We start from the raw sequence: 114,031 nt of genomic DNA on the forward strand, positions 1-114,031 counted from the left end.
AAGGAACAAATAGGCTGTTGTGCACCCCCATCCTCTCTCTGGACCTGAAGCTGGAGTCCTGGGGCCAAAGCTGGACCCCATAACCCAACAGGCAGGGGTGTGCGGGGTTTGGTAAGGGCCCTGAAGGTGATGATGAAGGGTGGGAAAAGGGCCCCAGTATGGGCACATGCATACTGACTGAAGGGCGAGGCAGGACTATTTGTTGACTGCAGTTAAGGGAAATGAGCTGAGGTCAAGTGGGACCGTGGAGATAGATGGGAATAAGATAGGAGGAAGAACTTTCCAACAGTTCAGAGAAGACCAGGGTTGCGATTTGGAAATGAGAATGGGTGGACCATAGAACATTCAGAGGAGAAGGGGACCATCTCTGTCCCCACCACTTTTCACCTTGATGGACACCGGGTCATCTTCTTGCTGGAGGAAAAAATAGTATGGTCTAATGGAGCCTGGACGGGCCCAACGAGAGGAAGGGAGAGAACTAGTAGAGAATGAGGGTGGTGGACAGATCGGCAGGCAGTAGTGGGGTTAAGGGTCAGGGAGAAGCAGCCAGATTGGGGTGGGGACCAGAACCCAGTCATTCAGCTTTACAGTCGCCCAAGATCGTAGGGTTGGAAAAAAGGAGGGGAGAGGCAAAAGTAGAGGCTTTGGAAGCTGTAGGAGGGCCCTGGTGGTTGAGAAGCAAGGTCAGGGGCACCCGCGCCCTATCCCTCCTTCCCTGAAATTAAGGTGCCCCCAACTAGCCACCCCCCCCAGGGGCCTTCCACGTTGGAGTTTGGCCAGGCCCTAGTCGCAGTCCCCCTCCTCCCTTTCCACCCCCACTTCTCATGTGGTTGCCGGCAGCTGCCTGCGGTCGCCCCAACCCCTGCGCTCAAGGCACGGGGACTTTCCAACAGGGGAAAAAATGACTTAATGAGAGTGGGAGCCGGGAGCGGGAGGGACAGGTCCCTGTAATCACCGCTCCGCTGTTGGGCTCGCGCGCCTCCGGGGCCTACCCCGGCTTCCTGCTGCCAGCGCCCCCCTCGGGCTCTGCTGGGAGGGAAGGACGGGCAGGGGCAGAGGGTATCCTTTTACACGTCCCAGGCTCTGTGGGGCTCTCCGGCTGCCTTTGCTCCCAAGGCTTGCAGTGCTGGGACACCCCATGATCTCTCTCTGGACTTTGCCCTTGAAGATGGGGAAGGGCAGTCTCCGACAGGAACCGGGGTCCTCTGCTGGTGGATTAGTGGGGTGAGAGATCTTGAGCAGAGCTGAGCCCTTTGCCGCTTTGCGACTGCGCACTTCGAAACGCCCCCGGTTGCTGTGGCAACTAGGGCAGTCTAGGTGTGTCCGCAGGGCTGGGAGGCGCCCCCCCCCCCCACCTTTTTTCGCCGCCCTCGGGGCCAGGCCCCGCTGCTGCGGTGCGCGGGGGTGGGGGTGTGCCGTTACCATGGCAAGGGTGCGCTAGTAGGGCACATTCTTCCCCAGGGTGGGAGCGCCCTAGGGATACGAGAAGGGGGGTGACGGGGGTGGCAGCAAGAGGAGTGGGGGGGTCAAGACGAGGGAGGAGACTCGGACAAGACTAACCAGGACTTCTGGGGTTGGGCTGGGGAGTCTGGAATCTGCCCCTCCCTCCCAGCTATCAGGGAACGTTCCGCTCCTCGCACTCTCGCTGGGGTTCAAGTCCCTCATTCCCTCCGGTTTCTGGGGAAGGGATCCCCGACTACCGACCCGAAAGTCTTTTGGCTTCCTCCGATGATGGTCTCTCTGAGCTGTGTCCGTCCTCTTCCTCCCCCTCAACCTCGAGCGGAGCTGAGGCCCAGACTGCGACCCAAAGCCCTGCAATTAAGCCCCTCGGCTGCCCCTGTGTTGCCCGCCGGTCCTCTGCCAGGCAGGGCCTGCACCGCCAATTACAACAGCTCACAGCAGCTGATTACTCCGGAGTCCGGCAAGCGGCCAGGGATAGGGATAGCAGGCAGGTCTAGAGGGCGGCTGTCTGGGGTTGCGCCCTGACCAGGGTCCTTAACTGGAGCTTCGGGTTGAGGCCTTCTTAGTCCAACTTCTCCACGCCAGACAATATGAAGAGGATGGCTCTACTAACTGTTGCGTCCTGCTGTGCCTCAGTTTCTCCTGGAATTCACAACTAACCCAGGACAGGGAGATTTCTGTGAGTGTCTGAAATCAAGGGCTGGGGACTCTAGAAGTGCAGAGCCTTCAAAGCCGGCCCTCTTTCCCGTCGCACACGGCCCCGTGGGTCTCTCCCGGCCCTGGGCCCCGCCCGGTGGGCCCGACACTTTCTTTCCGAGCTAGCCCCAGAGCCCCTGCCAACCCATACTGCACTTTTGTGAGAATCAGAAAACGGCGCCCCCTCTGGGCGGGAAGCTTCCATTTCTGACCCACTAGTGAAGGCAATCTGGGAGCCTGCAGAGCACCGGCGATGGGGCACTCTGACACTACCCTTGCCCCCTGTCATCCCTTCTTCGCTCTCTCCTTGCCCGGGGTCTGCAACGGCTAGGGTAGAACTCTCTCGCGCGGTCCCGCTGTTCACATCTGGCGCGCAGCTGCGGGACCCGCCCACTGAGAACTGCTGCGGACCTAGCGCCCTCTGTTGGTGAGGAGCGGCGGCGCACGAGCTTTTGAGCCTGGACCGCCCGCCGCGGCAGCCGGCCTGGGGTCTCGCTCCAGTTCGGTGGGTTCCGGTTCCACCATTCAGCGCCCCTTGCGCTTGGGTACAACCCGCCCTTTGCAGAACATCGCTCCCAAGCCTACTGCTTTAGGCCGGTTGCATTCCTCCAGCCGCAGCCTCTCTGACCTTCCTCCTCTGAGCGCTTAAAATCTTGTCCGGTGTCTTAACCATTCCCGAGTCTCCCGTCTTTAGTATTCCTGGCTTCGAGGGCAAGTGCTACGGCGCGATCTCTTAGAGCCCAAGATAAAAGTCTGCAATAGGAACATGATTACATAAATCACTGCCCATCTGCTCAACAGAATTCCTCACAGCGTCCTTAAAACTGAAGTGGTTGAAGTATATTTATTTAGTCACTGAAACAGTGTTTGCTCTATCTGGGTGTGTGTGTGCAAGACATAAAATAGCAAGGGCAGGATCCCTCTTTTACTGCAACAAAAATTATAGATTCTTTTTTGCATTTAAAAAGTCTAAAATAGGCAGCAAAATGCTAACAGATTATTTTTGGATGATAGGATTGTAGGTGGTTTAAAACTTGTCTCTTTTTATTTACACTTTTCATTTGTCTATAATGAACGTATATTACTTAGATATAATAAAAATTCCACACCCAGGATATTTTTGCCCAAAATGTAAGTATTGGATTATATCATTAGAATATACTTAATTTAAGATAAACTCTTGACATGGACAATGGTGTGGGGATTGCCTGAGGCAATGGGGAGGGCTGGGTGGAGGTGGGCAAAGGGAGAAAAAGTGGGCTAACTGCAATAGCATAAAAAGTAAAGTATATTTTTTAAAAAAGAGAAAGGACCCCTTTAAAACTAGGAATTAGAGGGACCTTTACCCCCTGGCAAAGCTATATGATTATTAAGTCACTGGGATTTTCCTCTTAAAATTATAATGATTGTAGTGAAAGCAGTTTTCCAACATCTGGACCTCAGCGCTCAGGAAAACCAAGAAGTTGTTAGAAGGGTCTTCAAATCCATATGTACATCAGTATTGCTGTGAATGGAATAGCTGATCTGTTTTCCATGGTACTGCAAATGTATAAAGATGCTGCCATATAGAAAAACATGTAAGTTTAATGCCCTTTTCTCACTCTCGATCTTCTCCAATGTCTTTGCAACAGTGTACATTGTTAACTGTCCTCTCCTTGGACATATTCAACCCTTCAGTGCACATGCTTGACGTTACACTGCCTGGCCCGCCTCTCATTCTCTATTGCCTCAAGAGATCCATTCACTCTTGTCATTTTTCTTTTTTTGTAACAGAAAGTGACAATAGTATGAAGAACTTTCCCCTCCCTGATACCGCTTGATAGCAAGTTGCCTACATGGTGCCCCAATCACCCTTAATACTGTGGTGTATATTTCTTACAAATAATTACTTTCTCTTACATAACCGAACACAATGCTCACAGCCAGGAAATTAACGTTGTATGCTAATACTCACTAACCCCCAGACCTTACTGCACTTCTGACAGTTGGCCAGTGATGACAGTGATGTCCTGTATTCAGTTAGCAGTCTCTCCAGTCTCTTTCAGTCTGACACAGTTTCTAAGGCTTCCTTTACTTTCATGATCACAACAGGTTACAAGACTACAGACCTATTATGAATAGAATGTCCCTTAATTTGGGTTTATCTGTAGTTTCCTCATGATTAGATTCGGGTTATGTATTTTTAGCCAGCAATATTACAGATGTGAGTGTTTTACTCATTGCCTCGTTATTTATTTTCATGCTCAAAATTCCCCAGATTTGGCCAGTTGTCAGGCTGGCTCCTGTTGCCATAATTCTTTGAGTACGTCCTTATTTTCTGGCACAAGATGTTCTAAGCTCGTCTTATACTTTCTCTGCTCCAGCCCTGCAATCAGCCATTTCTCCAAGAGACCTTTGCTTCTTTTAAATGAGAATGGTACTTAGAAGTCAAAATCTGGATGCTAAGTATGCTCATTGTTCTTGGGGTATCAGGGCTTCTAGGGTATCAGTGGACAGTACTCAGAAATTACACACATTTACATCTGTCTGTCTGTCTATCTATCATTTTTCAATCTCTCTATGTAGACAATCATGGATGTTGCTCGTGTATTGTTAGCCACGTGGATGTTGCCTGTCTTCATTCAGGACTTCACTCAAATGTCTGTCTACAAGAGGGGCCTTCACAGATCATCCTGTCTAAAATAGTAAGCTGCTTCTTACCCTTACCTTGCTTTATTTTTCCTCACAGTACACAGTACATATTTGCTATGCTTATGTATTTGTTTCCCGTCTATCTCTGTGCACTCCATAGTGGCAACTCCATGAGACCCGAGGCTTTTTGGTTTTTGTATTTCTATGGCAAGAAGGATACCATGTACATAAGTAAGTACTTAATAAATATAAGTGAATTAGTGAATGAATGATTTTGGAAATGATTACCAATCTGTCTCTAGGCCCAGCCTTCCTTTCTAGGATCTTTCTTGAAGTTCTGGCTGCCCGCTAGACGTGTTTTGCTGGGTATCAGTGGCTCCACAAACTAAAGCTTTATTAAGGCAGTTTCATTATCTCTGTATGTATTTATTAATTTAAGGACTGAGACTTTGTTTTGTTACTTTTGTCTTCTCACGGCCCAGAACAGTGACTGGCATAGTGTAGCCGACATTTAGAAGTTGTTGAATAAATGAATGAATGATTTCCTCCTCCAAACTAGTTCTCCCGAACTTGCTTCTTTCTCTTTGTATCATAATTTTCCTAGTTACTAAGGCTCAAAACTCCTGCCTACTTGGACTTTCCTTTCTCTTCTCTTTTCTATATTCAGCCAGTGGCCCAAACCTGCCCTTTCTCCTACTTCATCGGTACTGACAATATTGTAATTCATCACACACCTCAGATGTCACAACAGCCTCCCAACCGGCTTCTCTCATATCTGTTTTTTCCTCTTTAGTCTATCTCTATCAGATTTTTCTATTATTCTCTCCCATAAAGTGCTCTGATCATGTTATTTCCTCTGGCTGAGGCTTTCAGTGGGCCTTTGTACCAATCAGTGTTCTTAATTGCAAACAACATAAATGAACTCTGGTTCACTGAAGTAGAAGAGGAATTTACTGGAATGATAACAGAAAGTTGCAGAATGGACAAGAAGCCTCAAGAATCAGGATTAGGAAATAGGCAAGAACTAAGAGAAGCTAAGCAGCCAGGAACTCAGAGAAGCTTGCCCCAGAAGCAGCCTGATTAGGGGGCTGCTGCCCCTGGGCTCTGGGGGCTGCCTCTCACACACCCATTGCCACCCTCGGATCTGGCTCTTGCTGCCTCTAAGATGAATTATAAACAGTTCTGAGTGGGATCATTGATTTGGCACACTTTGGAAGTCACAGTTCTGTGACCTTCCTGCCAGGGGTCAAGGGAGCAAGTATCTGACCTCCCACTAAAATTTCCATTCAGGAGGATCTTCCAACATAGGAAGGAGGCTCAGATGCTGGACAGCTGATGACCCCGGTATGTACCCACATACAGGTTCCTGAGCATGTCATTGAAGTCCATCACCACCTGCCACAGATGATCATTTCCAGATTTCTCCCTTGCATGCCACGCTCCACTGAAACAGGACGACATGCACTTCCCTAAGTCGATCCTTCCTGCCTCGGTTCCTGGAGCAGCTTATCTCCAAGGATTATTGAACCAAACTTCCTGATATTCACACCTATGTATCATCTACTTCCTTTGAATCTGGGCTGGACCTGTGATTTATTTTCACTGATAGCGTGCTGTGGAGGTGACGCTGCATGACTTCCAAAGAGAGGTCATAAGAAGTCTTGCAGCTTCTGCCTCAGCCTCCTAGAATGTTCACTCTGGGAAAAGTCAGCCACTGTGTATGAGGTCCATGTACCCTGAGACCACCTAAGTATGAGGTGATCTCACACTATGAGAAAACCTAAGCAAGCCACATGGAAAGAGTGCGTGGAGAGAGAAATGCCTGGCCCATTGCCATCTGTTCCAGCCAATTTAGAGGAGGTGCCAGACATGTGATTTTAAAAGGCCATCTTGGACATTCACCCCAGTTGGCCTTCAGTTAACCCCAGCCCCAGCCTCCATCTGACCCCGAGTGAGGACTGCCAAGCTGAGTGGAGTCAACCCATAGGACTGTGAGAGATAATAATAAATTGTTATTTTAAGCGACTAAATTTTGGAGTGGTTTGGTACGCAGTAATAGAATACTGAAACAGCCCCTTCGTGGTGCATGTTTTGCTCTCTCTGGAATGTACCCCCACAGTCCGATCCCACCCACATACCCACTCATATCTCCTCTTGTCAAAATCCCTCTGCTTAGTGTGGCACAGGGCAGAAGAAAGAGGCAGGCTTTGGGGTCAGGCTGTGGAATGGAAGGGGTTGAACCCTAATTTAGTCTCTCACTATCCCTTTGACCTTGGACAACATAATTTCTCTGTATCTGCCATATGGAAATAAAACCCCTATCTCCTGGAGTTGTCTTGAGGAGTATGTGTAAAATATCTATGCACCTGGTCCATTTTAGTCTCATTGAGTCGGTGGCCTTTAGGAGATACCCAACCTTCTAGACCTTAAATGGTACTCCGAGGTCTAATTCTTATCACACATGAACTATAAAGTTTTGGACAAAGTCCTTACACATCTGAGCCTTTCCCTCCTCACAGGTAGCAAGGGTTTAATGGTAATATCTGTGTAATGGGGCTTCTTGACTGGGCTAAGGACTAGGTTGTCTCATGACATTAGCCAACACTGCCCCCTCGAGGCAGAATGCTCAGATCCCTTAAACTTGCATGGCCTCAGGTGTTCTTTGGAAGAGGATGAAAACCATGTCCACAATTGGTGGAGGCCAAACTGCAGGGAGGAACAGGGGAGGCCCTGAGAGTTCACCACCCAGAGTGAGGAAGAGTTTTTCATGGAAGGGGAGGGGGTACACAGAACATAGCAAAGGGAGGAAAGGTGTGAGGCTGGGGATGACCATCTTGTGGCTCAGCATCCCTATCCCCTCCTCTGCCAGGGCCTTATTTCATTTCTCCCTCCACTCACTCATTCATTTACTTGTGGTTTATAATAGCACCTCCTACACATTGTATGCTGCACAACATGTAAGGGGGTGAAAGGATTAGCAGCAGCTTACATTTATTGGGCGCGTATTTTGGAGTAGGCACCGAACACACATCCAATGCTTACAGGGTAACTGGGGGCACGCATCTCTACCATGGAAACCCTTATGAAAGGGCTGAGAATAAGAAATAGAAGATGCTTTCCTACCTCAGAGAAAGAGAGGCATGCCAGGGACCCACGAGCCAGTGGCCAGGAAGAGAGGCCAGCCATGATGGTGAGATGGGTAGCATTTGGCAGGTAGCTCTGCCCATGTGGGAGGCAACCTCACTGGATTTCTTTTGGACTCACACTGAAGTGAGGAGACAGAGAAGTCTGGGCAGTTACAGAAGAGCACATGCTGTATGATTCCAGCTGCATCCTATGCAAAACTAAGCAAACCCAATTCATACTGTCAGAAGACAGACTAGCGGTTACCCCTGCACGAGAAGCAGTGACTAGAAGGAAACATAAGGGGGATTCTGGGGGCTCACAATGTTTTGCTTCTTCATCTGGGCACTGGTTACCCCAGTGTGTTCATTCTATAAAAACTTAAGTGCATTTGAGATGTGTGCACTTTTCTGTCCATTGCTTCATAACAAGTTCACACACACACACACACACACACAACTGTTTGAGAAATGGGGAGGATTAGTCATTTCCCACTTCAAGCCCTTTGAAGTGTCACCACTTCAAGGGTAGGGGAAAGGGGTAAAAGATTAGAGGGTTGGTGGCAAGGACCACCCAGTGTCAGGCCAGACTTATTTTCATCTCTCCCTTCATTCATTTACTCATTCATTTATGGTTTATAACAGCACCTCCTACACAGTGAATGCTGTACAACATATAAGGGGATAAAAAGATTAGTTTCCATTTATGGGGTGTTTATTTTTGGAATAGGCACAGAACACAACATCCAATGCTCAACAATGATCCTATGAGGTTTTAGGGTTAGTTGAAGAGTCTCAGAAAGGTTAAGGAAATTGCTCAAGGTCACACAACATAGAAAGTGTCTGGATTTTCATTTGAACCTGAGCCTGTGTGAATCCAAAGCTGGGACACCTTTCACTGAACTACACGGTCCTTCGGGAATCTAGGGGTTGGCGGGATGTGTTAACAAATTACTCCACCACAGCAGTGAGGTCTTGGAGCTGGAGTCCAGGCTGTCTGAGTTTGAATTTTGGTCCCATCCTTTCTGTGGCCTCGTTAGACTCCTTCACTTTTGATCCTGTTTCTCCACTGTATAACGAGGGTTAAAAATCACACCTTTCTCCCAGGGTTATTGTGGGGATTAAAGGCCTGTGTCCGGCTCCCTGTGGGCGCCTAGAACGAGGCGGTCATTAGCATCCGTGTCCTTATCACCCCCACAGAGCAGAACTCCGCCAGAGCCGTGGTCAGGCATGTACACGGGTTGAAAGCAGTTCGCTGGCCTTTGGCTTCTGATCTGAACCACAGGGCCCGGTGCACTTAAATGAGCCGATGGGCCTTCGGAGCCCACTTCGTGCTGCTAGGAAGTGGGCCGGGAGAAGAGCCCCGGTCCCCATCACCACCCGGAGGAACAGGTACCAGCACCGGCACACCCACGGTTGCCGTTTTCCCGGGTCAGCTCGGTCAGGCGAGAAGACGCGTTGTCGCGAGACCTGGCGGGACCAATGGGCTTCCAGACCGGAAGTGAGGGGCGGGCGCGAGGGAGTGCGCCCCTTTTGAAACCCGAGGCTTAGACCTGCGGAGGAGAAGGGTGGGTGGGAGGTTGCTGTACCTTCTGGGAGTAGAGCCGGGGCCTCTGGAGGCAGAAGCTGGCTCAGCGGAGACCTCTGCGTGAGGTTTGGTAGGCAGCGGCCACAACTTCATTCACGGGGCAGCTTCTATGGGCAGGCCACGCCCTGTGAGCCAGATGGGCGAGGTACTCTTTGCTTCCACGGGCACAGCCGGGTCCGTTGCGCTTTCCTCCAAACACGAGTAACAGTCCCCTCCTTTGGCTGAGCCTTTTAATGAGCCTTTGTGACCACGGCGGGGATTTGCCCTGAAGCCTGAAACTTCACCTTCTGGGCCCTCTCTTGCCCAGGCCCTCTCAATGGCATGAAAGAGGCCCTATCTTCACGTTTTTATAGAATTTGCCAAACTAAGATATTTTAATTTCTGTTCAGACCACTGTCTTTCCACTGAGACTTTTCTATCTAGGGGCATTAAAGTGGCTCTGGGTATTTTCAGGCATTTTGGAGTAGGGAATACTCTAAGTGCGATCTATCTACCTACATAGCTACCTACCTATCTAGCTACAGTTTGGGTACATACCTAAGTTATCGCCAGCCTTCCCGGTGAAGGAGTGGCTTCTACAAATGCTCCTATGCTGAATTACAAGCATGGTGACCTGAAGGTGCCAGAGGTCTTTCGGGATGTCCAGCACCAGCAGAATGAGGAAATGTAAAGTATTAATCACTGCACAAGAAATAGGGAACTCCTTGAAATCTTGTAGCTCACAAAGAAAAGAAGCTTGATAGAGATTTGCCCAAATTTGACAACCAGCCTAAAGCAATGAATTAGGAAGCTGTAAGAACCTTTTCTAAACTAGCAATAATAAAGAGCAAATTTTGATCAACCACAAGAGAAGAAAGACTGATTTATCCTCCCGTTCTCTCCATAGAAAAAATACAAAATTGTCGTCTTTGAGGAAGTCATTAAAGAATATACAGGCAAAAGTAGTAAAAAAAAAAAAAAGTGTATAGGCCAAGCAGTTAATTTAACAAATATATTATTTAAAAGATTTTTTGTGATTTGATATTTTATTAACTTGAAAGTTTGTAGTTTGATGTGATTTCTCATTATAAATATACATTCACATTTACACCTAATTTTTAAAAAGATTTTATTTATTTATTTTCAGAGAGAAGGGAAGGGAAGGAGAAAGAGAAAGAAACATCAATGCATGGGAGAAACATTCGGTTGCCTCTCTCATGCCCTCAACTGGAGACCTGGCCAGAAATCCAGGCATGTGCCCTGACGGGAGCAAACTGGTGAGCTTTCTCTTCACAGGCCGGTACTCAGTCCACTGACCCACACTAGCCGGGGCTCATTTGTGCCTAATTTTGTGTTTGTAATTTTGTACTTTTCTTAAAGGGGCCCCATGAAATAATATAACCTAGATCTCCTCACATGGCGGTCCTGTCCTTCTAACCACTGTGATCAGGGCAGGACATGTGCTTATTCTCTTAATTTTTGAGATAAGGGGGGGAAGCCCAGAGGGGCTAAGTTAATTGCCCAAGGTGTTGCTACTGTGGCTGGCAGAACTAGAACTAGAACCTAGTCCTTTCTGTCCTCACTTCAGGTACCTGGTCACCACAGGAGCAAGTGCCCTATTCCAAAACCTTTCACCTTCAGTCTGCAATGAATAGAGCATGACTGTGTCTACTGGTCTGCCTTTGGGATCTGGGTTGTAAATGGTCCAGCTGAGAGACCCAGTAAAGCTAAAAGGGAACAAATTGTGTTTCTGAACTGCTCCCAAATCTCAGAGGGTGGCAACCTTTTCTGTGTCCTCCCACTGACCCCTTCTAGTGATGAAAGAGGGCCAACTCTGGTGGGAGAGAACGGCCGAAGAACTGCAGCGATGGTTCCTCCCTCTGTATCAGGTAAGTGTGGAACCCTTGGATAGAAACAGAATCCACTGGTGAACCAGCTGTATGTGAATATGCATGCGAACATGTCTTTTGTCATTTTTTAAGCCAAGTATATTTTTGGTTGGTTTCCCTGGAGACTTGAGAATATGGAGAGGCCTTACCAAATGTAGTTTAATTTTTCCAGCTTTGCTTCCTTTCCAGTTCCCAAAATTAGCCACCCCCATTTCTCTACCTAGACTGATTTTGTGCAAGGTCACTAAACTTTGTTGTTAGTCCAACTTTTCAGTCCTTACCTTATTTGACACTCCCCTGCTACACGTATTCTTTTTATTTATTTTTTAAAAGATTTTATTTATTTATTTTTAGAGAGAGGGGAAGGGAGGGAGAAAGAAAGGCAGAGAAACATTGATCAGTTGCCCCTCCAACACAGAACTGGCAACACAGGCATGTGTCCTGACCTTGACCTTTCACTTTGTGGGAGGACTGCACAACCAACAGAGCCACATAGGTCAGGGCTACAGGTTTTCTTTTTAAATGTAAATCTTATTCACCTCCCTTTGAAATCCTTCTGTAGCTCCCCATTGCTTTTAGGTTTAAGATCCAAATCTGACCTGTCTGGTCAGGCCCAGTCCTCTCCGGGTCATCCCAGGCACACGCTAATCTTTCATTTTGCCAATGGGCCGTGCTGTCTTCCTGAACACAGGGCTTTTGCACATGATCGTTTTTCCACCCATTGCATATAAACATATATGAAATATATACATACTATTTTATTTATATTAATGTATTTATGCTTATATATTGGCAACTGCGTGTGTGTGTGTGCGAGAGTGGACCCCCCAAAAACCAGAATTATCTTCTGAAGGACAGGCCCTTTGTAGTGCAGACTTCCCCCACTAAGTGAGTGTTCTAGGAACCCATCTGTAGTAGTGTACAGCTGGCATAGTTGTCAGAGGCTGCGTTTGGCTTCAGTGAATTGTTTTTGAAGACTTTCAACAAGTTTGTCCATTTCATGATTTAAAAGGGCACCTGCCCACACTGCGCTGAGCGTTCACCAGTTTTTGACCAAAAACGGCGTCACCCCCATACCCCATCCTGCCTGTTCACCTGATCTTGGCCTGAGTGACTTTATCTTTTTGTTTCCCAATGAAAAAAGTCCTCAAAGTGAAACATTTTGGCAGTGTGGAGGAGGTGAAACAAAAATGGCAGAAGCACTAAAAGGCATCAAAACTGATGAGTTCAAAAACTGTTTTGAGCAATGGAAAAAAAGTCTCGATAGGTGTATTTCATCACATCGAGAGTACTTTGAAGGTGACTGGAGTTTAAGCATGTAAGAGTAAATACAGACCTGGCTGTTATGGCTCAGTGGATTGAGCACTGGCCTGCAAACCAAAGGGTTGGTGGTTCGATTCCCAGTCAGAGCACATGCCTGGGTTGTAGGCCAGGTCCCCAGTTGGGGGCATGCAAGAGGCAACCACACATTGAAGTTTCTCTCCCTCTCTTTCTCCCTCCCTTCTCTCTCTAAAGATAAATAAAATCTTTAAAAAAAGAATACAAAAATGTTAATAAATTCCACTTTTTGGGGGGTCCCCCATATATATTTTATTTATACCTACCAATACATATATGTACATACACATATATTTATACACACACACACACACACACACACATATACTATTTTACCGATATCTACTATATTCCTGACATTGTATTGGTGCTAGAGATAACAGCAGCAAATGAAGCAAGCAAAAATTGATGCAATTCTGAAGCTCACCTTCTGGTGATTGTTTTTTGCTGTAATGTTCTTCCCCTTTCCTCTTTTTCATGGTAAGGAGTTTATTTACTCCTACTTATTTATTTTTCTTAATTTTTTAAAAAGATTTTATGTATTTATTTTTAGAGAATGGGGAAGGGAGGAAGAAAGAGAAAGAGAGAAACATCGATGTGTGAGAAGTACATTATTTGGTTGCCTCTTGCACGCCCCCATCTGGGGACCTGGCCCACAACCAAGCAACCTTTTGGTTCGCCGACTGACACTTAATCCACTGAGCCACACCAGCCAGGGCTCTATACATTTATTAAAAAAAAAAAAATAACAGCTCTTTTGAGATACAGTTCATGTACCTTGAAATGTACACATTTAAAGTATACATTTCAGTTCAGTATATAGAGAGTTGTGCAACCATCACGGCAATTTTAGAACATTTTCATCAACCCAGAAAGAAATTCTGTGCTCATTGGTAGTCACTCCTCCTCTGCCCTGCAAATCTCCCCAGCCCTAGGCAACCGGTCTGCTTTCTGTCTCTACGTATGCAAATTCTGGCTGTTTCGTATAAATGGAACCATACACACATTATGTGGTCTCTGGTGACTGACTTCTTTCACTTAGCATAACATTTTCAGGGTTCATCCATGCTGCCACGCTGAGGTATGTACTATATTTCCTTTTATCTTTTTTTTAAATTGAGATTTAATTGACATATAACATTGTGTAAGTTTAAGTACTTTATTTCTTTTTATTGCCAAATGATAATATTCCATGGTATAATATATCACGTTTTGTATCCATTCATCAACTGGAGGACATTTGGGTTGTTTGTACCTTTTGACGTTTATGAATAATGCTGCTATGAATACGTGTTAATAATTTTTTTGTATGAACATGTTTTTATTTTCTTGAGTATATACCTAGGAGTGGAACTGCTGGTCATATGGAAGTCTATGTTTAATATTTTGACAAACTACTCGACTGTTTTTTCAAGGTGGCCGCCCCGTTTTACACTCCCACCAGCACTGTAGGAAGGTTCCAGTTTCTCCACATCCATGCTGTTATGGGTTGATGGTGTCCCTCCAAAATTCATGTTGAAGTCAGAGCCCCAAGCCTCTCATAATGTGAACTTATTTGGAAATAAGGTCATTGCAGATGTAAGTAGTTAGATGAGGTCATACTGGAGTAGCTTGGCCCCTTAATCCAGTGTGACTGGCGTTCTTTATAAAAGGAGGAAATCTAGACACAGGCACTCACACTCAGGGAGAATGCCGTGGGAAGACTGCAGTTACGCTGCCACAAGCCAAGGAACTACCAGAAGCTGGGAGAGAGGCCTGGAACAGATTCTTCCCAGCACCTGTGGAGGCCTTACTGACACTTTGATCCCAGACTTCTGGCCTCTTTGTAACAAGACAACAGGCTCAAAACGGAGTCACTTGTGCTGAGCCCCAAGTCACCAAACTGAGACTTAATTAGTGTTGGCTCTCCCCGAAATGAAATCTCAAACCAGTCAGTCAGGAATCACCTGATCAGCACTAGTTAGGTCACCTGCCTGATAGGCCCCTGCCACCCCCTGAAGGAAAGTGAACTGAAGTAACCAACTCACTTCTGGCCTCGTCTAACTTTCTCACTTCCACCTATAAAGGTGTTATATAGCTCCTGGGAGGGCCTCTATCTGCTAGATTGGATGCTGCCCAATTCAGATCAATGTTTGCTTAAATAAACTCTTAAAATTTGAAAAATATGCCTCAGTTTATCTTTAAAACCTCCAAAACTGTGAGACAATAGATTTCTGTTGTTTAAGCCACCTGGTTTATGGCACTTCATTATGGCAGCTTTAGCAAACTAGTATACTCACAAAATACTTGTTATTTTCCATTTAAAAAGTATTATTATATCCATTTTGAGTGTCAAGTGGCACCTCACTTTGGTTTTATTTGCATTTGCTTAATGCAAACGATTTTGAGCATACTTCCACATGCTTATTAGCCATTGGTATGTCTTATTTGGAAAAGGGTCTATTCAATTCCTCTGTTCACTTTTAATTGGGTTATTTGTCTTTTTATTATTAAGTGTTAGGAGTTCTTAATATATTCTAGATAGAAGTCCCTTATCAGATACATAGGAGTATTTTGCAGATATTTAAAAAAAGATTTTTACTTATTTATTTTTAGAGGGAGGGAAAGGAAGGGAGAAAGAAAGGGAGAGAAACATTGATGTGAGAGAAGCATTGATCGGTTGCTTCTCATTTGTACCCTGACCAGAACTAAAACTGCAACCCAAACATTTGCCCTCACCAGTGACCTTTTGCTTCGTGGGATGATGCCCAACCAACTAAGCCACACCGGTCAGGGCTTAAAGCTAATGATTTTCAAGTCTGTGTCCTACGTAGAAGGCTCTCCTAAGCTACGGTGCTACACATTCAACCGAAAGAATGTGTATGTTGGAGTTGTTGAGAGGAGTGTTCTGTAAGTGTCAATTAGGTCAAATTGGTTAATAATCTTACTCATATTTACAGCAAGCAGGCAAAAATAATAAATAAATAAAATTTAAAAAATCCCAGCTGCACTGTAGATGTTTCTTCTGACCAGAGATATTCATTCATTCAAAATGTATTGTCTCCCAGGCACTGTTCCAGGCGTTGAGAATATAGCAGAGAACAGAACAGATTCCAGGAGAAGAGGAAAGTCCAGAAACATAACAAAGCAATAGAGAAATATTCAGGAGTGTCTGCAGTTTTGAACCTCTGATCAGTACCAACAGAAAAGGAAAAGGAAAGCAGTGTTACATTTGCCACCGGGTACTGCGAAACTGTGCCCTCGCCTAATTTCGTTTTAGCAAGGCTTTGCTGTGAACCTTTTATGCACCAGGTGCCCCATGTGGAAGTGCTGGCCCAAAGATGAAGAAGATGAGGTTTCTCTCTTTGAGCGCAGTGTGGGAGAGGCAGGTAAGCAGATAATCGTTTCACAGGGGATTCGTGCTATGATGGAGGTGTGGACAAAATTCTGTGGAGCAGAGAAGAGGGACTAATTCTGCCTCAGGGTGTCAGATAGTGTTTGATGGAGGAGACATTTCAAGAGGTTCTGAGAGAGGACTAGGAGATGGACAGGTGGAGAGGGGTAGAAAAGACTTCGAGTCGTTTGTGGGTAAATGACCAAGTTACAAATACTGTCTAAGTTCTGAAATGGGGACTGCTCATGGCAGCCTGGCACCCTCAGACAGTGGTGGGTGGGAGAGCCCACAGGATGGTGATTTATTGGAAAGGAGGATTGAGGCTTATGTAGCTACCAGTTACAATGAGTTGATATGCAGTCCACCTACTGTTTCTCTGTAGAAACCATTCAGACATCTGCTGTAGTTTTTCTACTTTTCAGTTAAGTGTCAAAAAGACTTAAAGTACCGCTGTACACATTTGGCGAAGGGGTGTAAGTTGATACAACCTATACGGAAGGCAGATCGGCAGTGCCTATCAAAATTATAAATGCTGCATATATTTTGTGACCCAGCAATTTCACTTCTAGGAATTTGCCCTAGAAGATGCACTTACTCATATGTGAAATAATTTATGCACATTTATCTATCACATCATTGTAATAGCAAAAGACTGGAAATAAATTAAATGTTCATTAAGAGGGGATTGGTTAAGTAATTTGTGGTATCTCTTTAAAATGTGACACTATTCAGCTCTGGCTGGTGTGGCTCAGTGGATTGAGTGCTGGCCTGCGAAACCAGAGGGTTGCCGGTTCGGTTCCCAGTTGGAGCGCATGCCTGGGTTGCAGGCTGGGTCCCCAGTGGGGGGCATGCAAGAGGCAACTACACATTAATGTTTCTCTACCTCCCTCCCCATTTCTAAAAATAAATAAAAAAATACAATCTTTAAAAAAAAAAAATTAAAAAAAATGTGACACTATTCAGTCTAAAAAGAAAATAAAGAATAAGGTACCTCTTTATGTCTTGTTCAGAATGATGTATTGTCAGATAAAAAAGCAAGGGGCTGAACCATTTGTGTCAAATGAGGATGGAAAGAATTCAAGTCCTCTATGGAGTATTTCAGTAGCTGACTTAAAGAACCCTGGGCTGTCTGGCTGGTGTGGCTCAGTGGATTGAGCACCAGCCTGCGAACCAAACGGTTGCTGGTTCGATTCCCAGTCAGGGCACGTGCCTGGGTTGCAGGCCTGGTCCCCCCACTGGGGGTGTGCAAGAGACAACCACACATTGATCTGTCTCTCCTCTTTCTCCCACCCTTCCCCTCTGTCTAAAAATAAATAAATGAAATCTTAAAAAAGAAAGAAAGAACCCTGGGCTGTCTTGCTTCCAGACTCCTTGTAATGTCTGATAAGAAACTCCTTATTGTTCGAGCTAGCTGAGAAGTGAGTCTTTTGTGACTTGTAGCCAAAAGCATCCAGATATATAAGTCTAAGGAGGTCTTTGTGTTTGGATCTGGAATATGCAGAACAGGGGAGTTAAACTTTTGACTTGCAGAAAGTCTCCAGTTTACCCCATTTTAACTCTATTGGGCATTCCCACGTGCAACCCCTTTCTGGATATTCTGAGCTCTGGACCTCAGAGCAACTGGCCACCCACATGATATAGCCATGGGAGTTTTTGTGCAGAGATGCAACCTGGCAGGATTCAACCTGCCCGGCTTCTTTATTTTTTAAGATTTTATTTATTTATCTTTAGAGAGAGGGGAAGGGAGGGAGAAAGAGAGGGAGAGAAACGTCGAAGTGTGAGAGGTACATTGATTGGTTGCCTCTTGCACGCCCCCAGGTGGGTCCTGGCCCTGACTGGGAATTGAACCTGTGACCTTTCAGTTTGCAGACCGGCACTCACTCCACTGAGCCACACCAGCCAGGGCCTGGCTTCTTTTTAATACAACCCCATCAAAGCTGAAAGACTGGCAGAATATTTGCAGTTAGGGGGCAAGAGGGCAATGCGCCAGATGCTAGAATCAAGCCTTATAATGTGGAATTCAAACAACCTGCTCTCTGCTCACAGAAGGACCCAGATAACCCAAACTTGCTCTAGTGACTCCAAAGCTGAGAACTCTAGACCAAGCCATGTAGTCTGACAACTTGTCCACACAACTGAAATTGTCCTGTGAGTATCATCCAGACAATTTTAAGGACTTACTTGACTTGTCCACTCATTAAAGAAAAGCAAGTATTTGTTCCCTGCACTCTGTGACATGCTAGGAACACAACAGTGAGCAGAACTAAAATGGCCTTGCCTTTTTTAACTTACAGTCTGGAAGAGGAGATGGCAATTAGTCGAATAATTATCAAATAGGTATACAATTATAACCCAGTTACAGAAGAAGAGTTCATGGTGGAAAAGAGTAGTTAAGGAAAATACCTATTTTAGAACGGAATCAGGAAGGTCTGCCCGAGATGACATTTGAGCTGACATCTGAAGAATGAGTGGGAGCTAACTGGATGATTGCGGGGGGAGAGCATTCCAGGCAAGAAGAATTGTTCCTGCAAAGGCCCTGGGGTGGGGTGTCGGGGAGCATGGAACCCTCGAGGAACTGGAAGAAGGAGAATGTGACTAGAGGGCAGAGAGTGAGGGGGTGATGCTGAAAGGTGAGGCTGGAGCCTGCAAGGCAAAGCCAAGGGGCACGTAAAGTATTTTTGTGAGAGCAACAAAATACTTGTGACAAAGTGTTAGTTGTCACCTTATATCCACTTCCCCTCTATTCCTCGTATTCAAACCCCAGAGTTTTTGGCTCAGCACCTGGCTACCCAATTAAAGACCATTTCTCAGCCTCTTTTGCATATACATCTGCCCATGTGACCAAGTTCTGACCAATGGGTAGTGAGCAGAAGGGTAAGCTTTTTCTCCTATTCTTTCTGTTTTTCTCCTCTATTTTGTTCTCACTGGCTAGAATGCAGACATTGACGGTTGGGGCTGGAGGAGACACCCCAGCCCATGAGATGGAAGCCATGTGCTGAGAATGACAAAGCAACAAGGTAAAGGGAAACTGGATCCCCAGCACCACGGAGCAGCCTGAGCAGCCCTGGACTGTTAAACTTATGCTATAAGTGACACATTGATAAACTTCTAACTGGCTTAAACTACTGTTTTTTGGTCTTTATCATAGAATTTATACCTATATTCTTAGTGACTACTGTGGACTGAATGTTTCTGTTTTCCCCAAACTCATATGTTGATATCCTGCCCAATGGTATTAGGAGGTGGGGCCTTTGGAAGGTGATTATGTCATAAGGGTAGAGCCCGTAAGAATGGTATTAGTGCTCTTATAAAAGAGACTGCCAAGAGCTTTCTTACCCCTCTGCCATGTGGGGACACAGTGAGAAGATAGTCATCTATAAACTGGGAAGTGGGCTCTCCCTAGACACCGAATCTGCCAGCACCTTGATCTTGGCCTACCTACCATCCACAACTCTGAGATGGTGTTTTGTTGTAGCAGGCTGAATGTACTAAACGCACCATCGACATGTTCCAGGTGATGGAGTCAGAGTTGCATGTTGAGGTGATCACTCTGGCTACAGTGTATGGAAGGTAAAAGCAGTGAGAAAAGTCAGAAGCCATCACAGCCCCCCCCAAAGAGGAGGATGATGCCTTCCTTGTACCTACCGAGGAGCTATCAGGGTGGGGCCTGGCCCACTAGAACACCTTTTGCCTGGTATAGTGGAAAGAACATGAACTCTAGCCTCGGGGAGAGCTAAGTTCTACTCCAAGATGTACTACTCTGTAGCCATAACCTTGGTCAAGTTACTTAGCATGTCATTTGTAAGTTCAAATTAAGATTCTTTTTATGAGGGATATGGCAAATTATAAGGCAGCCTTCAGATTTGAACTGCATATCAGCTCTTCCCTGGGTCTCCAGCCTGCTTATCTTCCCTGGAGATTTTGGACTTTCCAGGCTTCATAATCTCATAAGCCAATTCTTAAGATAGATCTCTCTCTCACTTTACACACACACACACACACACACACACACACGGACATCATTTGTTTTTCTGGAGAAGTTCGACTAATACAGGGGTAAACTTTCTACTGATTTATAATACACACACAATGAAGCGCACAGATGAGGGGCACAGCTCAGTGAGATTGTACAAGGTGCTCATACTCAGCCACCATCCACAAGGAGATATACGAGGCCCGTCCAGAAGGTATCCAGCCATGTCATATGAAAAATAGGGACATTTGTGGAAGAAGATAGAAGATACGAGAAACACTGTACACAGGACAATGATGCTTCAGTCCCCTTTCAAAGTGAAGCACCTTGGGACCTCACACAGTTTTCCCAATCACCATCAGCTGCCCCATCATATTTTCTTTAATATCAGTGGCAGCCTGAAATCGCTTCCCTTTCAAAGGTGATTTTAATTTGGGGAAAAGCCAGGAGGTGCAGGGCACCAAATCTGGGCTGTAGTGGGGTCTGAGTCACCTGGGTGATTTCATGTTTTGCCCAAAAACTCTGCATGAGACATGATGCATTAATGAGCACACCGTTGTGATAAAGCTGCCAATCAACAGTTGCCTGTAGCTGTGGCCTTCTGAACCATCTGAATAGTTTCCGGGGAGGAATGTTCAAGCTTAACGCAAAATTTGATGCAGATTTGTTGCTCTACTTGCTCAGTCATTTTGAATGGATAGCCACACAGTACACATGCTCACTCGATGTATACCGTCCCCACTGACTAGTACAGTGAAGTTGTCATTGTTCACACATGTGCATTCCAGGCCACTCTCCTTGGCTGCCGAGTAACATGATGTCGCTCAGACCATTCATATTAACAATGGCTAGACTTTTTCCAGACAGACTTTGTATACTTGAAACTAATATAATGTTAGCTATATTAGCCAATTATTTCTCAATTAAAAAATACTAAAAGCCCATGGATAATATTTAACAACAAAATTAGGTGGCAAGGTATTTCCAGAAACCCCAAAATACAGGTGGACAAGGACAAGGCATCGCTACCTGCATGGAGTTGGCATCTGTGCAGAAGAAAGCAGAGAATAGTGAGTTTCTGCTGGAACTGAGAGTGGGAGGACACCATCATAACCAGTAGGTGTCCGTGGGTCAATTTGAGAAAGCAACAGAAATTGGGAGGGGTTTTGCCTAATTCAACAGTGGGTGGGAGCAAGCAGCCTGAGATAAATGAAGCCTCTAGCAGACTGGCCATCAGGGCTCCCTGCAGGGACAGGATCTCACATGGAGAAGAAAATGCTAGGAAGAGAAGCAAGATTGAGCAGGACAGAGACAACAAAGATAAAGACAAGGCCCAGATAAAAATGGAAAGGTAAGCAGAGCCAAGAAATCTTAGAAAGCATGCTGCCATCTTTTTTATTACTATATGAAAATAACAGAAAATGGGACTCTGTGAAGTTAGAAGAGCTACCCTGGCCTATACTTTCTTCTAAAAGTTCAGGAAAATTAATTTCATGTATAAATAAGCAAAGAAAAGTATTGAGGCCAAACCAATTACAGAGTTCTAAGGAAATAGAAAGCAAAACCACAATAATACCTACAGGCAAAGAAAGCATGTCAGAAAGACATGCCCACAAAGCAAATAAAACCTGTAACCATAACTATTTGGGAAGAAGATAAAAGACATTAAAAATAATACAAGACATAAAAGAGCAACATAAATCAAAGTTAGAGAAACTCTGAAATGAGGTAACTCAGAAAAGAATTAGAAATGAAAGAAAAAGTAATTTCAGAGGAAGGCTAAATTGGAAAAACACTAGAGTGGATTAATATAGTAGATAATGCCTTTAGAGAAACAGGAGGTGAAAAGGAAAGCTACATTAAAAATTAAACAAATTTTAAAAGAGATGAAAAGGATTCAAAAAGAAAATTATAAATATTAAAGATAGGCAAGTAAGACTCAATACACAGTAAATAGAAATCTCAAAGGGGAAAAAAAAATCAAGCCAAGGAAACAGAATTATTGCAATGGGAGGTCCACACAGTGAGGAACTGAAATCTCAGACCAAACCTCCGAAAGGACCTCAGGCCTCCTCCTGCCAAAGCCCACCTGAGAGAGCTTGGGCGTGGGTCTTCTAGCCCCAGTCAAGTCTCCAAATACTGCATCCCTCTCTTTGTGACCTTCATTGTAACCTCACGAGGGACTGTGAACCAGAACCACTGAGCCAGGCTACTCCCAGACTCCTGATCTGAGAGGCTGTGAGATAAGTGTTTATCATTTCAAGCCACTAAGTTTCAGACTCATTTTTTTATGCAGTGACAGGTAACTAATCAAATGGGCATTAGGGTAGCTTCCAATATGGGACTATTTCAAATATCCCTGCTCTGCACACCCTAACATGTCTTATGGTGAATATCTGTGCATTTCTGTTGGATATAAACCTAGAAGTGAAAAGCTGGGTCACAGAATACACATGTGTTCAGCATTAGTAGATACTGCAGAAGTGTTTTCCACAGTGCTCATATCAGTTTACACTCTCACCAGCAGTATAGGAGTTCTTGTTATTTACAATCTTACCAACACGTGATATTTCTGTCTTTTTAATTCTAGCTATTTTAATGGTTTGTGGTGGAATCTCACTGTAGTTTTCTTTTTTTTTTTAATCCTCACCTGAAGATATGCTTATTGATTTGAGAGAAAGAGAGAAACATTGATGTAAGAGAGAAACGTCGATCCGTTGCCTCCTGTACGCACCCCTGATGGGGATGGAATCCCCATCCTAGCGTGTGCCCTGACTCGGGGTCCCACAGCCTTTTGGTATACGGGGATGATACTCCAACTAACTGGGCACCTAGCCAGGGCCTCACTGTACTTTTAATTTACATTTTTGTGGTATCTAATGAAGTTTAGCACCTTTTCAAAAGCGTAATGTCCATTCAGACATTTCCCTCTATAAATCACTTGCTCAAGCCCTGGTTGGTGTGGCTTATCGGATTGAGTGCCCGCCTGTGAACCAAAGGGTCGCTGGTTCGATTCCCATTAGGGTACATGCCTGGGTTGCTGGCCAGGTCCCCAGTAGGGGGCACACAAGAGGCAACCATACATTGCTGTTTCTCCCCCTCTCTCCCTCCCTTCCCTTCTCTCTAAAAATAAACAAATAAATGCTTTGAAAAAAGAATGGGGCAACTGTAATAGCATAATCAACAAAATATACTTCAAAAAATTGAGTTGTCTATCTTTTTTTCTGATTAATTTATTCTTTTTATCATTCTGGCCTAGCCCCAGAACATCAACAGTTCAGATTAATATAGTATACTTTTACTTGTATAAAGTTAAAATATGAACAACAGTCTTTCATTAGTGGTATATACAAATATAAGATAGACAGATAGACAGAATTCTAAGAAGGTGTCCTTGGTCCCTTTTTCCCATGTTACTCCCATTAATATGTAATGTTACGTTGCAAAGGGGATTTTTGCAGATGTATTTGAAGTTACTAATCAGTTGACTTTAAAATAGGGAGATTATGTGGGTGAACCTAACCTAATAATATGAACTGTTTAAAAGCAGGAAGTTTCGCCCTGGCTGGTATGGCTCAATAGATGAGTGTTGGCCTGTGAACCAAAAGGTCGCCGGTGCGAGAGGCAACCACTCAGTGTATCCCATGCACATCGATGTTTCTCTCTTTCTCCCCCTTTCCCCTTTCTCTAAAAATAAATAAATAAAATCTTTAAAAGTAGGAAGTTTTCTCTAGTTGGTCACAGAAATGGAAATAAGAGACATTCCTAGTGTAAGAAGGATTCTCACACAATCAATAATTCACACAATTACTGATGTGTGACCTCCATGGAGCAAAAAGCAAACCCCAACTGACAATCTGCAAGGAAAGGAGACCGTCAGTCCTGCAGCCACAAGGAACTGCTAACAACCTCAGTGAGCCTGGATGCAGACCCTTCCCCAGAGCTTCCAAATAGGAGCCCTGCCCTTGATTTTGGCCTTGTGAAATTGTAAGCAGGGAACCAAGCCAAGCCTGTCTGGACCTCTGACCTACAGAAGTGAGTTTAGAAATGGATGTTGTTTAATCCTCTAAGTGTGTAAATTTGCGGTAATTGTTATGGTGGCAATACAATACATGTATTTACTTAACCAGAATGTACATGTGTAGTAAGAGAATAAAACAATATATGGAAAGGATAAACACCAAATTTAGAATATTGGTTATTCTGTCGGGGGGCTGGTGATAGGAAGAGGAGATTATTGGGGAGGTGAAGATAAGAGGATTAAAGTGTGTAAGGCAGTATTTTATTATTTCAACTAGGTGGTGAATATGTTTTATTTTTTATACCTTTTAATGTGTCTCACATATTGCATAACAATTTTAAAAGACTCTTGATCCTCAGCCACAGCCTGGAAACAGGAGAGACGCCAAACTTTGAGGAGCCCTTCAGACGTGGACCATGAGTTCCCCCAAAGGACTGTGCTAGACACCTTCTGTTTTCTGGAACTGTCATGTAATCTTGGAAGGAGGATGGAGTCCCCATGAAAACTAACATTGTATTTCCTTCTGGCCCAAAAGGATTGGGCTAGAAATCGGATTTAATTTAACCAAAAAGAAAACAAAAAGAAAGAAAAAAATTGCTATCCACTCAAATTTGTGGAGTGAATGAATGAATGGAAAGATGAGGTACGAATAGATGCCCAAGTACCCATAGAATCATCATCAAAATTGTATACCTGGGCAACGGAGTGAGATAGGAAAATGTTGTTCCATTGCAGAATATAACTCACAAACTATTTGGACGTAAACAGTCTTGGAGTTAAACCAAAAAAAAAAAAAAAAGGAAGAAAGAAAAAGAAAGAAAGAAAACAAAAGACAGATGTGAACCATGCTGTAACTGAAAATATTGGTTTGACTGCAGCTCCAGCCTCTCCCCTGAGAGAGCTCCCCAAAGGCAGGCCAGATTAGAGCTCAGGAGCTTGGATGAGAACCCTGGGGCAGCTTAAAGCTCAAACCCACCTCCACCCCTGCCCCCAGAGACACTGTGCTAATGGCCCTGATAACAACAAATGGTTCTGTGTGGCCACAGCTGCCTCTTACACTTGTTTGGGGCAAACTTGATTCAGAAGCATAATGGAGGGTGAAGCATCAAATTTCTTATTTGAGCAGCAAGCTGACACCTAAGGAATGCAACCTGGCCGCAGCCCAGAAAGAAGGCTTGACAGCTGTGCAGGCTGTGGGGAAATGGCTTTCCCGACCCAAGGCTTCCCCTTTGAGGGAGGGTCCCAGGCCCTGTAAAAGAGCTCCTATCACCAGCTATGGTTTGAGGAATTCAACCGGAAATAGGCCTTGGGGTCAGAACCCAGGTTGTTGGTCAGTAGTGCCTCTTCCGGAATTAGTCCTTCACTGACAGTTGGAGGTGAGAGACCACCCTTCTCCGTTTCTAAGACCAAACATACACTTCTCTAAAGTCAAGGACACATTTTTAGAAGGAAAATTTCCAGGCATGAAATTCTATTAGAATTTTTTTTTCCCTTGGAGAGAATAGATTTGCAACTAAAATTATCTTACGATTAGAAAAAAAGTGGGGAGGAGGGGCGTTTATTGGCTCATGGACCTTCACCAGGCCCAGCTGGATCCAGGGGCTAAAATTATATCAGGAAACTCCTTCCATTGTTGTCTCTGTTTTCCTGTATATTGGTTCAGATGACCTCTGGCCATGTGGGGGCAAGAGAGTCACCAGGATCTCAAGGCTTTCATCCCACCAGCTTAGCAACCTTAGAGAAAGGAAAGCATCTTTTTCCCAGTAGTTCTAGCACAACTCCAAGAATTGAGTGTCATTGGACTGGTTTGGGTCACCAGCCCAGCCCTGATCCATTTGACCAGGATGGTAGCCGGTCAGGTCCGTGTCTTGAACCCACCCTTGGGATATTGGGAGGGGTGGGGATCACGTGGATTTGGAGTGTGGGAGAAATGACTTCCAAAAGCAAATTAGGTTGCTCTTACCACGGGGGGCTGGCCGCTCAGCTGCAGCAATGACGACAGTGCGCAATGGGAGGAACAGGTGGGATCTGGCCATCTCCCAGATTTTTCTTCTCCCTCTTTACATTTTCTGACAGTGATGCCACCTTAAGCCCACCTGAAGAAAGTATAGTTCCACATGTCTGAGATAGAGCCCAGAAACGTTATTTTTACTAAGTTCCCCCAGGTGGTTCTGCTGGGCAGGGGAGTTTAGGAACTACTAATTAATGTAGTGGACAACCTTCTTATTCTCTTTTCCCTACTCAGAACCAAAAGTGAGTACTTGTGGGGCTCTAGCTTATCAAAGCAGAATTGCCTTTTTTACTCAAAGGAGTTCAAAACCAAGAATTGTCTCTACATTTTGAGATTAGGAAGAGGAATGTGTAAATTAATGAACCTGTTTCAAAGCCCTTCCCCCACCTGCCCCTAATCTTGGACAAATACCAGAGAAGTGGCTTCTACCCAACTAAGATGTCAGGGTGGTAAGCAGGCTCACCAGGGTCCTCATAAAAGCAATTCTTCCTTAACCCTCATGCTCAGAGGGCAGGAGTCCATGATTGTGAGCGGGGAGTTGCTGAGGCCTGGCTCTGCCTTGGGAAAGGTGATTATCATCATCACAGCTTGGAGTCAGGCAGGGAAAGCCATGGACTGGAGAAGACATGAAACGGGTAGAGGAACTGGACCTCAGTTAAAATTTCATTTTAGCCCTGGCTGGTATGGCTCAGTGGATTGAGCACCGGCCCGTGAACCAAGAGGTTGCCCGTTCCATTCCCAGCCAGGACATATGCCTGAGTTTCGGGCCAGGTCCCTGGTTGGGGGCCAGGTTTCTGGTTTGGGGCATGCAAGTGGCAACTGATGGATGTATTGCGCACACATCGATGTTTCTCTCCCTTTCTCCCCTCCCCACAAACATAAATAAATAAATAAAATCTTATTTTAAAAATTGATTTTAACTAGCCCTAGCTGGTTGGTTGGAGAGTTGTCCCATGAGCGGGAATGTTGCGGGTCTGATCCCCGGTTGCGGCTCATGCGAGACAACCAATCAAAGTTTGTCGCATCGATGTTTCTCTCTGTCTCCCTTCCTCTTTCTCTAAAAACAATGGGGGGAAATGGGTGAGGATAAAAAAAACAAAACTCCCTGCCAGTGGTTACTTACCAGTGAGAACTCAGGACCTCCAATCCCACCTCTATAACTAATTGTAGGACACTGACCCACTTACTACCATTTATTATTATTTTTTGTATCTCTGTCATTTCTGCTGTACATTCTTTGAAGGTGGGAGCCCCACTTCACACCTTTTCATGTTCCCAGCATCTAACCTAGTATTTTGTAGGATATAGTTTCTCAAATAGTATTTGATAAAATTGATTTTAAAAATTTGCAGAACAATTTCTCAAAGTCCTTCAAAAGCAGAACTCACCCTCCATGGAGTCTCCGGAGCTTCGGAGAGGTCGCAGGTGTATGGTGGGTAGCCGGAGCACGCCCCCTGAAAAGCACAGTCAGACCGGTGTGGTGCCTGGCACGTAGCAGGTACACAGAGGTTCACAAAATTAATGAGGGCTGCAGTGGACCAGAGAAGGGGACCAGTGCCCGACATGCTGCCAGGACTTCGTGACCTGAGGAATCAAATCAAACAACCCCCCCAGGAAAAGTCTGAGTAGCAAAAGCTGCCAGCACAATAGCCAAGAAGAAAGGACAACTATAAATTCAGGTCTCAAAAACCAACCAAAAAGAAATTTTAATTGTACCCTGGTCCACTAATGAAGAATGTCCTAGTACAAAAAAAAGAAAGAGCTAATGGTACAGGTCAAGCAAACCTTCCCTGCTCTGTAAAAATAATGATGACAGTATAACTTGTAATAACTCATTTTTTAACACAAGCACTGTGTATATGAAATATATAAGCATTATGAGATTAAATAGGATCTTACAACAACCCTGTGATGGTCCGCTTTTATAGACCTCAGAACAATTAAGAGACTCGCTCAAGTCTCCCGGCTTATACTGTCTTTTTCAGTCTGTATGGTGCACTGGATCATAAGATGCACCTAGGTTTTAGAGGAGGAAAATAGGAAAAGAATTTTTGAAGCAAAAAATGTGGTCCTGTTCCTGCCTCCTGTGACCCCACTCCACTGTTGCCGCCCCCCTGCTACCCCGTGAGCCAGGTAAGCTACATTCAGACTATAAGACACACCGTCATTTTCCTCCCAAATTTGGGGGTGAGTGCATCTTATAGCCCAAAAATATGGTAAGTAGAGGGGCTGGATTTGAACCCAGACCTGTGTGACTCCAGAATCCACATAGGAACCTCACACTGTCTGTCTCTTTCAAAAAGACAAATGTTTTCTATGTTATCTGTGAATGAGTTTTTCTAGTTTCTCCCTCTGTTAACACGGAATCTGGGCCAGTGAGTTCCTTGTTCAGTTCCAAAGGAGGACTGGACCCAGGGCCCAGCCTCTCTCAGGAGACAGCCCCTGGAACTCCAGGGACCCCGAGTGATTCCCGCAAGTCAAGATCAGAACGGGCTCCCATGGTCCTGGCCAGAGTCTAGGGAACAGGTCTCTAGCAGGGTTTCTTGGGGGCCAGATGAAAGTGAGCCTGGGGGCACGAGGCGAGGGCTGTGTGTGGATCCGGGACATCCGAGCTAGAGTTCTCGAAGGCCCTTTGCTTTCCCCAAGAGTCTCCAAGAGCAGGGTTTCAGAACTCACTGGGGCTAGGCCAGGGCAGAGGGTACCCCCTATGCCTGGGCACAGGGAGGAGAGGGCAGGACTCATGGAAGGTCTATGCTTTCAGAACACAAATGACTCAGAGAAGGACAGGGGCAGGGAAAGGGACAGAGAACGAAAGGAAGACCCAGTCCCAGCAGCAGCTTCACTGCAGCCAACTGCCTGGTTGAGATGGAAACGCTGATTCCAGCTCCAGCCCCCAGACAGGCTAAGAATATCACTGAAAAGCAACAGCCACCACCCCCGGGCCTTCTTGATCTGCTTCTACATCTGGAGTGCTAGGCTGGGTGCAGGCAGGGGCGGGGAAGAGACGGCGGGCATGGTGGAGGGGGTGCTGCTTGGGGTGGGGGTGAAAGGGAGGAGGCAAAAAAAGGGGCTCATGGAAGCAGGAGGAGGTGAACTGAGAAATAAAGCTACTGGAGAGCTCTGGAGGGATTGGGCAGGAAAAAACTATTTGGGTGGGGTGGGGGGGGCAACAGGGAGGTGAAGGTAGGAGGAGCTAGGGGGCTGGGAATAGAAGATCCAGGGATGAGGAGCGGGGAAGGCTGGCACTGATGACCTGACTGGGAGAAGGGGGGTCAAGACTTCATTAAGGAAGGAAGCAGAGCTTACGGCACAGAAATGGAGCCACAGCTCCCCCTTATCCTCCCCTGACCTTTAATCCTGGTCCGTCTAGCTCTCAGCATTGGTCCCTTCTCTCCCTGCCCCAGGGCACCTCTCCCTCATCTGTTTATCAACTCTACTCTGTGTTCTAAAAAAACCCTACATTTGGACTCCCTCAATTAAGTCCTTCTACCAAGGGACCTGTTGGAATGGAAAGACATTGAGAAGGTGGAGGTCTCCCTCCTGGCAGCTAGCAGCACCTCCTTGGTCAGGTTCATCTCTTCTTTCTGCTCACCCCCCTTCCCTAATCCCCACTATTGCCAGGGAGGGGTTCTGCTCCCTCCATTGCCAGGGACTTACCCCTCCTTACCCCAGCTCCCCTAGGGGAAACTCCTCAGGAGAGGGAGGGAGAGCTGGGCTGGTGCACAGGCTCTCCATTTGTACCCCGAAGGAGCTGAGACCCTGGATGGGGGTATTAAATGGGAGGGGGAAGCAAGATCCAGGCATTCAGATGCCCAGGCTGAGTCTGCACCCTTGGTGTTTTAAGAACCTGCATTGTCATCATCCTCTTTGTAGGGATCCCTTGGAGGTATGGAGGGGCAATGACCTTGGGTCCTGGGATCTCTGGCCTTGACGTTTACTGGGGAAATCCTGGACCTCAGCCAAATTGGCATCCTGTCCTTTGTCTCACTATCTTTCAGCGGCCCCTCTAAAGCGTTTGCTGAGAGCCTGAGCACCCCTCCCCTTTGTCTCCTTGGCTCAGCTGCAGAAGTGCAGGCCTCACACAATGCTGTGCACATGCAGACTGAGCCCAACAGGCCGAAGCAGATGAGGGAGAACCAGAGAGGGCTGGAGCTAGAGAGTGAAACAGATTCACAGGAGAGATTTATTTAGAATCAGAATCGTGAAACTGGAAGAGACTTTAGGAATCATTTTTAAGTTCATTCCCCAAGATGTTACCTTATTCCTTTAGTATTCATTTTTTATCTGATAAAAAAGTAAAACATATAGAGTGCCTACATTTTAATATGAAAAAAGAGGCCCAGAGAGCTGAAATAACTTCCCCAAGTCGTACAGGCTATAAGCCATGGGCTAGAACGCCTTCCCCTCAGACTACGGACTCTCAGAAAGGGGGATGAAAATGGCCAAAGGGTGTAAGGGTCTGAGCAGCACTGCCTGGAGAGATTTCCTTAAAGGTGGGGCTCGTCTTCCTAGGAGTCAGTGAAGGGCTCATCTCAGAGGTGAAGTTGTGATTCTCATCAATAAGGCCACGTTTCTACATAGGCTAAAACCTTGGTCTAGGCCCTCCAGTTCTTGGTTTAGGCCTACAGTTCTGACCTTAAAGAGCCTTCGGAAATAACTGCTTATCTGGACAGGGCATTGTTCTCAAGAGTGACGGAGATGGACAAGGAGCCTGGCTTCAGGGGGCTCTCATTTAGGGAGTCTAGTGCAGCCAGCACTGTCCCCGAGGAGCATGTACGTCCAGCTTGGACGTACACTTGTGGATGTGGTGGGGATGTCACTCTCCTTCCGCAAAGCCCACTTTTCATCAAGTCTTTCTGGTTTCACTGCACTGCCCCTCTTGGCCTCCACCCGAGGTTTTGTTGAGACAAAACCTCCCTCTCTTCTCCCTTAATGGATCCACCTTTTTAAAAAAGATTTTATTTATTTATTTTTTAAAAAGATTTTATTTATTTTGAGAGGGGAAGGGAGAAAGAGAGAGAGAGAGCGGGAGAGAAACATCAATGTACAAGAACATTGACCAGGTTGCCTCTCACATGCCCCCAGCTGAGGACCTGGCCCGAAACCCAGGCATGAGCCCTGACTGGGAATTGAACCTGCGACCTTTTGGTTTGCAGGAGAATGCCCAACCCACTGAGCCACACTGTCAGGGCTCTCCAGCTCTTTTTAATGACAGAAATGCTATCACTCTTTATGGATTTGTTTTGATTATTTTGTCTGCTTTTCCTTTAAAATTCCACCCATATCCATCCTGCATATCTTGGACTGGGGACTCAGAGCCCAGCCCTTAACCAAGCTGTTATGTAGGAGCTGCTGCTGGGGAAAGAGGTTAGAAAGTCTGATGTCAGGAGCATCAGGCATTGGGTTCCTTCCACCCAGTCCAAAAGGGCTTCTTGGAGGAGGTGGAATTTCAAGGACTGGACAGAAGGCAAGGTAGTGAGGTTTTTTTTTGGGGGGGAGGGTTGGGTGCAGGGGTAGGAGTTAGAGATTCAAGAGGGATAACTGCACTAGGAGCATGGAGAGTAGGTGAGCCACAGAGTGGGTCCAAGGCAGGGGAAGGTGAAGAATGAGAATGGGAAGGCAACCTTTTAAGGTACCTGTTTCAGGGACCCTGAAGCAACCCTGAAGCAAAGGAGGAAATTCTTTTTTTTTTAAAAGATTTTATTTATTTATTTAGAGAGAGGGGAAGGGAGGGAGAAAGAAAGGGAGAGAAACATCAATGTGTGGTTGCCTCTCACATGGCCCCCACAGGGGACCTGGCCCACAACCCAGGCATGTGCCCTGACTGGGAATGGAACCACCATTTGGTTCTCAGCCTGTGCTCAATCCTCTGAGCCACACCAGCCAGGGCAGAGGAGGAAATTCTTGAATCTGACCCAGAGGACAATAGGAGGTCAAGCTGGGCCTGGAGGGGGCAGGTACCATGGTGGTGACATCTGTGGGTGCTGCATGGAAGATCTTGTCCTGAACGACACCAGCAATAGGCCTTGTGTCAATGAAGGACTCAGGGAGCAGAGCTGGGAGGGCCCACATGCCATTCAGATCCACGTGCCTGGTGTTTCTGCCAGTGCAACGCAGTCTCTGTGGGGCCTGTCCTTACCTACCCAGGAACCAACTGTTTCTTAAGTGTCAGATAAAGGCTGACTCAGAAGGCCTTGTAGGAAAGAGTGGGACCAATTCTAGGAGCTGAAAAGAGGGAGAATGGGGAGGTTGAACAGGTTAGCTTGGGCTTTGAGAGAATAAAGATCAGATCTAAGGGAGCATGAGAGTCCCTGCTGAGACAATGCACGTGGGCGCTGAGTCAGGGAGGGGCTCAAGTCTGCATGTGTACACTGGCAAAAAAAAAGGAATCAAGAGAGGCAGACCATAGGCCTCCAGGAGGGTGTGAGTAAGCAGGGACTGTGGGGCAGCTGAGCAAAGCTGGTGGCAGGGAATTCTGGAACAGCCTATCCAGAAGGAGCCATGTGCTCCTGTGCATACATACCAACCAGGACGCAGTGGATTCTTGGAGCTGCGTTGGTGGTCTGTGAGGAGCATGGGGGTTACTACAGGGACAATTCTGAAGATTTTGCTGAATCCATAAGCAGGAACTTCTCTTGCCATCATATCCCCCGTCCAGGCCCACTTACGAAGCTTAGGACTCTGTGTTGGGGATCCAGAGAGCAAGCCTGGAGAAGGGCGGTCACTGGCCAACAAGGCAGAACCAGCTGGGCTCAGACCCTGCAGATAAGCCCTGGGGAGTCTCAAATACAGGACAAAGACTCTGTGGGCAATGAGGAGAGAACAGACAGACAAACAGAGAAATGTGCAGTACTCAGCCTAATAGTGTGCAGCTGGGAGTGGGGACAACTGGGACATTATGGCAAGAAGCATTTAACAATGAAAACCCAGCTCAACTTGGACCTGGGGCAGGGCTGGAGGTTGTGCCAACCCTATTGGGGCTCCCTCCACTCTGGAGGCCGTGTGTGCTGCCTGAACCTGGGGAGACCAACCCATCCAATTTCCAGCATTTCCCCAGGGAACAACCATCATCCACCCAAGTGTAGGATCAGGGTGTGTTGGTTGGGATGAAGAGCACAAGAGGTGCCACCCAGGGACCAGAACCCCAGGACCTCTCCCCACAGAACTCAACTGTGGAGAACCAGGCCAGAAAACGTGGCCTCGGGGACATTATAGCAAGGGCCCTCAAGGAGGTGGATTGTGATCTGCTGGAAGACCCGGGCCCTGCCAGCACCCCATCACAGGCAGAGCAAAAATGCGCCTGCTGCAGCCCTCGTGGCGGCCTCGTGGGGAGGGAAGGGAGGGGAGAAGAGCTAAGAGGGAATAGGTCAGACAGCCCAATTGAAGGAGCCAGTGCCGTGCGACCCAGCTGAAGCCAAGGAGCCTTGATGAAGGCACTCACTGCCTATGCGGCCCCCCAACACATAATCAAAAAGGGAGAGAGGCTGCTCCCAAGGCTTCTCTTCTACCTCGATCTAGTGCATCAAAACAAGCTGACCCAGGGCCCCAGGTCCTGCAAGGGGAAGTGGGAACAGCCACCCCTCCTCCCCAGCTCAGGCCCTACGGGGGTCCTGGAACGACAGCCACTTCCTCCTCCTTTCCCCTTTCTGGTGTAGGGAAACGACCGACGACAGAGGGTTGGGGTGGGCGGGACTTGGGTTCGGCATACGAGTTTCTATTGGTCAGAGGAGCTGCCAGTTAGGAGGGCAGCGCGGGCGAGGATTGGCTCCCTGGGGCGGGGCGCGGCGCGGCTAAAGATGAGGCCCAAGGGGTGGGGCTGACGCTGCAGCTGGCGCAGCTCAGACTCCTAGCAGCCGCCGCGGAGCAGCGAAGCAGCCAGCTTCCCCCGCCCGTTCCCGCGCCCGGGCCGGGGCTAGGCCCCCCACTGCCGGGTCCCCGGGGGCTGCAGCAGCAGCAGCGGCGGCGGCAGCGGCGCCGCCCGCGGTTCCCGCCGGGGCCCGGGCGCCGGCCCCTCTCTGCAGGATGGGCACGGTGCTGTCTCTTTCCCCCGCCTCTTCGGCCAAGGGCCGGAGGCCCGGCGGGCTGCCGGAGGAGAAGAAGAAGGCGCCGCCCGCGGGGGACGAGGCGCTGGGGGGCTACGGGGCGCCGCCAGTAGGCAAGGGCGGCAAAGGCGAGAGCCGGCTCAAACGGCCATCCGTGCTCATCTCGGCGCTCACCTGGAAGCGCCTGGTAGCTGCGTCTGCCAAGAAGAAGAAAGGCAGCAAGAAGGTGACGCCCAAGCCAGCGTCCACTGGCCCCGACCCCCTGGTCCAACAACGCAATCGCGAGAACCTTCTCCGCAAGGGCCGGGATCCCCCCGACGGCGGCGGCGCCACCAAACCCCTGGCCGTGCCCGTGCCCACAGTACCCGCGGCCGCCGCCACCTGCGAGCCGCCGTCGGGGGGCAGCGCGGCCGCGCAGCCGCCGGGCTCCGGAGGGGGAAAGCCGCCGCCGCCGCCCCCAGCCCCGCAGGCGGCGCCTCCGGTGCCTGGCGGCTCGCCACGGCGGGTCATCGTGCAGGCGTCCACCGGCGAGCTGCTGCGCTGCCTGGGCGACTTCGTGTGCCGACGCTGCTACCGCCTCAAGGAGCTGAGCCCAGGCGAGCTGGTGGGCTGGTTCCGCGGAGTGGACCGCTCGCTGCTGCTGCAGGGATGGCAAGACCAGGCCTTCATTACGCCCGCCAACCTGGTGTTCGTGTACCTGCTGTGCCGCGAGTCGCTGCGCGGGGATGAGCTGGCGTCGGCCGCCGAGCTGCAGGCCGCCTTCCTTACCTGCCTCTACCTCGCCTACTCCTACATGGGCAACGAGATCTCCTACCCTCTCAAGCCCTTCCTCGTGGAGCCCGACAAGGAGCGCTTCTGGCAACGCTGCCTGCGCCTCATCCAGCGGCTCAGCCCGCAGATGCTGCGACTCAACGCGGATCCCCACTTCTTCACGCAGGTCTTTCAAGACCTCAAAAATGAGGGTGAGGCCGCCGGCGGCGCCGGGGGTCCACCCAGTGCGGGCGCGCCCGCGGCCCCCGCCTCCTCCTCGGCCGCCAGGGACAGCTGCGCGACCGGAGCCAAGCACTGGACTATGAACCTGGACCGCTAGGGATACCCAAAGGCCAAGCCTGCCCCCCGCCCCAGCCCCTGACACACACTCGGAGCCCCCGGGACCATCAAGCTGCCGCCGCTGTTACTGCTGCTCCGCACCCCGGCCGGAGGAGGAGCCGCCCCTGCCCTGCAGGGGAAGGTGGAGGCCTGGAAGCCGGAGGCCAGGGCGTCTGGATTTACGGGGCATAGAGTGGGAGTGGGGGGATGAACGCGGGGAGGGGACCCCCTACCTCAACCTTTCTGTCTACGCCCCCATCTCTCCAGCTCTGCCCGGGTCTGCTCCTTCCCTTCTGTGTGTGTCTGTAAGTCCATCTTCCTCGGTTTTGTCCATTTCCTCACTTCCTCCCTGTATCTTCATCTTCCCACCTACCTGCCTTTCCACTTGCCATTCCTTGGGTGTGTATTTCCGTCTCCATCTAACCCCCCTACCCATCCTTCTTTGCCTCCGTTTCTCCTCCTGCACCTGTGTCCCCATCTCCCCTTCAAGTCCTCCTTTTCTTTGCTCTTGGCCTGTGCCACCACCTTCCTTCCCGTCTGCCTCCCCTCACCCCGCCTATGTCAGCTTGCATTTACTCCCCCAACTGAGCCCCCATACCCTTCTCCCCAGACCAAAAGAAACGTTGGTTCTGAATTTGGATCGACTGAGGTGCAGTGGGGAACTGCAGCTCCTTGGGCTCAGCAACCACCGGGATGGCCCTTCGCCCCACCCCCACCGCCTCCCTCTACCTTTCCAACGTGTTGCATGCCGGGAGGTGGGGCGGAGGGACGCCGACTTCGGGAGGCTGACCTTTGGGAGCCTACTCAACCCAGGAGTTCACCCTGGCGGCGGCGGCGTCTCAGCGAAAGGAGGAGAAGAGACGGAAACTCTTCTTATTCAGGGGGAGGGGTGCCCTCTTTCTTATCCTTAGGTGTTTTTGGCTTCCTCCCCTTTTAATTTATTCGGTGGTTTCTGGAGGGTGGGGGGAGGGAGGGTTGGACCGGGAGCTGTCTGAGGTGCTGATCCCGAGGCCGGACCGGACTCCTCCTGGGAGGGTACCAGGGGCTGGGTTGGGCCTGGAGCCGTATCCAAGGTGCCAATGATGCGGGCCGACGGCGCGGGCCGCACTGTCTGTCTGTCCGTCTGTCCGGGAGATAACTATAAAGCGCTGGAAGCGCCTGTAGATGGCTTTGCGCCGGCTTTTCTTTGGGCCCGGGAGGGAGGGGGCGGGAGCAGAGCTGTCACGGGGCAGGGCAGGAGGCCCCCCGGGGCCCAGCGGGGAAGGTCGAGGCCCTGAGAACTGTCGCCCTTTCGGTCCCGTTCACCGCCACCCCCACGACCGCCTCCATCTTGTCTGTCCTAGCTCCGTGAATGGCCACTTCACTTTTGGATTAAATGATCAGGAAGTCGTTCCCCTTTTACAGAGTGGTCCATTGAGGCAGAACTGGCCAGTTATCATGGCTGCTTTTCCCTCCTGCCTCCGTCTCTCCCCGCCACGCACCCCGGCAAGAGTCCAGGCAGACCTGACTGCGTCTGCGTTCGCCGCGCTCGGGTGGGCCTGGCTGCCCCGCGCAGGCCACCCCTCCGCTCAGCCACCGCACGGCTTCAGGGCTGCTGCTGCCCCACGCCTGCCGGGGCAGCCTCGGGAGGGCCAACCCTGCGAGGGAGTCGGGCCGGCCCTTCCGTCCCGGGGAGGCCAGGGCCCAGGCAGCCTGGGAGATGGGAGTCATTCTCCGGGGTCGAAAGAAGAGAAACAACCTATTTAGCCCGCGGTCCCTGTTTGGCCTCCCTTGCCTTCTTTGGCACACGGCTAAGCGCTCCGTCCCCTGCTTCACGGGCCGGGAAGCGTGTCTCGAGTAGGGCGCTGCAGTCGCTGACCCTGGCCGGCGAGAGGCCCGGAGTCCCGCACGTCCGGGGCTCGCTGTCCGTGGTCCTGACCGGCACGCAAGGGCGCGAGGGGCCGGGCGGGGGCCAGTAAGGGCAAAACGAGCTGCGGGCTGGGCCTCCGCTGTGTCCTCCGCATAATTGGGAAGCGGGATGTGATCTACTCGGGTGGTGAGTTACAGGCGTCTGGCCCGAGACCCCAGGAACCCCGGCTTCCGCCCGCCCCCCCCCCCCCACCAGACGGACTCCGACTTTCCCCCGCCCCGGCCGCGGCCCTCAGCCCCTGCCCACCCCCCCACCCGGCCTGAAGCCGGAAACCCGCGTCCAGATTTGTGAATCAGATCCCCGGAGAGGGTGGGGGGAGGGGGGAGGACTGGCGGAAGGGAAGGCGGGAGCAGCCGCCCATTGGCTGGGATTTGGCGCAGTCAGCGAGGTGCCGTCATCTCTCTCGGTTTGGACCTAGGGAAGGAGGAGCACCGGGGTCACAGCGCGGCTGTCGCCATAGCAACCAGACTGAGCGGGCGGGCTGGGCCACCTCTTCTCTCTCCCATCTCTAGCTGGAAAAACAATCCGATCTGCCTTACTGGGGACTAGTTAACAAACTAACAAGACTGCTTGATTGACCTTAACTGCGTTAGATAAGCCTAAAGTGGGTGGGAAAGAGACGAGAGCCTACAGACACCCCCAAACATCCTGCCCTTGGGGGTGGGGGGGGCTGCGGATACTTCCCCGAACCCATAGACGGAGCACGCCGTCCCTGTGCTACACACCCACACACACGCATCCCTCCAGGAGCCGGTGGTCTGGCGCTTGCAGACCTAGAGTGAGAAAAGTCTCTGCGTGGAGTGAAAGCTCACTTTCCTTGCTGTGCCCCAAGGCGGGAGACTCCGCCATGATCCGATTAGGGGTGAAGGACTGGAGGAGGATCAGCTCGAATACAGGGAAGAATTAGCCACCTGGGTCAGACTTGATCAGACTCTGGCTTTGTGAGAGAGGAGGAGGCTGTAAGGAGAAGGGCTCAGAACTGTTTTCTGAGAAGGCAAATTGAGGAGCAAGTAAGCTTCTTAGAAACAGAGCAAAGTGCCTCCTTTTCACCGCCCAGAAGTAAACCTCGGTAAAATGAGTCCAGACTCAGGAAAGAGGTGACGAAGAGGACCCAGAGCTCTAGAGAGGGCCCAGCAGGGGTGAGGAGTGGACTGAGCAGAGAATGGAGATGGAGAATAGGAGACCGAAACCCAGCTGGAGCCATGACTCAGCACTTTGGGGGGGCGGGGCGGGGAGTGACTCTCCCAGTACAGGAGCAAACGGCGAGGCGAACATTTGTGTGATACATGCATTGATATACAACAAAAAACACACACATTTTAGCCCAGAAGTAGGTATATACACATTTATGTATACCGATAAAGATTCGTTCAATTGTAACATGTACACATCTCCACCCTCCTTTTCCCCGTCCCCCTTCCTGGACCAGAGGACATCCTGTCCTGAGAGCTACGATTGCCTGTCCGGGGAACACCTGGGTACTCAACGGGAAGGGAGAAACAAAAAATTGCAGAGTTTGGGGGGCTGATTGTCATGGTAACTGCTTTGCCTGCCAAGCTGGATGCCCAGCAACCAGAGCATCTGGCAGTATCCAAGGGGACATCCTGTGGCCTCTACCCACAGGGACTGTGCCTCAGGCATTCAGATGGGTGTCTCTGGAAGGTTTTTACAACAGGGGCTGTTTTGGCAGCTAGGTATGGGGGCCTGACCTTCATGGGCCCGCTTTAAGTGGTACTGCTGACCCCTTTATACATCATAAATGACATTTGCGGAGAGTGGCCTCAGGGGTTAACACTTTAAAGACCTTTATTAAGACCATAACCTTGCCTCTCAGCACCTTGCCGGACACTCTACATGAAGGTCATTTATACCTACACAGGCTAGATGTGTAAATGAGGGGTAGAAAAACTGTTTTAGTTCACGTGACAAGAGATTGGATATAAAATAGACTGCAGGGCACAGTCTCAGGATTCAAGTTCCTCCCATCTGAGTTTAATCCATGGATGGGGTTTTCAGGAGCAGACTCTTCGTTGGACCTGCAGACTAGCTGGCTGATTTTTCACTCCAGGACCCCCTGTCCTTTCTCAGGATTCAGGTTTAACCTCTTAGTTTCTGACTTAAATGTCCCCAATCCAGTTTGGGTTTTCAAGATCTTTTCCCCCCTGGATTCTCCCCACTATTTCTTCAGCAATGACCTGCTCTCAAATTCTCTTTCTACTTGGAGACATTGCCCAGAGTTGTTCTTTCCCTCTCTTAAGATTCCCCTCCCCCATTTCTTTACATCCCTTGGTCATAGTCTCCTGTGATTCATATTTAGCTTAAAGCCCATAAATCATAAAATTAGTCTCTCTGGGTCAGAAGGAAGGTGAAGTGATAATAAACAATATAAATAGGAAAAGAGATATTTCTTTCTTTCTTTTTTTGGTACTATTTTATTTATTTATTTTTAGAGAGAAGGGAAAGGAGGGAGAGAGACAGGGAAACATCAGTGTGTGGTTGCCTCTCGTGCGCCCCCTACTGGGGACCTGCCCCATAACCCAGGCATGTGCCCTGACTGGGAACCCAGCAGATAATCCTTGGTTCTCAGGCCAGCACTCAATCCACTGAGCCAACCAGCCAGGGCTGAAAAGAGGTATTTCTTAACAATCTTTCACCATTTTACTCCTTTTAAAAAATAATCTCTATATTATCCTAGAAAAAAGCGCAGAATATCAAGAAAAGCCTGAGAAGGAAGTGTAATGATGGAAGGCTTGTCCTACCAGATATTAAAATGAACTATAGAGCTAAGTAGCTAAAGTATATGGCACTGGTACAGGAATAGACATATCCATAGAACAAAATACATAACCCAAAGCTAATCTTCAGCAATCATGGGAATTTAATATATGATAAAGGCAGCACTTCAAATCTATCAGGAAAAGATGGATTAGTTACTTAATGGTTTTGCTACAACTGGGTAGTCTAGTCATTTATATTAAGAAAAAGGTCAATCCTTCCTCATCCTTTACCCCAAGATAGATTTCAAATTGATTTTAAAAATTAAATAAAGAGCTATAAAAGCCTTAGAAGAGGGGACAATTTCAAAGCATCTATTAAATTTAAAAAATGCACATACATTTTTACTCAGGAATTCCAACATGTGCACAAGGAGATATGACAAATATTTTTTAAATTGTATTATTGTTTAGAGAGATAAACTGGAATCAACCTAGGTATCCACTGGTAGGTTAGGGGTTAAATAAATGTTGATACATCCAAATTACTGAATACTGTAGTCGGTATTTAACAAAAAGAGTGGATTGGGCTGTATGTACTGACGTGGAAGATCTCCAAAACATGTTGTGTTGTTAATAGTTGCACAGCAGTACATACAGTACAATATCATTTCTGCAAAAGCAAAACAAATCAAACTAAACTGCAGTTTCTCTGTGTGTATATGCGTGTATGCTTGATAGAAGCTTTAGAAATAGATATATCACTCTTCATAAGTGACTTCTGGGAATGAACTGGGGTTAATGTCTGAGAGACTTTCACCTTCCACCTTATCGGTGGAGTTTAATTATTATTTTTTTCCACTTTGTAACTCACTTCAATGCCTGCAGCCCATGGGCAGAGGTCAGACAATGGTTCAAGGACACAGTTCACCTTGGCATTGGGGCACTATGAGGAGTTTAATTTTTTAAATAAAAAATACATGAGTATGTTGTTTGCATAACTAGAAAATAGTCATAGTATATGACTGTATAGTCATATATAGTCAAATATTAAGTAAAAATACTTGGAGAAAATATGAGTTATTTATTAGTATTGTTATTATTGCATTTTGAGTTGTATGGAGAACATCTTTCCAGAGACAGAGAGACCTTAAAGGAAAAGATTAATTCATCTGACTCCATTTAAGCTTTTGAGTGTGAGGGAGAGAAAAAGAACAACCACACGCAATATTGAGAGACAAACAACAAGCCGAGAGTACATATTTGCAATGCAATATATTTTCAATAGATAGTTCAAACTTCTTGTAAGGGGCAATTCACACAAAAATGTAAAAAATGAATAAACACATAAAAGTATACTTCATTATTGACCAAAGAAATTCAAGTCAAAACAGTAAAGGGATATTGAATCTCATGCTGACAAAGATTATGAAAGTGGAAAGTTGAAACCACGGTAAGAACTTGGGGAAATGTGCACTTCCTTACCCTCTTTGTAGACATGCGTGTTTGTGCAGCCTGTCTGGTCAGCAGCTTGGCTGTGGATCAAAATATGGAAGGCGACATTCTCTCCGACCCAGCTACCACACTGTCGGAAATTTGCCCTAAGAAGGTAAGAGGGAAAAGGCCTGACACAGGGATGCTTATCATAACGTTGTTTATGATGATAAAACATTAGATTCATCAGTAGGAGATTAAGTACATTGTGATAAATCAATATTCACTGGGATATTACGGGCCAGTAAAATTATGCATCAGTCTATGTTTATTGACATGAAAAATGACCATGACAAAGTGAAAATAGTGGGTTAAAAACAATATGACAGGAGAGAGAGAGCGAGATCTTTAAATAGCTGTCCTCTTCCTATCATTCAGATCTCGACTTCCTAGTCACCTCTTCCTGGTGAACTCATCTAGCCTACCCCAGTCACTGCCACATACTCCTGATTTATTTTCCTCATAGCGTGTGTCCCCACTGGAGAAAGGTCTGTCTTGTTCACTGCTAGATTCCTTGCTGCTAGCATCGTGCTGGGCACACGGTGACAGTCAATATACATACACAATGTGTGTGTGTGCACGCACCTGGGCGCACATGTGAAGCAGTTGAAACTTTTAGGATGTTTTTAAAAATGTATTCTGTCTAAGTGGTGAAACTTAATTTTTAATTTAAATATTTAAAATTAATTTATTGGGGTGACATTGGTGAATAGGATTATATAAGTTTCGAGTGTATAGCTCTACATTACATCGTCTGTATATTGCATTGTGTGTTCACCAGCCAAAGTCAAGTTTGCTTCTATTACCATATATTTGACCCCTTTTGCCCTCTTCTGCCTCCCCACATTCCCTATGTGGGGGGATTTTAAATGATCAGTTTTACTCCCTTCTTAGTACTTTCCTGAGTTTTCTAGTTGATGATAATAATGACTGCCTAAAAAAAGAAAAGAAAAATCAGCCCTGGTTGGTGTGGCTCAGTGGATTGAGTGACAGCCTGCAAACCAAAAGGTTACAGGTTCAATTCCCACTCAGACCACGTGCCTAGGTTGTGGGCCGGGTCACCAGTAGGAGGTGCACGAGAGGCAACCATGCATTGATGTTTCTCTCCCTCTCTTTCTCCCTCCCTTCCCCTCTCTCTAAAAATAAATAAATAAAAATATTTTTAAAAACCCATCTTTCTAAAAAAAGAAACAGGAAGGAAGAAAAAAGAGAAGACAGAAAGAAAGGAGGGAAGGGCATAGGGAGAGAGGAAGGGAGGGAGGAATGAGAAAAAAGGGAGGCTGGGCAAAGTCTGGAAAAGGAGAAACACACATCTACAGCCCTGCCCCACTTTTCTCTCACACACCTCCAAAGTCTCTTCATTCCCTTCCTTCTCCCCAAGCTGTTTCTAAATCCCTCAGGCTTAAGAAAGTCCCTTGCTGGACAAGGGCAGTTAGATACCTATTTAGCCCAGCAAGCATGTATGTGTACATACATATACACAGCACAGTTACATGCACACATACAGAACATGGACACACACATGTACATGCCCTTACAAGGATCCTTCCAACACCAGCTAAAGAACACTTCTGTATCTTTTCTTGTAACTGCCATAGAAGACCCATGGTACCTTATTCAAATAATAAATATTTTTCCCTTCACATTAACTTACTCACATTCTCTCTCTAAACAACGAGAACTAGCACAGTGCCAGGCATGTAGTTGGGTCTCAGTAAATGTGAAGTGGGTAAGTGATGACAGTTTCCATGTTTATCTCTGGTTGCCAATGAATATACAAATAAGTGTATATCTTTTGGGCACAACTATGATAACTAACTCATCCTAGATATTTGATAGTTCCCTTTTTGAATGTTCTTGTGCTTTTGCTGGGCTTGCAGGGTAGGTTTTGTTTTGTTTTTGAATTATACCCTGGTACTTTCATTGTATCTTTATTTCATTCTTTAATCTATTTTGGAATTTATTTTTGTATATGGCAAGAGATGGGGTATGACTCTTTTTCCCAAATGAATAGCAAGTTGTACCACCCTGTGAACAATTTTCCTGTCCCCCTGTGAATGCCATCTTTACTTTTTATGAAATTTTTACATGTACATGGATCGGTTCCTCAGTTCCACTGGTCTACTTGACTATTTCTGTGCCAGACCACACATTTAATAACCGTGGTTTTACAGTATGCTCATTGTTTTTTGCTAAATTCTCCTGGCAATTCTTAAACATAGTCCAAAAGAACTTTAGAACCCAGCCTGTAAGTTTCCAAAAAATTTCTTTGAGACCTATATTGGGACTGTATCACTTTTACAGATCAATTTGGACAGGCTTGATATTTTGCAATATTGAGTCATTCTACCCAGGAACATGCTAAGTGTTCCATGTATTCAGGTCTTCTCTTTTATCCCTTTGGGAAGATTTATTCATTTAGGTATTTCCCATGTTTTTCATTAGGTTTATCTGGGAACATATTTTTAACTGTTCTTGTAAATTTGTTAGTCCCATTTTTTTTCTTATTTTTTATGGAGTTATAGGAGAACATTAAGGTTTTGTATGTTAATCTTATATCTTACTGGATATACTAATTTCATTAGTTCTTAATTGTTTTCTAGTTGACTCTCTTAGATTGTCTAGCTAGGCAGTCATATTATCTGCAAAAAGGGCATTTTAATATCTTCCTTTCCAGTATGTGCATATAACATATATTTTCTCTTTATTTTAAAGATTTTATTTATTTATTTTTTTGACAGAAGGGAAAGGAAGGAGTAAGAGAGGGAAAGAAACATCAATGTGTGGTTGCCTCTCACGCGCCCCAGCAGGGGACCTGGCCCACAGCCAGGTCCAGGCGTGAGCCCTGACTGGGAGTTGAACCAGTGACCCTTTTGTTCACAGGTTGGCGCTCAATCCACTGAGCCACAATAGCCAAGACTTTTCCTTTATTTTTATTTTTATATTTTTATTGTTGTTCAAGTACAGTGGTCTCCATTTTCCTCCCACCACTGCTGCCACTCCAGCCATCCCCACCTCCCGCCCTCGATCAGCACATTTTTTTTTCTCATCGTATTACTCCAGTAGAATGTTCAGTGGCAGCTATAATGACAAAGTTAGAAAGGATAAAAGGGACATCCTTGCCCTGACCCTGACTTATGGAAATGCTTCTCATATTTCACCAACTGCTTTTTAATTTGTCTTTTAAAACTGAATATCCTGTTTTCTGTATTTTGCTATATAAACACAAAACCATTTTCTGGATGTCAACAAAACTTTGATCAAAATACGCAAACTGTGCAGAATACCAACAGAGCCATGTTGGCGTCCATGGTCTTGGCATGTGTAATCCGGGGACAGAGGACAGGGTGGCTGAATGTCCCCCTGGGACTCCTTTACCCCCTGACATTTCGAGATACTGCGATGTGGTGAACAAAGACTATGAGTCAGAGGTTTGCGTTCCTATTTTATCATTTACTCCCTGCTGATCGAAGACAGTTATTCAACCCTCTGAATTTCATTTTCTTGTCTCTCAGATAGAAACGAGGATCTCAGATGTGTTGTGTCTATCGAACAGCTATGACAGGAATGACAATATTACTGTGGTTGGGGGAACAGCCATTGCTATGGCAGGCAGTGCTATTAATAAACGCTGACAGAGGGATTAAGGGACCACAATAGAGTCCAGAATGGGGCCCAGGGCCGCTCTGCACAGCTCTGCTGGCTCCTGAGGCAGCACAGAGCCCTGAAGGCCTGGGCCTCCCGTGAGCTATCTGTGGCCCTGGGGGACATGTGTTTACTCCTTGCTGCCAGAACTCGGTCCCAGTGGGACCCACGTGTCTCTCTCCGAGTACCAGCCAGGAGACTTGCTTCAGCTGCTGGCTTATAGCTACTTGTGCCAGCCTGGCCTAGCACAGCAGCATTCCTGAGTTAGGCCTTTGGGCCAGCAGGCCAGGTCCTTCTTGGGGCTCCCTATTCCAGGGGTCCCCTGCCTCAGGCTGGCTGGGGCCCACAGGGAAGAGCAGCTGAACCCTGCTATCATAACTTGCCTGCTTCATGGCTGGTGGGAGGGAAGGGCTGAGTAGGTGAATCTTGAGGCATCTGGGAACATTAGACATGAGAGAACTTCAAACTGAGAGCACACAGAATAGTGCGCACACACATGTGTACTGATGCCTGGTCTAAGATCCATGCTACAACATGTAGAGGCAATATGCTGAGACTGGCGGAAAAGCTGGATCCTGCTGTTCCCTCACTGTGCCACACAGGAATTAAAGAGGCTGTTGTAAGTATCAGGGGAAATTGTATATATGGAAGTGCTTTGTCAGCTGTAAAGCATAGTATGCATTATAAGGTGGTCCTGAGTCTGGCCCTTAGGTACTTGGTCACAGATGTGACCATTGCACACATATGTGCGCGTGACGGACCCTAGAACTTGTCTCTCTGCCTCTGTCGTGCCAAGGGTCGAAAACCATGGTGAAAGATTTGGGGATTGGGAAGGTGATCACAGGAAAGGAGGACGAAGGTACCGTCAGAGCCTGGGACCCTTCCCCACTTTTCCCATCCATTTTCTCATTTAGTGTCACCCCAGATTTCTCACTGCTGCAGGATGAAAAAGGACAGAACTGCATGGAGCCTCCCAGACAAATTCCTGCTGTGTTGCTAAGCAACTTGGCCTCCTCTTCCAGAAAAAGGAACCCAACATTCAGGGTCTGGCTTTCTAGCCTCCTTTTAGCTACTTTCTCCTCTCCCAACCTCACAGAAACTCAAGGAGCTTCTCCGACTCATGCAAGGAGCACTGGGGTGGGAGATGGTTTGTGCTCACAGGGCAGGCCTCTGCTCTGGGCTGGTCGATGCGGGGGGTGGGGGGGGGGACAATGTTGAGCAGCCCTTCGTGCTGGATTCTTTAGGCACATGCTGTGCCCTTGCAGCAGACCAAACACACAAGGTGGGTATAATCAGCATCTCCTTTTTATTGTTTAAAGATTTTATTTATTTATTTTCAAAGAGAGGGGAAGTAAGGGAGAAAGGGAGAGAAACATCAATGTGTGGTTGCATCTCACCCACCCCCAACTGGGTACCTGGCCTACAATCCAGGCATGTGCCCCGATTAGGAATTGAACTGGTGACCCTTTGGTTTGCAGGCCGGTGCTCAATCCACTGAGCCACAGAAGCCATGGCAGCATCTCCCTTTTTTTTTTTTTTAAATATATTTTATTTATTTTTAGAGAGGGGAAGGGAGGGAGGAAGAGGGAGACAAACGTCAATGTGCAGTTGCTTCTTGTGCGCCCCCTACTGGGGACCTGGCCTGCAACCCAGGCACATGCCCTGACTGGGAATGGAACCAGTGGTCCTTTGATTCGCAGGCCAGCACTCAAATCCATTGAGCCACACCAGCCAGGGCAGCATCTCCTTTTTATAGATTAGGCAGGCCAACGAGGCTCAGAGAGAGTAACTACTAGACTTCTCAGTCCCATGGGGAGTAAACAGAAGCTGGGTTAGAATCCATGTCCATCTGGCCTCCTTCTACTCTACCATGCCATTTGAAACTAATGCAAGGGCCACAGTTGGCCACAAGACTTCAGAAATGCAGTTCTTGCTCTATTATTTGTCTGGAACCCATGGTGAGTGTTGGAATTGGGAACCTGCCCTGGGTTAGGTAGGGGTATGAGCAGGTAATCCTGCTACCTGCCGGGCTTCTCAGAATCTCAGAACCAACTCCAGAGGTTGAAATGAATGTAAAGCTCTTTAAATCATGCCTGACACATATGTGTTTGATAAGTATCAGCCCTTATTATTATTACTTCAAAAACCCTTTCACATCCTTACTGGTAAGAGAACTCACTGCCTATGAAATGGGCTTAGATTCTGCTTTGGCCTTTCTTACTGTGTGACCTTAGACTTAACCCCTCTGTGCCTCAGTTTTCTCATCTATAAAATGGGGAAAATCATAATTTCTGCTTCAGAGGATTGTTGTAAAGGTTAAGTGTGATTTAGGTGTTAGTTATTGCAACATCATTTACTATAACGAGAAAGCCTCCAAATTTCATGTCCTAGTCCAATGGATGCTGATGAGTGACTTCTTCCCATATGATGTTCTAGGAACCGTCCTTCTGTATTATTGCTCTGCCATCTCTTAGGAAACAGTCCTCTTCTGAATCCAGGTAGCAGGAAGGGAATAAGAGAGTATGGAGAAGGCACATCTGCTTCTAAATGCTTTGGCCTGGGAGCAACACAAATGACCATTTCCATTCATAATTCATTAGCACAAACACGGAGGGCTGGGAAATTAGATTCTGATGGACAGTCACTTCCCAGTGGCAACTCTACTGCATGAAATGAGGAGCATACAACTCGAGAGGAGAGCTAGCTGTGTCTGCCATGCTGAGAGATAATATTAGGATATTATTTGGGTATTATTAAGTGTGAGAAATATGTTAAGTGTTATTGCGAATATTATTTTCATTTAATCCACATAATAATCATGGGATGTAAGCATCACTATTACCCACACTCTGTGGGAGAAAACCAGGTCCTCAGATGATATAGACACATTCCCAAACCCACGCAGCTGGTAACTAGCTGAAATTCCATGATTCTAAATTCAGTGCATTCTATTGTTACTCCACAAATAAACGCAGGGAGTCCTGAGTATAGGAGGCTGACCCATGCCATGGTGGGTGTGGCTGGTTCTTGGTGAAGCTCACCAGGTGGGCTCAGGACAAAGTCTGGATTGGCTCAGGAAACACAGGTGAAACCAGTCCAGTTCCTTCCCAGGGTGCATGGTGAACCTCTGATTGGGACCAGTGGAGAAGAGGCAGGTGATTGCTCTGTTTGGGGTTTCGGTCAGTTGTTTGTCTGATAATAGAAAATCAAGGTCCTTATATAGTCATTTAATTTTTCAACCCCATGAGGTAGGTTCTGCTATTATAATTTTCATTTTACAGATGGGGTAATTGTGGCACAAATAAGTAACTTGAGGACACACAGCTCGTAAGTGACAGAGCTAACACTCAAACCCAGGAAGTCAGGCCCAGAGCCCTTGCTATGTTGTCTTTTGTTTCCAAAGAAGGGAAAGAAGGAAATGCAAACAGGATCCAGCGAGAGAGAAAACTGTTAGAAACAGTCGCAGTCAGTGGAACACGGATCACTTTTCTCTAGACATGAGACCTGCCGTCCCAGGATAGAGGAGAGTCAGGGAGAAATTCCACTGACCGGACTAGGTAGGAATTGCCACCAAAGTCGGGGTGCATTCAGACCCCCAGCCCCACCCAGAGCACAGTGGTCTACTCTAAGCTTGTAGGAAAGCAATTAGAAAAGTGAAGGCTTGCCCTGACTGGTGCGGCTCAGTGGACTGAGTGCTGGCCTATGAACCAAAGGGTCGCTGGTTTGATTCCCAGTCAGGGCACATGCCTGGGTTGTGGGCCAGGCTCCCTGGTGTGGGGCGTGAGAGAGGCAACCACACATTGATGTTTCTCTCCCTCTCTTTCTCCCTCCCTTCTCTTCTCTCTAAAAATAAAATTAAAAAAAAAAGAAAGAACAGAAAAGTGAAGGCCTGCTGACAACAATGGGGCGATGAAACAGTCTCTGCTTTGTTCTTTCTCAATTGTGGGCCCTATGATTTGAGGACTTAGTTTTCTTCTACAAAATATGGATAATAGTGATGCTTATATCCCATGATTATTATGTGGCTTAAATAAAAATAATATTAGCAGTAACACTTACCATACTTCTCACACTTAATAAGACCCAAATAATATAAAACAAGCCATCTCCTCATCCATCAATCAACCATTTCGGCTATCATTGGACAGTTAGACAAAGCACAGCTACTACACCCAAGCAACAGGTCAACTTACATGGGGAAAAAGTGCCCCGGAAGGCCCAGCAGGCAGGGACCCGGTGTGATGGTGAGGACGTGGGCTCTGAGGTGACAGGCTGGGCCAGTCACTTCTCTAAGCCTCAGTTTCCTCAACTGAAAATGGAGGTACGGCTGTGGCCAGATTGGGAGGCGGCACACGGAACGCACTCACATAGGCAGAGCCTGGCCCAGAGTCAGGAGTTCAATCAGTGGTAGATCTTGTTGTTACTATCAGCACCTCTACTGGGTATGAATTATAAACAGGTTGGGAAATAAGTGGAAGTTACGTGCATTTTAAAGACATGGGGAAAGAGAGATAAAGGCCAGAGAAGCAGAAGGCCCTGAGAAAAGTGCGTCGCAGCAGCCATTTCGATGTCTGTCTATGGTCACATGAGCTAACGTATGTGAATGTGTTCTGCAAGCCTCGGTGCCCTAGGTGGCATCATGGCTCTGGGACTGTGCAGGCCTCAAGCAGTGTGGTCATGGATGTCTGCACACTGTGTGCTAGTCGGGCTTTTGATTCCATCTTTCCGTGAAGGCAAGTGGAGCTTGGCCTCACAGGCCACGCATCACTGGAGGAGACACGGGTCTGTGCGATCCTGGGGTGGAGCGGTTTGATCCGACAAGCAAGGTTACCGAAGGCTGCTAGGACTATGGAGAAATCACTCAGAGCACTGGAACAAGGCCTGGGGAGGAACCAGAAGACTCGGGTCTTAGAACAAGCCCTGGGAAGTCTCAAAATATTGGACCTTGGTTTACTTACCCTACAAGTGGATAAAGCAATCCCTGCCCTGTTTCCTCTCTAAAGTTGGAGAGGATTAATAAAACAATGAATTAATAAAACAATGGATGTGAAAGTGCTTTGTAAATTCTGTAGCGACAGCATTTGGCAGGGGTGGCATATTTCCACCAAGAACGTGAATGAGGAGATAGGGAAAAGTCTCAGAACTTCAGGGAGTGCAAGAGGGACTGGGCCCTGGTTTGGGAGAGGGAAACGATGATGGAATCGATACCTTGAAGGGCCAGGGACCAAGGAGTGAAGGGTCAATGAGGACTGGCCCAGAACATCAGGAAGCTGAGTGTGGTAACAGTGCGGGTTCTTCAGGGCCTGGGCGGAACAGAGTCGTCCCGAGACCACAGTGAGTGGAGAACCAGAGATGTGACTGTCTGAAGGTCACACAGTGAGTTAGTTGCCAAGCTGGGACTGGAACTCAGGTTCTTCCGGTTCCCAGTCCTATTTCTTAGCTTCCCAAACTGGCTCGGTGTGTGGGAAAGAACAGAGGGGCAGGGTGAGATTTAAGGAAGTGATTTCACAGGTAAGAAGACCCCCAAGCTAACAATACCTCTCCCAGCTGCCCACTGATGCCTGAAATTTATCCTTTACTCACTCACTTGCAAGCCCACAAGAATCTCAAGGTTGGAGAGGTCACCCAGTCCACCTCCCCTCGAAGTCTCCCAGGGAAGGGTCTGCTGAGCACTCTGGTGACAGAGCATTCCTCATCTGACACTTTCCATGGAAGAAGGTTCTTCCTTAGATCCGTTCGACATATCTGTCTTTCTGTAGCTTCCTATCACGCGCCCCAGCCACACTGCTCTTAGTCACATGCATCCTGGGTCTCTGCCACAGGACAGCTCTCTGAATAACTGAGGACAGCTCCGTGCCCCTCTCCCCACTCTGATTTTCCAGACTGCATCTCCCACTGTTGCTTCTCCAGCATTCTTCCTCTTCCCTTCCTGGTCCCTCTGCTCTGTATGTCCTCCACTTGGCCTTCTCCTGGGAGTGTTACCTGACGTCATGTAAAATATGCCGGGGGCACCATCATTAGAGCAAGGGCGTATTCCCTTTGTCCTGGATGCCATCGCTCCATCAGTGCCTCCTCGGATCACAGCAGTGTTTCGCCCTACAGGCTCGCATTCAGTGTGCTGACTAAGACACCGAAAATCCACACACGGCCTGGCCACGCCTCACATGCTAGCCTCCCATCACTTCTCTTAGAGATCTAAGAGCAGGGCCCCACACTCCTCACCAGGGAAGTCCACCTTGTTACACTCAACCCATAATTCTTAGCAGAATTCTTGCAGGAACATGGTTCTGTATCCTTAGCACATTCCTTCTCCCTCCCAGCTTTCAGCTCCCTGCAAAGAGGCCCTTTGCCTCTCCCTCCAAGTCACTAAGGACTGCTCCCCTGGCTCATCTGCTCCTTGGAATACCTGAGCCCACCCTCCCACCCCATGAGGTCTATAGGGCACAATGACACAGAACATGATGACACCAGATGTTAGGCGACTAGATCAGGGTACCATTAAATTCTGAAAGGCATAGTGAAAAAGCAAGAGGTTATGCCAAAGTGCTATGAATAGTAGCCTCTGTGTAATGGGACTGCCGGTGACTTTTCCCCATGCTTCATTATACTCTTCATCCACCTAATATTTAACGGAGGCCTTATGTGTATATTTTCCAAATTTTCTATGCTGAGTATGTGTTATTTGGGAAACCGGAAAAGTAAGTGAAAATGAAATGGAAAGAAATCAAGACGCTTTCCCTAGGAGGACCTGGGTGAGCTCATCAGCACTCTTTGGGAAGCGACATTCAGGCTCTCGCTGCACTAACTGTCCGGCCTTCCACCCGCATTTCTCCTTTCCCACAGGGCATAGGGAAACCTCCTCAACTGCCTTGTGGGAGCCACCAACCAGCGGCAGACCTTTGGTCCAGGAAGAGACATTCCTGGGAAAGAAACTCCAGGACCAAGGGCAAGGGAGAGCAGAGGGGTTGCCCAGTTGTGCCGCCGGAAGTCCCAGCTATCACTTTGGGTACCTTCCCCAGTGTTGTTTCCATCTATGGGAATGCGTTTAAGGCAGTTTTCCTGCCAATAGATTTGCAAAAGGCGCAGAGAGAGCATAAGACCCATGGCCCCCTTGGGTGCAGCATTGAGAAGGACCTCTAGGTGGTGAGGGAAAGGGTCCAGCCAGAAAAATGATCCATTTGATCCGCTTCCCGGACTTTCAAGGCTGGACCTGGGATACAGGGCTGGGGTTCCCTTTTTTCTCTTTTCTCTCTGAAGGCCAAAGGTAGCCTGGAAGCGTCGTGGTCCTCCGGCCCTCCATCAGGGGAGACACCTGAGGTTCCAACACGCCAGGTGCAAAGCCTCCCCAGGCTTAGCTGCAAAACTTGGCCTGGGCTTCCCCTCCTCTGACCAGCAGAGGGCGCGCCCCACCCAAGAGAAGGCGGGTGCCCTGGTGCAGCAAGGCCCGGAGTGGCAGGCTGGGCGGCGAGGAGCCGGGGGGGGGGGGGGGGGGGGGGGTGTTCCCTCGGGGGGGTTCCCTCCTTCTGAAAATGAGCAGATAGATCCATAGATAGCGATGGAAATAGGTGGGCAGGGGGCGGTCTGTGAGGGTGAGGAAGGAAGTGTCTGTGACGGTTAGAAGTGGTCGAAATGGGAGTGGCCGAGGAAAGGCTGAGATTGAGTGAAGACGAGCCGAGGTGGGCGGGGGGTCGGGATGAGGATGGGTGAGACGGGAAAGATGGGGTGAAGATGGGGTGCCCGTACGCGTTGGCACGGAATTGGGATGCAGTGGGGCGAAGGGGTGGGCGGAAGGCTGGGTGAGGCAGACTGGAGCCCACTGCAGGATGCGTGTGTGTGTTTGGTGGGGGGTGGGCTGCAACGGGGTGGGCGTCTCCCTCCGGGCTGGGCCCGCCCCCCATGGGCTCCTGCTCCCCTCCCGCAGCAAGCACACCGCCTGCTTCGCCCTCTTTCCCTCCAGCTCTTCTCTGGCAGGCCTTTCTGCTCAGGCCTGAGCTGGGCATCTCACTTCTTTCCTCCCTGAAAAAAAGGAAGGTTCTGGTGCAGCAAAGAACTGAGAGAGGAGGCAGCGGGCAACTCGGGAGCTTTAATGGGTGCGGAAGGGAATGAGAACACACCGGGCGTCGGCGAGAGAGGCGGGGTGGGAGGCAGAGGGCCCGGAAGCCCCCTCGGTGGCCCTTACCAAGCCCGCTCTGGTGCGCAGGAGGAGAAGGTGGGCTGTGAGAGGCCTCCACCCCACTGGGATCGGGGCGGCTCCGTGGGGAAGACAAAAACTGAGAAAAGACTTGGAATTCGAAAGAGAAGGGTCGTAATGGAGGGGCTTCCAGGGGCCAGGCCTAAGTACAGATCGGGGGAAGAAACGCCAGGGAGGCCTGAAAGCCACCCGTCAGTGATCTGGATCTAGAAGAAGATGGAGGGGAGAGGAGGTGAGGGGCCACGGGCGCCCTCCCCTAGAGGTTGGGAGGGGAGCCGGGGAAGTCCAGTGTTAGAGGAAAACTGGGAGGGTTTCGGGTCCCCTCCCCCGGGGCTGGGTGCGGCGAAGAGTGGAGTCAAATCCGAGGTCAGAGGAACGTCGGGGAGGCGCCGGGGAGTCTTCCCCAGAACGTGGACGGGACTGAGCGAGGCTCTGGGCGTCTGGGAGAGGCCGCGCGCACCCGGCCGCCCGTCTAGTGGTAATGGCCCCCCAAGTGCGAGGCGGCGGCCACGGCGCCGAAGGGCCCGGGCGGGGGTTGCAAGCCGGGGCTGGGGTAGAGCGCAGCGGTGGCGGCGGCAGTGGCGGCAGGGCCCGGGCCTGGCCAGTAAGAGAAGCCGGCGGGCGCGACGCCAGCGGAGGCGGCCATGAGGTTGAGTTTGGAGAGGCCGGGGAAGGGCAGCGGGGCGAGGCCGGCCGGCAGCTTGTAGAGCGCGCCGTCCTGGGCTGCGGCGGCCGCGGCGGCCGCGGCGGCGGCGGCGGCAGCCTGGGCGTGCGGCGGCGGCGGCTGGCAGGCCTGCGCCAGGCCCTGGAAGTCGAAGCGGTAGGCGTAGCGTTTGCCGTGCACCTTGCTCATGATGTTCTTGTCGTAGTAGTAGCGCAGCGCGCGGCTCAGCTTGTCGTAGTTCATGTTGGGCTTGCTCTTGCGCTCGCCCCAGCGCCGCGCCACCTCGTCTGGGTCCGTGAGCTTGAACTCGCCGTGGCCCCCTTCCCACGCGATGCAGCCGGCGTTGGCGCGGTCCGCCAGCAGCTCCAGCAGAAACTGCCACAGCTGGATCTGCCCACTGCCTGTGGGGAAGGGGGAGCAGTCAGCCGCAGGTGGGAGGCGGAGGCTGAAGGTGGGGAAAGGGGTGAGATGGGACACCCGCCCAGCCCGAGGAAACCGGTGTCCGTGAGGAAAAGGACACGTTCGGCTTGCAGCTGGGCGCAGCTGAAGCGGCTGGCCAGGGAGGGGCTGAGCAGCAAAGCTATCCTAGCCATTTTCCGCAATGAAAATGCGCCTCCCACTTAGGAGGACACAGCCCCGCGGGTGCGTGGCTTTGTGAGAATGGGGAGCAGAGGGCGAAGCATCACCTCCTCTGCAGGGAGGCAGCGGCGCAGCAAGACACTGGGCTCCCCGAGGTGAGCAAGGACAGGATGTCAGCCCCTGCGGCCACTTGGGCCTGGAGCCCTAGTTCAGGCCAGAGCCTGCACAACTCCAGCGGTAGCCTGCGCCGGTGTTTACACTGCCAAATCCCAGCTGGACCGCATCCTGAGATCCAGAGAGACAGGGCAGGCGTGAAACAGGACCACCCAGGCCACTGGACAAGGCCCAGCCCCTAAAGGCAAAGAGTTGGATGGCCCACCAGAGGTGCGGAAGAGACGATGGCTGACTTCCATGCCGCACCACATCAGACAGGCCGTGGGGACAGTGGCCCCTGTGCGTGAGAGGAGGGGCAGCCTCTGAAGGCTCTCCGCCTTCGCCATGGTCTAGTGCGCAGAACGCTGTGCTGGCGCTAAATAGGTTCGGTTTCTTTTTTCGGAACAGGCGGGATTCCGGGGACTGCAAAGTTGTCCTGCTTCTCTGGGAGGTGCACTGCTCTGAGAAGAGGGACTGAGACCGTGAAGCCTCTGTGCTTAGCTCCCTCCCTGCTCCCATCTTCTGTCCATCTCTAGGCTCCTCTGCCCTCTCCCGATTCTGGGGTGGTTGGAAGTGGCAAGAAGGTTTTTTCCCAGGTATTCATGTGATGAGAGAGTGAGATGCTTCAGAACTCCCACTACCTTGTCCTGGAGTCTCAATCAGACAAGCCGAGAAAATTTTTGATACAATCACCACCCCTCTTTTAGAATAAAATAGATTTTCCCTTCAAAGTTGTCTGATTATTGCTTCAAATAGAGCCTAGGGAACCTCTCCTCCTTTTTCAATGACTCACTCAGAACCCAGAAGGTGCCCTCCACAATTTCAACCCCAGTCCCTCTCAGGAGCCCAGTGAGGAGCTGCCTGGCTGCAGGTAGGGAGCGTTGAGTTTTAGGGACAGCAGCAAAGGGCGGTTTGGGTAAAAATGTGCAGCTGGTACAGACGCAGAGCAACATCAGAGGCTTGGAAAAGCATTCCTCTTGGGAGTCGTGTTCCCTTTTGAATAGAGCTGTTGCCAACCTCGTTTTTATGCTTACTGTAACCGTGAGATTTAGGGTGCCGACTGGGTGGAGGGCTGTAGGGAGGGCTTTGCTTGGAAGGCCAGTAAGTCCCCGCCATCAACAAGGCAAAGCAGAGAGTAATTTAGCTACCTGCAGCGAGCTGTCTTCGCACCTAGGAATCAACTGCAATGACCCAGCGAACTTGGCGGGCTGGGTGGGGGGGAGGAAGGGTGAGAAACGGCCGCTGCTGTTCTGTGGGATGGGTAGGTGCTAACTGCCCCCTCCCATCCTCGATAGGGGTGCTCGTTTCCAGGGAGTAAATCTTCGGGTCCCATTGACCAGCGGTGCGGGGGCAGGGGGCGGGGAGAGCTTGGGCTCCTGTTGCCAGCAGGCAAAGGACTCCAAGGGCCTCAGCCCTGTTCACAAAAGAGTGAGTGAAGGCAGATTCTCTCCCTTTGCCCTGGCCTGCAAGTCCAGCGCTGAAACTCAGAAGATGCAGAAGCTCAAGGCCAAGTGAATGCCTCCCCAAATCCTCCCCACAATTATGCCCGGACCCTCCGCCTCCTAGAGCCTTGCAGTGCATGCACATCGCTTCCATTCTGTTCTGGGAGTGGTAGCGCCTGTCCTTCTTGGATGGATGCCTTGGCTCCTGTCCACTGTCCTCGCCCCCACCCATCCAGTCTTCCAGCCAGCTCACCTTTTTGTACCGCTGGGCTCAGTGGCCCCCACCCCGGGCTCTTCCCTTCTTTGAAGAGACCGTCTCCGACGGGATCTGTGGTAGCAGAAGATAACAGTCAGGCAGACGCAGGCGGAGGTTGTGGGCCTGACCCAAAGGGCCCCGGGAGCAAGGCTTGAGAAGAGGTGCCTTGGTTCCCGGCGTGAGGCTGGGGGCCCGAGCTGCCCGGCTCCTCCTCCCGGAGCCTGGCCCCGGCGCGCGCCGCACAGAGCCCCTCCATAACGCCCAAGTCAGGAAACGCGTCCAGGAAAAAGGAAATCCGCTCTCCGAACGGGCCGGCGTGAGCTTATAAAGCCGAGCCGGGACTGCGCCAGCTGAGCCGAAGCGCGCGGAGACCATCGGAGAGCAGAGGAGGGCGCCTGGAAAGCTGGGCCTGTGGGAACGCTCGGACCACCGAGGTGAGGAGCCACGAGGGTGCAGGGGCGACGCCCGGCGGACCACAGCCTCCCAACACTGCAGGCGCAGAGTCCCCCGCCACACCGAAGACCCCTGTTTCCCCTCTAGGCTCTGTCAGCCCCTGAGCGAGCGCCCTCCACCCGCTAGTCTCCGGATCTGCTCACTTCGAGGCTTCTGGACCTCACACGAAAGCCCCAAAGCTCTCCATCTGCTTTTTAACGTCCTCCAGCGCCCTAGACTTTTCCATCCTTCCAGCAGTCCGAGTCTCCGGACCGCGCCCCTTCCCTTGGACCCCAGCAATCCCTTTCCCATGCCCCAGACCAGACTTCCAGCCCCGGGTCCCGGTGCCTCCAGCCCCCGGCTGGTCCCTGGTACCTGGCAGGTACATGTTGATCAGCAGGGGCTGGGAGGTGCCGCTCTGTCTCATCGCCGCCAGAGGCTGGGCGGTGGGAGGTAGGGGGGGTGAGAAAGGGGGGGCGCGTCAGGCTTTGCGCTCCGGGGTACCGATCCCCGCCCGAGTCGACCGTGGGTAACTGGGAGATGAAGACAGCGCCAGGTCCAGCAGGGCCTGGCGGGAGGGGGCTGGCCGGGTGTGGCGGGGGTCCTGGAACGGCGCTCCGAGCCACCAGGCAGCTTGGAACCCTCCGGCCCCCCGCGCGGGCAGGGGCCGCAATTTCCGTTTTAATTAAAGCGCTGTCGCCTCGGCCCCCGGGACCCCGCCCCCGCCCCTCTTATCGCCCCATCGCAATAAAGTCTCCAACAAGCCGCGCAGCAGCCAAGCGCACCCGGCAGCCCCCCGCGCCCCGCAGCCGGGAGACGCGCGGGGGATGGGCCTGGGCCTAGCGCTCTGACAGGGGTCAGGAGCGCTTTTCTTTTCCGCCTCCCTGACTCTTCGCAAACATCGGTGGGGCGGAGTGCCCGGCCCCACTCGGACTCCCAAAGCCACAGCTCCTTCTTCCCGACCATTCCCACCCACCTCACCGCTCCACTCCCCCCTTCCTTTCCCCTCACCCCCACCCGGGTTCCCGTCTCCAGGCTGCGTTATCTGCATCTTCACTTTTAAATTTCCGCTTCCCTCCCTCTCTCCTGTCGCTGCGCTCCCGGGCCGGGCAGCGGTGGCTCCCTTTATCTCCGCAACCCCCCTCCCCGCCTTCTCCCTCCTCCTCTTCTCCCACTCTCGGCTCTTCCCTAGAGACCTGATCTCCTTCCTTGTCTGCCTCTCGCTTTCACCCGATTCCAGCCTTTCCAGGGTCCCCAGGCCTCCGGGCTAGCCCTGGAGCGTCTCCCCCACAACTTCAAGCGGGTTGCCCCTCCTCCCCCTTTCTAGGTCTCGCCTTTTCCGATTTGGTCTCTCCTACTCCCAGCTCCCCTCCTGCCCCCTCTCTCCCCTTCCGTCCTTTTTCTCACCTGCCTTATCCTTTCCTCATACATCCCTCTCCCCCCAGTAATTTGTGGTGTAGAGTAAGCCCATGATCCTCCCACTTCCACCACCACCATCGCTCTCCCAGCCCTCCCATTCCCTGCCTCCCCAGCCTACCCTCCACCTGCACGACTACTGCCTTCCTGGTTATCCCTGAATCAGGTGGGAATCGGCACCTTGTTCTTACAGAGTAGAGGGGCTAAAACGGGCCTGTGTACTGTACAAGGCCCCCAACCTAGGGGGAGTGGGGGCTGAAATCCACTCTGAAAAATGGACAAAGATGCTGATTGTGTATTAGCAAAACTGGTGTGGTTCCCAGGTGGCTTGGAGTCTCTGAGTACCTGTGGGGCTTCCTGACTCTGGAGAGGCTGCTAAGGAGGGACACTAGCTAAAGACGAAGCTCTGGGCCAGGCTCCCCATTGCCACTGGTACTCTTGAAGTCTTTTTCTCCCACTGCTTGAGCCCAGGAAATGAGGAGACCTGGGATTCCAGGGTGCGTTGGAGTGGAGTGGGCAGGCTTTCTGCATAACCCCTGGTCCTGGGGTGCCTGACTGTGAATGGCTGGAAAGTCTAAGGAGTTTCTAACTCCTTGGGTTCTTGCTGTGACTCCTGGAGTGTTTGTCTGAATGGTGGAGGGTGCAAAGGTCCAAAGGAACCATGGTGGAGCTTGGGAAGCAGAAAGTAGAGGGAAATGAGGAATCCCAGGGCCCCAGAAGATCCTATAGGGACAAGGATGGGGGCTTCAGTATGTGCATGTGGGAGCCGGTGGAAGCAAAGTTGGGAGGTTGGGATGCTCCTTGGAGGCCAAACTCACAGCTTCACAAGAGAGGAGGGCCTTGAGGGTGGGACTGAGGTTCCAATGCCTCTTCTTCATGCCTTCTTGTCACTTCCCAAGATAGAAGACAAGGAGTAGGAGGTCAGACCTTGGAGAGAGGGGAGGCACCAAGGTTCAGCCACTCAAAGCTCTCAGCTGAAGGCTGAGGCAGAAAGGGGAGGCTCTCAGAATGAGGGGTCTATCCAGGCATCCCAGCTCTGAACTGGAGAAGGATCAACTTCTCAGGCTCTGAGCCCTCGCCTCACTGAGGACTCAGGTATCAAAGGGGCGGGTGGGTTCCAGGAAGAGTTTATGCACTGCGTGAACGGGTGGGGTGGCAGATGAGAGCTGTCCTCCAACCTCACTGGGTCTTGGCTGCACCAGTAAGAAATGGCCCTTCTCCACCCTCTTTGGCCTTTGGCTGCTTGCAGCCAAGGTGCAAGTCCCAGGCAGGGGGTCTGCAAGTCCCACACGGCTCGGCTGGGCAAACCATTGGCCTGTCTGGAATGGGAAGGTGAAAACACTCAGGCCCAGCCTGGCCTTTGCCAGCCCCACCCCCCCACTCCCTAGTTGCCAGTGTGGGGAGCAGAGTCAGATCCCTGGTCTAGCAAAACAAATGTTGTCACAAGGATTAGCTCCCTCAACTCCCTGGTCATGCAGTTGAGGACACTGTTACCCAGAAACAGGTAGTGCCCTGTTCAGGGTCACACTGCCAATTCCTGAAGCCTTGCTGACTTTGCAGCAGCCACAGACACTCCTAGGGGGACCAGATTTCCCTTTGCCCATTGCCTGTCCCCAAAAACAAGGAGTGGGGAGATGGGCTGCTGGGTTCTGAGGCCAGTTTGTCTGGGTTCGACTCTGGGTCCTCCATTTCCTACTTGGTGACTTTTGGGAGAGTCACATAACTTCTCTACCTTCATCTCTTCACTTGTAAAATGGTCATTAGAGTACCTAGCATACAGAATTTTAAGGCTCGTATAAAAGATGCTGACTGCTCAGACAAGACTCTGTACATTTAGCTATTGTTGTTATTGCCATTCCCCAGGGAGACAGGGGCCCTGACCCGGCAGGAACTCCAGGCCCCTTTGGCAGCCCCAGAGGTTTGGAGCTTTGCTGAGGCCTGAGGCTGTAAGCCACAGCTCAGGTCAGCCTCCACTTAGCCAGGATTTGGGGTCAGGAGCCCTTGTTGAAGTCACCAGTTAAGTGGCTGACTTCACTGAGGTTTCTCCCTCTCAGAGGGTCTCCAGTTTCTTCCTTGGTGAAATGGATGAAGCATGGAATGTGCTAGGAGAATCCATTGCATGGACTCTAGACCCCACCCAGAGCTCTGTCCCTTGGTGTCCAGACCTAACCCATGGTGGGGAGCCAGGGGAAGGATGGCCCTAGTTGGCTGCCCCAGGGCTCTCCCATAACACCACACGCATTTTCAGGGGTTTCTCATTGAATCTTCACAACACCGCCATGACACAGACAAAGCAGGTATCAGTAGCCCCGGTTTACAGGAGAGGGAGTTGAGGCTCAGGGGTGCTATACGATGGGGTCTGACTTCTGGTATTCCCACCTCTGGTCCAGGGCTCTTTCCCAGGGAAGCAGATGCCTGACTTTGCACAGCTGGGCCCAAGGGCACTGCTAGGTCCAGGTCTGACTGTTCGCCAGCATTGCCTTGTCTCCTCTGGGCTGGGGCAATGATCTGGGCCACCCCTCCCCATTGATAGGTCCACTAGGGCCTTGAAAACCCAAGGATCCCTGAGGGACAGGATGAAAAGGGTCCCCAGGGCCTTGGAGGCCCTGCCAATATGGGACTGAGGGTATTATTGACTGGACGAAAGAGGAACCTGGGAAGAAACTACACTAATGACAGGGGCTCTGTTGGCTGCTGCCACACTCAGTCCCACTGTGTCTGTGGGCTTCTGCCACCTGCCCCAGGACCCAGGCTCACTGTGCTTAGTGGCTGAGGCATTGCCTCCCCAGCTTACCAGTTCTCCAAAGAGTGGGGAGAAATAGGATAAAGAGTGGGTTATTTGGAACAGTAGAGAGGAGGGGTATGAAAATGCTTTGTAAATGCTGGAGCTCAAACCATGTGAGAGATCAAGATCATTATTATTCAGACAAAGGGTCTGGAGGCTGTGCTCAGGGAGAGGAAGTCTCCCCCTTAGAAGGTCCTGGTAGACGGTGGAACTGCCCACTAATTTCTCCTCTCACACTCTGCTCTTCTATAAGGCAGAGATTCTATAAAGCTGGGAAGGGGTGCAGGCTTCCTTAGCTGAAGAGGGAGCTATGGGGACAAGGAAGATGTTAGAGAGGAGCCCAAGAGAGCTCCTGCACAGAGTTAAGGAGGTCCTGCCCTGCGTGAAGGTGCCTGTCTGGGGGTGGGGGCTGTGCAGGTTGAAATTCAGCTTCGAGCCCTGCTGTGGGGCTCTGTGCACCCCAGCCAGATGGTGGCAAAGGTGGCATTTGGCCGCAGCATCCTGGCCCAAGCTAATGGGCGTTTGCCAAGGAGCAGTGTGGGACTAGTTGTAGTTAACAGGATGCCCACAGTTCTTACCAGCAGCTTCCTCTCAGCCCCATCACAGTCTAGCCACACACATCCTAAGCCAGTCTGTGCTCCATAATCAAGGGTCGTGGAGCCTGAACAGAGAGGGTCAGGTTGGCAGGGAAGGACCTCAGAAAGATGAAGATAAAAATCACAAAGCAAGACACCAAAAAAGAGGCAAGAGGGGCAGGCAGCTTCAGGAGGTTTTATTGAGGGTCCTTAGGGAAGGAGAGGGGCCATGGGGGTTATTGCTGGATTCGTCGAATGGACTGCAGCTGCCCAGTGTGGGCCTGTGTGCCAAATTCGCTATAGGTACGGAACTCCCCACCATGCCGGTCCCGCTCTAATACATACTGGTAGCCCCGGTAGCCTGGGTACTGGTAGGCCACCCACCTAGACCAGAGAGGGCAAAAGGCTGGTAAGTAGGCTCTGCCCCCATGCCCACCGATGTTCTCCATTAGTAGTTCTCCTTTCTCAGTTCCCAACCCTCAGCTCCAAAACCATTGCTTCACTTTTTCCTACACAAATCTCTCCCTGCCCTTCTCACTGCTCCACATCTCCCTGTCACCTTCCTCACCTTATCTCCTCCTCCTGTCCTCCACTGCCTCCTCATCGAAGTTTTCAATCCCTGACAATATCCCCATATCGTTTCCCTGTTCTCCTATAACCTGCCCCTCCCTCCAGACTGTCTCCACCATCTAACTTCCTTCCTCTTGCCTCCAAGTCTCCCACCACTTTACTTCCTTCTGCCCTCCAGTCTCCAGCACCTCTCTATGTCTTTTCACACGCCCATCACCTTTCCTCACCCTTCTCCCTGGTCCCATTGCCCCACTGTTCTTCTCATCTCCCCTGTTCCAGTCCCAGGACTTACGCTCCAGAGCTGACTTTGAGGGAGCCCACATCCTTGCTGGCCCAACCCATGGAGGGCAGGGATGGGTAGTCATCACTGAGTTCAAACTTGCAGCCCTGGAAGTTTTCCCCCTCAAACAGTATCACACGGCTGTCACTGTGGTTCTGAGGCACAGAAATGTAGGGGTCAAGCTCTCCAAAGAGGTGTTAATGGACACATTCTCAGCCCCCACTGCCCATTCCATGGCCTATAACAAGTAGTACAGACACTTAGGCTCCACAAACACTCCTAGAATTTGCTTCATTAGCTTCCCAGCAACTGGGAAGCTGGGATGCTCAGAGATGCCTAATCTCTGAGGTGCCTTCTGTGGCTTTGAGTTGAGGTGGTGAGACTGGAGGGGTGGGATCTCAAAGACCCTTCCAGGTCAGGGCTAGAAAGCATCTTGTGACAGTGACCTGTTTTTCATGAGGGAAATCAGAGGTCTTAAGAGAAATTTGGTCTATTAACCAAGACAGTTTCCCTAAGGACCTCATTAACTACCAGTCCCCTGGCCAGAACCCTACTCTCACAGCTGAGGGGTGTTGGACGGCACAGTCAGAACAGGTAGGCCAAGGCATCAGTGTTGGCTTGGCCTGGGCTTCCATAGCCTAGGTCCCTTTCTCTGCAGGGCTCCTTGGCCTCCTGGAATGGAGAAGCTTGGCTGAGTCAGCACCTGCTCTGTTTCCTCCACCTCCCAGCGCCAGGCCCCACTAGTGCAGTTCCTGAGTCAGAACAAATAGGAAGTGAGATCCTCCCCTTTAGTGTATTTGATTTGTTGCCAACCCTTTCCCCACAACACACACACATGCACACGTGCACAGACTGGCCCTGCTAAGCCTTGCTGCCTGGACTGAGTTCCAGGCCCATCTTCACGCTAACCCTAGGGACCTGGGGCAAGTCCCTTTGCCCCTCTGAGCCTCACTTGCACACGTGTATGAGGCTGAGAGCAGCCACCCAGACCCCACAGGGCTGTGTGATGACAGAGGCACTGTCTCACTCCTGCCCACAACTAGGTGTGAGGAACCCATGCTGCCCTGGACCAGTGTGGCCTAGGCACTGTCCGTGGTGCTGATCTCCAGTGCCTGGCTTAGGCCTGCAATCCAAATTTATGGAGAGCCCTCTGGTTCTGGGAAGTAATGCCACTACCGCCCATCTAGGAGTTGTGTTTACACGCCCCCATACAGTGAGTGATGGCCTCTCCGAGTAGCCACGGTGGGACCAGGGCTAGGAGGCAGAAGAGGAGGGGGAGGGCTGTGCTCACCGCACATAGCACTGGCCGGAAGGAGAGAAGCTGGTCGCTGTGGTGGCCACCACTGCCGCTCCAGGCACTCCAGCGAGGATAGTCACCCTTCTCCAGAATGAATTGCTGTCCCTGGAAATCAGGGTACTCATAGGCCACCCAACTGGGGAAAGATAAGGGACGCTGGGAGGCATCTGGCCCAGTGACACTGATACTGCCCCCGCCCCTTGCTTGCTGTGATCGAAAATATTGTGGAACCAGTCTTTTCCTCTAACCCCAGATCCTCTCCTGACGTACCCACTTCATGGCAAACCAGTCCCTCTAGAGGCTAAAGACCCTAAACAGGCTGCTACCCAGGGTTTGAAGTGTCCAGGCTTCCAGCTCAGGTTGGACAGAATTTCCACCCCTACGAAGATCACCCGACCAAGCCCTTCTATGCAAAGAATTGAGATGCCTGCAGAAGTAGGTGTAGGAACGCCCCCATCCTCATGCCAAAGTGTGGTGGCAACCTGTGATAACAACAGTTCTCCTGAGGGCCCAGGGCTCTAGGAGGCCAGGGTGGGGCCAGCGGAAGAGATTTGGCTTTCTCTTTTTCTTTTTTGTTAAACGGAGTGCAGAGCCATCTAATTTTTACAGAGAAAAACTTCGGAGAGGACATTCCACGGGGAACCCCTTCAGGGTTCAAGCTGGTCCCACAGCTTTCCTGTCCCCTCGCACAAATGGTCGCTTTTCACCTGCACCCTTTTATCCACACAAGGATACGCTCTTTCTTACGATTTGTGTTACGCTGGCGGGGACTTTGGGGAGGCCAAAGGGTTTCCTGTGTTGGTAGGCTTCTATCAGGAAGGGCTTAGACTAGGAAACGGAGGGCTGAGAGATGAGGGCCCAGGTTTGGAGCTAGGGGAGCCCAGAATCCCCCCAGCCCTGCCCAGCCCAGCCCAGTCCAGGCGATCCTTACGCGCCGCTTTCCACCTTGACAGAGCGCACCCTGCGCAGGCCTCCGCGCTCGCAGACGTTGGCGCAGTCACTCAGCAGCCTGCAGCGGCGGCCCTGGAAGTCCTCCTCGTCCCAGAGGGTGAGGCAGGCGGGCGCCGGTCCAGGCGCGGGGATGCTGCTCATGCTGCTGAGGCAAGAAGGACAGGACCCAGTGCTCAGCGTCTGGCGAGCACCCTGCCCCGCCCAGGCCCAGGCCCGCCCAGCCGGGGCTGTGGGTGAAGGACCGGGGGACTGGACCTGGGCGGGGTTGGACCCGGGTTGCTGGTGGCTCTCCCTCATCTCGCCCTCCCTCGCCCTGAAAAGACCCTGCCCCGGCACCTATTCTCCGGGTAGTTGAGCGCGGCACAGACGCAAAAACGCAGAGGCTGCGCGCGGGCCCGACGTGCGGGGCTTTATAGCCGGCCTCGCCTCCCTCCCCGCACCCTCTCCCGCTGCGGTGGGGAGAGCTGAGTCAGCGGGCAGGCTGCGGTCAGCTCCCGTGTGTCCCCTGGGGAGCCGGGCCTTTCCCCCACCCCCGCCCCCACAGCCGCGGGTCCGGCCTCTACTCTCGGCGGTGACAATGGAAAGTGCTGAGGCGCACGTCCCGCGCCCGCCGCAGCCAAGGCTGACTCCGCTCTTTCTTTTCTGCGGGCCAGAGCCAGGCAAGGCCACCCGACTTCGGGGCAGAACGCGGCCTCCCTAGCCCAGAGCCTCAACCCTGCGGTCCCCGCTTAAGCCGCGCCCTCCGGACTCTGGGTGGGCAGTTCTTCCCAGTGTGCAACCCCCCCTCTGCAGCCCGAGGTCACTGGAACAGAGACAGGTTCCCCGCAAGTGACTTTCCTCACTCTCCTAAGTTCTCCCTTCCCTGGAGGACCGGCCCATCGCAGCCCCTTTCCTCCCGCACTTGAGTTCCCAGACTCGGCGCTGCGTTCCGGGAGTTTTCTGGAGCTGGGGGGCGGAGTGGGGCTCCAGGCGGCGCAGAGCACTGGCGAGTTGAACCGCCCGAGGGAGGGCGCGGATTTACAGAGCGCCTGGGATGACGGTAGCCAAGGAGGTGGCTCTCTAATTGTTGGGAAGAACGTTTCAACCCTAACCGCGAGGCTGCCAGCAGCCAGACAGGGCTCCGGGACTGGGGACCCGCTCGCGAAGTCTGCCCGAGAGCTAGCCGCTGATTACTGGGCGCCTAGTTCAGGTCAGGGGCTCTGCTCCGAGCTTTTAGGTGGGTGACCTCAGCTAACTCTCCGACCGAACCCACGAGGCAGGCGCTGTTGTTGCACTGCGTTTCACGGAAGAAGCGGCGGCTTAAACAGATCCCGAGGAACGTGGTGGAAGAAGTGGACCCGCTGGGGAGTGGCTCAGCCCAGATGAGAACTTGGGTTTCTGTTTGGACTGTAGGTCCTAGGCCCTTGCCCCCAATCCCCGTGCCACGTGTCATAGGGGAAGGGAGGGGAGAGGAGAAGAAAGGGAGGGGAAACGCTTGGGGCCCCAAGGGAAGCTTCAGGGAAGACATTTCCTCACAACTTGCAGCAGAATTTCCAACCTCTTTTGACAACACAGCTGTCGAAGAGACACAGCAAGTGCGTCTGGCAAAATTGTGAGTTTTCCTTAATGGAAGAGGCATTCCAGCAGAAGTGGAGGGGTGGGGACCAGGGAACTAGTAGTTTTTGTTCCCATGAGCCAACTGCTGCCCTCATAGGCTCAGCAACAGCTCAGTGAGGTAGGTTTGGGTAAACAGATGTGGAAACTGAGGCTCAAGGAGGTGAAGGTCTTGCCCAAATTTATGTAGCTAGTCAGTGTCAGAGCAAGATTGCAATTCAGACCTTTTGACTCCAAAGCCACTGCTGGTCACCCAACCTCCTGTGACAAGAGGGGTTCACAGGCCAGATGCAACTGCCCCCTACCCTCCTCCCTGAGTCAGGCTTTGCTGGCCTATCCTTTCTCCCACTGCCAAGTTCGTTCCCACCTTAGAGCCTTTGCATGTGCTGTTCCCATTGCCTGGAGTGGCCCCTCTGTTACATGCTGGGTGGCCCTGTTCCTGACATTTAGTGTCCATCACGTCACTCTGTTTTCTTTATAGCATTTACACTCTGTAAACGTGCCTTTTTCATCTTTTGTTTATGGGTATTTATGGGTGTGAAGAATATTTGCTTTTATACTAGATGGAAGTTCTATTTAAGCAGGCTGTGTCGGTTTTGTTATCTTCAAACCTTGGCGTGATGCTGGCCACATAGTAGGCCCTCAGTAAAATTGAATGAGTGAGTGAACAAGGTGGGTCAAAGGTCTGTGGGGGAATGGGTGTAGGGAAAATTCTACAATGAGTGCAGGTGAAAAGATTTGCCCACCGTACCAATGTCTCCACCCTGGAGTTCTGGGCAGCCGAAATCTCCCTCGGGTCTCTATTCACTGGTGAAGAATTGCCCTAGACCATGGGGAGTGAAGTCCAAGTTAGGAGGAGTTAAGTCACAGCAGGGATGACCATAGCCAGGTTTGACTGGGGATGGGTCAAAACCATGCCTAGCCCCTGACTCCCTACCCTAGAAGAGGCTTGGAGAGACATAAATAGGCCATAATTTCCCCAAAACCATAAAGGGGAAATACAAACTATGGAGGGAGGCAAGCGCCAATCCTGGACTTTGTGTCCTGGTCCCTGGCTTTGGTTTCCCAAGCTGGGACGATGGCAGCGGTGGGAGATGAGGAGCCCAATTTCTTCTTCCCTCCCTTCTGCTTTCTCCCCCCATCTCTATCAGACAGGTCTGGAGTCGGCCACCAGGAGGCGCGGGCGGGCCGCTCTGGGTGGAAAGCCGAGCCGGGCGGCTGGTAGTGGCAGCTGGTAGTCAGCGGAGGTCGGGAGGGGTGGCGAGCGCGGGTGGCGATTGCGTCAGGCTGTGCGTCTGCGCTGGTCGGTGACGCGGGCGCCCGGTGTTATATCCGAGCCTGCGGGGAGTCTGTCAAGCTGGATTCTGTGTTTACAGGAGCTGGGGCCTAGAGTCTCAGCTCCTGAGCTCAGGGCATGATCCTGAGGTGGGGGCTCCATCTGGGAGGGTTGTTTCCAGTCCAGGTGTTGGTCAGAAGACTGTTTTCCGCAGAAGTGTGTGCGTGCGTGCATGCGTGTGTGTGTGTTCAAAGGCTTGGGGCACGTGGTGGGAGTAGTGCAGTGGAGATCCAAGTTAGAATTAAAAGTCCAGCTGGGATTTGGTGGAGACCCTGTGTGTGAGCAGGGCCACTGCTCTCTTCTAGACCTAAGTTCTGATCTTGGCCCCTGACCTCTACCCCAGCCCCCTTACCAGGAAAATGGTGTAGGTACCGCTGCCCCAGTCCTACAATCTATGGCTTTTTGTTCTCGCTGTCTGCACACCCACCACACTGCTAGTAACCAGTTGCCCTGAAGACCTTTAGCCTTCTCTCAGGGTCTCCCCATTCCCCTCGACCCCTACCTGGCTCTGGGCCTCGAAGTCACAGGAGAAAGGAAAGAATGAACCCCCGAGATGAAGGGGCCAGGAAGGGGCTGTCAGGGGGCCCTGCCTGGTGTGCCAGAATGGGGCTTCTGCCCCTTTCTCCACTGGGCTGGTCCGCTCCAGTCTTCCGGCCTCCCCCCACCCAACATGCTCCTAGTCCCTCCCACCCCCCCAGCAGCTGGCCCTGTTTGTTTTCCCAGATCAGTTGTGCTCAGAGCTTCCTGAAGGATGGATGCACAGGTGGCTTTGTTTGCAAGCTCAGCACCCTCACCTCTACCTCCACCACACCCACAGCCTTGGCCTTGAGGCGTGGAGAGGGGGTTAGGTAGACACACACACAAACAAACAAAAACAGTGTCCCCAGATCTACACCTCCAAGAAACATCAAGATCTCATCACCCTCAGAGAGCCCCACCATGACCCATCCAGTTCTTCATCTTGCACAGGGACATTGGGTTCCACAGAGAAATCCTCAGGACCCCTCCCCTTCCCATAATTCTACCCAAACACCCATCTCATCTCAGATCCCACGGAGAAACCCTCAGACCCAGTTTTGTTTCCCATAGATCCGACTCATACCCACATCCCATATGGGGGCATGTAGATCCAACAAAGAAACCCTCAAACACAATCCTGGGCTCTTGCCCAGGTCCCCATCCCAGGTAAAGGCCCTACTTCTCAGTACTATTGGGCAGGCAGCTGAGAGTACCTGCTGGTCTGTGTCCTCTCAAGTCAGCCTGCTCCCACCTCCTACCCCTCATTTCACTGGGAAATCAGCCAGGGCTCTGGTGACTGAAGATGCAAATTCTGTGAATAGTGCCCTCCTGCATCCTGGTACTATCTCCAGCCCCTCCTTTGCAGCCCTGCTCCTCTACTCCCTGCCCCCACCCCAGGTCTGGAGCCAGGGACAGGCAGATGAGCACTTTCCCTGGGGCTCTGAGGTCTGGTCTCCTGGGAAACAGAGATAATGAGTGAGAGACCAGCTCCGCTCAGGCAGGGTCCAACAGCTGGGCCCCAAAGAGGTGGGTCTGGGGAGCCCCACCCATGCAGACCCATTGTTTTGTCCCCAATATAAACACAGCCCCTCCGTTGGGATGGAGAGCTGGCCACCATCCAGAGAGATGGGCAGCAGCATTCACCGCCACCCACTCACCCAGACACAAAGCCACAGGGCTGGCACAGGGCAACAGGGAGAAGGCACACACATACACATGTTCACACCGTACAGGCACATAGTCCCACATGCATCACATGTGAACAGCCTCCTAGGATTTAATAGATACCTCAAAGTCACACTCATTGATGGGCAGACATTTGTTCACTCCTTTCTCAAATATTTAATATGACGACGTACTTACTATGTGCCAGGCAGTGTGCTGGGTGTTGGAATCACACACGAGTATGCACTTTCACATGCATGTGCCCTACTTCCCAGTCAGCTAAAGAAGATAGTCTCAGTCACCCACCCACCATCATACAGACACTGAAGGGTAGGCTCTGCTGCATGGGTTCAAATCCAAGCTGCACTGCTTGCACTCTGATTCTGTTTTTCCCCCTGTAACACGGGAATAATAGTCTTAAAAACTGGTGTGAAGATTTAAATGCATGTAAAACACAGCTTGTTGTATGCATCCAATAAATGTTAGCTGCTACTCTTGTGGTTGTGGTTATAACTGGCTTTGCTGCAGGGTTCTGCCCACCCCCTGGGGCAGGGCAGGGCAGGTTGGGGTGGGGAAATGAGTCAGGGCAGCGATCCTAACTCCTGAACCTGCAGCCCCCTTCCCACACTTGCTTGTGGAAGTCAGCCTAGCACTCAGCACAGGGAGCCTTCCCACCTCACCCCATTCCAGCCACTCTGCTCTGGATCTCAGTTTGGGAGGGTCAGAGCGAGTATCTCGAGTATCTCGAGGCTTTGCTCTTGTTCAGGCTTCTGTTCTCCTGGAAAGAGGGCTTGGGAGTGCAAGTGAGGTCTGACTTCTAGTCCCTGCGCTTTTCCTGGTTGTATACGCAGTATAGGGTGGGTCACTCCCCCTTTTGCGGCCTCAGTTTTATACTGGTAAACAAAAGTAACTGCTGATCCTGGAGGGGCCTCCCAGCCCTGACTTCTGTGACCCTGTGATGCCTCAGGAAGTTTCCCTCCTCTCTCCACCCAGCCTCCCCCACCCCAAGGTCTAGCCAGAGTGAGGGGGCAGAGTTGCCTGTTGTCACCATGGGGACTAATCTCCAAGAAGGTCAGTGAGCCTCTGGTTCTGCCTTGGCTGGATGGGGATTAGCACCTGGGTATGAGCCCCCCCCCCCACCAAGCCTTCATGCCCAGGTTCCCGGACTCTCATATAGACCCTGGGCAGCCTCCGCAATCAGAAGCTCCAAGGCAGGGCCAGAATCAGCAGGTGGATAGTGGAGGCAGGACAGCTGTGGCCAAGAGAGAGAAAAGGGGAGAGGCAGAGCCAGACTATGCCCGCGTCCACTCATGGCCTGAGCCTTGCCCCTCTTTGCCTTCTGCTTCTTAACGGAGAGAGATTGGTCTCCCAAGATGAGAGCCACTCCCAACTCCAGCCCTGGCTGTTCTATTTGCAGCCCATGTAGAAGCCGCCTCTTTCTCCCCTGTTTGGGGGCGATTCCCTCTTATTAATGTGGGGAGGGGTGGAGGCTGTTTTCATGTCACTTCCACCTTCTTTTACACACACTGTGCCTTCTGCCTCTGGTTACCTGACCTCTAACCCTCCACCTTTCAATCCATCTTTCTGAAGTGTACATCTCTGGTTATGTCACATTGTCTCTGTCCCTCTTCTCTGGTTGCTCTCTGGAGGTCTCTGCCTCTGTAGCAGGCCTCTCTCTAGCTCTTGCTTTCGCTGTGTGTGTATGTGGGGGTGGGACGGGGAGGGTTCTGCAGCCTCCCTGGGCCTTGACATTGCCCTGTGGTTCTCACAGCCCTCTGGGCTGCATCCTCTGTCTGTCCTTCTCATCCTTCTCCCCAGTTCCATTTCCAGGCAGCTGCTTCCCAGTCCCACCATTCTCCAAGCTCAGTTCCTTTTCTGTGTCCTCCACTCCCTGCTCCCTCCCCCGCCCAGGGTGCTGACAGGGATGACAGGAAGCAGGCTCTGGCTGGGAGCTGGACAGGCGAGGGGGGAGGGGGCCCACTCGAACACCAGCTGCTGGGCACCCCCTCAACCAGCCCTGCACCTGCAGGTCTGCCTGGCGCCTGGAGACTCCGCCCCTGGCTAGGCAGGGGAGGAGGGACCTGGATGGGAGGCCAGATCCCTGGCCAGGGCCAGGAAATATGGGTCTTGGGGATTGTGGGGGGCAGGAGAGGAGGTCCGGGGAGACCAGGCTCTGGGGGGCAAGAGGCAGTAGTGCTCCATCGCAAGGGCAGACTCCAGACCACTGGTGGCCTCATTTTCTCAACAACCCCCTAAAGGACTGCTGCATGTGTATGTGTCTTGGGGGTCATTCCAGGGGGAGACCTTTGGTGTGTGGCCCCAGGATCTCTAATCCCAGCCATGGAGTTGGCGGGGGGGGGGGGGGGGGCGGGGAGCTCCAGACCCCTTCTATGATTGAAGGACTGGAGAGGAAGCCTTCCAAGACACGGGGAGGGTGTGCCATTTGGGCCGGGTCCCTGACAAGCACATCATTCAGTGCCAGGCAAGGATTAGAGGGCTGGGCCCAGGACAGAAGCCTGGCCAGGGAGGCCAGGAGGGGGGACTGCATGCACACCTCCGACCCAGGCTCCTCACTACAGACTCTTCCTGCAGTGCTCCCTCTCCCCAGACCTGCCTGGGTCTGTCAGAGCCACCTCATCCCCACCCCCTTCCTTTCTCTGCCACAGGGACTCGGCGGATCCCATGGGGCCTGAGGGTGGTCAGGTCAGGGGTGGCAGTGGGTTGGGTGGAGGATGGTGGAGGGGACAAGCTAGCACCTCCAGCAACATCCAGACTGGAGCTGGAAGTGACTCCTGACCCTTATTCTCATCTCCCTAGGGGCTGCCTATGCCTGGGTGTGTGTGGGTACAGTCCCTACCCACCATGCTTTTTCACTGTAAGGGGAGAACTGGTGTTCCTTATTGCTATCCAAGGAGCCTTAATTCCACCCCGACCTACAACCAGCCCCTCCAACTAGGCATCACCATCAATCTTGGGAGGGAGAATGGAGCACACCTGCAGTCACAGGACAGGCTCAGCTGGGGGCCCAGACTGACCCCAGGCCTTATGTGGAACCCTTGGTTCTAGGCTCTCCAAGCAGGAGATAGGGGTCCGAGCAATCTCTGTCCCCTCCCCCATGTCAGTCCTTAGCACTTGAGTCCTTGGAAAGGGCGGAAGGTCTGTCCTAGGTTTGGGTTGCAGCTAATGACCTGTGGACTCCCAGGTAAGCTGAGGGCTACATAGATCCCACCCCACGCTGAAACAAGAGGCCTCGGGATTTTGAAGTTTGGGAAAGGTAGTAAGCTGCTGCACCTGGAGACTCCCTCAGGCAAGGCTAGGGGCCCTGTGTTTGTCCTTCCCAGTCAGTCTGTCTCAGACACGGGAAGACCAAGAGGGGCCAGGGAGATGGCAGGGAAGGCGCCCTCAGGACGACAGCTCCGGAGATATCTGGAGGAGGGACTGCATCTCCACCCATCCTGGTTCTTGCCCACCCCACCCAGATTTTCCACACCTCACCGCTATGGCTTCCACCCCTTTGAGGGCCTCCAACTGCCCGACTCAAATATACTTCTAGAAGCCCAGAAACCAGGATACAGAGACTGGAGAGGCCCTCACCGGAGGCCAGACCAATCTCCTCATTGTGCAAACGGGAAAAACCCTGGAGAGGCCCGGGAAATAACTTGCCCAAGGCCACAGAAGTCGCTGAGACAGAGTCGGATCTGAAACCGGGTTTCCGCCTCGGGAAGGCTCCTGTTCCGGGCCATAGTCCCCTATGCCACCCGGTGGAGCCTGCTCTGGGGCCCGCATTATCACGATGGAGTCCGGCAGCCCAGGAGTTGCGGGCCGGGGCAGGACAAGGCCAAGCGGGCGGGGCCGGATGGGAGCCGGATCTCCCCTGGGAGCGGCGCGCCACCTCTCCGACCCTTATGGCGGCACGGCGGCAGGTGCTTGCGTGGCGATTGGGGCTGGGCCCCCGGGCGGGTGCTGAGAAGCCGCCCCTGCCTCACGCGAGCCGAACGAACAAAACGCTCAGGTCCGGTTTGTGCGAGGGGCTCGTCGCGGGGCGGGAGCGGAGGGCCCGGGGCCTGTCTGTGGCCCTTGGTGATCTCTTGGTCCCGGTCTTCTGCGAGCTCAGTGTGGCACAGCGCTCCGCCGGCCACCGCCTCACCTGCGCGCATCTGCGGCTGACACGTCGGCGGCCCGGGCGGCCACCACAAGTGCGCACCTGGCTTGCCCCTCCCTTCCTGGCCACCCTCCACCCGATCGGGCCCTGCTTGGCTCCGTCCCCAGCGCACGCCTCGGAGCTTGTGCCAAAGCCCGGGCTCAGCGCGCTCTTATACGGCCCGTTCAGTCCCCGCCCCTAGGCACACAGACACACACGCACACTCACACCTGTCCGGGCGCCCGTTTGCTCGGGGCAAATATTGACTCAGAGGAGGCGGAGCGCCCCCAAACCCCTCCCTGCCCCCACCGGGGGCTCTGGGGCCAGAACTCTTCCGAGGCCTTGGCGGCGGGGGTGTGCTGGGGGGGGGTAACCTGGGTGCCTCTGGAACAACACCAGATGTCACTTTTCCACCCACCTGCCTCTGGCGGTGGTGAGAGGCGGGAGGATGGGAGGAGCCGAAGAGCAGAGGACTCAGGCTGCCTGGCGGAGGTTAAGGGGAGACAGAGGTGGGTATCTAGGGAAGGCGGGACATCCCCTAGTCTGGGGATTCAGAGTCCTGATGAGAGTCACTTGTAGAGACTGTGGCCCTCTGTCCTTCGGTGACCTGACCCTTGTCCCAGTGTCTAGTTCTTGGCCCTCTGCAACGTGCCTCGCTTTCCCTTTTTTTCCAATCTCTTAGCAGAGTCCCGGGAGCCCTGCAGCTGCTGAAAAAGGCTGAGGGTGGGGCGGCCAAGCCTCGGAGCAGGTGTGGCAGAAGGGGGACGTGGAAAGGGTGGTCACTTATCCTGCTGCCACCTGCTGCACTGACCAGACCTGGCGTTCAGTTCCTGTACACTAGGCTACACTCGGGCAAAGGCCAGCCAGGGTCCACCCGAAGCGCCCTCCCCTGGCCTGACAAGGTCAAGCACCCAGTGGCCAGCCGTGAGAACCCTCGCCTAGCTGCGGTGTGGAGTGGAGAAGCGCAATCGCCCAGCCCCTAAGTCTCCAATAAGTCGCCGTGGTCCTCCTCGGCTGCTTCCACCATCTCTCCCCCTCAGAGGACGCCTCGCAAGTTGCTCCCGCGTCGAGGAAATAAAGTCAAGGCAGATATATAAAAAAGGTTAGATGCTTTACTAGTCGGACGGTGGAGACGAGGCCGGGCAGAACCTAGGGAAGCAAGTCAGAGGGGCTGGGCCCTGGAGTCCTCAAAGAGCCGGTATGGGGCGGTGCCACCAGCCAGAGCACCACTGTTTGCTGTGGCTGTAAGGGGAGGCGTGGGCAGCAGGTCTGGGGTCAGAATCCTGGAAGATATAAAGCCCCGGGTAGGGGTGGGGGCGAGGCTTCAGGACAAGACTGCCCGCCCCTGCCATCCCTCATGTCTCTGCGGCGCCGTCCACGTGGCCGCTGGCCCAGACGCCCTCACCTGGGACCGCTGAGTGGCGGCAGGGTGATGACGCGCGGCCGCGAGGTGAGCACCACCTCCCCTCGGCTCGCCTCCACCAGGATGTTCTGGATCATGTTCTCCAGCAGCGCCTCCTGCAGGTTGGCGAAAGCTGGGAGCCTGCAGGGGACCAGGGTGCTGGTGTCAGCGCAGACACCCGTCCACCGCCCCATTCTTTGCTGGCTGCCTCCGAGCTGTACCGTGTGCCGCGTGCTCTACGTGGATTCTCATTTAACTCCCCACCCGCCCAACACCAGGAGGCATCCTCGTTCCAACTTTACAGACACTTAGGACCCCCGAGTTGCCAAACCTCACACAGCTGGTACAGCGGTGGAATTCGAACCCAGGCAGTCGTGGTCCCCAGCTCAGGGGGAAAGGCGTCCAGCAATGGCAGCGTTCAGAAGAGACTAGGTGGGGCCGAGGAAACCCCAGCCCCGACAGAAGGCGACCACAGAGCAGTCCCAGGGAAAGGTGGCACAAGAAGATGGGGTACTTCTCTCCTGGTTCTAGAAACCCACTTAAGAGAACTTGAAGGCCCTAACTACCCTCCCTGAAGTGGTGTGGTGTTGAATGTTAGCAGCCAGGTCTTGGGAAGAAACAAAGCTCAGGTCACCATTCTGTGAATGCTCCCACGCAGGCCTGACGCCTCTAACATGCCGTCAGTGAACCCTGAGTGGGAAGAGGCGCGCACAGTGGAGGCTGCCCCATTGCGCCATTGCCTTGCAGGGTCCTTCTGCACACAGCCCCACTTCGAGCTCTCACCTGAGTTTGGCTGCTCACCGGCTAATGGCCTCCTTCTCATCCTTCTCTTGCTCCTCCTTCATTATGACCTTCAGCTGCTGCTGCCACCGCCAATTCAGGGACTCCTGGGGCATAGGCTGTGGCGTGGGCTCAATCCCGGTCCAGGCCAACTTCTCCTTCCTCTCTTCAATCTCTTCCTCCTCCTCCTTCTCCTCCAGCTCCTCCTTGCCTGCCTCCTCCTCCTCTTTCACCTCTTCTTCTTCCTCCTCCTCCTCGACCGTCTCCTCCTCCTCTTTCATCTCCTCTTCTTCCTCCTCTTCCTCTTCCACCTCCTCCTCTTCCTCTTCATCCCTCTCTGTTTCTTCCTCCCTTTCTTGCCTCCCCAGCCTCCATCTGTCCTCCTGCTGCTCCTTGCCTTCCCTGTCCTCCCAGCTGTCAGAGGACGGAAACAGGTGTGGGGCTACGTGCAGGCTGCCGCTCAGGGCCGTGAACCTGGCTGACCGCTCATTCCAGAACTGGCAAAAGTAAGGAATCTGCTCCACCAGGCTCTGGCCCACAGCCTCATGGAAGGTCTTATCTTCCAGCAGGCCCCTGGATGGCAGAGAGGAAAAGAAGATTCTTGCTGAGAGCACTTGCAGCCCCCTCTGAGGCTTTGGTTTCAGGGTTCCTCAAGTGGTGGTTCTTGCCTCCTATGTCCACAAACAGGGGCTAGGTGGGAGAGGGAGCCCTTGGTCCACTGCTTCTCCCATCCTCCTTTAGAGGAAAGTATCTGTGGACCCCATGGAGTCCTAAAGGTGAACATTATGGTGGAGACAGAGTCGGGGGCTCAGATTACACAGATGAGGGACAGGAACCCCGGGGAGAATGTGAACTGGCTCTAAACCTCATCTGCGGGCTGTGGAAAGGGCAGGACTCAGGACCCAGCCTCGATGCACCCTCCAGGAGCTCCATCAGAGCCGTCCCACCCCAGAGGGTGGGGCCTCCAATGGAAGGGTCTTGTGAGGAACTAGTATTTGGGGGGAAAGGAAGGGCTAGGACTTCAGGGGCTGTGGGTGGACCCACAGTATACTGAATGGGCTGGAAAGATGGGGGGTAGAGGCTCAGGGTGCGGACAATCACCTGATGATGGCTGTGAGACAGTCAACCAGAAGCTGCTTCTTCTGCTGAGAGATGGGGGGCCCCTTGTCAGGGGCTTCTTTCTCAGAGGCGTCTGGCTCTTCCCTGATGCTCTTCCTCTTTGGCAGCTCCCTGGGGCAGGCCGTGACACTGAATGGCCTGGGCAAGCCACCGTGCAGGGGCTGGGGGCATGAGCAGGGCTGGTGGCCTCCCAGTCATGAGGACATAGATGAGTCTGAGGCGGACCCAGCCTTAACCCAAACGTGGTACTCCTCACTGCGTTTGGGGAACTAAGTCCGACCCTCAGTGTCGGCACAGGATGCGGAGAGGCTCCAAGTTGGGAAGGAAGGAAGGACGGATGGGGAGGCCAAGGGGGTTCCCCAGGAGGCTCTGGCTCTTTGCCCCGCCTCATAAGGACCTAAGCAGTAATGGGGGCATCTTGATCCCAGCTATGCCCTGTTAGCCTCCCCTCTCCCCAGCTACTGCACCTGCTCCAAGCCCTCAGCAAGGGTTGGGTCTGGGCAACCCCTGTTCTGGAGTGGGAGAGGGGACAGAGAGCAGAGGAAGGAGAGCCCTCCCTCCCTGAGAGTTCACCAGTGCAAGAAGTGCCGGGGAAAGTCGGAGAAGAAGTTGGCCAGGAAGTAGTCAACGGCATGGGCGCGTGCGGTGAGGCCCAAGTAGAGCATGCCTGGTGTGGGCAGCTGGGGACATGGCCACGATGTCTCCTCCTTTGGGATCTTAAGATGCCAGCTGGTGGGCTGGTTGAGAGACTGCTGTTTCTTGATAGGGGGCAGAGTCTTTGGGAAGGAAGAGGCATGATGGCAGGGGTCTGGGGACTGCACTCTCATCACTGAAGGGTCCCTAGCCGCCCAACCAGGCCTTTTGGGCCATGCAGGGGTATGCCTCCACCCACTGGCCCTTTTGTCCCTCCCTTCTAGGAGACTGGACCAGGGGTTGGGGGATCTCTGAGAGGGAGCAAGGACCCTGACAAGGTATCCGAGGAGATGGATCTGGGGTTTACAGCCTTACCTTGTACCTCCTCATAGGCTCACAGGCCGTACAGCATGTCCTGCTCTGTGGAAGTGAAGAAAACCCTGCTCAGAATACAAGAGGCCTAGAGGGACTCCTCTCTTCCTATGCTTCCTGCTGACCCACCAAAGGCCTGAAGCCAACGTTAGGACCTGCTGCTGCCCTCTTGGTTTTGACCAAGTCCTAGCCACAGCCTCTTCAAGAACCTTCCCTAGAGAAGTGCTACCTACATACAAGGAAGATCTGGTTATCCAACTGAAGGAAAGAGATGCCACTGTGTATGTGTGGGCTGCCCCCAAAGAGCTGTCCTTGTGCCTTGGAGCATTGTGCTTTCATATGATACACAAAGAGCTTCCCTTATTAAGACAGGTCAGAAATCCCTTCCTCCGTGGCCTTGAGATACAATATGCATTCACAGTTGGCCACAGCTTCAAAGGGAAGCAGCCCCTCCCTGGGAGCTCAGTGTGGTGCACACTAAGGTGATCAAGAAGCAGGAATACACGCATGGGGAGGCTAGGAGATCAGAGGAGGGACCAAGACATGCTTTGTCTCACGTTTATCATCGGTCCCGATGAATGCTAACAGCACATTCAGGGAGTGCTTCCTGGGAGCCAGGCACTATTGCGGCACTTGACACCTATTAACTCATTTACCCCTCCCAACACTGCCACACGGCAGGTCATATTTTACCCGCACTTAAAAATATTTTTAAAACTTTTATTTTTAACCTTCCTAATTTGGGAAACTTTAGCTGTATACACAATTGTAGTGAATGCTACAAAGACTCTCCCATTATCTGCCACCCAGCTTCAACAATTAGCAACTTGCAGTCAATCTGGTCTCATCTACGCCCCACCTCCGAATTACCTTGAGGCCAATACTAGATGTCACATTTCCCCCATTTGACAATGGGGGGACCTGAGAGGTGAAATACTTGACTAAGATCACAGAGCTAGAAGTTGTCAAAGCCAGCGATCAAAACTGGGCAATTTGGTCCCAGAGCCTGCCCCCAGAACCACCCCGCCACACTGTCCTCCATCAGAAGCTGAGCTCTATCTCGTCCTCACTACCCAGCACCTCAAAGGCATGTGTTCAACACTAGCTACAGGAAGCAGGGAATGGTCAGCCACTCTTCTGTATCCAAGAGTCTCTTGGGGAGATGCTGTGCTCAGTCTAGTCAGAGAAATCTAATTGCTTAGGGCAGGCCGGCCAGTTTTGCATGTAGGACCCCCTCAGATCGCCACCTCTGTCCCCTTTGGTTCGGCCAATCAGAAAGATCTGTGTTGTTCAAGGTCCACTCTGCCCTCCTCACCTTCACTTTCCTATCTGTGATAGTGAACTCCACCTCCTGCCGCACCTTCTCATCCTTCCACTCCTGCAGTTCTTTGTAGTACTTCCTCAGGAGTTCCTGATGGTACACCTGTGGCCCAGGACAAGGAGGGAGAAGACCAAGGTCTGGCGGGCTTAGAGCCAGGCCTTACCCTGGGCCTGTGCTGTGGGCCCCCCGCCCTTCCATGGGCTGGCTCCGTCTGGGGGTCTTGGGACCTCATAGCCCACCCCACCCTCCAGGGCTAGGAGCTGTACTCCACTCCCAGCTTCTCTCTGCGGCGGCCAGCCCTACCTTGCACACCAGGTCCATGCTGTAGAAACTGGCATGCACTGAGGCCTTCAGAGTCACCACAAACGGGACTGCCTCTCCTGGGGCCACCTTCCCTTTCATGGGACTCACGGACACCTGTTGATTTGGGGAAGGAGTCTCTGGAGCTTCACAGGGGTGGGATGGGACAAGATGAAATGGAATGGGGTGGAGGTGTACAATATGGGACGGCAGGGGACAGGATGGGATGGGGTGCGATGGGACAAGACGGGACGAGAGAGAGTAGGTCTGGAGCCCTGCTGGAGGTTCGGATTCTGTGGACACGAGGGACTCGCACCTCCCCGAAGTCTAGAGGCTTCAGCTGCCAGACGAAGACAATTGTGTTCTTCTCAGAGGTGTTGTTGAGGAACAGCAGGCGGCTGTACTTGCTCTGCACAGGGATGTTTCCCAGGGAGATGTGAGACTGGGACAGGGACACGTTCTGTCGGGGGAGACAACACGACGGCGACTTGTGGGGGCGAAGAAATAACAACCACACCAACCACTGCTCGTTGCTGAGTGCTTCCCACAGGCCAGGTGCCATGGGAGGCAGTTTACATGCACCCGAAGCTCCCCATGGCCCCGTGACACAGGTACTGCCCTTGTCCCTGCTTTACAGATGTGGCGCTAAGGCTCAGAGAGCGCACGTATTTTCCCCAAAGGTCTCTCACAGGTGCAGCTGAAATAAACCCAGACAGTCTCGCTCTCAACCCTATGATTTTGACCATTAAAAGTGGACTGGGCCCTGGCTGGTGTGGCTCAGTGGATTGAGTGCTGGGTTCGAACCAAAGGGTCATCAGTTCGATTCCCAGTCAGGGCACATGCGTGGGTTGCAGGCCAGATCCCCAGTGCAGGGGGCACACGAGAGGCAACCACACATTGATGTTTCTCGCCCTCTCTTTCTCCCTCCCTTCCCCTCTCTCTAAAAATAAATGAATAAAATCTTTTTAAAAAATGGACTTGGAAAGGCAGAGAAATGAGAACTTGCTGAGAGATGACAGAACTAAGGCCAGCGCCGTGTGAGTCCCTGAAGGGTGGTTACTAATGAAGGGGTGATTAGCTGTTGCTATGGGCACTGGGCACAGAGCAGGAGCTGTGTTGTGGGGGTATCTGGAAATGCTGGGGCCACAGGGATGGGGCACTTTCTCTGTCCAGGTGCCTCCAGGGCTGGGACCCTGTCTCTTCTCAGATTTCCCAGGCCTCCACAGTGCTCGACCTGCAGTAAGAGTCCAAAACGGGTAGGAGTGGGGGGGTGGACAGGCAGATGTAGGTGTGGGCAGTGACCGGACGGGTGCATGGAAGGACGGATGAAGAACTGGGTGGATGGATGGATACATGGATGAAAAAACAGGCGTGTGGGTCTGTGGGCAGATGGATAGATGGGTGGATGGATAAATGGGTCAGACTTCCCAAAAGTGAGGAGTATGTGAGCTCAACGTAATGTTAGTGACCCTAGATATCTCTCAGCATAAATCCATCTAGGTCCAGGGGCAGGCTGTTTTGCTTGAAGATAATACCTTAGAGCCCTAGAATGGAGGAGCTTCGTTCTCCCCCTTCTAATAACCCCATCCATATGCCCAGAGAAGAGGGTGCAGTAGCTTGAACACCTGTGGTCACTAGGTGGCAGGGTAAGCCTCTCATGGAGCTGGTGCTGCTTCCTGAATCTGAAGGAGGGCTGGTTCCGGGCTTCACCTCTTCAACCCTCTGTCCTCAACATCATCTCATCTCCCTCCCTGCCTCCCCACCCCTCTGCACTGGCCACCCTGGGCCCTCAGGCTCCTCCTAGGCCTCAGGCCTTCCCAGCTCCCTTCCCCTACCTGTCCAGGAACCATCATCCTTGAGTGTATGGAGCTGTTGTCCCATGAGGAGATTTTGTAGAAAGGGGCTGTATCCCCCATGGCATGTGGGTCATAGCCCACTCCCTGGAATTGGACTACGGCTGAGTTCCATCCCAGGATGTGTATGGGCACATCCACCTGGGAAGTAAAGGGGGTGGGGGGAAGGGACTGGTCAGGGCAAGGCCTGCTGAGGCGGCCAGCTCCAACCCCTGCCCCGTTAGCCTGGGCTGCTGCTGCTCACTGTGTAGCTCCTGGCCTCGATGGGGGAGAAGATCCACAAGACGCGAGCCGTCGTGCCTGGCTGGATCTCCCCTTGGGGGTTGAGGCAGCAGAAGATGGGGTGATCAAAATTTTTTTCCTGAACCTGGGACAGGACGTTGGTCTGGATCTCATATGTCACGGGCACTGAGCCACCGTTATACAGCTCATAAATCTGCAGGGGCAGGAAGAGGGAAACCTCCAGACCCGCTCAGGGCAGCAGCGCAGAGAGCCTGGGGCTCCGCATCCACTGCGGGAGGGCAGGTTGGCCTCCATACAACACACTTACAGTCCCAGAGCTCCCCCCGACCCCCAGTACCTGATTTCCCCGTGGCTTCATCATAAGTATGCAACCCTGTCTTCAGCCTGTGATATTTTAAGATAATCTTTAATCCTCCATTTTATTTGATCTCACCTTACCTTGGTCAAAGTGTAAGGGGCACTAATGCTTGTGTCCTTAGTGCTGGGATTTAGGGAAATGTCCGAGCAAGTGCCATCGTGATCCTCATCATTTTCTAGGCTCTGATCCTAATGACCTGCGAGGCCACCCCCCACCACGTCAGCTGTTAGAGGCAGTGCTGCTTCAACTCAGACAAGGGGGTGGGAAGAAGGTATGGGGTCCCCCAAGATTAACTCCCAAGTTTGGGAATCCCAGGATGTCCTGGAAGAAACCAGAGATCTTCTGGCCCAACCCTTCATTTCAGAGATGAGGAAACAGAAGCCAGAGAGAATAAAGAGCTATGTGGATTGAGGCCCGGCCCCCGCCTCTTTTTCAGCATCTGCTCCTGAATATGCTGACTTGATTCCTCTGGCCTGGACCACCCTCCGAGCCTCACCCCAGCTTTGATGTGACAACAACCCCTCTTGGTTGTCTCCACAGGCATCTCAAATTTGGCCAAAAGCGAACTCTTCGCTCTAAAACCTCTTCCTCCCGACGTGTCTCCTTCCAGCAAATGGCACTACATATTCCCAGTAGCTCAAGCCAGGAGTCCAATGCGTCCTCAATCCCTCCATTTTTCTTACTTCCCAGACCGAGTCCCCAGCAGGACCCAGTGAGTCTGCCTCCAAAACGTAAATCAAATCTGTTCACTTCTCTCTCCTTCCACTGCCCTCTTGCGGGTCCAGGCCCTCGTCTGTCATCCTCTCATGAACAAAAGAGAAAGCTTGCCCACAGGTGTGGAATTTGGTTAGAGGCGCAGCTGGGTCCGCTGGCTCCAGACCTGAGGGCATTCTCCACTGTCTGTATTCATGGTCCGGTCACTCTGGAAGGCCCTGCTGGGGACGCATGCCTTCCTTTTTGAGTGTCTGGATCTCTGCAGGCTTGGGCACACCCGGCCCCAGGTGGGGCCTCTGGGACACCAGTGGGGTAGGGGGTGGTGTAGATAAGTGACTAGAGCTTGGGGCCAGGGACCCCCTCCCAGGGCCTGGAGGCCCATTCCTCTGCTTCAAGGCTGAATGTCTAGGGGCCCCTGCCCAGAAACACAAGGGCTTCTAACCGGTTAGAAATCTCAGAGTCGTGAACACACCATGTCCCCCTCTTGGAAAATTCCAGTGTACATTTTCACAGTAAAGGAACCCCATTCCCTCCAACTAATAAAGGAAATCCTAGAGTTTCATGGGACTTCATATTCTAGTTCTTCACATTCCAGAAAGATGTCCTCCTTGGAGCAGCAACTTTCACACTGTGGCTGAGACCTATCAGTGAGCAGGTCATGAAACTGATTTAGTGGGGCATGTCCAGCATCAAAAAAACCCCAAAAAACAAACAAACAAAAAAACCCAGAACAGAATATAATTAAAAAAAAAAATCTAAGTCCTGCCCTGGCTGATGTGGCTCATTGGATTGAGGGTCGCTGGTTCAATTCCCAGTCAGGGAACATGCCTGGGTTGTAGGCCAGATCCCCAGTGGGGGGTCGTGCAAGGGGCAACCACCTATTGATGCTTCTCTCCCTCTCTTGAAAAAGAAAAAAAAAATCAGAGTACTTTGCATGTAGTAGGGTACGTATTGATTTGTGATTGGTCGTATGTAAGTACTGGGTTATTATCAAAATATATTAGTGTGGTTCATGGTCAAAGATGTTTGAAGAACCCTGTGCTAGAGGGGGGAACCCCTTCTTTTGCACAGGAACAAGGTCTGGTAGAGGGCTAAGCACCAGGCACCAGGAAACTGATGCCCCTCACCTTGGGACTCTCCAAGTCACCCAATCTCGGGGTCCCACCTGCAGCCCCACCTCTTAAGAGGGAGGGCTTCTGGAGGACAGCATCGAGAACTTTTGCAGTGACACAGAGACTGACACCTAGGCCTCTTGGTGACCACGACCACTGACCTGCTGTGGGGGCAGCGTGTCGCCGATCGGGACCGGGATGAACTGGTGGCTAGTGGAGGTGAAGTGCACGTACTTCTGACCCAGCTGCACTGTCACACCTATGAAATGGAGCTGGAAATGGAGAGCTCATGAGCAGTCTCCTTCTCTGGGAGGAAGTGAGGCACCCAGCAGAGAGGTCCAGGTCCCCGCTCCCTAGGGGTATGATTCTCAGCTCCTCTCTTGATTGTCCAAGGACAGCATCAGGGCTGGGGCCTCACCAGGATCTCCCGGCCATGGGACACTTTGAAGAGCACTGGGAGGCGGTCAGTGCCAATGAACAGGTGGCTGGAAGTGGGGAGACAAGTCCGGGGTCAGTTCGGGAGCCCTGGCACCAGTGGGAGAACAAATGATCACGAGGCTTTGAGCAGGCTGGTCCCTGGGAGCATGGGGAAACCCCTGAGCTGGGAAGGGGCGAGAGGGGAATTAAACCTCCCCTGCAAATGGGATGGTAGGACCCTCCCAGGGTGGCAGCTACTCAGGATACCCTGGGATCACACAGCGCAAGGCCAGGCCCCACCAGGAGCCAGGGGACAGGAGGGTCTTCAGGACTGGAAGTGAAGGGTGGGCGGTGGGAGGAGGCACCTGTATTTGAACTCCACCACCTGCTCCTGCCCAGGACTCAGGCTCCCAGCCTTGGGGCTGATGGAGAATATGCAATTGTCCTGCACGCGCATTTGGTGCAGCTCCGTGTTGTTGAAGTCTGCTTGCTCTGCCCACAGCTCCAGGTCGATCTGCTGGTCACGTGGAAAGAGGAAGGCCCTAGAGAGAGGGGTGCGAAGCGGGAGGAGTGAAGCCTCTTAGTCAGAATAGAGAGGAGGGGGCTCTGAGCCCCAGGAGGGCCTCCTCCATGTCTCCCCACTTCATCGCACCATCTGGCAGGCCGTCCTGGGCGAGGCTGCACAAACGCGGCTGCTGGGGATCCTCACTGCACAGTGGCTAAACAGGAAGTGAAGGCTGGAGCACCCACTAGGGGTGCCAGGGTAGAGTAGGTCACCTATCGATGTGGGTCACTTGCAGCTGGCCATTAACCTTAGAGGGGGTTCCGTGACAAAACCAGGAAGATCCACTTGAAGCACCTACGAATGCCAGCAGTACCCACCAGGGCCCCTGAGAGGGACAGTGTCCAGCCCAGCTTGGGCACAGGCCAGAGAACAGAGGCCCCAGCAAGACTGGCGCTCTGAAATTCGAAGCGAAGCTGGGCACAGATTGATGCCCCTGGAATGCCTGTTGCTGTAGGAAAGTAGACACTGCCCTCGAAATAGCCAACAAAACGAGTGACAAAGGGGTCCCAAGGTCACAGCAGGAGACCTGGCACAGAGATGGCCCCCAAGTGGCAGAGGCTGTGAATAGGGAGCCATCAGAGGGAAGAGAACATGGCCAACACATCCAAAAAGGCTCAACGGGACTTGGAAAAAGAAAATCAAAACTCCCTTCAGTCGATCTTAAATATATTCACATCAGAAATGTGAAAAAGAGTTACATCCAATGCTGCTAAGTTTATAGAAAGAAGACACACCCACAAACGTAGGCAGGAAGTGAAGGGACTGCTACCACCTTTTCTGGTAGGAATCCGGAATAAAAGGTGTATGTGCCGTTGATCCAGGAATTCTATTTTGGGGAAGCGACTGCAGGAATAAATGTGTGCGTGCAAGTGCACGTGTGTGTGAGTGCACATGTGTGCACACACAGGGTGTTTATCACAACCGTCTTTGTATAGCCAAAAAAGAAAAAGCACTGAGACCCACTCACATCATCCAATGAAGGAGTGGTTTAATAATTTAAGGCGGTACATGCAATGGGATATTGGGCGACTATTGAAAAGAATGAGTGAGGGCTAGGTATTGATCTGTGTTTACTTAAAGGGATGCTACCGATGGAATGCTGAGGAGAAGGTGACACGTATAGTGCTGTGCCGTCACTGTAAAAAGGGATGAGAGAGAGACAGACCACCCTGTACCTGTCCCCGGGTCTGCATGGTGTGCACGTGCTGAAAGAGGAAGCTCGGGCCACCCTGGCAGGGTGGGCCTGGAGGGGGAGCTGGGAATTTCTTACTTTTCTCCCATCGGTCACCCTGCTGCAGGTGAATAAACTGCTCTTGTCATTTTATCTGGGGGTTATTAGTCTGTGGGGATCTTGCTATTCTGGGGTCGTCTGGATAGTTTCAACACTTTCGTTTCCCTCACTGCCCTTGCCCAGCCTCCCTCCAAATAATCCTGAGCCCCTTTTCCCTGCCACCCCTGTAGTGTGAGCACCGCCCCCCATCCAGGAACTGCAGCAGCCTCCCCACCTGTCTCCTGCCTCAAGCTGCTCCGCCACCCAGGCTGGAGTGACAGGTCTTGAAAGTAGATCATGTCTTTGCCCCTCACCCTGGCTTACAGCACATTAATGCTCTCAGGAAGAAGTCCAAACTCCCAGAAGGAGGGTTCTAGGGCCTAGACCTTGGCCCCTGCCAGCTTCCCCAGCCGCACTCAAGGTCTTTTCCTCCCTCCTTATCAACGCTCCAGTCGTGCCGGGCCCTTTCCTCTGACCCGTGTACACGCCAGGTGCTCTGTTGGAAGGTTCTCTGCAGCCTCTCTGCCTCTTCTCCCGAGGCTGCAGGCCTAGCTCAGTTACAGCTTTCTCCAGGGAGCCTTTCTGATGGGCCTGTCCCCATGTCCAGAATGGAGTGAAGTGGCCCCCAATGCAGCTCACGCATCTTTCACAGCACACCTCACCCTGCACCAAAGGCTGGCCTGCCCAGAGAACCTGGCTGCGCCAGAGGACAGGGCCTGGGCGCAGCTGCATTTCTACTCTGAGGGCCAGCCTGGACCCTGTGCCTAGGAGGCCCCAGTGAAGATTGAGCCAATGACTTAACGTGCACATGTGGGAGCAAATGAGTTTAACGGGTCCCTGTAAGGAATCTCCCCTAAATACCAGGCCCACGTCTGGCTGGGCCAAGGGCAGAGGCATCAGAGGAGAAGGCTTGAAGGGGGTGGGCAGCAGTGCTTCCCCCATGCTCTCCTTATCCCTGGGGGTCTTCACTCCATCATCCTGCCTGCTGCTGCCTCCAGGCCCAGCCCACACTCCCTGTCTCTGGCTGCTCTTGGCAGGAATAAAGCCTTCAGCTTGTTCTTTATAGGTTCGGCAGAGACCAGCTAGAATTTTCAAAAATAGCCTTCTACGGAGGGGAAAGGAAACACAATACAAGAAGCTTAGGCGAGTCAGGCCCTCCAAGGAAGGCTCCTGGTGCTCGGCATCCTGGAAGAGGCACAGACCGCTCTCTGGAGCCTCAAATGATCTCCTGATGGATGGACCCGGCACGGCAGGCGCCCAGCCTGGGTTTCCTCTCGCCTCGGTTTCCAGCCACCTGGACCCTCTCCACGGAGAGTGTGAGCTGGCTTGCTCCTACACAAACACACACACACAATCCACCGAAACACCCTGCTCCACGCCAGGACACAGGCCAGCGCGGCTTTTCCTGCCCCCGCCCTGGAGCCCCTGTAGGACCTGGCTCCTGGCCACTCAGAGAGCCCAGTGAATGGCAGATCTGGAGCTCAAAGCGTGCCCTGGGCCTTCCCCATTGGCCAGCAGCCCTGCCTGCCAAGCTTCCTCAGTCATTAAGGCCTGGAGCCCTCAGTTACTCACAGTCCCAGCCCTTCTCAGACAGCAGCTGCCTAATGAGCCAGCTTCTCCAGCTCCCTCCGCCACAGGGAGGGGCAAGCTGAGCCAGAGAGTAAGGGGCAGCCCTGACGATGCAGCCCTTGCCCCCCCAGACTCTCTGCCCAGGCAGGAAGCTTTCTGAGATCCCAGGTGTCCTGCCTGCATATTTTCCATCCCACCCGCCCACTGCCACGCGCAGGCTGGACTCCTGGCTCTCTTCCCCCAAGCCTGACCCAGATGGGCTGCTTCTCTCTCACCTCCGTGTAGCCAAAAAAAGTTGGAAGTCATCAAAAGGCAGTTTACTAGGAAATCAAGGCGCGTGGCAGAGACAGGGAGGAAGAACAAGAAAAAGCCCTGGCGTGGAAACAGGATGTTGACTGGGCGCAAGTTCGGGCCCCAGTGGGAGGGAAGCCAAGCACAGGAAGGGCCAAGCTTGGTGGGCTCAGGTCTGCAGGCCTGGACCCCAGGTGACTAGAGAGGTGCAGCCTGCCCGTGGCCCCACACGACTTCCCTCAGTCCTGCCTTTCTCCCTGACACCTCTGTGACAGCAGATCCCATTCTTCTCCCCCACCCCACCCCTCTGTGAGACCCTCTGCTCGCCCCCATGCAGGCTCCACCCCCACTGGTCTGGGGCTCTGTCAGGGGTGCCCCAGCGTCCAGCACGGTGCCTGCTAGGAAAGAGCAGTTCCAGGCCTTGCTGATGAAGCCGCATGGGCGGGGGCACCACAGTTGGCCCAATCTGGGTTTAACTCTGGCTTTGCTGAGTCCTGAGCCTCCCATCTGTGAAAGAGGCGGCAGAGGAGGATTTTTTCCCATGGTGAGTGGCAGGCTTGGAGGAGAAAGGCTTGTAAAGCCCAGTGCCTGGCCCGTAGCAGATGCTCAGCGGGCAATTCTCCTTCATGAAGTGTTGAGACAACGGGTGCCGTCTCCAGCAGGGTGACTCCACCACTTCTGACACATCTCGGCCAGTGACAGGTGCTGCGTGCTGCTGGGTGACCCCATCCCGCCCTGGCCTCCGCATTCCATCCGTGGGGTGCCCACTTTCACAGACACCAGGCTGCCGCAGGCCTACCACCAGCAAGGAAGGCCTCCATCACCTGCCTCCCAGGCCTGCAGCCACGCCCCCCCAAGCCACTCATACCAGTCCAGGGGCACCAGTCCGCTGTTCCTCAGGGCCAGGAGCACCACAGAGGGTGGGGCGTCAATTGGCGCTGCCCCAAAATTGAAGTCAAGCTTCAGAGGGGTGAAGACGGAGGGGGTCTGACTTGTGCTGTGTGGGGCAGAGAAATGGGCTCAGAGACAGGGGTGGGAACAGGGAGGGGCCTCCCAAGGAGGCTGGGTCGGCACTCATCTCCCTACAGCTGGGAATTAGAGACTCTGGGACTCGGACAGGGTGGGCGAGCACGCCAGATGCCGAGCCAACCCCTGCCTTCTCCAGGCCCCTCCAGGATGGGCAAGAATTTGGGGAGAAATAGGGAGCCACTTCTTGCACAGGGCCTGGTGCTGAGGGTGCGGACAGAAAGCTCCAAAAACAGCCCCAAACCCTCTCCCAGGCTCGGCTCACCTATGCCGGGTGGGCACCTTGTAGGTGAGCTCACAGGGGGAGGGGTCGCGTTCCAAGTAGCTGTTGAGCACATCCAGGGAGAAGAGGCGCCACAGGTGCCTCCGGGCGATGCCCTCAGCGCTGCCCATGGAGCAGGCGTCCCGGATGGAGAGTGAGGGGTACACGGCCGTGAGGAGGACGCGACATAGCTCCTGCTTCTCCCCAACCTTGTTGTCTGGGGGAAAAGGGTGTGGGTGAGAGGAGTGGGCTCCCCACCACCTCCACTGGGGCAGGATCCTTGTCAGGGGCAACAGGTGTCTCCCCAGCCTCGGAACCTGCGCCATGATGGGCGGCCCTTGTCTGATACTCTCACATACCAGGCACAGCCCTAAGCGCCTCACGCACACTGCTGTATTCAATGGATGCCGTATTTGCGCGCAAACTAATTCTTACTAACAGCTTTATTGAGTCATAATTTGTATACCATAAAATTGACCCTTTAACACATACAATTCAGTGTTTTCTCGGCTATTCGGAGCTGTGCGACCATCACCGCTTTCTAATTTTACAATATTTTCATCACCCCCAAAAGAAACTCAGTACCAAGTAGCTGTCATGCCCATTCTCCCCTCCCTCCACCCCCAGAACCCCTAAGGGTTCTCTACTTTCTGTTTCTACAGATCTGCCTGTTCGGGATGTTCCACGTAAATGCAATCACACACTGTGGCTTTCTGTGACTGGATTCTCACTTGACATGTTTTCAGGGTTCTTCCGTGTGGTAACCTGTGTTGGTACCTTTTTCCTTTTTCTTGCCTGCACACTGTTATTATCCCCATTTTACAGATGTGGAAACTGAGGCACGGGGAGGTTAAATAATGGGCTAAGATTACGTGGCTAATGAGCACAGGGGCCAGGATCCAGTCCCAGGCAGTCTGGCTCAGGTCCGCTCTCTGAGCCACTCTTCTGTGCTGCCCAGGCAGGCTGGGGACAGCTCTGCTCTCCGGAGGAGGCAGCCGAGACTTGTCTGACCACCCACAGTAAATCAGCATAGCTCTAAACTCCTCACTTTGCGTCCTCGGCTCAGGCACCACACGCGCAGACACCCACACAGACAGAGATGGGTGGTATGAGGCACACACACCAGTCACCCAAAGGCGTGCCTAGCACATTCACCCCCATTCTGCTGGCTCTGCCTGGACCCTCCTCATCCCCCCTCCCCAGTCCTGCTCACACAGCCCACCCCGCTTCCTCTAAGCACTGTCCCATGTCCTGTGGTCCAGGTACCTTTGTGGGAGAGGAGAGAGTAGCTGACAATCCAGGAGTACTGGGCCCGGCGGCTGGGGCAGGCAGTCAGCCTGACGGTGCCCTGGGACCGGGGTGGCATGCTCCCCTCTGTGCGGTCCAGCTGAAGAGCTGCTTAGGGAGGGCCCGGGCAGGGCCAAGGGCAGAGGGGCCCTCAGTGCAGGCCAGTGAGGCCCTGCCCCTCCTCCTGCCCCTTTCCAGATATCCTCCCCAGGGCTGGTGGAGCACCGGCCACACAGTAGGCTCTGAGCCAGAAAACAGGGAGCAGAGTCCTTCCTCCCAGACCAAGACAAAGGGGACCTGTCTTTGTGTCATTGGTGGCAGCTTAACATTTTGCTCCACCTACTGGCCCCTGAGGTAGGTGTGGCCAGTAGCCCCACTTTCAGATGAGGAAGCTGAGGCTCAGCGATGCCCAATGCCACACATCTAGCAAGTAGAAGCACCAAGGTTTAAGCTCTGCTCTGCCTGCCCACGAACCATGGTTGGATTAACCGGCCTAAGCGGTGCCCACGACTCCCGCCCCGGCCCCGGCCCAGGCCCAGGCCCAGTACCGAGGGCGTCCTCGCTGGCGCCCTCAGGGCTGCACTGCTCCAGGAACAGGCGATAATAGACAGTGCAGTTGCCCTCGTTCAGGAGCGCCAGCAGCCTGGACTGTTCGCTGTTCACCACCACGTGCCCGAAGTCCAGCTCCTTCTCCTTCACCTGAGGGCCAGAGTCAGCCAGCTGGGGCGGGAGTTCCCTCGGGCCTGCGGCCCTGGCTTTCTCACCTTTGGCCTTATAGAGAATCCCCAAGGAAGGGCAGGTCCAGGGGTGCAGGCCAGGGACCAGAGGGCTTCCATCCCTGCCCTCTGGGAGTCGGGTCTCCTGCGGTGCCCTGGCCTCTGCTTTGGCCCCCAGCACCCCATCCCAACCCGCCAGGATTCTCCCACTCACAGAGAGGGTGCTGGTGATGCCCATGCCCACCAGCCGGATCATGTAGTGGGTGGTGGTGGGAGACTTGGTTTTCGGGGGCCGGCCGGCTTCCCAGACCCACACCCCTACTCGGAACAGGTACTTGGTCTCCTCCAGAGGGCTGAAGGTCCACGTCAGCGTCTGGGGTCACAGAGATTCTGCCTGGGTGGGGGTCCCCCCTGCCCAGGATCCTGCTGTCTGAGGTCCCATTGTAGCTATCAGGCTGTGGCAACCCTTTCTGAGAGTTTGCCTTGCGCACCTCATGTTTACCTTACACACATTGTATATCATGCTGTTTCCCTGAGCCTCGCATCCTTTATCCTCACCAGGGAGGAGGTATTATCTTAGGGCCATGTTTTCTGATGAGAGACTAGAGTCTCGGAGAGTTGGGGTGACTAGCCCAGGGTCACATAGCTGCTGAGGGCACTTGTGGGGAGCTGGGTGTGATCTCTCAAGGCTGACTGCAGAGTCTGTGCGGCCTCCTGCCTCGCCCACTACTGTCCCACCATGTGTTGGTGCTCATTTGCAGCCTGTTTGGCCTACCGACTAGTATGTAAGGCACTAGACCAGGATGGGGGTCCACCAGTTTGTGTCCCAGCCTGTGCTCCCCTCCAGACAGCCATGGGACCTCCCGAAGTCCCTTTTCTCACTCTTGATGATAGCCACCATTTGGCCCCAGATCCAGCTGCTCCAAACCACCTCCCAGTGACTTTGCAGTGTGGGAACCTCGGATGGAGGGTGGACTCACCTCTGGCCGGTGGCATCAGAAGCCCTGGCCCAGGTCCCAGCCCTGCATCTCCTAATTTTACATCTCAGTAAATGGATTTTTCTTTTAATTTTTTTTATAAAACAGGAAGTGGTGAAAATGGTAACAAGCACACCTGGTCATAGACGGGGGGAGGTAACCACTGGCCAAGTGGGAGCTGGCTGTGGGCTGAGAGACCCACATCGCAAGCCTGGCCCCTGACAGCTGTGTGAGTAAGAGATGATGGTGGGGTGAGGACGGCGGGTGCCCTTCCCTCCGGCCCTCGGTGGTGGGGCAGGGAACTCACGAGGTTCTCATTGGGTTGGATAAGCCCCCTGGCGGGCTGGACGGCCAGCATCTTTCGGTACTGCTGGGAGACCCGCCAGTCAAACTCCAGGGGCAGCCGCGAGGGGTTGTGGAAAGTGAAGGGGCTGGTAGTGGAGCAGCCCACCCGCGTGGGCTTGAAGAAGATGCTGTTGTAGGTGTCCATCTTCAGCTGCAGTGGCTCCTCCCGGCTCTGCATGCTCACCTCCTGGGGCCAGAGGAGGAAGGGCAGTGCCCTGACCTCACCCCACAGCCCAGGATCCCCTAACTGTCCAGAAAGCCGTGCGTGGGCAACTCTCCCCCCTTGGAGAGGCAGCAGAAGGCCCTCTGCCAGCCTGGGCAGAGGCAGCTTCTGTCAAAGGCAGAGCAGGTCAGGACCCACTCAGGAGATGGTTCTTGAAAAGAACTCAGGGATGAGAGAAGATATAGGGACCATTTCATGGGCCATTTATGGATCCACCACCCCGGACCCTTTCCCTGGCCTTGCCGCAAACCCCTCTCTACCACCTGCAGATATGAGTCTTGTGCTGCCCCCTCTCCTTCCTGTGGGACCACTGAACCCCTTTTCTTGCCTCAGACCCCATGAGGTGACCAGGCAGGGTCCTGAGCAGTGAGAGAGCCATTCACAGATGTGGGAAGGAGGTCCTCTCCCTTCCATGCCCCTTCCTGGAGGACTAGCAGCCCCTTCGCTCCTTTAGGTGAGCCCGAGAGGCCAACCCCAGAACGTGGCTTTGAAAAGGGTTGCCCCAGACTATGGCCCACTCCCAAGGCCCCAGCCCTCTGCCCCAGCCCCTACCTTGAGATACTGGGGGCAAAAATTGAACTGCAAGTAAAAAGTGTGCTGCTTCCAGGAGTTGCCCTTGGGGTAGGTGCAGATGAGGAAGATCTGGTGGGCCCCAGGGGCCACGAGGCCCGAGGTGGGCAGCAGGGAGACATCTGAGCTGCTGTTGGGGGCCAGGTTGAAGGTCAGCAGCAAGGAGCCCTTGTTGGTCAGCAGCAGGCTGCGGTAGGAGGGTTCACCGGGAGACACTGCGGGAAAGAGCTGGGGTGCAAGAGAAGGGGGACCCAGGCTCAGATCTGCGTGCCCTCCCACTCCTGACCCACACACTCAGGGAAATCTATGGGAGCTTGGGTGGGGCTGTCTCCAAGGAGATCTAAGATGCCTCTATGCATCCCAGGCAAAGCCCTGGGATAAGGGGACAAGGGGAGGAGGCCACAGCTTGGCACCAAAAAATGGTTCTGTCTTCCAGAGACCTCCAGACAGGGAGAGGGAGTGTTCACAGGAGCTGGCACAGGAAACCCAGGCCCCCACGAGCCCTGCTCAAGGTTAGGGAGAAGCTCTTCTATTTCAGAGTATCCTCAAACTGTCTTTTGGAGAACCCACTTTCAGAGATCCTGATCTAGAAGCTCTGGGGTAAGCAGCTCCTTCCAGATGATTCTTCCCTGGGTGACCGAGGGGAACCCCACTTTCAGAAAGTGAAAACCCCAGCAATCCCAGTTTCCAAACACTCCTTAAGCATCTCGGGTGTGGCCAGCACCAGGCTAAGAGCTGGGCAGGCTACAAAACACAAGGCCCGAGGTCGCTGACCAGGGTTCCCCACCCAGCTGGGCAACAAATGCGTGGCACAAGGTAGCGGGGGAGCGACAGGGGCCCAGAAAGTGCTGGATGGTGGTAAAGGCCACACACCGCTGGAAGGAACTGGCCCGGGGAAATCCTGTGCAGTCAGGGAGGGCTTCGGGAAGGGGTGCCCTTGTCAGAAGTGTGGCTGGTGGGAGGAGCAGGATCACCCCCAAACACATTCTCCGAAAGTGGTGGGTTTCTCACAGTGTGAGGGCAGTGGGGATGAATGAAAAGACTGGCCCCAGCACTGAAGGGGAAACCAGACTGGAACCTGGCCATCTGCTCCGGCGCCTGTGCTTTCAAGCCAGGTCACCCTGCTGCTCAGAGAGGAAAGGCCCAGGGATTATGACTCCCTTGGAAGGGGCTGCCTCTTCGCATGGCATGGCGACCCATGCCAGTACAGGTGATACCCAAGAGCAGGGGCTCTTGATGTGGTGGTCCCGCCCCTAACAGGAGTTCAGTGAACAGGGCAGACAAATGAAGGGGTTGGAGAGTTTGAAGCCTGAGTGTGAGGAGACAGGGGATGATTTCAGATGCAGCAGGCAGGGAGCAGCTGGCCAAGCCCCAGACTCTCCCCAGTTCCCGAGCCGTGGCCCAAAGGGTCGTTGACTGGCCCAGAGCCCCAGGGGCTGGTGGTAGGGAGATTACGACAACCAGGGAGGGACAGTGAGAAGGGGAGAGGGATCCACAGGCCATGGAGGAAGCCAGGCTCCCCTGTCCCGACTCCCACTGCTGCGGGGGCCACACTCACCGTGGGGACGTCCAGGGAGTACTGCGGGATGTGGCGTTCCAAGGCAGCACCACAGCTGTGGCCTCGTGCCCGGAGCGTTAGGCACCAGGACGGGCACACAGTGCAGTCCTCCTCGATGCTACTGAAGCTCTGCAGCACCTGCAGGGGGTGGGGCAGATCCACGGACAAGCTCAGAGCCCTGTGTGGGGCCCTGTGCGGCTCTGCAGCTTGGCCCTGCGCCACAGGAGTCCTGCATCAGCACAGGGAGTGGGGCTCCCTGGCAGACAGTGCAGAGAAGACATCAAGGCAGCCCCTGCCCCCCCTACTGTGTGCCAGGCCCCCCACACTGGGCTCTCAGCTCTGGCTCTCTAACCCTCACAGCAGCCCCAGCACAGCCTGCAGGAGTGTGCCTTGAGACCCACTAGCCGACAGAAAGAGGATGAGAGCCGCAGACATAACTTTAAAAGTTCTAATAGAGCAGAGGCAGCAAACACAAGGCCCGTGGGCCGAATCCAGCCGTCCACTTTGTTTTATGCGGCTCAGCACCTTGTTTCTACCTGGCGGCAGTGCCAAGCTCTCCTTTAACAGTTAAGGAGTAGTTACATTTACACAGTCCTAAAATTATATCCGGCCCTTTGAAGGCAACTGTGAGGCTGATGTGGCCCCCGGTGAAAATGAGTTTGATGCTTCTGTAGTAGAGACACTAATAAAGTGAAACACGTGAAATAATTTCAATTATACCTTTTATTTAACCCAATAAATCTAAAATCTTACTTCCACATATAATTGATATATAAGTGATCTGTGAGATATTCTGCATTCTTTTCATGCTAACTCTTCAAAATCCAGAGTGTCTCCTACGCTAAACAGCACGTCTCAACTTGGACTGGCCGCGTTTCCAGTGCTCGGGGGGGCCCCCTGTGCCTGGTGGCTGCTGCATCGGACAGTGTAGGGCCAGGCACGTGGCCTGAAAGCCTGAGGGGCTCAGCCCTGGCCCACGCAGGTGTGCACAGCCTCATTCCTACAGACCTCCACGTTTCACTGCCGAGGTATTAGAACAGAGGCAGTTAAAGACTCAGCTCTGGAAAGCCTTCTCGAATGTTTGGGTATAACCCCAAGTTTATAGATGAAAAGACCAGGGCTCAGAGACATTAAGGGATGTAACCTTTGGCCAAGGTTACATGACTGGCAAGGGACCCTAATCTTGACTGCACTGCTCAACTCTTCTCCTGGCACCCAGGCCTCTGGGAGAGAACACCAGGGTGGGCAGAGCTGCGAAGGGAAGGAAAGGGGAGGGCTGACTGGAGAGGAGAAGGGAGTGAGGTGTGGTTGGGGCTCAGGCTGGGCTGGGGTCAGCCTATGGCTCCCAGGTTCCTGGCCAAGGGAAGCTGTGCTAGAAGCTCCTCCCCACACACACCTAATTACCTGGGGTAACTCCCACTTCAAGGACAGGAAGAGAAGCCAGGGGCCCAGGGAGCTACTTCTTGTACACCAAAGTTTTCCCAAGGCCTTTGCCCCAGCTGAGTTCTCCCTCTGGAGGGGGTACAAGGCCACACATGAATGAGACATGATCACATAGGCCAAGAGGCCACTCAGCCAAGGCAGGCCCTGAGCTTGGGAGAAGACAAACCAGTAAGGCTACTGCCCAGCCAAGAAGAGAAGGAGAAGAGCCTGGCACAGAGAGAAGAGGTCCTACAGCACTCCTTTGTCACCCCCTCCCACCCTACCCTACCATTCCAGCTCTGAGACAGAGAGCCCGCCTTCCCTGATCTGTCTGCCTGCACGCACCTTATAAACAGCGAAGGCTTCGAGCTCTACCATGTAGAGACAGTTTGGGTGAGGTGGCTTGAAGTGCAGGCGCATGGCCGTGGACTTGAGCGGGGGCACATCGCAGGTTTCTGGGGTCACCCAGAAGGGGCAGTCAGACCTGTGCGTCCACATCACAGTGATCTTGCCCTTGGTGTGGTTCATCAGGACCAGTGGGATAGGGTTGGGATCCTCAGGTCCAGGGCAGGCACCAAAATCCACCTCGAAAGGCTCCATGCTAACAGGCGGGGGGAAGATGGCCACGTCTCTGGTGCCATTGAAGAAGTACTCAGTTGTGGGGGGGATGAGGGGGTACTGCAGGGCTGGCGTGTCCTCCGGGTCCTGGTGGAGACAGATGGGTGGGTGGGGGCCTGGCTGCCATCCCTCCTGCATACACCTCATCTGCATGTTTCTCTCCAGAAAAAGCTGCAAGAACCCCCCACACAGGTCACCCCCACGGCACTCTGGGGGCACGGGGCTGCCCGAGAACTGCTAGGGAAGGGGCAGGAACCTGGGAGGGCAGCCTGGCCCCTGGGGCCCAGTGGGGACCTCGAACCTCTGTGGGAATCATGAGGGCCCCATTCTTGTCCTGCTCCAGCTTCTTCTCGCTCAGCATGAGGCCCAGGATGTCAGGTGGGTAGAGCGTCAGGCCCCGCACCAGGTGTGTGCGGTACCAAGCGAGGTGCTGAGGCCTCAGGGTGGCCGGCTTGGTGCTGTCCGAGTGGCAGGTCCCAATCAGGTCCACGAACAGTGGGTCCTGTGACATTTGTCCACGTGAGTGAGGCTAGAGTTCAGCCCCCACTCACCACCGTGACCAGGCACCAGGCGGTCAGGGCACAGTCTGAGTGGGCTTGCCCAGAGGCTGGGTTGGGGTGCCCACTTCATGGCCCTCAGCTCTGCACGTGCTGTGCGGAGTGAGGTCCAGTCACCCCTCTCTCTAGCAACAGCAGCAAAGTCCCTGGCCTGGTGCAGCAGGGCAAAGTGGCACCCTCACCTGGCTCTGAGTAAACTTCATGTGCCTCTGGCCCTGCTGTGGCTCCAAAAACCAGGCTGGCGCCCTGGAGGAGGTGATCCAGGACAGCCCCAGAAGTTCCAGGACACAGAGGTAAGCACTGAGCAAGGTCTTTATCACTGGGCCTCAGTCTGGCCCCTCTGCTCCCAGGGAAGCCCCTCCAAGGTCCCTCCCCCACTGCTCACCTGGTGGTGGATGAGACAGGCCACCCGCCTGAAGTAGATGGTGGGGTGAGTGGGCTGGAAGGCACAGATCAGGGTCAGGCGGGCCCTGCCCAGCAGGGTCCCGAAGGTAGGCCTGATGCTGAAGGCGCTCTCCTGGCAGTCGATGGCAAACTGGAAGTGGGCCGGGCAGTCCGATTTGTTCTCAATCCACAGGGACTGCTCTGAGCGCTCTCCGAGGATGACCCGACTGAAATTGATGCAGTAGTGCTGCAGGGACACTTCAGGACCTGGGCATGGGAAATGGGGTCCATGTGAGCAGGTCCTGCCACCTGGGCGGGGCTGGAGTGTCAGCATCCCCAAGGGTGTCTCAGAAGGGGCCCCACTGATGTAAGAAGGTACCCTGGGAAGGCAGGGGTGGGGGGGGGGGTGGCGGCCTGCAGCGGGAGCAGAGTCCAGGTCACCAGGAGTGGGGGCAGGCACAGGATCTCCGGGTGTGCTCACTGAGCCCACCAGGGGGCAGCAGACACCAAGGCTGAAGGGCTGGGAGCATTTCCCAGTCTCAAGCGTGGGCTGTTCTTGTCCCCAGAGAAGTGCAGCGTCCTGGGGCTGCCAGTACCTCCACAGAAACCGACGACTTTGAGCACAGTTTGGGAGGCACAGCCAGAGGGCATAACAGACAAGTAGTCCATTGTTCTGACATCCAAGGTCTTGGGATGGAAAAACACGGACACGCATTTCTTCTCTCCTGGGGGCACGATGCCATAGGCCGTGGGGCATGAGAAGGCCTGGTCTTTGGTCAGTGTGTCTGAGGCCACTTCAATCCTGAAGGGGGCACTCACCTGTGGGGCCAGGTGTGGACAAGAGGGGTCAGGTCACAGGGTGGGGCAGTCTGTCATGACCCAGGGGCCTACCCAAGGGGCTGAGGACAGCTGGCGTCGAGCCTGTGCCTCACTCGTCAGCTTGGGCCACGGGTGATGCTGCCTGCACCCGGAACAAGGAAGGGGCCGAACTGTGGACCCTGTACCAGGGCCTTGGGGCTGACCAGAGGGGCACCTTCCCCCCACCAAAGGGACCAAAAAGGCTTGCTATGGTTCTGGGGGCTGGACCGCCCTGGGGCTGCTCTTGGGACTGGTCTGGAAAACTGGAAATACCTAGCCCAGTCTACCCCCTCCCCCTGTTGAGAGGAGAGGGGGACACATGTTGACACGTGTGTATGAATGACAGGCATGAGTTGTGAGGTTTGGCGCCAAAGGTGTGGAGAGAAAGGGGGGCCTTCCGTACGGGGGCGTGACTCAGGAGCACCCAGCTGCAAGGTCCCGAGTCCTGCCCCCAGCCTCCACATGTGCAGGCTGCATACCCGCAGCGGATTATACAGTCTGATTTGCCTCTTGGCGATGCAGCCCACAGCCACAGTGCCAAAGTGCAGCACTTTCTGGAAGCCCTCCACATCCTGGTCCTCTGGTCGCTTCTGCTTTATGCTCACCAGCAGCTGGGCACATTTGCCTGCAGTGGAGAGGGTGGGGAGGGGGCTCTTGGGGAAAAACCCACCAGGGCCTCTGTGGCCCCAGCTGAACAGCCCCTTGAAGATGGTAGGTGTCCGCAGGGAAACACTGGCCTATGACACCAAGGGAGGCACAGAAAAGGCAAAGCCTGCAGGGCTGGGGGGCAGAGGCAAGAAGCTGGTAGAGGTCCCATGGGGGTGAGGCCAGGACAGGAGGTGGGGTAAGGGGCACACTGAGCCTTTATGAGACAGGAAGGTGCAGCAGGTGGGCTCTGGGGACAGGGGAGAGCTGAGCCTCACCTGTAGCCTGCAGCTGGATGCTGCTCTTCTGCTTGCCGCCAGCCCCATACCAGCATGTGGCCTGGACTTCGTAGATGACAGCCATAAGGGGCTGAGAGGTCACCTTGATCCGGCAAGCCTGCCCTGGCTCCAGCAGCCCTGAGGTGGGCAGCATCTGGAATGGGCTGGAGAACTCCCAGGTGAAGAAGGTGGGCAGGTCCCTGGAGGGCAGAGAAAGTCAGAGACAGCGGGTTCATGCTGATCACTGCCCTGCTTTAGAAAGGTGGAGATGCTGGGTGTGCCCTTTACTCCCCTCCCCCTTCCCCTCCCCGACATGGGGTCTTTCGTCTCCCAGGCGCCCCCATCGCAGTTCTTGGTCCCCCCATCTCTGCGCCCCTGCCACTCCCCTCACCCTATGTTGTCCAGGCAGAACCAGGCCTCGGCCATGTCCCCCACGGCACACATGGGCAACTGCAGGGACGGTGGGCAGATCAGATGGTGGCGAGGCAGGGTGGCCCTCAGGTCCACACAGAACATCCCCTCCGCTTTCTCAAACCACAGCTGGTCCACATACTCCTTCTGCAGCATGGGGTAGGCGGCCGAGGCAGTCCCTGATCAGCAGTCTCTGGGTGGGACTCAGGGACCGCACCTCCCACCCCAGCTCTCGGCCACTCCCCCTAACATGACCACTGAGGGAGGGGAGGGCCCGGCTGTGCGAGGAGGGGGCTGGCTATCTGTGCTCTACCACTGTCTTGGTCTCAGAGACATGGGGTCTCTTCTGTGGGGAACGAAGTATGCAGGCAGAACGTTTTGAGAGCAGGGAGAGGCCGAGGAACCCGGGGCTTTTTGATGACCAGTTCAGCGGCACAGCTGACATCCAACTGCAAACCCCGTCCGTCTAATGAGTGCAGGGTCTGAGCCTCTCCAGGGCTTCCCAAGCTGGACTTTGCTACAGTTGGTGGGATGTGTGCATGGTGGGGGTGGGGCTCCTTGTTGCTTTGTCAGTTCCAAGGCCACTGTGCATGTGTCCCTCACTGCCCTCTGCTCATCATGGTGGCCATACCTCCTCCAGAGGCCGGAAGACGATGGGGAGCGTGAGGGTAATGCCTGGGCTCAGGAGGATGGGCTGAGGGACAACCGTGAAGAAGAACTTGGTCTTGGGGGGCCTGCAGGAAAGAACCAGAAGACGAGCACTTCAGGGCCTGGGCTCAGAAACTAGATGGGGCAGAGAGCGCAGGGAAGACCCTGGAAAGCTGAGCAGGCTTGTGTCCTTGAGACCATGAAGGGGGAAATCAACCAAAAAGAGACAGGAGCAAGGGGGCAGCACTTGTATCTCTGATGCCCACGGTGGTCATGGGGATGGGGATGGGGATGGGGATGGGAGGGCTGCCCTGATTTAACCAAATCCTTGGGGGAAACCAAGGTGGGAACAGCAGTACCAGGGATGCCTTTCTGAGCAGAGACCGTGACAGAGCTATAGGGTTCCAGGGTGGGTCCCGGCTATAGATACCACAGTTGACAAGAATACTAATAAGATGGTACTGGCAACAACTCTACACCAACAAATGTTAAAGTTTAGAATGTGTTTACATTTCTAGGCAAGCATAACTTAATAAAATTGGCTCAAGAATTATACAATAAATTTTTTGGCCACCCTCACTAGAATCATCAAAGAAATTGGATAAGTAGTCAAAATCTTCCCATAAAGAAAATGCTAGCCCTGGCTGGTGTGGCTCAGCGGATTGAGTGGTGGCCTGCAAACCAAAAGGTTGCTGGTTTGGTTCCCGGTCAAGGCACATGCCCGGGTTGCAGGCCAGGTCCCCAGTAGGGGGTGTGTGAGAGGCCACCGATCGTTGTATCTCTCACATCTCCATGTTTCTCTCCCTCCTTTCCCCTCTTTTGCTAAAAATGAATAAAATCTTTTTTTTTTTTGAAAAAGAAAATACTAGGCTGGATGGTAAAAGGTAATTCCAGCCTATCTTCCCAATAATATAAGACAAGAAAACACTCCCCTACATATTCCATGGAATCCATCATAACCTGACCAGGGCAGGAGAAGAATGAAAAATTACAGACCAATATCACCCATGAACAAAATGTTAGCAACAAAATATTAGACCTTGGCAAGGGCATAGAATACTCAATCCTGACCACGTTGGGCTTATTCTAGGGATACACAGTTGGTTTAACATAGAAAATCAATGTAATCTACCATATTAACAAATTAATAGAAAAAATCAAATAATTATCTAAATTTAAAAAAATTAAATAAATCAACATACGATTACAAGGAAAATCCTGAGCAACCTAGGAATAGAAGGGAACTTCCTTAATCTAGTAAAGTCTAGGGGAAAAGGCTGTAGAAGCCTCCAAAGCAATGCGGAGCAACAGACTGTTTCACCCTGACATCAGGGACACGCCGCCTGCGCTGACACTTCTGTTCCATGCCTCCCTGTCCAACAGTGCAGCGAGGAAAGACAAAGACAAGTGTGTAAGGACTGGAAAGGACGGAAGGAAGTGTCATTTCCATATAAAATGTGAATGTGTCCACGGAAGAAAAGAATTAACAAATCAATTATTAGAATTAACACGAGGATATACCAAAGCTGCGAGACACGACAAGGCTATGCACAAAACACTCCTATTTTTTAAAACGAGTTTCTAAAATAGTGGGAACAAGCAGAAAATGAAACAACTTTCAAAGGTATCATGTCCAACGTCATCAAAACTATAAAAGACACGGGAATAAAGCTGGTTAAAGGTCTGAGAGATGTCTATGGAGAAAATGTCACCCTTCTTTGAAAGACACCAAAGAAGACCTCAGTGAACACAAAGATACACCCTGTTCATGATTGAGAGACACGATGTGTAATGCCACTTCTCCCTGAACTGATCTAGAGGTCCAATTAAATCCCAGTCAGAATCTCAGAAAGTGTTTTCTGTGTAGCTGTGATAAGCTGATTTGAAAATGTATGTGAAAGTTCAAAAGGCTAAGAAGAGCCAAGACAACCGCGAACGAGAGTGAAGCTGCAGGACTAACACGACCAGATATGAAGACATAATCAGTTCAGGATGATACCAGCCCAGGGTGGGACAAGCAGGTCAAGGGAACAAAACAGTTCAGAATGGACCCATTCTTCGTGTCTGGACACTTGACATGCATCAGTGGAGGGTGGGGGGTGGGATCGTGAGGGAGTGTTGGAATCTTTCGACAAATGGCTCCTGATTTCAAACTACTAAAGAAATCAATTCCACAAAGATAAAAGATAAATCTAAAAGGAAAACCCAGAAGGGCCTTAGAGGATGACCAAAGGAGAATATCTTCTTGACCTATCTGGGGTAAAGAAGGCTTTCTTAAAGAAAATAGAAAAAAGCATCCAAAGCATCAGCCACAAAAGGAAAAGATTGATACATTTGATTTGTTTGAAATTAAGAACTTCTATTCTTCAAAAGACAAGACAAAGAGAGGAAAGGACCAGTCGCGAGGGGGGAGAAGATATGCACAGCACATAACTGACAAAGGGTTATTACCCATGACGAAAACCACTCTTCGAAAAAACCGATCTAACAGAAACATGGGCACAGACTTAACCAGGAACTTCGCCAATGGAATGGTCAATAACATATGAAAGGACACTCAACTGTATTAGGAACCAGGGAAATGCAAGTTTAAAACTGCAATAAATTATCATTATTAGCAAAAAACTGATGTTTTCCTGACAATAGCAATTGTTGATAAAAATGTAGAGGAATGAGAACTCTCATAGGTGGCTGGTGGGAATATAAATGACACAAGTACTTTGGAAAATGGCTTTGTGTACAAAAAGCAAATGCACATGTTCTAAGTCACAGCAGTTCTTACTTGCCTACCCTAAAGAAACTGTACTTGTGCAACCAGAGTTGTACACATGAATGATGATAACAGCCTCAAACTGGAAATCCAATTGTCCCTCAACAGAAGAATGAATGAATACATTGTAATACTATACAAGCATGCTTTGGAATATTATACTGCACTGAAGAGGGATGAATTATAGCTGCGCATGGATGAGTCTTACAAACATAACTGAGCAAAATAAAAGTGTTAAAAAAAACTATACCAGGTTAGCCCTGGCTGGTGTGGATCAATGGACTGAGTGCCAGCCTGCAAACCAAAGGGTTGCTGGTTCGATTCCCAGTCAGGGTACATGCCTAGGTTGCTGCCCAGGTCCTCAGTAGAGGGCGCTGGAGAGGCAATCGCACATTGATGTTTCTCTCCCTTCTTCCCCTTTCTAAAAATAAATAAATAAAATCTTTTAAAAAAGTATACCATGTTATTCCATTTGTATCAAGTTCATAAAAAGGTAAAATTAAACTATATCACTTAGCAAACATGGGTGGTAAATCCATTTGAGAAAAGCAAGGAAATCATTATCATGAAAATCAGGATAATGGTTACCTTTACGAGTAGGGAAGGTGTTTCAATAGAGGAGAGACATAAAACGGGAGAAGGTGAGCTTTGGACACTGTTATTCTATTATTTAATCTGGTCACATGGGTTCCAATTTTGGTACTTCTTCAAACTGCACATGTTTTATACACTCTTCTGAATTTATGACATTTTTAAAGTTTTTTTTAAGTGTCTGCTTGAGGGCTCAGGGGCTGGGTCTCTGAGCCCTCATACTCATACCTGTACTTCATCTTCTGGATTTTGAAGGATAGATTTTTCAGAGCCAGGTTCTTGGTGACCTCCTTCCCTAGCTCCCAGCCTTTCCATAGCAGCTCCTCAGCCACCTCAATACCCCAGATGACCCTCTTCTTCATTTTGTCCTGCTTCTTTGAGAAGCACATCTGAGGGTCCACGGAGCTGGCTGGCTGTTCAGTTGGCAGAAAGAAAGAAGGACAGATGATTGGGGTAGGATTCAAGGCGAAGATCTCTCCACCCCCAGAGAGTAATGCATTACACCTCAGCCCTGGCGGATGGTCTGGTGAGAGGAGGTGAGGGGCCGGCAGGCCCTGGGATCAGACATTACCTCCTCCAAGGCCACTGAAATGGTTTTTCAACTAGATTCCTGGCCACCCCCTCTGGCCATTCAGTCCGGCACACACAGCAGTCTTCGCTGGCCTGCTCTGTGTCTCAGTGCCCCTCAGACACCACTCCTCTCAGATGCCGCCTTCTTCTCCTCTTCCTCCCCATCCTACCCTTCCCTACAGAAACCTCTCCGAGCTGGAATGGTCTATCCCAGGCACTTTTCCAAACCACGAGAATACCCCACCATCCCCTCTCCTCCTTCATGTGGCTGATGGAGCAGAGGAAGGAGTCAATTCACCTGCAGCCCACCCCCACCCCGTGCCCTGACTTTGGGGCCACTCCAAGCACTACTCCCTATGATGCTACAGGAGCCATGTGCCAGCACCTCCTGTCTGTAATGGGAAATCCTTTCATGGGCTGATCCCTGACTTCCCTGTTAGAGGAGGGAAAGGAATGGAAACCCTCAGGGATGCAAGGTAGAAGGAGGATGACCCAGGTGCCTCTTCCTGCCACAGTCATTGGGATGAGGCTCAACCCATCGTTATTTTATTTTATCTTTGATCAAAGATTACTTTTTTTTTTCTTTTTTTTAAATATATTTATTGATTATGCTATTACAGTTGTCCCATTTCCCCCCCCCACTCCACTCCATCCTGCCCACCGCCCTCCCTCCCACATTCCCCCCCCATAGTTCATGTCCATGGGTCATACTTATAAGTTCTTTGGCTTCTACATTTCCTACACTATTTTTACCCTCCCCCTGTCTATTTTCCACCTATCATCTATGCTACTTATTCTCTGTACCTTTACCCCCCTCTCCCCCTCCCACTCCCTTAGTTCCTATTTTTGATCTTCTTTTTCTTAGGTAACTCCCTTTAACATTTCATACAATAAGGGCTTGGTGATGATGAGCTTCTTTAACTTGACCTTATCTGAGAAGCACTTTATCTTCCCTTCCATTCTAAATGATAGCTTTGCTGGATACAGTAATCTTGGATGTAGGTCCTTGCGTTTAATCTTGGGTAATGTAATTATGATGTGCCTTGTTGTGTTCCTCCTTGGGTCCAGCTTCTTTGGGACTCTCTGAGCTTCCTGGACTTCCCAGAAGTCTATTTCCTTTGCCAGATCGGGGAAGTTCTCCATTATTTGTTCAAATAAGTTTTCAATTTTTTGTTCTTCCTCTTCTCCTTCTGGCACCCCTATAATTCGGATGTTGGAACGTTTCAAGGTGTCCTGGAGGTTCCTAAGCCTCTCCTCATTTTTCCAAGTTCTTGTTTCTTCATTCTTTTCTGGTTGGATGTTTGTTTCTTCCTTCTGGTCCACACTGTTGATTTGAGTCCCAGTTTCCTTCTCATCACTATTGGTTCCCTGTACATTTTCCTTTGTTTCTCTTAGCATAGGCTTCATTTTTTCATCTGTTTTTCGAATAGATTCAACCAAGTCTGTGAGCATATTGATAACCAGTGCTTTGAACTGTGCATCCGATAGGTTGGCTATCTCTTCGTCGCTTAGTTGTATTTTTTCAGGAGCTTTGAAGTGTTCTGTCATTTGGGCCATTTTTTTGTTTGTTTGTTTGTTTGTCTTGGCGCATCTGTTACTTTAAGGGGCAGAGCCTTAGGTGTTCACCGGGGCGGGGTAATGCTGGTCGCTGCGCTGTGACGCTGTACGTGGGGGAGGGGCCGAGTGGGAGCAATGGCGGCCGCCTCCCTCTCCTCCGGATTTCAATCTTCCACTCCGATACCCACAATCAAACTGGGCCACTCTGTGCTGGTTCCCGAGTAAGTGGGCCTGTGCACACTCTAGGCCCCTGTGGGTCTCTCCAACAACCTCTCCTGTGAGGCTGGGAGTCTCTCCTGCCGCCCCAACCCCCAGGGGCGCTTTCAATCAGAGGTTTGAGGCTTTATTTCCCCGAGCTGGAGCCCTGGGTTGCGCAGCGGTCTGCTTCGCTGCCCGCCGTTCGTCCGATTTATCTGTGGGCGAATGTGGGGCCGCAGGGTGCTACCCGCCACTCTGCCTGCCCCACTCTCCGCCACTCTGAGTCCAGCCCTCTGGGTTTATCTGTGCAAATGTGGGGCCGCAGGGTCTGCTAGAGCTCCGACTGCCTGCGCCATTTGTCCCACACTCCGCCAGTCTCAGTCCCGCCACAGCCACGCGAGTCCTCTCCACCCCGGTGCCCGTCTCCGCCCCTCCTACCAGTCTGGATGAATGATTATATTCTGTTTCCTTGGTGTCAGTCCCCCTTGCTGTTCGATTCTCTGTCAGTTCTGGTTGTGCGAGGAGGCGCAGTGTGTCTACCTACGCCGCCATCTTGGTTCCCCTCCGATCAAAGATTACTTTTATACTGTTACATAGCATAAGAATATATTCATCTGTTCAACAAATATTTGTTGACTACTATTATGAGCCAGACACAGAGCTAGGTGCCAGGACTATAATAGTGAACAAGACGGACAAATCCCTTCTGTCTTGGAGGTTACACTCTCAGCGTCAATATTTACAGAGTGTCGGATGGCCAGTATAGCATTTTCTTTCCCACTTTGCCCATGGAGGAAAGGTGACATGGGTACTTTATTATAAATCCCAGTTGGTACATCGGTCAAGTCCAACAAGGAAAACAGAAGCCACGCTGGGTATTTAAAACAGGGAATTTAATGCACAACCAGGGGATGGTGAAGTAACCCTGAAGTCAGCAACATCAAGAAGCCTCAACCACACCTACGTTAAAGGAGGGGGTGGGGTTCTCAGAGCCCAGAGGCCTGTCTGGTGGGGGCTGGAGTCACGGGGAGATGCAACTCCTATTGGAGACACTGTCTAAAGCAGAGAGGAAGGGAAATACCCTGGCTCCTCCCCTCCTTCCACCTTCCATCTCCTGCCAGCACAGAGCAGAGCAGGGAAGAGCAGCGAGTGAATCTTAGGGCAAGCAGACCTGGAATGGCACAGATGGAGGGGTGAGATGACCCCTGGTCCACAAGGAGGCAAGTGCAACCACCATCACATCTAAGGAGACGTGAGAATCCACAAACACAGACACACACTGCACCAAATACAAAGCCATACCCCACAGTCACACCCTTAGACCACTGCCCCCCACCCCGCTCCTGAGCCATCACATGGAGAGAACCCTAAGAGCTGCAAATAGGTAATCAGCACTCATGTATTGGTCAAACACAGAGTCGTAGGGGTAACAAGAAGAGCCTTCTGAGGGCAAAGAGAACCCCTGGCCACTCTACCAGCCTCCCACTCACATCCGCTAGAGGGCACCCCCCACCCCAGTCACTCACTGCTACCACCACTCCAGCCAGCCTGGTGCCCATCTGTGCAGGATCTAGTGCTGAGGTTTAGACAGGAGCGTCAAGACCTTCCTTATTCCTACACTGCCACTCCTCCCCCGGCCCCGGCCCCGCTGCGTCCTGTCCCACCTGCCCTGGACGTGCACTTGTGCGGGCACTGGCGCTGCTGCTGTTGTGGGCGCTCACGGTCGCACTGCTACCAGTCATGATGGGGACAGCCATTGTGCTAGCACTCACGCATGACCCAGAGGTCATGGCTTACTTCCTGCTGTCCCTCGTCCTGGTGAAGGGGCTTGGGGTTGCCTGGATGAGCCGCGGGGTGCCCGGAACAGGACTCTACGGGGAGCACTCTGGCTAAACCAGGAGTTCCTGCCAGAGGAGAGACAGGGCGGACATGAACAAGAGAGGCCGATGGAGCGGACTCGCCGCGGCCATCGTTCTCACGGAGGAGTGCCTGCTTCCCAGCTCTGGCAACAGATATGAGGAATGAGCCTGGGCAAGAGAGGCAAGCAAGGCCCCTACCTGCAATTAGGAAGTGAACGTTCAAATGGAATCAAAGAAATGCAAGCTGGGGAGACAGGGAAGAGGGTCCCATTACTTCTCTGCTACTGGACGGCTTTGCAGTTCTACCCTGATCTTTACTGCCTGCGACTTCAGGGTTCTAGACACGGCCCTGACTCAGGGCTCTGAAAAAGTCTCCAGGCGACACATGAAACATCCCAGCGCGTGAAAGCAAGAGACGAGAGAGGGTGGGGTAGAAAGCTGGTCCAGGCCAGGGCTCAGGGCTTAGGAGAGCCAGCCCTGGTCATGGAGCAAAGGGAGCTGGGTTCCAGCATCCGCTCAGATTCAGTTAAGGTGGGCAAGTGTTTCCAAATCTCCGAGCCTCAGTCTGCTCACCTGTAAAGTGAGGGTCATGCTATCTCACAAAGTTGCTGTGACGCTCAAATGAAATTAGGGATTTGAAAAAGCCGTCGCTAAACTTATGTCAGTATAATTAACAACCATAAATTCCACACTAGCCCGCACTACTCTTCCAAAAAGACACACGTGCGATCATTGCGAACACACCGGGCAACGAGGGGGTGTTTTTTAACCCAAATTTCTAATCTCGGGGACTTAAAAAAATATATTATCATCTTCCAAAATTTCTAATTTCCGATCTGAAAATGCCTAACATGACTAGTGGAAAAAGTGGCAGGTCGTCGTGTGGAGTTGAGAGAGGAAGAAATAGGTAAAATGAAGGGACAAGATTTCCTTAGAGCTGTTCCTCCTTTCTCTTCGGGATCCCCAGTCTGATTGACCTCACCCGAGTCTCAGCCCCACGGGATTCTCTGAAGGACACGGAGGGGACCTCTGGCCACTTCCCGGAGGAGGTGGTCTCCCGGGGCAGATACCTTCCCTGGCCACTGGCGCCGCTCCCTGGGTCCCTGGGTCCTTGGGTTCAACGCTCAAAACTCACACCACCGCCATATTGTCGTTTCCATAGATACGGGACGCACAGGACGCGGCGTCTCCTGGTATCCAAGGGCAACGACGGCAGCCCGAATGGGTCACGGTTCAGAGAAAGAGGAAGAGCAGCCCAACTTGAATCCCTCTCCACATTTTTAAAATTTTCTTACTTTTCCTGCTAATAGTAACTGGGCTTCTGCCAGTTGCAACATGTGTATGTATAGCCCCTTAGTTGTGATGTCCCCGCAATCGTGACCTTAGTTGACCAAATTCATAGGAGGCTATTCCACGGACTCGTCACCTGACTGGGAAACGTTTCTGTTCATTCTGACCCTCTTTGATGACAGAGGGTCAGAATCTCAAGCGGACCTTCATTCCGTGATTGCAATTGTTAATTAAATTTTAAAGCCCTTGGTATTTCTTAATTGCACATTGCTTTGCAAATGGTTTCCTTTTGTTGTTGGAGAGAATGTGTCCTTACTTCCTGGTCGGCACAAACTGAACTCTTTTGAAGGGATCTGAAGGTTAATGCATGAAGAAGGCATTGCTATACATACTATGGATTTTTGGAAGCCCTTAGTGTATTCATCTGGATGGAGGGTCTCATTTGGTGAAGACTCCTTTGGTGGGTAAAGGCAAAAATCTCAAAGCTCATTCACGGACAATAGAAGTATTTCACTACATCGGACAGTGATGGGGTGGGTGTTAAGGGGAGAAAACGAAGTGAGTCTAGGGGTAAACCCAGAAAATAAATTCTCAATTTGGGAAAGATGGGGTTTACCTGTGAAAGGAAAAATACAGACTTTGATGACAAAGTGGCCTGCGTTGCCCTGGAGATCACATGGCCAGAGGCTGGCTGGACTGGAGGGAAGGGGCAGGCCAGGGGCCCTGTTAAGTTATCACAACACAATCAGGTTTGGAGTTTTCTTGGGATCAAGGAATGCGGAACTCGGTGAGCTTTTTACGAGTTTTAATGTTATGCTCAGGAGCTGAGACCTGACATTTAGACATAGCGACTTCTATGCTGTGTGTAGTTTCTATATTAGTTTCCTTTTTGTTTTCCCCTAAGCTCTTTTGAAGTGATCGGCCTGATTCAGCTGGACCTATGAGACCTGTTTCTCCATTTTTAGGTCAAAAAGAAATAGGGAGCAGTGACTCCGGAGGCAAGGCTTGGTGGTCACCTCAGGAATCCCAGTGACAAAACCACACAGAGGAGGAAAAGTTCATGCAAGAAGTCACACGACCTTGTGCCTCTCTAGAGAGCTGCCCAACCTTGGGGGATTCTGGACTTGGGGAAATGAGAGATTCTTAGTAGTGTCGACATAAGAAACATCCAAACCTGTGGAGAAGTTTTGTGTTTGTCTGAGCCAAACTGACAGGAAGCACAATGTCAATGGATTGAGAAAGTGCTCTGGAGAATGGCAGTTTTGCAGCTTATTTTATACATTAGAATAAAAGGAGGAGGTGTAAGGAGATTACATGAAATCTGTTGGTGGTAGATTAAGGGGGAGGGAGGAAGCAAAGTAGGGGAATCTCTGGGACCAGATTAAAAGTAAACCAGAGAGAAGCGTACTTCTTCTGCATTGGTGGGTACAGGATAGTAAATAATTAGCATTCCCAGCACGTAGAGTTGGCATGTAGGGAACAAGATAGCAACGAGGGGCTCTGTGGTCTTATGCTCTAGTGTGGGGGTTGCGCCTGCAGGGCCTGGAAAAGGAGATTACTCTGATAGTTCGAAGGTATATCTTAGATGCAAAAAGAGGCCTGAACTGGACTTTGCCCCAAGAGGTGAACAGCGTGGAAAGGAGTGTGGCAAGGGGCTGAGCCCAAGGAAGGGAGAGGAAACCAGGTTTGCTTCAGAAGTCCCCCTTTTCAGAAGCCCAGAACTCATGGGAGATAATGGGTGCTGAGTCCTAGTGACTACATTCTTCATGGACCCAAGAAAGACAATGGAGAGTAGTGCTGTTTGGTTCGATGTTATGAACAGGGCGACTGATGTTGCAGGAACTTGATGAGGACCAGGATACAGGAGAAAGGGAGGAAGGAGGATGGGGAGGAGATAGGCTCCAAGTATTGTTGTTGGAAAGTGGGCACAGGGTAATAAAGATAGAGCACACTCAGTGATTTGGGCTGCAGCACACACAGAAGTATCTTGTGTAAGCTTTTCCCTCACACATCCACATCACTTACCACTCCCTACCCCCGCCTCCCACCACCATGGAATAGAGAAGGCTGGTTGGGAAATCAGGCAGACCTGAGATTAATCCTGACTCTGCCTCTTACTGGCTGTGTGACCTTGGACAAGTCACAGGACCTCTCTGAACCTCACTTTCCTCACCTGTTACCTGGGGATAATTATCGGGAGGCTGATGTAGGAACCAAGTAATCAGACACGTGAAAAGTACTTGACACCTTGTAGACAACAAAGTCAAACACACTCTCACAGCGGTCACTCACTAAATGGGAGGTCCCTAAAAATAAACCACTCATCCTGTGCACTCTCCCTTTCTACTGCCCCCCAGCCTCTCTGTTGCACACTGGAGAGGTGAGAAGCTTCTCTCCCCTCTACAGCCTCCTCTTGTTTCTCCAGGAAAAAGACTGCCTTGCTGCTGCAGGGTGGAGAAAGACAAAAGGAGGTGCCAGAGTAACCTGTAGTCCAGATGGCAAGTCGATCCAGCTCTCACCTTCTTTCCTCTGCTACACTGACTCCATTTGGAGTGCTGGTTCTGAAACAGGTCTGCATCCAAGGTGTAACTAATTTATAGGAATGAGCTGAGGAGGGGCATCCTCCCACAGAAGCTCCTGACCTCTGAAATTAGTGGAACATGTTTTCCAAACCCAGACTGAGGCATGGAGAGAGAGAGAGGGCTGCAGCCAAGAGAGCCACTGGGCGGTGCAGAGCTGGACCAAGGAGCAGGCATGGGGCCCTCTCTGCATTAGTGTCATGTTCCCCCGGAGCAGCAGGATGGATGGGGGGTGCATTAAGAGATTGATGGCACCTCCAGCCTGAAACAGCTGCCGTGGCACAAAGCTAGCAGGGATTTGGGGGTAGACTGCCATATGGCAAGATAATTCAAAGAGAAGGGTTGCATTCTGCCTGGAACCCCTATAGGGTTTTCTGACTCAACTGTGCCAATGCCCCCCCCAGATAACTTTCTCCCTCTATTCATAGTCCCCACTAAAAGGTAGATAGGCACACAGGCCAACAGTAGGGAGAGAAAAGGAAAAAAGACATGAGGTTTGATCCCAGAAGATTTGAGTTCAGGTCCTGATTCTAGCATTTAGTAGCTGAGCAATTTCAAGCAAATTGTTGAACATTCCAGACCTCATTTTCCTCATCTGTAAAATGGGTACAAACAGGGATAATATTCAAAATACTTAACAGTTGGTAAGGTATAGTCATGATGTATAAGGATGGCCGTTAGAATCAAAACAGGATTCTGGGAGCCCATGTTGTGCCAGGCCTTAACCCTTTAGTTGTTGGGTCATGGGAGAGCCTGAGGGTGCAGGGAGGGGGCTGGGAGAACAGCCACAGCAGTGGAGAACTCAGTCAGTGACTATTTACCAACTACTACCAAGGTATCTCAAGATTCCAATAATCAGTATAGCTATAGTGAATAGTATTAGTTGCAAGCCAGACCTAAGGACAAATCCTACCTCACCGGCTGCTGTAGACTCGGTTATGTATTTCAGGCCCAAACTTGAAGTCTTTCCCCCTCTGTTTCCTCTACATTGGTGCAGAACCTATTACCACATCTAAGGGCTCTTTCCTTCTATTCCAAGCAGTGCTCCTGTGTGTAAGCTCTCCTAGCTGTCTTCCCTACACCATCTCCTGCTGGCCCTCTAGCTCCAAGCCTCTATGGCCAGCACCATGGACAGCTCCGGCTGATGAGCCTATCCCTGGCCTTCCACTTCTCCAGCCTTCCATCTCTTCTTTCCACACCCAGAAACCCTGAGGTGTGAACTGAATGAGGGACGTCCCTGAGAAAACAGTACAGTGGAGTGATTCAGAACAAGCTCTGGAGTAAAGCAGCCTGGATTTGAACCCCAACCACGCCAGCTTTTAGCTGTATGATCTTGTTCCTTCACTTTTATAAGACCCAGTCTCCTTAGCCCTGGCCAGGTAGCTCGGTTGGTTAGAGCATATTCCTAATACACAAAGTTGCAGATTCAATCCCTGCTCCAGGCACATACAAGACTCAACCAATGAATACATAAATAAGGGAATGACAGATTGATTTTTCTTTCTCTTTCTCCCCTTTCCTCTCTCTCTAAAAATCAATTAAAAAATTCTCTGTATTAAAACAAACAGACAAAACCCAATCTCCTCTTCTGTAAATAAGGAAAAGTTTAACAGCTGAAAAGTTGTGAGGTTTAAGTGAGACAAAATATTTAAAGAACTTGGCACAGTGCCTGGCTTATTATAAGCTCTGAATAAATGAAGAACACCTTTATTCTGTGACTTTCTGTTCTGCCTAATACCTCAGGTCCTTTCCCGATTTGTTTCTGACTGGGATCCTCTCTCGAGTAAAGGAGTCAGGGCGTGGCCACCAGCTCAGGGCAGCTGCATCCTTTAGTGCCGAAGTTGGCTTGAACTTCATGCATGGTAAAGGAGACCACCTTCGACTGGTCCGTGAGATTCTGTCTTTTAGATCTTTTCAAACTGTGAGTTAATTTTAGATATACAGAGGTCACAAAAGTAGTGCAGGAAGTCTCATAAACCCTTCACCTAGCTTTCTCTCCTCAGGTTAATATCTTACATGATCATAGATGATGTATCAAAACAAAGAAATTAACCTTTGTACAACAAATAATAGTAACAAAAGTATAGAATTTAGTTCGACTTGACAGGTTTGTCCACTGATGTCCTTTTCATGTCTCAGTATCCAATCCAGGATCCCACCTGGGGTGTTTCCTGAGATTTCCTTGTTTTTCATG

General features: G+C 51.9%; 4 protein-coding genes and 1 long non-coding RNA gene across 6 annotated transcripts; 2 read left to right on the forward strand and 3 right to left on the reverse strand.

Moving 5' to 3' along the window:
* Positions 1 to 9,519: 9,519 nt before the first annotated feature.
* LOC123480157 (uncharacterized) lies at positions 9,520 to 19,193 on the forward strand. Its single transcript, XR_006656047.3, has 5 exons — positions 9,520 to 9,643; positions 10,625 to 10,754; positions 11,293 to 11,366; positions 15,752 to 16,072; positions 19,010 to 19,193. It is a non-coding gene; the product is annotated as an uncharacterized lncRNA (long non-coding RNA).
* A 14,722-nt stretch (positions 19,194 to 33,915) lies between these two features.
* On the forward strand, positions 33,916 to 35,816 carry CDK5R2 (cyclin dependent kinase 5 regulatory subunit 2). Its single transcript, XM_024564015.4, has one exon. It carries the CDS (start codon positions 34,105 to 34,107, stop codon positions 35,212 to 35,214), a length of 1,110 nt encoding a protein of 369 aa, XP_024419783.2. The 5' UTR covers positions 33,916 to 34,104; the 3' UTR covers positions 35,215 to 35,816.
* Positions 35,817 to 53,057: 17,241 nt separating this feature from the next.
* Positions 53,058 to 57,119, reverse strand: FEV (FEV transcription factor, ETS family member). Its single transcript, XM_053919445.2, has 3 exons — positions 57,068 to 57,119; positions 56,258 to 56,332; positions 53,058 to 54,231 (listed from the first exon to the last, which is right to left on the reverse strand). The coding sequence occupies exons 1-3, from the start codon at positions 57,117 to 57,119 to the stop codon at positions 53,639 to 53,641; spliced, it is 720 nt and encodes a 239-aa protein (XP_053775420.1). The 3' UTR covers positions 53,058 to 53,638.
* Positions 57,120 to 61,650: 4,531 nt separating this feature from the next.
* Positions 61,651 to 64,969, reverse strand: CRYBA2 (crystallin beta A2). Of its 2 annotated transcripts, none has more exons than XM_024564288.3 (5): positions 64,903 to 64,969; positions 64,547 to 64,708; positions 63,610 to 63,751; positions 62,331 to 62,473; positions 61,651 to 61,852 (listed from the first exon to the last, which is right to left on the reverse strand). In XM_024564288.3, exons 2-5 carry the CDS (start codon positions 64,705 to 64,707, stop codon positions 61,705 to 61,707), a joined length of 594 nt encoding a protein of 197 aa, XP_024420056.2. In that variant the 5' UTR covers position 64,708; positions 64,903 to 64,969; the 3' UTR covers positions 61,651 to 61,704. The 2 variants fall into 2 exon arrangements, with proteins under 2 accessions (XP_024420056.2, XP_045054314.2); XM_045198379.3 differs by having other exon boundaries at positions 64,547 to 64,711; positions 64,903 to 64,968.
* A 9,466-nt stretch (positions 64,970 to 74,435) lies between these two features.
* On the reverse strand, positions 74,436 to 108,559 carry CFAP65 (cilia and flagella associated protein 65). Its single transcript, XM_053919416.1, is given in 33 exon segments — positions 74,436 to 74,602; positions 74,725 to 74,862; positions 75,523 to 76,074; positions 76,603 to 76,731; positions 77,194 to 77,396; positions 77,629 to 77,673; positions 78,941 to 79,048; positions 79,250 to 79,363; positions 79,563 to 79,706; positions 81,082 to 81,240; positions 81,344 to 81,535; positions 83,688 to 83,798; positions 83,945 to 84,011; positions 84,309 to 84,485; positions 88,507 to 88,635; positions 88,930 to 89,143; positions 90,193 to 90,321; positions 90,762 to 90,912; positions 91,144 to 91,302; positions 92,214 to 92,438; positions 93,027 to 93,272; positions 94,603 to 94,740; positions 96,370 to 96,729; positions 96,944 to 97,144; positions 97,585 to 97,850; positions 98,180 to 98,402; positions 98,921 to 99,066; positions 99,365 to 99,564; positions 99,756 to 99,922; positions 100,407 to 100,509; positions 104,013 to 104,197; positions 107,774 to 107,980; positions 108,542 to 108,559. Coding segments are annotated over 33 exon segments (5,727 nt in total). The 3' UTR covers positions 74,436 to 74,481.
* Positions 108,560 to 114,031: the final 5,472 nt, after the last annotated feature.

This window comes from Desmodus rotundus, chromosome 2 (genome assembly GCF_022682495.2).
Source record: "Desmodus rotundus isolate HL8 chromosome 2, HLdesRot8A.1, whole genome shotgun sequence".
NCBI lineage: Eukaryota > Metazoa > Chordata > Mammalia > Chiroptera > Phyllostomidae > Desmodus > Desmodus rotundus.

What these genes read in the sequence shown, in the direction of transcription:
- CRYBA2 (XM_024564288.3), bottom strand. Translation starts at nt 64,707, where the DNA reads ATGAGCAGCATCCCCGCGCCTGGACCGGCGCCCGCCTGCCTCACCCTC. An exon ending in GTCAAGGTGGAAAGCGGCGC is followed by an intron (nt 63,752 to 64,546) that starts GTAAGGATCGCC and finishes ATCTTTCCCCAG; the next exon opens with TTGGGTGGCCTATGAGTACC. An exon ending in CTCAAAGTCAGCTCTGGAGC is followed by an intron (nt 61,853 to 62,330) that starts GTAAGTCCTGGG and finishes TCTCTGGTCTAG; the next exon opens with GTGGGTGGCCTACCAGTACC.
- CDK5R2 (XM_024564015.4), top strand. Translation starts at nt 34,105, where the DNA reads ATGGGCACGGTGCTGTCTCTTTCCCCCGCCTCTTCGGCCAAGGGCCGG.
- FEV (XM_053919445.2), bottom strand. Translation starts at nt 57,119, where the DNA reads ATGAGACAGAGCGGCACCTCCCAGCCCCTGCTGATCAACATGTACCTG. An exon ending in GATCAACATGTACCTGCCAG is followed by an intron (nt 56,333 to 57,067) that starts GTACCAGGGACC and finishes CTGCTACCACAG; the next exon opens with ATCCCGTCGGAGACGGTCTC. An exon ending in GAGCCCAGCGGTACAAAAAG is followed by an intron (nt 54,232 to 56,257) that starts GTGAGCTGGCTG and finishes CCTTCCCCACAG; the next exon opens with GCAGTGGGCAGATCCAGCTG.